Source organism: Ambystoma mexicanum, chromosome 2q, assembly GCF_040938575.1.
Source record: "Ambystoma mexicanum isolate Mex_15411 chromosome 2q, UKY_AmexF1_1, whole genome shotgun sequence".
Taxonomy (NCBI): Eukaryota; Metazoa; Chordata; class Amphibia; order Caudata; family Ambystomatidae; genus Ambystoma; species Ambystoma mexicanum.
In genome coordinates this window covers 603,862,580-604,006,758 of record NC_090924.1, presented here as the reverse complement: position 1 = coordinate 604,006,758, position 144,179 = coordinate 603,862,580, and positions in this window count along the sequence as shown.

Below are 144,179 nucleotides of genomic sequence, written 5' to 3'. Positions count from 1 at the left end.
ATGTGTATCTGTGTGCATTGACACACAGGTCACTTTTACGCTCCCCAATTCCACCCGCAATCCACTGTTCTTCATTCGTTCTTGCTATTTCTGCATCTTGCATCCTTTCTCCCATTCTATCGCACACTTCCCTCATCCTTTCTTCCAATCTGCATCTCCCAGGTAACCGCTCTCTCTCTGCTTTCTGGTCCACTGCTCCACCTGTGGCCCACTACACCACCTCTGGCACACCACTCCACATCTGACCCACCACTTCCCCCTCTGGCCCACTGCTCTCCCTCTGTGTTCTTGACTATCACTCCCCATTTTGCCCATCACTCTCATTCCCTCTGCTTTCCCCACACATATTGTGACTTTTTTTAAATTTCTTTTTTATTTAGATTTTGGCCCAGAGCCTCAAAAAATGGGGCATCTAAAAAGAGGATATGCAATTTTTATAATACCAATTTTTGAAATGGGCAGATCACCGTATTCTCAAAGGTGACATGCACATTTTCACGTGGCTGAGCTGTAACACAAATGATGCGCTGACCAGCCGCCTTGAAAACATTACTGTTCGGAAGTGCTCTCCTGAAAGTGTTCTACAGGCTCCCAGGACATTTCTCTGTGAGAGGCCCTTGAGTGGCCTATCACTGTAAAATGCAATCCAAAAAATAAATTCTATCCCGTTTGTTGAACAGAAATGCAAGTGAGGCATCTGTGGTTCATACCTCTGCTGTCACACTCAAAAAATAAAATTGCATGACAGCGTCAGAAAATACACTATCATGCAGTGCGCACCCCCTTCACCTATTCAAAGCAGACATCGGGTTGCCTTTGTTAGCATCCTGTTTGTAAATTCACAGAAATCCACCATGATTTGTGCAAATGTGCAGCGAGGTTGATAAAATGCACCCTTTCAGATGTTCTTTGCGAATTGCACTGCTCTTTTTTTTGGCACAAACAATGAGATGTGCTAGCGCATTTCATTAATTGTGCCCACGTTTTTTTTTGAAAACTTAGCCCCTTGTGTAATTTCTTTTTAAAAAAGTTTTTTAACCTTTTTTTAAATAAAAATGGCATTTTGGGATCACAAAACCGCTATAAACTGGAGGGCCTGTTTACGGCCAAAGCCACAGGAGAGTTGACAACTGGGAGAAGGTGGAGGAGATGGAGACACAGTGGCTAATCCAAATAATTTGCATTTCGTCGTTGTTGTATCATACAATGGATCAAATGTCCATGCTTCGTTACACATTGGCAAAACAATACGTGTCTCTCACTCTGTGCATGTCTTTCACCTCATAGTTACAAGATCCATGAGCAATAGACAGCCTGTGAAAGAAATGATGGCTGTAGCCCAGAATATCAGCTGACATATCTGTCCTTGTCATGCCAAAAATGCACTGCACTAATTGCAGGACAGGCACAATTTGCTGCTGCTCAAGCTGAAGACCCTTGAGGCCACCCATTCTAACTCTACTTGCGCATGTCTGACAGGCTATGTAAGCAGTGCAATTCCATCGCAGATATAAGCAACACAGCAGCGCTATAGATGGGCATGTTCTGCTACCTTGTGGTGACAGCTGCTGTCTAATGCCTGCTCTGCGCCAATACCATTCGAGGGGGTCACTAAGCGAGTCATCCATCACAATGCATATTGCAGTGAGATTCTCCTTCTGGTGTACCTGCTTGAGATGAACCTGTCCAGCATGGTGGGAGACTGTGCCTTGGCAAGTGAGTGGATGGGACGCAACTGTCGAGGGGCCTGATTTCAAGCCTGTGCGGTTATCCATCGGTAGTTGAATATAAAGGTAACATTGAGTTGGTTTCCTTTATGGACACACGTTCCAGGGTAGAAGTGGCTGATATTCATCCGCATTCGTTAATGTCGGGGGATGGGGATGCACACCAAACATCGCAAGGAAGAGACACTGTGCACGTGTGCAGCCATTGTAAAAAGAATTGAGGCAGCAGGAAGAACAGATGGCCCAGATGTTGACAACTACACAGGAAATGTCAAACTCAGTACTGACAGCATCAATGGCCAATGCATCACTGACACTTGTTGAAAGCCTTGTACGCAGTGCAGGGTCAGTCTATGGGGATGAGATGCTGTGAGACACCCTCCTGAGTGATTCAGGTATCTTGAATACAGACGAGTCATCGAAAGGAACATTACAGCAGACCGTCAGCTGCGCAGATGCTTGATGCCTACATTCTGGACAATTCACCTCTACAGTCTTGCCATAGCAATCGGTCAGTTTCCCCAGTGCCACTTGTGATTTTGGAAACAGACCTCTGTAGTGGTGACCGAGAGGCCATTTAATCTTTGCCAATACTGCTTTTGAGTCCAACTAGTGTCATGATCACAAGCAAGACTTGTCAATTCATTTGATGGTCTCCCACAGAGCACAGCCACCCCGTAAAGTTCTGTGGCTCTCCCATATTGTGCTGGCATCCCTTAACATTCTTTGACTAGTCCACAGCATAATCCACTCTTTAGTATTAATTGGCCATTCCTACAGAGCACCACCTCCCTTAAAGTTCACCGCCTCACAAACAGCCAATCCTTAAGTTCTAAGCGTCTCATCACAAGTATGGTGGAGCAGAGATCAATTGGCGGTAACGTAATGACTGCCAATATTCCCGCTCCGTCATACTAGAAATAAGGCCCTCTAGTGGAAGATTTACCTCCAGCATAATGCTGTAAGTAAATCCTCCAACTCTCTGTTGATAAAATCGGCAAAATCGTTGGAATTGCTGTGGTGGAATTACTGCTGCAGTAATTCTGCCAAAAAAGCACCATAGAGTCCTATGGGCTCATAGAAAATAGGATTTTACATTGCCACAGCCCCTTGTAATCTGTCGGTAATTCTGCCTGACCAAGTGGCCATAACAGTAATTCAGTTGGGTGGTATTCTGGGGGATTTACCACTGGAATACCACCCAACTTGTAATAAGGCCATCTATTAAAGTTCACATGCTCGCCCATACATTTCAGACGCTCTCCAACAGAACACCAATAATTTTACATGTGGGGAGTCACCCTGAGAGGGCAGCCAAACCACATACCTGCCTCATTCTTTGTCCCCTGTACATTGACCTACAGGAGAAAAGGAAAGAGCTGCAGCATTTCCCTCTCCATGGTAGCCGCAACTACCATGGAGACCAGCTCTGTCCAGCTGAGAGGCAGCATGCAATGTAAGCAGTGGGTGCCTGCATGCCTTATCTCCTGTCGGTACACCTAATAATTTGCTGAAACTCAGCCCCAACTACAATATCTTTATCATCGATGGTAACATCATCCCCATTGTCAAAACTGTGAAAACGCTTGGTTTCTACCTTGATGCCAACACTAACCATTCCAAACAAGTGAACATGACCGCCTCTGCTACGGCCTACACAGGTAAGCTGATCAGGGCATGCAGACCGTTCCTTTCCACAAATAGTTGCCTTACGCTGGCCAGGGCTCTTATACAATCCAAATTGGACTACTGTAACAGTCTCTATCTAGGTGCAAACCAATCCATAATCAAAAAACTTCAATGCTCTGCGAGCAGCCCTCAACATATCAAGATGCGAGCATATCGCCACCACCAGAATATCATGCAAATGGCTTACTATCCAACAAAAAATTGACTTAAAGACTATTTGTCTTACATACAAAGCCTTACACCACCTAGCTCCGCCTTACCTCACCAACAAATTCACCCTGAAATCCACGACTAGAACCACTAGATCCACCAACACATTATGCCTATCAGTAGCTAGATTCTCCCTAAAAAGAGCTGGAGGCTCCAGCTTCGCGGTCCTCGCCTCCCAACTCTGGAACACCCTACCACTTAACATCAAATCCATTGGTTCATTTCAATCCTTTAGAAAACAGGTTATCAGTTGGTTACTGGACAAGAACTAGTATCCCTGACGTCACAGACCGTTCTTAAATGATGCCCCTCACCTGTTTTTTGTATATTATAAACTTGTAATCTGCTAACTGTATATATTATGTAAAATGCATGTAATGTACTATGTAACTGTCTATAATGTTCCTGTAACCTTGTCCATATGCGCCCTTTTACCCCTGGTCCGGAGCGCTATACAAATAAATAAACAAAGAAACAAACTTGTGGATCTTGACAAATGTGAGCAGTGCTAGTGGCTTGCCGGCCCCAGCCAATTTGCCCTGGGTGGTAACAGCACCCACATTCTGCCCCCTTGCCGGAGACTAGTTGTCTCAGTAGAAGCAGGGGTCTCATTCGCCTGGTAAATGTCTTCATGCAACTTACAAATGTGATTTTGCATGGCTGTTGTCTTCACGTTGTGGAGCTTGCCTCTGTTCCCTGCCTCATTTTCGTCCCATAGACCTCTACCTTGCAGAAGACCTCACCCTCTTTGCCCTTCACTGTCTTGCCTGTTATCAGTCCAATATTCTGCCACACCCAAGACTATGAGGTTTAAGTGGGGGAGAGGTATTTATTCCCTGTGTGTGGGACTCCTGCGCCTCCTTATTTTCCTTAACAACGTCAGCCACTGGGTGAGTCTTCTTTTCCATCTATTTGTCTCACTACTCTGCCTTCCCCTCGGGTAGTTTAACTGCCTGCTGCAGAACCAACAGCACTGGCACTCCCTCTGAGACCCCTTTCCAAAGTTAGGCTCCTCCTGAGGAGCATCCCCTTCCTCAGCACCTTTACCCTCCTGGGTGGAGACCATGTCCTCCTCCCAATCTCCCTACCCAGACAGGAACAGACCCAATGTACTTCTCCTGCAGGGTGTTTGCAATAATCTCCTCCTATCTATGTCCTCCTATACCACCTGCATGCCTGCCTGTTCCACCATCAACCGTGCCTCCATGTGGGCCTCCAACAGAGGCACTACATCCCCCAGCTCCACGGGAGCCACCATCAGAGGCCCGGCCTCCCTGGTCTACGTGCTTAGGGCCCACCTCCTGCTCCCGAGGCCACCCTCAAAGCCTCAGCCTCCCCAGAACCGTCACCAACAAACAGCACAGGCCACACCCCTACTAACCAATTATGGGGGAATCCTCCTCCTCCTGTGAGGATGCAGCTCCCACTCGTATCCTCCCACCTTCTAACCTTTCAAAAGTTGCAAGAGCGTCATTCCGCTCCTCAAGGAAGAGAAATGAGAAAACAAGAAACAGCCTGAGAATTGAGAACCCCAACCCAAAGAACAAGGAAGGAACCCAAGCATCAAGTCAAGAACCGAAACACAACACTACACTCACAAGAATGACAGACCAGCAGAAGAGCGAGTCTGGGGGCAACATGACGATAACAACAAACGCATAGGGAGAAACTGGGAATGGGTAAACTACTCTCTTTTGTTTTTTGGGGATAGGATTGGGGCATCAAACATTTGTGGGAGGTTTCAGTGTGGTCAGTAGAAACAGAAGGGAAATGGGAAAATGGACAAGAGGAAAGTGCAAAGTTGTTTTTCTGTTTTTGTATGAGGTAAACTAACAAAATACTTAACAAACACTAAGGTGATAAAGGGGGCCACACACATGTACAACGCAGACTCCTAAGAGCACCAAACTGCACAGAGTCCGAACTCCTCCTGCTTCCTTGATAGGTTGAGAACAAACTTCAAGGGCATAAAGGAACTGTGGTGTCGTATCTGCCCAAGGCTCCAATATCAGCCCCTGCAGAATGTGTAGCAACGAAAAAGCATAGGTTTGTGCTTGTTTGTTTCAGGTTGGTATTGCTGCCTATCAGAACACAAGCTGGTAAGTGTGGGTTAAATATAGGCCAAATGGCGTTAAGGACACAGGCAGGACTGCAAGTCTTTGATGCACTTTCTGATAGTTTGCCTGCTGCGCAATGATATTAGAATGGGAGCACTAGTACAAGTGCGGACGAAGTGTAACCTCAGAGAGCATAGACATGCATTCATGTTTAGTTCTTAGCCTGTAAACGCTTTGCGATGGCCCCATTTTGACCTACGGCTTGGAAGAGAAGGAAGGTGTATTGTCACAGTGGAATGACTTTACTTGAAAGTGTTTGATCTGGGGCTTCCTAAAATGCATTGATTGTTAATGTTCGATTTTATTTAAGAGGTATGAACATTTTAGAATTAAATACAGGATGTTAGGTGTTACACTGATGCATGTAGGTTTGTCTTTGGGTTTTAAAATGTTTATATACATGCATATGTCTGAGATTAGTTATATGATGTTGTGTTACGGCTAATGATATTCGCTGCATGTATGTACTTTTATGGATTTTTTTAATCTTAAATAAAGTTAATTACTGACTGACTGAACTAACTCTTAAAACTGATTCTATAACTGCTCAAAACTCCCCAAATGCAGTAAACATCCTCTCTCTCAGTGTGAGAGTGAGCCTCTCCTGTGTAGCACGATCCCTCACAGCCTAGCAAAACTCACAAAGGAACAGGATGTGCGGCGGGGGCTTTTTGTAGAGTCCCACACCTCCTTTAGGAGATGTAGGGCTCTGAATGGCTGAACAAGCTTGACGAATCAGCCCGGCAGGGCTTTGATTGGCTGAAGGAAGCCAACGAATAACCACGGGAGACGAAGCTCCCAATTGTGGCACAAAACAACGTGAGCGACCTGGTAACCTGCTACGAGTTTGGCCGCCAGCGCCTAAAATGTTTCATCCAATCATAAGGTAGGGCAAATAATGGCAAGAAGTTGATCCAGCCTTAATGTCCAGTGTTTATGATCAGTGAGCGACTGTGGGAACACGATCTTGGCATCGCGATTAGGATTTTGCCAGTCATAATTCTGCATTGATACACGTTAGCTTAGATATTAATTAAGAACTTGTTACTACCTTTGACCTGTGTGTTTTTAACCAGGGACTTTCATCAATGTACCATCAAAATGCTACAGAGAGGAAACAACATGCAGACACCCTGAACACAAAGCTTTGGAAAGCTCCATGCTCTGCCAAAGTTGCCCAGAAATTCCCTTAAAGTAAGTGAGTGGTCGTGGGGGAAGGGGACGGGAAGGGATTAGATTAGGCCACAACCCAATAGTGGCTCCTGAACACATGTATGGAGAGACAGTGTTGCCCTGATGAAGCGTAGAACGCTATCAAAATGCAATGGCCTTGTGCTCCGTTTTTCCTCTGCTTCTGATTGTCCATATGTTTTTATGATTTATAATCACTAATCAATTTAGGCTTTGAATCATGCATTTCATGTACCTTCTGTTTTTTGTAGCAGTTTTGTAGTACTGCGATCTATGGTGTATTTGTGTACCTACTTGGTGAGTACGTGACAGTAAGGCTAGCTGGCCTTGATCTATGCTGTTGGTTCTTGCATACATGCCAACACGCCCCATTCCACTTGGGAGCTGGTAGTTCAGTGACCTATTTTCTTAGCATTCTTGAAGTCCTAGATGTTCCCATTGTAAATCCAGAACACAAGTCACAGTACGCAAATCGAACACACACCTGGACTCGCATCTCCAGAATGCAAAGTGGCATGCTGGCAATAATGCGCTTACACCGTGCATTGCAAAATGATGAGCATTGGCCAGTCTAGTCTGAAAGTGGGACTGTAGTTCAGTGGAAGTCAAAACTGTCACCATGGAAAATGCACCAGTGGGGAGAATTTTGTAGACGCAATTCTCGACTGCTTAATTTGTGGGGTGTTTGCCAGGGTTCAGCCCAACCACTTATTTCACGGCCCTGCCCTTATGGTCTCAGACGCAGTTTGATTATGATCTTATTTTTTCTTATCTTTAGTAACTGTATCTTTATTAACTGTCAGTCACAACAAGCAGCACATATGTGCACTGTCACTGGTCTCTGCATCCTGGGCTGGCTCCCTGTTATTTATGGACCTGATGGGCCAGGTGGGCAGGGCAGAGCTAGTTTGGTGCTGGCCATTCTGACACACTGCCCCGGGCAGCCTGCGTGACATTGGGTAACAATGAGCAGCACTACTACAGAAGTGTGGGCTGATAACATGAGAGTCACCAGCCAGCAGCACCAACACAGAGGCAAGGCCTGAGGCAAGCATACGGCCACCGCCGAAGAAGAGCGCCTGTAATGCGTGCCAACCTATACAGGATCTTCCTGCAATGTTTGAAAGACAAGCTCACCAGTGCAGTATGGATTTTTCCCGCATTGGTCCATCAGTTTACCATAGCAGGAAAGCATTATTTCTCCTCTCTCTGTGAAGGTGTTAGCATAATTGACCTAAAAACATTTGACCTAAAACATTTAATCAATTTATTTTTTACCCTTTTTTGGTCAAATTTAATTAAATATATATATATGGGGGTGGGTAAGGATATAGATTGGGTTGAAGGGGTCAGGGTTCTCCCCCCGCATTTTAGACTGAAGAAAGGTCAAATAAATTTGATCAAATGCGATTAGGTCAAATGTTTTAGGTCAAACAGACCCAAAACCTCTGTGAATAGATGGCCAACAGATTCCACTGGCCACCAATAGTATGAGAGCAAAATATTAGCAATGGTGAAGTGTTTAAAGAAGAACCTAAATATTCCTCTTATTTCAAGACACACCTAGTTATGTTACGTTATGCTAATTGGTATCTGTAAACTGCACATCTTCCCTGGGTAGTGCATCCATCACCCCGAATGAGCCGGTGGGTGTTTGAGATTCAACCACAGTCGTGGGTGTTGGTAACACGGTGTGGCGCTGTCTGCCACGGTGTGGCGCTGTCTGCCACAGTGTGTCAGAGGTGAACTAGAAAATATTTGGGCCCTGGTACTTATTTTATTACAAATTAAGCAACGCAAATTTTCCCTGAGGGAAAGCCTGTAGGATGAGTATTCTCTCGCAGTTACTCAGAGAGCCATTCGGCTGCGGTAATCTCCCTGCTGCACGACTCTGTTGGCAACCGCAGGACACGTGCACACGTGGGAATATGCCTGCCTTGAGGAGCAAGTTCAGCCTGCTTTTTTGTCAGTCACATGGAGAACCAACAGTCCATGCAACCATTTTCTCACGAGTGGGATGAAACGCGCATGTCTATTGATCTGAAATGAGCGCCTGGGAAACAGGAAGCAGATTGCGTGTTGTATGCAATAATCAATGCGGTGTTCCGCTGCATGATAAATAGCGGACAACTTCATTACACACTCTAACCTAATTAAGGCTTTGTCCAACTCGCCACAGTTTAGCATCAGCAAACTACCGTGAGTGCATTTGCTTGTGATGCACACACTGCAAACTGAATTGCCTCCAAGAGCTTTGGCGAATGTGCGATTTGAATTTGGTGCTAGTGAAAGGTTCTTGGCGGAGAACAGTAGTGCCGACAATTTTGAGAGTGGTGCTGGCCGGTGCCACCACCTCCCCAAAATCATTGCTATTGTGACAAGACAAAGCCTGTCAAAAATAATATTCGATTTGCGATGACGGGCATCACGAATAGTGTATTTTGTAAAGAAAATAAATTAATTAATGACTTCTATGCCAGGAAATTTAATATTGATGCATATTAGTACTGTGCTATGTAGTCATGCACTTAAGCATACACTGCCATGCAGTACCTCTGAATATTAGGCCCAGACCATATCCTCAGAATATGGCCCCAAGATAATATGACCTTCAACCCCTTTGCGGGGGGTGGGCATGGTGGGTAAAGGCCCGCCAGCCGGAGTCAACATAGGCCTGAGCGAAGCGAGGGCCTCTGCGAGTGCTGTGGCCCGTTACCGGCCATGCTGGCCCACCATCCAAGGGGGTGAAAGCCATTTGCACCACAGGGTTTATTTTGGGCCGGGAGGATAGCTCAGGGGCAACACAGGTCCGATATCCGGGTCCGCACTTAGATACCTCTGGGTAATAGGCGCATTATGAATAACCAATTACATTACATTGCAATTACATTATATTATCCCCTCAGGAGAGTCATGCTGCCATGCAGCCAATCTTCCAAGGGGAACAGAAACAAATTAAACAAAGATAACTGGGATCAGAAGGAGCTCCAGTCCTGCAAGTAAGTTGGGAGGCGGGTGGAAGTGGTGGGGAACGGATGTGGTTGGTTTTAGGGGTCTGGGGAGGTATTAGGATGTTCCAAAAATAATATTGTAGATTCAGTTACAAATGTCAGTCTCTGCAACGATATTCCCTGTGAGTTTGTGATGTGCGTTTACTCTTTTTCCAGCAATAATCGTTTATTCGATAATACCCAGATCATGCTATGCCCTTCTCTTGATGATGCCCATCTCACTCAGACATCAGCTCTTAATGTCGAAAATTACCCCGAGTGTAGTTTTAAATACTAAAGGTAGTCACTCTTGAGTTGCTTGTGTTGATATCCAAAATCACTACTAACACATTCTTGGTAATACCCAGGCCCACTCAGAGCTCTGCTTGTTATGAAAGACAGATTCACTCTGAGCTCTGCTTCTGCTCTCCCCAAGCGCTGTCATCATTATACTCCAGAGTCACACAGATCTATGTGCATAACACCCACATTCATGCACCTATAATTCTGCAAATCCCTGTTTCGCAAATAATCTGCTCTTCATACATAATATCTGAACTGAAAGTGCTACTATCATTAAAAGCTAATGCTCTTAACTCTGCTCTCCTAATAAAGATAAACTATCAAAGTGTGAATGAATAAGATGACAAAAGTCAGATTCCACCATTGGACTTCGCGCGCGCAGTACACACAGGCAACTTTTGCCTTGGGCCTCGTCTACGGTATTTAGACCGACTATAATGCCATTTGGTACTGCATATTTTGCCAACGCGACTAGAAAACAACAAGACTCACCATAAGGAAACCTGGCTGCCAATGTGCTTTTCTGCGCGCAGTACCTTACTCAGATCGCTTAGGTCCCAGACGCCAAGCTTCTTATTCGTCCTGCCTTGAAAAAGACCTAGGCACAGGTCGAAACATGTGTCGTCAGACTATTTCTTCGAGACACTTATCTAAGAACAGAATACAAGATTTTATGGAAAAACTTGATCTGACTTTTGTCATTTTATTCATTCGCAGTAACACTGCCTGACAACTAAGGCTTTGTTTCTAATCTGCACATAAGCAGCGCACCAAAAGGGTGGAACTTTTGCTTTCCTTTTATCGTGTGTCAGTAGGTTTGAGGAGCCTACCAGTTCCACTTTGGTGCAGCAGCTGTTTGTATCAGCTACAGTACGTTGAGCAGTTTAATTCATTAGCCCTTGCTCTACAGACACCTGGCATTCCTCAGATTTCACTGTTTTTCTAAACTATCAAAGTGTTTTTAATAGTTTGATCTAAAGAGAGATTTAGCTGCATAAGAAAATATGATCAAACTATCAAACTAGAGTTAGTAGATAGGAGTCTATGTCTGCACAAAATATGCCCCAAGCAAGTGGAAACAGATTTCCTTGTGCTATGGAAAATCTCCTGTATGTTTTCAAAATCCAGAGCTCAATTGAATAGATCTTTCATGAAAGTAAGACCTGGTAATGAGCCTCACTTTCATAATTCACTGTATTATTTCTCTGTTGGTTTTTTTCTTGTTGCTTTTCAGCTCTTTTTTCCATGATCTATTGGCCGTTCAGCTCACACTTCTAGAAGCGGAATGGCCAATAGATTATGGAAGAAAGAGCTGAAAAGCAACAAGAAAAGAACCAACAGAGAAATAGTACACTGAATTAAAAGAAAGTTGAGACATGAACAACATATATTGTGCCCATGCTTTGCACAGTGCTTCCCACCTCAGTCCTAGTATAAAGTTAATTCAGTGAACGAATATAGATGATGATGTTGCATGGCTGTTTGCATTACCCGAATAACTGCACAATCGATTACAACTACTTTGAGTTGGAGCATTGAGATTGTGCAGCAACATTATTGCTGTCCTGGTCTACAGCCGAGGCAGCAGCGATCTCAACATAAGTGACGTATGTGTGGGGCTGAAGCATGTAAGCTTCTAGTGCTGTACCTGTACGTGTACGGCTGAAGCATGTAAACTTTGTACTGTTGAGATGACATACATACATCAACTTTCTGGGAAATGAAATTTGTGTAATTATCATCAGAGATTTGCCACAATGTGACGGACAATGTTGTTGCGGACACTATTGAAGAGACATGCACCGTTTCCTGTCACCCGCATTACTACAAAAGCACCATATTGTGTCAACTGCATGACTTCAAAAGTGAGTACTGCTAATGTAAGCTCGAATGCTGATAGTGTGGAAAGTTTAGGAACAATGAGCTGCTGAAGTTTACGTAGAACTACGGCAGAACTGTGTCACGAACGGCTACATGGCAGGTGTAAGCTTTGCAGACCGCTTCAATTTTTTTTTTTGAAAAATGTATATTTTATACTTTTTACATTGTCTACATCGTGGAACCTATCCACCTGCCAAATTCCAGGTATGTAGCATGTTGGGAAGTATGTTGAACATTTCTAGCAGACACGCACAGATACCCACTTTGGCAGGGGTAAGCATTGCAGACCGCTTATCGTTTATACGTTTTACATTGTCTACACCAGGGAACCTACCCAGATACACAATTTCAGATTTGCAGCAGGTTGGCAAGTATGCTCAACATTTCGCACATGTACACACACATATCCACATATGGCAGGGGTAAGCATTGCAGACGTCGTACAAAAAAGAATTCGAAAAATGTATATTTTATACTTTTTACATTGTCTACACCATGGAACCTACCCACATGCCAAATGTCAGGTTTGTTGCATGTTGGGAAGCATGCTGTACATCTCGAGCAGACACACACATATCCACACGTTTACCTTTAATGTATAGAGAGATTCAAGAAATATAAGATGACGGAGAAAGAAATAGATGAAACTAATTTAGAAGCCTAATAAAATAGCACAAAAAAAGATCTTGAGAACATAACCAAAACATCAGCCATGGAGAGTATCTGAATGAATCGAAACATTTGTTAGCAATAGAATCATGAACATAGATACCCACATTGGTATTGTGAAGAATTAAAAAAAGATAACTGTGTGGGGCACTAGTATTGTGAAAACTAAGATATCAACATGGATATCCCAAGGAATACATTACAACTAATTGTACTGGAGCTAGATAAAACATTTGCATGTGTGGAGGAATAATAGAGTGTGACTGAATAGTAGAACAAAAAAATACTACCATAACATGGGCACCCTCACAAAGGAGGCAGATGTAGACTTGGAAAGTACACACACATCGCATAACAATCTTTTTTAAACAACTGTGCAAAGGAGAATGATTATAGCTTTCTTTTCTCCGTCATTAAGTAAAGCATCAGAATACTATGTGGTGTGAACCTAAGAGATCTCTCCTCAGTTGTCTACTGGACTGTGGAGATGTTAAAACAGCCAGCGAAAGAACATTGTTGATACAATGCCTGCTTCCAGTCCTTGCTTGCCGATGGTTATTCATGATGTGAATAAAACATTTTAAATTGTCAGAAAAAGCAAACTGTTTTTGGTTCAATTAAGCACACCTTAAAATAAGCTTACTAGAGGCCTGTGACATTTGGTCCACGCTCTCTCCTGTCTTTCCACTGAACTGGCCTACGTGAAAAGAAAGAGCAGGCATTGGGCTAAACAATGCAATTAGAATGTGAGAAGCTGTACCCTGCCACCGATGACAGCACAGTACTATACATTGAAATAAGTTGATCAGTCCAATATCACAGTATCCTCTGTTGGCAAAGCCAGAGGGCCGTGCCTCTTTGGCTCTGCTGTCTCTTATTTAGCTACTTAATCACTTCTTCGGACTAACTCATTGCAATCTTCATTGGGATTGGCTGCCCAATGTTTACAAACCTCGTTTGGTGACACCAAGCTCTAGACCTGCACCTAACTGATGCTGTGTTAATTATTAGAAGTAGCCTTTTCTGGTGCAAGCATGTTGGTATAGTGACAAGATAGGTGTTACTGTTAGGTTATACATATATTCAAGTTGATCAAACTCAGAGAGAGAAAAGGCTTACTCTGCCTTGCCGGGATTTGGAAAAGTGATTTTGCATATGAACATGGATCTCGGTAACAAATGCTTAACACACTGAGCAACTGAGGTAGGACAAACCAGGAGCAACCATTTCAGGGGCCCTTCGAATTGCTAAAACTCGTTCTAGGTTTCGAAGGCACCAGCTATCCCAGTGCAGCAGCCATCCATAGCAAGCCACCACAACTGCTCCAATTTCTGAATATAGGGTTAAAATGGTTCATTTTCCAGCACACTGTAAATGAAATAAAAAGGCAGACAGTTTTGATTTGGTATTATAGGGTAACCTATGAAAAAAAATGTAATAGATGCAGACACCAAGAGTGCTCAGGAACATTTCCCAATGCATTTTCATAATGCCTTTGCCCACAATATGTGACATTATAAAAACAGGTTCACACTGGATTTGCTCATACATCTCTGTTCTAGCCACACCAATATATGGCAGTGATCCCATGTAAGAACATACTCATGTTTGCTTTGCACATAATGCCAGTAATGATACTATGAGAAAACATGTCCATACTGGCTCTGCCAATATATGGCACTATCACCACGTGATAACATACCCCAGTTGGCTTTTCCATTGAAAATGACATGCCACAATATGAAAACATGTGAAACTGGCTACACCAAAATGCCAATCTAGCGACATAACACATCATGCTTGCTTTATCATAGATGCCCAGCAAAAAATGTCATGTCACAATAGGAAATAGCTGGTCTGACTGCATGAAAATGCCAGTCTAGCACGTAATATCACTTCTTCATGCATCGGTTCTCAACAGCCTTTATTATAGATCCCCAGTAAAAAGAAAAGCTGCTGTTGCCCAACCCTTGTCACCAACCCCCCCGTCCTCCATGTCCACCTCCAAAAATTATCTTCCCATTCCAGCACAAACACAAACGTACACACATTCACACAATACTCACTGACTCAATCATACATGCACCCATCATCATGCACTCACTCATTACACAAGAATACATGCACACTTACAAAAACATAAACTTTAAATACATCTTTACCTTTTGACTCAGTCGTAATGCTTCTGACCATGTAAGCGCTCCAGCTCCCACACAGCATGAACAGGAACCCAGAAGCAAAGGGGGTATCCTGGTTCCTGCACATGTGCGCAGACATTTTCCATTTGCTGCGCCCCAATCTATCTGTTTGTATGTGCAGAGACGCAGCCTGCATCCTCAATGGAACATGCAAGGCTAGGGCAGAAAAACACCCCCTGCCTTACATAGTCCATTGGCTATGCACACTGGGGTACAAAAACTGTCAAACGGAAGCAAGGTTTCACAATGAAATACCTGTAGCCACCACTAAAGTATTAAGAAGTAACATTTCCTGTAACTAACATCACTAAGTCTATACAATTTGGGAAGCATCGTTCAGTCACCAGCTGTATCCAGCGCAATAAGTTGTCAATAGCAGAAGTTCCGGTTTTTAATTCCCATCTCCAGGGACAGAGCTTCACATAAATATTGCTGAGAGATATCTAGTTCACCATAGTTTGGATATCATGACATAGACGAAGGAAATGAATACATTCCCATGTTTGGCGGAGAGCTTTCCAAGTGTAATCGAGTAATCCCACCAGTGACACCATGTGTTGTCCACTCACTTGTCTCCATTCTACAGAGACCTAAAACACTGGATTAATGGGTACAATCCGGGCCACACAAGGAAATGACAGAAGCATGTACCATACCACACATCGACGGGTAGCTTTTGAATTAGTAGGTTACTACTTGTGCCTTACATGTAATAGAGCAGAAGGAACTCCTGACACATGTTTCTCTGTCATTTCAGGTCATCGAAAAAGCAGAGCTTAGGCCAGACAGGAGCAGGGCAAACAAAATAAGAACAATAAAATAGTTACTAGGAAAGAATGACGGATACATGGCAGAAAAAGAGTCTCTGGGTAAGTTGCGGTTTTAGGTAGTGTGCTTTAGCTCTCTGTGTAAAACACATCATCACAAGAGCAGTGTCATATTTTGCCCGCCTGTCCGCATTCTAGCAAAGTCTTTGGGCATTGGATTAGTGAATTAGCAGGTGCGAACTCCTCCACAAGTGTCCTGTGAATTTACACTGGACACTAAACCAAAAGTTGTTTTTTCCGGCCAATGTTTCTAGGAAACCAGACCTCCAGGCACCTTCTTAAAGCAACCCTATGCCCCCCTCCATGGCACCACACAGCCTCCCTCACCCCCACAGCACCCTACCAATAATGCACCATAGGGTGGTCTTCCTTGCAGCAGGGCCCTGCCAGGGACTACAGAAGCATGCCCTCGCTCGCAGGGCACTTCATGACACTTCTTGGGTGCATTATGTTTTGCCAGAACTGGTTCGTCCATACATGCTAGTGTCATCCACGCGAGCAAAGGGTCAAAGCCAACCTACAATGAAGTCAAATGTGCGTGGCACTTCTGCTTTAAAGTGTTAGTGGGGGTGTACCCTAAAGTTTAGATGCCTATCACTATGCCTACAGGTAATCTGACACTTCTGCGCGTCGTGTAAACACATTCTGACATCACTGTATGCAATGGACATCCCTGGACATTATAATATCATAAATAAATGCGTGTGTGCATTGCACTGGTGTGTTTGCTAAACATACCCCAATGCTCCGCTCACAAGTATGTTAGACTATACCACACTAAGAGGGTGAACATGTATGTGGTTGTCAGCATCTTCGAGAGCTGTCTTTCTTGGGTCGATAAGGCTAGGTATAACTAGCACTGCCCTATAAGATAAAGGCATTTTCAGGAGCACAAAATCATGCTTTTCAGCTAATATGCATACCATAATGCATTGCTCAGTAGCTATGAACTGGAGGTGGACTTCCAGGGATGGCCACTGGGTGACGCTGTGACATGTGTGGCTTGTTAGCTGAAATGGCCTTTTCTACTTGCGCTCATATTTCAGGCTGAATGGAGGGCTTTCTTCATGCATTTTTTAACCCCATCATTATATTGATGGTGTTTTATGTATGAAAGCAGCAGAGGAGTTACAGTGGGCCATAGACAAATATAAACTGGGTGTGACATGATTTTGAACTAAAGATGCAGGTTTCCACTCAGGCAAAGAAGGGGTGGGTTGCTTATCAGGCCTCTTAACAACTCTTGAGGTGAAGAATTACTAGGGCCTTCAAGTGTCATAAGAGGTGTAGTGAGGTGGCCCCCAACATGACACGTGTGTAAATGAAATGCACTCATTTTTACAATTCCTCACGCAGCCCAACCAATGCATGAGGAATTGCATTGGTTGGTCCTAACCTGCAGGCCACCCTGTTATGTGAGTACTTCTTAGACACAGCTCTTGCGTCTGACCACTGCAGGCGGTACAGTGAACCGGCATATATGCAGGTTGTTATTAAAGTAAGTGCACCGGAATGTATTCAGTAGCTTGTTTCCGGAGACAGAAAGTCTGACCCTGGTCAAGTTGACCTTCTTGCAGGGTCATCGTGCAGCAGTGATGGCGGCTTACTTACACCAACGTCCCTAGATCTGCCTCATGACTTTAAGAATACGCCAGCTCGGCTTGTGTGGCACCTTAAAAGTAAGCAATGGACGAAAGGGGGAGGACGCCGACTGATGACGCAATATAGACAGTATAGTCTGACTCAGCCTATAATGGCATTTGTATGTGTTTTTGTTGCAGCTATTTCAGAACTTGTAGAAGGGTTTTGAGAAGTGAACAAGGTGGACTATTCCCATTTGTTAGTAGCTAAGCCAGAGTAACAGATAGATGACAGACTTCTAGACAGAGTAACAAACAAATGACCACTGGTTTTTGTTCACAGGTTGGACTGGACAGCTACAAGCAAGTGGCTGAGTACCTTTTGCCGTTGGAAAGTCTATATAAAGGGGCCCAAGCGGTCAAGCTGAACACTAATAGAGCTGACCAAAGCCAATTGTTTGTTTGTTTGTTTATTCACTTATTACGCGCACCAGACCCGGAGGTAATAGGGCGCGACAGAATGGAAATGCAAGGCTTACATAGTTATGCAGTAAACAGGTATGTACAAAAATAATGCAAAGGCTTCAGTATATACAAGGCACAAATTGAAGTAAAAATATAACATCTATAGAGCTACAGTAATATATCATGTACAAGTATACAAGTTGCATAAAACTACACTCCTTGGAAGAGTAAGAGTGTGCTAACTGAGATTACAGCAATACACAATGGTCAAATATATAAATTATGGGAGGTATTACTCCTTAGGAAACTTAGATTTGTGGGTGAGCAAGATTCCACTTAAGTTACAGGTGGTGACAAGGGGTTAAGTTTGTTTAAGTTTGTTTTGTAAGTGAGGGGATGAGAGGGAATAAATAATTAATTCTGCATGGACAGAAGCGTTAGGAGATTATGGGTCAGACAAGATAATGTGTTTTATGACATTTTTCCTAAAGAGTAGGTATGGTTGGTCAGTTCGCAAGTCTTGTGGAAGTGAATTCCAGGTTTTTGCCGCCTTTACAGGGAAGCTATTACCACCAATAGTGGTGAGCCTATATCTAGGTATAGCCAGGCAGTTGGTATTGTCGGCTCTAGTTGGTCTAGGAGAGATTCTTCTCTGAAGTATATCTGTCAGGTAGCTGGGGGCAGTGTTGTTGAGAGCTTTATGAGTCAAAGACAGTGTCTTAAGCTGTATTTTATTGCTCGTAGACAGCCATTTATGTTGGCGTCTGAGGGAGGAGATATGAGTGCTTTTATTTATGCCTAGGGCTGCTCTTAAGGCATTATTTTGTAATATCTGGATCTTTCGGATAGTAATTTTATTAGCACCACTATATAAGGCATTACAATAGTCAATTCTAGAGAGTATTAAGGCTCTAGCCAAGATCAGACAGCTGTCATCTGAGAGGAATGGCTTGTCTGCTCTTAACAACTTGCAAGTGTAAGCTGTGGATGAGGTTAAGGACTTTAGCTGTTTGTCAAAAGATAATGTAGAATCCAAGTAGAAACCAAGGGATTTTACTTCCTTTGAGACTTTAATGGTATTACCATCAATGTTAAATGAGGAAAACTCCTTACCTAATTTTCTGATATTAGCCTGTGTACCAAGGATTATCAACTCAGTCTTGTCGTCGTTTAAACATAGGCCATGAGTGGCCATCCATGCTTGGATAACAAGGTATATCTTATTCACCAACTCCGTGTCCTTGCTATGATCCCCAGAAAGCGGGAGGAGAATCTGAGTGTCATCTGCATAATTCGTGTAGGTGAAACACAGATGGTCCAGATCATCGAACAAGGGTTTGGTGAAGATATTATAGAGATTTGGCGAGACACATGAGCCCTGCGGAACACCACACAGGATGGGGGTTGGGTCAGCCACTGCCGAAGGGGAGAAAACTCTCATAGTTCTCTCACTCAGGAAGGATTCAATCCATCTGGTAGCCTCAGGGGAGAAATGGGCGGCAGAGTCAAGGTGTCTGCAGAGGACCTTGTGGTCAACCAGGTCAAATGCGGCTGAGAGATCGACTAAGACCAGATGTACTGTCCTTCCTCTGTCTCTCAGCTCATCTATTTGGGATTTTAAGTCCATTAGAGCTGTTTCTGTTCCGTGTGATGGGCGGAAACCAGATTGTCTGTTACCTAACAGTTTGTGCAGTTCAAGGTGTTTTTGAATTTGAGTATATGCTGCTTTGTCCAAAATATTTCGTAAAAATGGAACCGTAGTAATGGGGCGGTAATTATTTGGGATGAGAGGATCTAATGTTTGCTTCTTGAGTAGAGGGAGTACCCAAGAATGTTTAAGGTTAGCAGGGATAGTGCCTGTAGCAAAGGAGGCGTTAATCAGTTTAGTAATGAAAGGAGATAGTTCTCTGGCAGCATCTTTTATTAGTTGTGCTGGGCAGGTATCACCTTTGCAATTAGAAGGTTTCAGTGACAGGATTATTTTCTCAACGTCCAAAATAGACATTTTGGAAAAGTGGAAAAGATTATTGTGTGCCGTTGGTGATACACTAGTCAAAGGTTTTTTGGGTGAATACTGTAAATTCAGTGCTTCTATTTTTTGCTGTATTTTATTTTGGATCATGTTGATTTTGTTACCTAGCGCCCGTTGGATGCCTGTACACCAAGATTGAGAAACAAAAGAGTTTAAATTGAGAAACCCTCGTTGGGTGTGGTAGACAGAATTTACCCTGCAAGTGGGGGCAATAGATTTTAATGCTCACAGGAGTGCAAAGCAATTGGAAGTCAGGATACCAAGGAATCTTCCTTTCCGTATATGTATCACCAAAAAACAAACTAAGGTGCCTGAGTTGGTTGAAAAAAAAGTCCCTGGCGAAGTTCTGCAGATTAACTCGGAAGATAAGAAATGAAACATGTTGGCCATGTGAAGTAGAGTCCCATTTCTACTTGAGTACCTATATGTATGCATTGTTTGCACATTGAGAGTTGTGGTGTTTACATGTACATGTTTACTGAGCACGGAAACACCTTATCTTCGCGCATTGCACTTTATGGTCCTTTTTACTGTAAAGTTTTAGATGTGTGGAACTATGTGTCATTGTTAATCTATGTGTTTTTTATGGATATGTGCAATAGAATTCTCAGGTTAAGTCTTAAATTGATTACAGAGATGTGTTTGTTGATGGGTAATAAAAACTCTAAAGTTGATTTATAACTCCCTGTTAAGATCTATTTATTGTACTTGCACTCGCAGTCCAGGCGGCTTTGCTGTATTTAGAAGTACTGGAAACAAGCCCTACAATATTGGGCCTTTCCAGGTGTTAGAGTTACCTACCCAACCAGAAAAAGTAACTTTACAACACAAGGACAGGTCACTACTTTTGCGCATAGACTAAAAAAAAGGCCACACAGATAACCTGGACTTTCCTGCTACCCTACAGCTAAACCCACAATATGAACACTTCCTTATCATCTCACTGCTCAGTCTATCCATGCACTTACTGCAGAAGTGGGTGCAAACAGAATATTAGAGGTTTTAAACGGACAGATCCCAGGTTCAGAAAATGAGTCTGAATTGTACAGAGCTTGTTTGCATTACGGATTTTAGTGTATTTAAAAAAATCTAAATTATTGCCACAATGACCACAATCAACTGGACTGTGGGATCCTTAATTCCCAACTCCACAGTGCACACGTTATCGACCTCAGAGGGGTGAAAGGCTGAGTTAGCCATGTCTGGAATTGAAGAAAAGATGCCGACAGCAGGCACTCAACCCACCAAGCTATTGTTGCAAGTTATTACCCCATCGCAGTCCTGCTTCAGTGCTTGTTCTCTCCTTGCTCCAAAGCTTGGGATTCTCTCCCTTACTCACTCAATTGTCTCTGCCCCGGCTTCCCCACATTCTTCCCTGAAAGCTTATCATATCACTTCCCTCAGCCAGAAACAATGTAATGTTTACAGCCTCTTGTTTAGTCGTACATTTGATCGTTTGCATCTCTTTGTAATGTGTGCGCAGCACTATATAAACATAATTCATATTAATGAGTGATTACACTTTGGCAGGCAGTGCTATGGCACTTATAATGTGATTGTGATTAGGAAATATGCCAGCAGGAGAAGGCTGCAAGTCCCAGCCAGTCTGCCCAGTTCCCGACCTGCTTTTCACACACAGCCACCACAGGCTCAGCACGGCCTGGGGGCTTAGATGCCTAAATCGCCCCCTGCAATGGCAGGCAGGGAAACTCCATTGCCTGGGACTGCTCGGGACAAGCAAAGGGTGGAGAGAAGAGGCACGCTGAAGATGCACCCAGATAAGTCATTTTGTATTCTTCTGCTTGGGATAAACCTGCTAAGCCGGTTTGGAGAGGCTCCTGTTTAAATATACACCCTTGGTGAGTAGGTGTCTGCCCGCAGCCACCCTCCGCTTGTTTACACACTCCTGTTCTTTGTGCACGGGGAAGGGAGACCCAACACCTAGAGCTGTGCAGGAAAATCTGACCCTGGGGTGGAAGGGAGCAGTATCCTCTCTGATGGATTCTTGTTGTGTCTGGCAGCTAATATTTCTAGTGTCTTAAGCAGTTCTTTTGAGAGAGGTATTTAGCTTTGCATGTGAAAGGTTACCAGGCCGCCAGCACGACTATGCACTTAAAAGTAATAACTGCATTGCAGTCATCAAGCATTGTGGTCCTCAAACCTGTCAAAACAGCCGTCATAGAGTAAAGACGTGGTAGAAGGGGATGGTGTCCACTGAGACTTCAGCACGAGCAACATTTCTCTCCAGGGGCAATGCACAGTCTGCACTGTTAGACATTGGGACGACTCCATTCTACAGCATGATTGCTGCTTCTGTGATTGGGTACGGATGAATCCAACATGGCCTAAATCTAACATCTGGCATGCTGAACGACGTTTCTCAAAAGTGATACAAACCGAAGTAACTGATTTTGTAATATGTGTAGGGGTGTGTGCTACGTTTTGTTCCCCTCTGTCATCTTTTGGTCGAAGTGTACGAAAAGAAGTAGTGGATCTATGTTCCCTGCTGGTCTGCCCGCACCCCCAACAAACCATATCACCACACACGCTTCCAGGCACAAAACAAACTCCAAAACACATGCGCCTTCTGCTCAAGGGAATGTTCAATGCAGTGCACTGAAAGTGCAAGTTTCAACTTCTTCCTATCCTTTGTTTTTTTTTTCAAACAAAACCATTCCGGTTTCTTTTCAAAAGTAAAAGTTAATTTTAAAAAGTAGAGGAGCACTGCTCCCAACCGCTCCCACCCATTACGACCACTGCTTTTAGCAAAGTTCTGACTTCGCAGCTATGCAAAAGTATATGCGAGAGATGCTGTCGTGTTCTGGGATGGCATTACCCCTCCCAGCAAGGAAGGCATTGTGGGGGAAGCTGTCATTAAGATGGCGTTGAGACAAACTACAACCAAAAAAGTGATGGGTGCAAGGTTTTGAATAAATCTGAACCACTGGCATTGCTGTCACCCCGAGTGGGACGGGTATGCCAAGACGTGGGTCCTGTGTCTGCTGGGGTTAGAGACCCAAGCTACTCCTCACTGATGAGAGCCAACAAGACCGAAACATGTCTGGGGATGCTTGTGATCTAATGAAGAAGGGATGTGACCTAGCAGTTTGGGCTGGACTGCCCCTTTTAGGGTAGGACTAAGCCTGATTTGCATATGGACTTTCCCCTTTTGTAATGGCTTGGCAGGTGAAACACGATGGCCAGGAGGGTTGCTCAGAGGAATTCGAGAGGTTAAGATGCATTCTAAACCTAACAGCCATCACCTCTTTCTTTTTGCTGAGACAAACAGCCCCACCATCAGTGACCCAATGTGTTTTGCCAGGAGTCACACCTGTTTGCGAGGCTACGGTGTAAGTATGAGAGGCTGTGAATCCCAGACCTGCAGCAGTGCCATAGGGTGGTGGTACATGAGAAGAATCTATGTGATCACCACGCCACCCATAATGTCGACTATTAAATTGCAGACTCCCAATATGGCGCAGCGCAGTGATCACATATATCACTGTGCTCTGAATCCCCATAACCCCCTCCCACACCCTATCCACTTACCATTTCGGCGGCACACCATGAAGTGTGCCGCCGTCTCTCCTCCAACCATGCAGCATCAGTTCTCGCCCACTAACGTGGAACTGAACTGGCGCCACAGGGTCCTTTTTTCTTTTTCTTTTTAACTTGTTTTTTGTTGTTGTCCCCTGCTATCATCTAATGAAAGTGAGGGATACACCCACAACCTCCGACCCCCACTACACCAACAAAAGGGTGTGGGGGACACCCCTGCAACTCCCGCTCCCATTAGTCAATGTAGTGGGGGTTGGCATTATATAACCCCACACAAGCGCAGTAATGAAGAGGTCGCAATTTTCTGAGCAACAATTTAGTATTATTCCCATGAGAGCAAGGTTATTTTGAAAACTTTGTCACATTTAACTTTGACCTTATTTTTAAAAATGACACTATAAAGTTTACATCCTCTCAAATGGTCTAAACCCTCTAAACTCTAACGTAAACTCTACACTGTGAACTAACTGTAAATGCTAAACTGTTAACAAAACGTTAAACTAGATACTAAACTACACTATTCTATGTACCAAATCAACAAAAAGGAAAACTCCCTACACGTTCATACCATGGAGCAAAGACGCACAATCACATAAACACGTGCACAGACAGAATATATCATTTTCAAAAAGTGAACCTGACATGTAGAACCTAATGATTTCCTGTGTTGTAAATTAGGCATATAGATATCCTACCACTGATTTGCCAACAATCCTCATTCTCTTTCTTACACATACTCGGGGGGCGGGCGGTGCGGGGTGAAGACTGTTCAGAAATAGAGTGCAGTGACATGCCTAAGCATACATCTCCCAAGTGCTGGGAAACATAAGAACAACTGATTAAAATCAAGTTAAATGACCATTCCAAAATCCTTAAAAAATGTCATCATGCATCTTTAAACCCCAATAAACATCTGGCAGTAAACCCCTCTATAAAATAAATACATGATTTACTTTCACTCAAATACATCCCGTGTGTAACAAAGAGCATACTTCATATGATTTCCTATGTAACATAACAAAAACAGGTTTCTTATTAAAAATAACTTTTGTGCATCTTCAAATTCTATCAGATTCACGTGTGTTAAATATTACTTCTTAGGAAACCAGGATTCCAGATATTATAATATTGCTTCATACTAGTAGAAAAACTGTATGGGCCTCATTATAAGTGTGCCGGTCCAGAAACAACGGTGTCAGACCTGCCGGGCGGGACGTCACACACCCGCAGTGTTTTCACGGAAGCACCGGCACCATTAACAACGGTGCCGGTGCTTCCGTGGTCCCCACTTCCATAGAGTCCAGTAGGAATCTATGGGAATCGGGACTTACGCTTTGCCAGCGCCTGGCTTTCCGGTCCGCCAGTGTTGTAATCCCCCAGTGTTACCGGGAAGTCAGGCGCTGGTAAATATTTACAGGTCCGGCGGCAACCCACCGGTATCACCGGCATGGTTACCTCCAGACCCGTAATGAGGCCCTATGTCTCTTGTTCATCTATTGATTTCCAGGCGGAAAGACAGGCATTGTTCCACTTCTCAGCATCATACGCCGTGGAATCTACTGAAATAAACACACACACACACACACTAATATACAAATGTATACGTGCGTGTGTAAACAGTACATTTTGGTAATACATATCCATCCATATCAGTGACATACCTGAATATATTCTTGCTTATGTATACACTCATGGTTTCATCTATTTACCCACTGTCAATGCAGCCAATATTTACTAGCTGCACCTAGAATGAAATAACATATGTATTTGTGTGTTACCTAGCAAACAATGGGCCTCATTAGAAGGTTGGAGGTAACCATGCCGCTTTTAGCAGCATGATTGCCTCCATACCGCAATCTGGGCCCGGGTTCCTCGAATGAGGAATTACTGGGCCATCGCAACCTTGGCGGACCCGGTAATTCCCCGTCCGAGGAACCCGGACCCGGTCCATCCCCATTACCATTCGAGCCCCCATAGGGCTCAATGGGAATGGGGATGGAGCTAACAACGGGCCCGTTAATGATGGGCCCGTTGTTAGCTCCCTGGTCCCCTCGCGGGACCCGGTATGGACGCCTGGTTTTTCCAGGCGCCTTTTGCGGGTCCCGCGAGGAGACCTCGTAATAGGGCGGGACGGGTTTACCGGCACCAGCACCTTACCCGGTGCTGGTAAACCCATTCCGCCAACCTTATAGTGAGGCCCAATGTTATTTTTAGTTGTCTCAATAATGTGCTGCTCATGCGCCGGTGTTGCATCCCACTGTAAAAAAAAAAAGTCACAGATAAACATCAACAAACAGTTTCCCCTTCACAGGTCGATGGCATCACTAGCAAGTCAAACCTCCAACTGTGATTTCTATATATCTTCCACATGATCTCTATCTGGCACGTGATGTACTGACCACACATACCAGTGCCATGAACGTTGGTCGAAGCCATTTTAGAAAATAACTAGACTGTTATTATCAAAGCTGATTTGTACATTAATAACCAACATTTTTCATGCAAAGGGCTTTTGAACAGCAATCAAATGCTTGCAATGTAGACTCATGGCAGACATTTTGGAAAAACAATAGACCGTTAATTTCAAAGGTGTGTTGTACGCTGTTTGCGACTACAGTTCATATAAATGCCTTCTAAATGATGACCAACTCCAAATGCCAAACTATTACAAATCATCCTCCCTTAATCACATGTGATATTACTACAAGATTGTAACATATAAATGACATGGCTATTATGTGCTTGGGCCAATGTCTATCCATGTGTTTCCGCTTAGAGATAGGGAGTGACTTTGGCACAGAAAGAGGAAAAGGAGTTGGATGACAAGGAGATGACAGGTCGCTAAAAGTGGTGGATTGGAGTAACAGGGTCACCAAGATGACTATCGAGTAGCACGTGGACAGATAGCAGGACCGAATGTTTCATTGTCAAAGTATAAGAGAAGACACAGGTACACATCGGGTTTCCCTGAAGGTTGTTATCTGCTAGACGAGCACCAGTGGTGCACAAGTGGGGCAGGAATGGCAGAGGTTTTTGTTAGCCGATACGGAAATGGATTTAAGATGTCAAACTATTGCACTGGTTTCTTAGGGGCCACCATGGCTGCCAGCTGGTTTCAGATGTTGACACCTGACAATAGGTAGGAAGCATTGAGACAGGAGTAGCACAGAAGACAGCACTGAGCTGGTCCTGTAGCCCCGGAACATAAGTTCCCCGAAGGAATGGGGAGATCACAGCAGAAGATGGTGAAGTGTGGGGGAGTGGTTTTAAAGCATAGCATGAATGACAGAGATTAGAAGGGGATGATTTTACTGGTCGTGGAGATTTTCAAGTGAACCGTGGATGGCAGATGAGTTGGCAGGGGCTGTCATCAAGAAGCACAGAGGGTGTAGGAAAGGGTTCTGTATGCTGTACAGAAGTTATAGTGCACAGCAGCGCAGAACAGCAGATATCCTAAAAGCACTGGCACAGGTTTTGTCAGGTTGAATATAACAGGGAAGAGAACCGTGGGTTGTCGAGCTGCGGATGGACCAGAAATAAGAGGTTTAAGGTTTGTATTGGTGTTTTTGGCTATTCAGCCTTCCATACACACAAAAAAGGACGTGATGGTATTCATCTTTTAAAGTTGGGAAAGGGAAAAGGGAAGACAATTGTAAGAAATGTATGTACAGTTCCAGATTGTGTGACCAAGAAATCGTGTAATCCAGAAAAGGTTCTAGGCAAGAATTCCAAAAAGGGTGATAAACGAATACATCCAAGGGGGTGCTAAATTCTGGTAACACAATCCATCTTGGGATAGAGAAGAAAACTCCAGAGGTGGACAAGCAAAATAAAAACACTGGGAAAGGTATCAATGGGGTATTGAGGAGATAAGTCCCAATAAAAACAGGGACAATGAATAGGCTTCTGTTGGTAAAGCCAGACACAGTGGGTTAAGACTTTACAAACAATGGTAATTCTTAGAACAGAACACTGTATTTTTTCAAACTGTCACTAAGCGGCCCTGTTAAATATTACTGCTTTATATATTTCAGACCAGGAAATCACAGCTTCCAAAATATATGTACCCAAGAGTGTCTTAGTTGGGGATCTGATTAATTCCATACAATTGCAAAATGAGAAGGGAACAAGTAAACACACCTTTTTTAACCTCTTATAATTTACCTATAACTTGAATATTGATGCTCAGCACCTGGGTCAATTTTTCAAAAATGTAACTTTAATACAACTGTGTTTTAGAGACATATGGGGATTGTCAGAAGAGTACTTAAGGGGGGAAGTGCTGGTCGGGTGAAGGGTTAAGGTACTGAGGGAAAGGTCAGCCAGAGGCTAACTTAGGGGATGTTAGGTAGGCGGCAGCGTTCTCTACCTCAGGTCCTTTCCCACAGAGCCAGGAAGGAACTTGTGGGTCCAGCAGTTATTGGGAGTCTCATGCTTTCTCCTCTCATCTTCCGACACCGCAGCTGGCAAGGTGCAGTGAAAGGTAAGTGTGGCAACCTTCCTTCTCCTTGCAGTTATTGGGGCTGGATGACCGACTTAGAGAGCAGCGGTAGTGTCCGTGTCACAGATCGTCTCCCTTGCTTTTGTAAAGGTTAGGTCTAAAGCTGTGGGAGAAGCATGATTGGCAGACATTGCTTCACCTGGTGATAGGAGTGTACCTGTTGTATTGCCGCAGAACTGTTTAACTGGCAAATCAACCAATCTACAAGGAATTGGCACCGTTTCTACTACGGTGGTTGTGTCTACTATTCCTTGTTTGCCTAGTACAACTTCAAAAGAGGACAGTTTTATGGACACTCCACCAGCCATTGAGGAAAGATATGCTCCGGACTTTGATTCCTCTTTGTCCTCGATAGACTCTTCCCCATATTCTGTACCACCTAGAAGGCTCTTCTCCGATGCGCCTGACATAAACCGTAACAGAGATAATTTGCCTGACCAGACAATAACTGCAATAGATCAGGTTCTTTGCATATTATTTTCTCTATATGAGCATCTGAAAGTGGAAGTTAAATCAAATTCAGTTTTTCTGGAATCTTTGTTATTTAAATTTGATAATGTGAAGTTACATGTGGCCACGAAAGAATGTTTTATCTAATCCGAATTTGAACAATTCAGTGATACATAAGGACAAACCAACTCACAATAATTGTGGGGGGCTTATTAATGACTGTGTGGCTCCTGTCAATGAAGGAAACATTCAACAGCCATCTAACCCTGTTGTCGACTTAAATCTAAATGGCAACATATTGGGCTGTATTCCTGCCAACACCAACCCCACAAACTCCGCGGATGATTGTACTATTCTACTCTTTGATGGCTCTGAGCGTTTTTGTGGATCAGTGTCTGATCAAATTTTAAAAAATTGGGTGATTGGTTCAGAGTCTGCAAGCAGTTGTTTAGGTCAGTGCGGTCATTTTAATGAAGGAGTCATCCCAGATTGTAAGAACCGGGCTAAGTCGGTTTGGAAAAAAGAGAGGCCTGCATGTTAAAAAAAAATCTAAGAATTGTCAAATATGAAAGAGAAATAACCAGTCTTCTAAGTGTTTTCTGAAGAATTATTTTTTGCAGGCGTCTGTTCAAGCCCTACTAGTTATCCCCGTATTGGGGCATCTTCCTTAGTTCCATCTAATGCTTCGGTTGCGGACTCCATTATGGGTGTTACTGCACAGTGTAACTCTCAGGAGGGTAATTGTCTAGTGTCTATCAATCCGAACATTATCTCTGCTGTTCATGCTTCAAGAGAACACACTCAGTGCTCTACTCAGGACTACTCCCCGCCCACAAACAGCTGTTAACTCATGAACTCTAATTCATGTATACCAGCAATCTTCCGAGGTGGGGCAGGGGATATCCGAGGCAAAGACGTTGGCTAATAGTAGCAATGACGGTAGACACATTCAATCTACCCAAGTATTAGGGTGTCACCCAACTAACCATATACAGTTTGGTGCAGGTATTCCCTCATCTTCTGGTGGGAATGATTAGAATGGTCTCAGTAACCTGGAAAGTAATCGATTTAACACAGCGGCTTTAACCGGACCATCAAGCTGTGCAGTGCCCTAGGGCATCCGAGCGCAGATTGCTGATCTAATTGCTACCCAAGGGACCCTCAGGCGTTCTTGGGTGTAAGTGGGCATGTCCTTAAGCCTACTTTCAGCTTTCAACCTCGGGCTAAAACTGCACACTTAGAAGATAATCCTTGTGAACACCCTTACGTCATCTTATTTTGAGAGTGTACTTCCAGAAATAGGTCCGTGGTACTTAGACGCTCAGACACATTGCATTTACTTTATGAGATTCCGAGTTTATCAGGGATTTCATCAGGTGATCTGGAAGAGTTGATTTTATTGATCGGTATAGAACTGATTGTTCCATTGTTTATTTCAACTCTCAAATGGTGTTTAATGCAGTAATGAGTGAAAGAGAAAGGCTCACAGTTTGTGGTTTTGATCTTTCTCACGATAAGGGTCAGAAGCTAAACACATATGTGGGGAGAAGATTCAATGCCTAAAGCAGAAAATGAAGGTATCTGAGAAAACTAAAGATTGGTCTTGTTTGTTTAATGCAATGCAACATTAAAGTGGCAATGCCGGTTGTCCCCCAGAATAATCTATTCTCTATATTATCATGGAATTCACTGGGGCACTCACACCTTTTTTCCAATCCAGTATTAGGCTTAAGACTGATGTCCTATAAAATGATTGCTTTGCAAGAAATATGGTTGACTTGTCCTCCAGTGTTTGAGGGCTATGCCGTGATATTCCAGTCAGCTAAGAAGGGCTGTGCGGGTCACCCCACTGGTGGTCTCTCAACTTTGGTCAAATCCTGTAGGGTCATTTCAGTTATGGGGAGTGCTTATGTGAGTTTTGGTATTCTAGCTGCCCATATCGGAATGACATGTGAGAACTGCCATGATCTTTTAATTGTAAACATTTATTGGCATGATGGTATTAAGGACTCGAATGAGAAGATAGAAACTCTTACTACTTATGTGAACGACTGGATTGATTTGTTCCCAGGTGGCCGTGTAGTGATTGTGGTTGATCTGAATTTTGATTGTATTATTGCTAGCCTATGGGAGGATGCTGCATTGCCTAAAGCAGGGAATAACTCTGGAAACGGTAGACGTTGATCAAGGGGACTGGGGGACCTGGACTGTCTCCTCTGAATATCACTACTCATGGTCAACTGCTTAATGTTCCAACTTGAACAAATGGATCCGTCCAATCAACTATTGATTATATTTGTGTTGGTGGCTGGAGGTTTTCGAAATGTCTTCACATTGATACTATCCCATCATGTTATAATGATCATTCAATGCTTGAGGCCCGTTTTGACATCTCTGTGGGGCTGAAGGGTTCGCAGGTACAGGGCTTATCAGGCATAACGACACATGTAGAAGGTAATAGAAAAAGCTGGAATGCTGATAAAGCTACCAGAGTGAATAATCATCTCACATATCTGTTGAAATATTCCTCAAATGATTGGAGATAGCATACCCTTAGCGTAAATACTTTGGTAATTTTCTGGGTTCCCTTTTGGAGTCCACTAAAGGCATGGAAATACAAAGTAAATGGAACCAGAATAAGAAGCATCCTCATGTATATAATGAAGAGGTGGCATCAAGGAAAAAGGAAATGAGGCAGGCTCTTAGGAAGTTGAAGAATAGGAATCATCTAGTATTTGGGCAAAGGGCAAGTTTATCCAAAGTAATTCAGCAATCTTATCAGAATTGGCTTCATGAAACTCATGCGAAAAGGCTTCAGCAGGACACCGAGGCCATGTTGTATACTTTAAGAAATAAAAACTCAATCTTTCTGGCGACTCATTAATGGGGTTGATTTGTCACAAGCTTGTATGCAAATTGACGCCGTCGATGAAGTCGACTGGGTATCTCAGTATATGCACAGCCAAAAGAGGTTCCCACTGAGTTTGCTCTCAATTTGGCGAATGCCTGTATTCTTAATGATTCTGACTTCGGGTTTCAGGAGGTGCTTGATGTGATGAATAAGATTAGTGTCTCTCGTGCTCCTGGCCCAAACAGGCTCTCAAACTTGTTTAAAAATTGAACCTGAAGTTTGGGCATGAACATTATCACATCTGTTTAAAAATATAGTTGAAACCAATACATTCTGTCCTTATGGTGGACTGCATATATTGTACCAATATATAAAACAGGATAGAGGACGGAACCCTTGAATTACAGGCCCATAGCCATCCTAGACGCTGATAGCAAGGTTTTTGCTTCAATTTTATTGTCACATCTAGAGAATAGGCAAAGTAGACACATAGGTTGGACAAATGGCTAATCGGCTTTAGGCGGAACATGGGTACTTCCCAGAAATTGTCTTATATTAAAGTGTATTCCGCATTTAGAAGGGGGGTGGGGAATATGATTTGATATTTGTTGCATCTGTGGACCTCTCGGGTGATTTTAATGCAGTCGATCGTCATCTACTGTGGAATAAACTTTATACATGGGGAATTCCTGCAAACTTGTTAAGGTTCATTATAGGTCTTTACTCAAACTACAATGTTCAAGTTTGATTTAAATCACTCTGGCCATTTGTCCCACACTATTCAAACTTTTTGTGGGGTCAGGCTCCTTGCCTGTTTAATATACATATGGCAGACATTGGAGAACACTTGAAATCAGCAACTTTTGTTACTCCCATATTAGACAACCTGAAACTATTCTGGCTCTCCTATGTGGATGACTTTCTTACCTTTGATTGTAACCCTCTTGGCCTCCAACGTTTAATTATTGCCTTTTTCACCTATGCTGGCAGTCACTCTCTGAAGTTGAATTATTTTAAAACAAAAATTATTTTGCTTACTTAGGGAAAGAGAGAGAGTATAGTTTGCTAGAGAGTATAGTTTGCTGGCTGATTGGTGCAGAACCATTGGTCAAGGTCCATTCCTTAATATATTTTGGATTTTTGGTTGCATCAATACCTAGCTTGGCTAAACTACATATGTGGTTTAAGGATGAAGCCTCTACAATGGTTAATCAATTGCTTAAGGTTGATTTGAGATATGGGAAATGTTCCTTATGGCCTTTAATACGATATTACTTTGGTAAAACAGTGTATACAGTATTTTACGGGATAGCATGTTATGCATTTTCTGTCTTAGATTATTTACCTGTGATTGAAGCTGTGATTTGGCGAAGAGTTCTTTGACTACCTAATTCAGTCCCTATTAATGCTACAAGATATGAATTAGAATTGTATCTTTAAAGGCTTGAGCACAATGGAAAATATTCTCACATTTGGGTAAATGGTATGCCCAGTGTGGAGGATTCTTTGTTTGTTGACCTTAAGTTGATTATGGAGGAAAATGGAAGTACTTGGATCAATGATGTGCATGCATTTTGTGTTAATCTAGTGGAGGAAGTGGGTAGTTCACTCATTGAATTAATCGAAAACCACACTCGAGTCAAACAGTCTTTATTTAATCATGACTGGACAACCACTATTGAGACAATGCATCAGTCCCCGTCTTTAGGTCACCTGCAAGAAGACTACTGGGCTAAATTAACCTGGTCAATCTTTCTATGATTTGGAATATAATCTTGACCAAACAGATTCTACTGAGTTATGGAATGATATCGGTGGAGCAAATGACTTGCCGTTCCTGCAATATGGATGATCAACACGAAACTGTTAGACACCTATTGTTATGTCGTTATGCTATTCGGTGTTCTAGAGAGAACTATCTAAACAAATGTAAGGGTCTGTTTTTATTGCGTGAGGCAGACACAATATGGACCTCACACTACCGCCACAGGAATTGCGGTTACTGGTTTTTTTAAATCACTGAAATTAGATTCTATGTTGAATTGATCTTAAAATATATGATTAATATCATGATTACTATATTCTTTTTTAGTGAACCAATGCTGAATCTGGTTTAATTTCATAATTGATTGTTTGTTTTGTATGTGTTTTTGAAATTTTACAAAAACATTTTGTATGTATATTTTTCCTATAATGTATTTGTATAAATTTCAATTTTATCGTGATATGTTAAAGGTTGATTGTTAATTAACCAAATAACAATATATATTTTTTTAAAGGCCTTCACACTGAAAACGGGCCTATTAAGGCAGACTGTGAGGTTTCTGCAAGTTACACAAGGAAGGGCTATGCGAAAAAGACCTACCTGTCATTACAAAAGAAAAAGCAGCATTTTAATTCACAAGTGGCAGAAGAAATGTAAAGGTCCATTGCACATGAAAAACAGGAGTTCTAAACATTGACACCAAAACGGCATTGCATGTGTGTTTGCAGTTTAAAGCACGACATGAGAAAAATGTTCCCCTGCTAACATAAAGAGGTCAGGGAAAAGACATAGGGGCTCATTCTGAGCCTGCCAGTCTGGAAACAACGGCACCCTTGTTTCCAGACCGGCATATTACTGGTCTGCATGCTGGAGCCGCTGTGCCTGACAGGTCAGGCCCTGCCGGACACAGCGGCCACAGTAAGTAGACCATCACAGAAGCACCAGCACCGTTATTAATGGTGCTGGTGCTTCCGTGTTCCCCATTCCCATAGAGTCATATTGGACTCTATGGGAATGGGGAATTACAATTTACTGGCTTCTGACTTTCCAGACCGGCAGGGTTGTAATCCCCCGGTGTTAGTGGCAGTCAGTCGCTGGTAAATATTTACGGGTCCAGTGGCAACCCGTCGGTAGTACCGGCATGGTCACCGCTGGACTTGTAATGAGGCCCATATTGTGTGTTGAGAAGGTGTAATTTATATTATGCTTCACTTGCAAAATACCGGCAAACATTTTAAAAGAAAAGTTCACTTTGTTTCCATAAAAAGTTCCTTTAGGCCCTACCCAGACTATGTGGGTGTCTTTCTGCAGAGAAAATCCAGAGAAAGCGAAAACAAAAATGTAATCCAAGTGCAGATTGGAAGAGCGCATCACATTGCTGGTTGAGAAATAAATGTAGCATTTTCACTAAAACTGACAACCATCAAAACATGGTGAACTGTGAGAATTCAGACCCACTTTTCAGCAGAAAAATGAATAGCAGTTAATTAAAAGTGTACTTTATTAATGACTGAAAGAAACAACACTGTACTTTTAGCTCAAAAGCAAAGTGAACTCTGTTCAGTAAAACACTGTATGTCAAAGAATCAAGGCTGATTTTAGAAAATGCAATATGAGAGTTCCTTTCAGTGAAGGACAAATGATGGGTCCCTAGGAAAAATTCACAAAGGACTCCCCCACAGAAAACCTGGCTTACATCCCAACTGTTTACAACTACAGTAAAATATGCCCTACTCGAATGTGCGTCGAAAACCGAGTTTCCCTATACCTGCTGTCTCTGAGGGGAGTTCTGTGCATGCCAAATGTTTTAGCCAGTGCATGACTGGAATGTGGGGAGGTGGATCTCTGTGTGGTCGGTGCATCCCAGATATATATGATCTACAGCCTACACTTCAAACAATAAAGGGACTAATACAAAAATAAAAACTCTGGTAACAGGCTGGCCAAGAGTGGCAAATGGTCTTGAGACCAGAGAGCTACAATTTGCATAACATCAAGATTTGCTATTAATCTAAAAGGACTATTATCTTTTAGGCAATTTTCTCAGCAACCAAAAGTAATACTGCCTTAATTTCTGTGTCAATCTTTGATAGTTTACAGGCGATTGTGTTGAAATAAAATTCCTTCACCTGTGATTTAGGGAATTGTAATGACCAGCCAAAATGTGTTCCTGGCTGCTATGAGCATGTTCCGAATTTGAGAGTTTGCGAACTGGTGGAGGGTAAAAGTAGGAATGTGGGGAATACATTTCATGTTGCTAATGATTATACTTTTTGTAAAAATGGCAGAACATTGTCTGTCAAATGCTTGTCTAAAATGGGGCGCCTCAGCTGTTGTTTTATTTAATTCCCCAAGATTAGCTGAATCGGCAAATATATATATTATGGCAGTTACTAGTAAATTCTGAAGTTTTGCCACATGACACATTTTTGCCAAACAGTTGACTTGAAAACAAAAGGGTGGAGAGAAGGGTAACTGTCTAATCCTGGTTGCGAGAATTCTTGCAGGGCATCACCCAGTATTGAAATCTTGATGTATCATCACTGATATAATAAGTGGCAGCACTATGAAGAAAGGAGGAGCGCTGCTGAAATTTACCACAGACTGCCGCAAGGAAACCTCAAAAGAATATTTTGCTGAAACTGCATCTGGGTGGACTGGTCTTTTGCTGGGAAAGCCTAAGAGCTGTCGGGGTCCGATGGTGAAGAGCCGGGGACCATCCTTGAGAGTGGAGTGAGCAGAACCCTGCCCTGTCCTCCCTGAGAGCCCTTAAATGGAGCTGGCTTTGCTGAACTTTAAATGTAAGTAGAACTGCTCCATTTGAAACCAAAGGGTGGGGGAGTCTCCTTGTCTTAAATCCATGTCCTTTATAGTGGGTGGGGTGGGGCAAAACTATGCAGATCCTTAGCCTATTTAACTAAAAATATAAATGTAATTAATTCCCCACTTGGCGGAAAACCACAGGATGATTGTTGTTAAAATTTGAAATTAACAAAGCTAATTCCCAGTATGCGCTGAAAAATATAGCCTGGAATTTAATTGGGAAATCTTTCTGTTCAACTTCCCCTAAAACAGGTCTTAAAGTGTGGGTGGGTGGGCTGAAGATCCAAAATTCTCAAATCATCCAGATTTTTCGGTCCGGCTTCCCCAACACAAGCCTTTAAGTGGAAGGGCGGTCTACAATCCAAAATTTCCAAATCATTCAGATTTTTCTGTCTCACTTCCCAAACACAGATCAAATTAGGGGTTGGGGGTCTGAAAACAAACTGCTGAAACCATTGTGTTTATTTTAAAGTGTGGGTGAAATTATAATTGCCATATGCATTTGTACCAACCTATTAACCAAACTGCTAGACTTTTAAGTGCGCAGGAAAATCAAAATTGCACAGCACTAATAAATTGCTTTTGCTCAATGACTAGTGTTGATTAATTCTGGAAGTGAAATTGGGATAAAGTAAAGTGTTGTGATTTGTGTTTTTCCCAACCAACTTGTGCTATTTATTTGGATAACCAAAGGTCTACTTTTGGGCCACGAAGAAGGTGGCGTGTGTCGTTTTAGTGTATTCTCCATTGTTTATCATTCAAATAAATGCAAGTATATTTCCTTTACCCCGGCCTGGTTCTTGGCTTGCTGTGGGCACGGGGGGAGATTTGTGTGACTCTATATGAGTCCACAGTAAGGGTAGCATTAAAAAACTTAAGCAAGTATTGCAGGGCTCCTTGATTGGGGTCTGAAGGAACTCCCCAGGTTAATGATGATCTCCACATAATGCGACAAATTGGGGGATTGTACGCCAGGATCTGGTCTATTATTGTTGACTCCTGACAAGTGTATTGGTGACAGTATATTCATTTTGGTGTAACTGCATTGAGGTAGATATGATGTCTCTGTTAATCGTTAAAAGGCCAATGTAACGCTTGACCACTGGGTTCCAGGGAGGCGTATGGGTGTAACAAAATAAGATTTTGTAGAGTTCTAATGAAAAAAGGAGATTGAGTAAGAATTGATATAATGATGTTTGCCCTTGCGAAAAGAAACATTTACAAAAGTTGCAAAAAGACATGTTAAGATGACACCAGGAAGTACCTCCTGGCTGTGCTATTCATTCAAGGAGATTTGGGTGAGGGCGAAGCCAGGAGCTGGCAAACTAGAATGGTGCAACAGGTCACCTAAGTGAGCACTGACATTTGGTGTGAAGTTGGGATATTGCACAAAGAATTAGAGGGATTCTATATGACCCAAAACACTTGTGAAGTCAAATGGCTCAGTTCACATCTCATTTATACTTGCAACCCATGCTATTGATTCTCGAACCTTTCCACCAAATCAGAATGGACCCCTCGACCCCATGAGCAGGGGACCACAAGTATCCCCTTGAGGAACACCAACACCCAGGAAATGTATGACGTCCTTGTCCTGATTATAGCCAGAGTTGGCATACCAAAAGAAATTGTAACTGACAGAGGCACGAATTTCATGTCAACAGTCCTCAAACAAGTCTGCGAGACAATACACATCGAACAGTTGAGAACTGCCGTTTACCAGCCCCAGACTGGAGGACTGGTAGAACGGTATAATCAAACTATCAAGCAAATATTAAGGAAAACTACTGTGAAGCCAGAAGAAAGGAATTGGGACAGACTGATACCCTGGATACTCATGACCTTCCGGAACACCCCCCAGTTCTCAAGAGGGTCTGTACCCTTCATACTATTGTTTGAAAGGCCAGTACGAACTCTGTTAGATATATTGAAGAAAGGGTGGGAAGAACAACCTCCACAAGAAATCACCCTGACATATTATGCGGCACAGCTCAGGGAGAGAGTGGAGAAATTACAGAGAATCACTCAGACCCATCTCCAACAAGCCGAGGGGAGGCAAGAGCAAAGCTACAATCGAGGCACCCAAGTGCGAACCTTTCTGGTGGGAGACCAAGTGTTGGTCCTCCTACCGACCATGGAAAATAAGATATTGGTGGCCTGTAGAGGGCCTTATACCATAGAACAAGTCATCGACCTGGTCACTTATAAGGTACGTCAGAAGGACCGGAAGGTACCCATACAAATATATCACGTCAACCTGTTGAAAAGGTGGATAGATCCCCCAACTATTGTCGCCTTGATCAGTACTGAGGAAGTTTCTACCGAGGACATACCCCAGAGTTGGGAGCATGTCGGAAGGGAGGCCTTACAGATTAATCCTGACCTACGATCTCAAGAATGAACTGAACTGATAAAGCTAATTGATAGGTTCTCCCCAGTGTTTTCATCATTACCAGGCCAAACAACCAAAGCTTACCATCGAATCGAGAGGACCTAAGGGACCACAGTAAAACTTCGCTCCTACAGGATCCCGGAAGCCTGCATCCAGACTGTGAATCCACAGGTTCAGTCTATGTTACAAATTGGTTATCGAGCCATCCCACAGCCAACGGTGCTCCGCCATCATTCTAGTCCCCAAGCCCAATGGTAGTTCCAAGTTTTGTATGGACTTTCGTAAACTTAATGAGGTCTCCAAATTTGAAGCATACCCTATACCTAGAATCGAGGACCTCCTAGACAAGCTGGGTGGAGCCAAATATCTGACCACCATAGATCTCTCCAAGGGATACTGGCAAATTCCCCTACATCCCAAAGACAAGGAAATGATGGCCTTTTCAGTCCCTTCAGGACTATACCATTTACAGTACTTCCATTTGGCCTTCACCCCCAGCGACCTTCCAGCGATTCATGAATACAATACTAAACGGTCATGAACAATATAGTTGATTTAGACAACATCATTGTATACAGCCCCACCTAGGGAGAACACATGAAGCACCTGGAAACTATTTATGAGACATTACAATGAGTGGGACTCCATGTTAAGCCGAAGGAAATACAAATAGCCAACTTTCTCACTAAATACCTGGGATACTTTGGTGGACAGGGTACAATCTGACCACAAAAGTAGAAGATGGAGGCAATTCAGAGACTGCAGTTCCCGGCCACCACCCGGCAAGTACGGGCCTTTCTAGGCTTCATTGGCTACTATCGCAGATTTATTCCCCATTTCTCGATGATCGCCTCACCACTCTCAGATCTTCTGAAGACCTCAACCACCAAACAAACTTGGAGGAGTGAAGCCACAGAGGAAGCCTTCACTGCCTTATCAACCAGGTGGTACTACAATGTCCTGACTATTCATCTAATTACTTTTTACATACTGACGCATCGGGAATCGGACTGGGAGCAGTCAGAGAGGCCGATCCTTTTCACCCGCCGAAAGCTACTACACCATGAGATATGCCACCATCGAGAAGGAGTTTTTGGCAGTCAAGTGGGCTGTGGAGTACCTGCAATATTACCTCCTGGGCCAACAATTCACATTGGTAACAGATCACGCCCCATTAGTCTGGTTAGCGAGATACAAGGATACGAACCCCCAGATCTTAAGATGGTTTTTGTCCCTGCAACCTTTTTCATTTCAAACTATCCACCATCCAGGGTGACTGATGGCTCAAGCAGACTTCTTGTCACGCACTCATGCCCTTCCCGAATGTAAGGGCCCAGAAAGGGGGGGTCTGTGAAGCAGTAAAAGAGAATGAGGCAAACACAGCAGGGGAGTAGGCAGCACAGAGCTCTACGGCAAGGAAAGGGTGAGAAGCCGACTGGAGGATGAGGGACAAAGGGGAGGGACTGACGGGTATTACGGGGAATCAGGGAAGCGCAGGGGGACTGACAGTGCTTTTCTCTGATCTCCAGGAAGTGTGAGCTGAGGAGGAGAAAGGTTTTGTGTGGGCATACTGACTGGAAAGGAGATGGATGAAGCGCTGTTGAAAAGTCGAGCCCCGTTGGACTGAAGTCAGACAGGACTCAGGAGGTCACAGTTGGCTGCCGCAGGAGTTTGTTTCACTCCACAAGTTAATAAAGCAGCCCGCATCAGGGGCTGCGGCATGGTGACAGAAGGTGCCACTGAAGGAGCTGAGGAAGGAGCGATTCCAAGAGGGAATCCAGCATGACTGAAGGAGAGGTGCGGTGTGGTTTTTTTGCCCTTTTCCTGTTCTTCACCCGCACCCCTTTGCTACTCGACTACGCAGCACGGCATGCCAGACATCATCGGCGCTGTGGGGTGAGAATAATACCAGCATTAAGCAGAAGGCCGCTTGCTGGGAAGGAAATTGCAAATAGAGACCTGCCTCTTCTCACATTCCATCCTATGTGGGGCAGCATGTCCCTTTGGTTTTGTTTTAAAGAGGAGAAAAAGGGACACACAAGGGACCAGCAGTGACATCCACTGTTCTGATTTCCAGATATGGGGAAAAGACTTGAGGTACTTCACATTTAACCCAAAGGGCTGGAGTTGGGTTGAGTGTTATGAATTAAAAGTCTATAAGAAGAGAGTTGTCCTTATTACCACACTGCACGTGTGACAGGAACATATGCACCTATATATCTTATAAGTATTAGTAATATCACTGGATGCCCCTTATTTAATGGGCATGCCGTGAACCACCTCTAAATATGTATAATACAGAATATAGCAGAATAACAGCAGCAGGTTGGCCTGTGCAACATTGTATAGCATGTTGCTACATAAACCCTCTGATTGGTTGGCACACTCTCCCAACCTTGGACTTTTGGCTCGTTAGCAGCACATAAGCAAAATTAAACTCAGGTGCAGAGAGCAACGTCAGAATACTACCCACTTGTCCAATTAGTCCATCATCTCTCTGTTCTGGGACTTTCGAGGGAGTGTAGGTATACAATTATCTTCGTCTGTAGCTTAATGAATAGTCTTTGTTTTCAACTTCTGAGTCTTGTGTGAGGAGACCACGATTTTGTCCATTTCGTCCTTTTATTAACTGCTATTTGATTAAATTAAGCTGGGTGTCATTACTCCTCTTGGCTTATGGAGAATTGCTCACTCCACCTTGCATAGGCTTTTTTGCATCTTTGATTGTTCAATACTTGGCTCTTGCAGATGTTTTCTCCTTCGCTTAATCTAAGAGAAATATGTGTTATGCACATGGCCTATCCTCTTGACTCCCTTTGTGCCTTGCAATTATTCCTTGAAGTGGCATCCTTGAACCCAGGCCAATAGACTCCTCTCTGTTCCTCACACAAAGCTGTTTTTCCAGCATCTGCAGCCGTGGTCTGTCTCTGAGGTAGCTTGATTGGTGTCAACACAAGTCTGCCATCCATCTTTTTCTCATGGCCACCTTAGCCACATTGTTTTCTTCCTCAGTAAGCTTCTATATGTCTCAGCTTCCTTGCATTTCTGCCTATGTGCATTCACTTCATCTTTCCTCACTTATTTTTTTGGTGCATATGATTTCTTTGTCTTCAATTACATGTTTCTCTTATCACTCGCGTTTCTTTTTTATTCTTTAAGTATTTGCATATTGTTTTAGTACGTCTCAGCTAGGGGTGTACCGAATAGTGAAATTACTATTCGGCCGAATCCCGAATAGTTAGCAAAACTTTTCGGCCGAAGTCGAATAGTGAGCCGAATAGTTTTTTTTTTAATACATTGTCCAGCACATTAGAAATACTGCTTTGCAAGACAGTAAAGAGCATGTGAATGCACGCATCATGGATGCACACATTCAGCTGCCCTTTTCGACCCCATTTGAGCATTTGCCCAACCAAAAGAGGCCCTAGAAATAATTTTAAAATTGGCCCGATATTACACATTTTCAGCAAGCCTAACCCTTTTCCTATGGGAAAATTTGGAAGAGTGGAAGAGCGAAGGGAGAGGGGAGAGTGTGAGATGCAGGGGAGGAGAGACGAGAGAGAGAGCAGAGGAGGGGAAGCATGTTTTAGAACATTTTTTCTCATATCATTTAAAAGTTTCCAAAAAATGATCAAATCCATCTCATACACTGATCTCCTATACAGAAAGCAACTATACATTACCATTCACCCCACTAACTCTACGCCAAATCCTTTTGTAAGCACACATCATCAAGGTTACATTATTCAAAGGCAACATGAAAAGTGCTCCATAATGCCCACATATAGAACTGGCTGTTCAACAATTGAGTGTGTGATGTTTATTGGGTATTTTCCTGAAAATACCCACTTAAAAATGGCACTGAAAATGGCCCCTCCCTCCACACGTCATACCCAACCCTCCATTGACCTACCTTGTCAAGCTGATGCAATTATAAAAGAAAATAATCCCAGGCCATCCCATTGAGTTATCATGAGATGACTAAATGCAAATCATTTAGCAAGACGACCTTTCCGGGCACAAGCACCCCCTTACCATGAATATCATGTGCATGGCCTTGCCAAAGATATATTCAAAGGTTTCCTTTCTGAGCTGAGATGCAGCCCAGCCCAGCTCAATATGGCCTCTCGCTGCCATGCACGTTCCGCCTATAACTGCATAGTTGCGTAGTGAGTCTAGTTTGAGGTTGTGATTTCGTCATGAGAACTGAAAACCTTGGCAGACATTTTGTGGGTCCTTTCTTTGCACAGGCAGCCCAGTGTTCTACTGGACGCCTTGAATGGGGTGTCGCACTCGCTTAGCTTTGCTTCAACGTCATCAATAGAGCAGCCGATGTAATGGAATATGACCTACTCTGTGCTGTGTACACATTCCTCGCATCCCCCCACCCTCGATACTCCTGATTGTACACCCGGCCAGTGTACTATTGCCTTTTTCCATCAATGTCGGCGGAGTAAACACGGCATGAGCAGAGCACTCGGCGCAATGCTCGGCATGGCCAATGGATGGATGTGATTGTTTTGGACAGCGGGGGAATTGATGTTTACTGCTGTGTAAAACCGGGTGGATTGGCCCTCGCGTTGTATTCCAGGACACTGCCGAGTGCAGAGTGTGACCTTTATACAGTTCACATTATTGCCATGGGCACAGCGCGATGGCGTGCTCTTGTTGAGTTAGGGTTCTGTGGGCACTTCAGATGGCTGTGTTGGCTGCACTCTTTTCCACACAAGTGGTGCCAATGCGGACATCTTTGAAGTGCTGCATTAACAAGTCAGCCTCAGTACCTAAGATTTGATGGGCCTTGATGGTGATCTATTGCCACCCATGTAAATTGCCAGATGTTCTACAAACATGTGCAAGCCTTCTGGTGGTTGAATGCCTACATGAGCATACTAAAAATAGACCCAGCTGAGCCATCAATGGAAGGATAGAAAAAATGGGTGCTGTGCGCTTGCAATGACCTGCACATAGCTCCAGGCCTGCGTCCACAATAACAGCAACAGCTCACAGCTATGTTGTTACGTGTTTTACAAACAGCATACAACATATTAACTTACTGAAACAAATATTGAAAATAGAAAGTAGGACAACAAGCACAATCCTCATACATGTCCATAACATGTATTGAATGCAGCATGAATACAAGACAGCTGAAATAGCCAAACATAATTTAGAAATCACACATCATTACATTCACAGCCACGCGGAATGTAAACGCATGCACGTAACTTAAATAGGCCTTTTCCCTCGATAATCCACAATGTTGCAGCCCTTATCTTACCTTTTTTGGTGATGTAAAAAAAAATTCACACTCACCCGTCTGCGCTGCCGCGAGCTCACCCTCCTGCAGGAACTGGCCCCTTCCTTCCTCGGCCGTTGTGCAGGGTATGGGTATTTTTTCTTGTGTTGCTTGCAGTAGCCAGTAAGCTAGAAGCTTACTGGCTACTGCTGCTTTGCCAATGTTCTCTTTCTAGGATTGGTTATCATCTCTCACACTGAGAGAAGATTGGCAATCATAGAAAGAGGACATTTAATTTTTTTTTTTTTTAAAACTTCGGCTTTGAGTAAGTCTTCTCGGAACCTTCGGCTGAACCCGAATAGCTGATTTTCAGCTGAAATTCGGCCGAATACCTACTCGAAGCCGAAGTTCGGTACACCCCTAGTCTCAGTATCTTTCCTTCATGACATCACTCTGCTCTCATCAGACTTCACTTATAGCTCTATGATGTCCAATGGTGTGTGTCAACATCCTTTCACCCTTTCAGTGCAAGGGTACATTGGATATAGTTGTCTGAGTGCATATTGTCTCTCATACACTCAATGTGGTATTGGGATGATACCTGGTGTCCCACAAAGGGCTCCTTTGCTGTTCCAGTATGACGGAGGTGAGGGGGCGGGAGCTTGGGATGAAGTGTCCACCTGCTCATCTACAAATACATGATATGATGTTTTATTTGCATTTACATCTGGGTCCCACATAAAATTCAGTCCAGCTGTTCAAATAGCAATGCACCTTTCAGATGTACGATATTTGTCTATACCTTGCCCTAAACATACATCACCTTCGACCCCCAAGAGCTAAGACCCATAAAATACAGCTGAGTTCCATGTAAAAATCGATCCAGCTGTTCACATAGCTGGACTCTTTGACAATTGTACTCATCAGCCCTTCCTCACACAATTGTAATATGGGCTGCCTACCTTCTATCTGGCTATAAATGCACACACACATTTTACCACTCCTTTCATTACTTTCAACACAAACCATGGTCTTCCAAAGGGCATTCATCCTTACAGCGCTTAGAGGCCATACCAATGGCAGCAGGTGCTATACAAATACCTCTTAACATAACATAACAAGGTAATACAGCATTAAAGATATAATTACAAGTTTGGCTGTAGTGGGTATCCTGCTGTTATTTTCCAAATAATGGCAGACTTAACGCCAGGGCCACCACCTAACCATTGTAATGCATAAACGGGCCCGTACAGAACTATAAGTGAAGTATATTTCTGCATAAAAAAATGTACAGTAGTGGTGTCACCCACTACTGTACATTAATCATTTCGACCAGGTCGAAATGGGTAGAAAGAATGTTTTAAAAAATGCTTGTTCAGATTACCACTGGTAGATATCGGGCCTCATTACGACCCAGGCGGCCACGGAATGACCAATTCCGGTAAGGGACCGGCAGCGTTCATTCCGGGCCGCCCTATTACGAGGTCTGCAGCGGGACCCGCTAAGGAACGCCTGGTCGGACAAGGCGTCCTTAGCGGGACCCGCTAGCAGACCAGGATGCTAACAACGGGCCCATCATTAACGTGCCCGTTGTTAGCATCCTCCCCATTCCCATTGAGCCCTATAGGGGCTCAAAAGGGAATGGGGATGTACCGGGTCAGGGTCCCGCGAAAGGGTTTTACCAGGCCCTCCAAGGTCAGAATGGCCCAGTGAGTCGCCTTTTGCGGGACCCGGACCAGGTACCCGGTTTGGGGGTAGCCATGCGGCTAAAAACTAAAAGCGGCATGTCTACCTCCATACTCGTAATGAGGCCCATAGTGTTTCTAAAGTACTCAAGAAATGCCTCCTCCGCCTCCTCCACCAGTAGTAAACTCTGAATTGTGCAAATGTTGTGAAATACCAATGAAGAAGGTGTTATTTCACACATAAAAATCTACCCAGCTCTAAATTGGGCCCTCAGTTAATGGGAGGTTTCCAAATCTGAATTTAGTCAATGATAGTCCCGGTACGGACTTAACACAGTTCCTTTTGGAGGTGCCCTCTTAATTACAGAGCCGTGGTGGCAAAAGTCTGTAGGAGCAAGTGCCATGTTAAATAAATGTCTCTTGTGTTCTGATGCATAAGCAAACACGGGTATGCAGTGTTTATATCGAAAATGTTATAGTGAAACACACATATATCGAGTACTTCATAATGAAAACCTGTATACCGAATGTATTTTTGGGTGGGCTAAAGGGTTACATTCTTTGGAGAAATGTTCTTGTCGGGTTTTTAAGGGTGGTAAACAGGGTTTTGGGACACCCCCCATCTCCAAAATGCTTTCGGTATACAGGTTTTCGTTATAAAATACTCTATATATGTGTGTTTCACTATGACATTTTCGATATAAAGACCTGGAACCACCAGACCACTCCAAACACTATTTTGTAATGTGTCCAATTTGAGATGCTGCGAGAGTCAGTTGGCCGTCTGGGCGGGGGGAGTTCCTAAGGACCCCCCCCCAACTTTAAGCTGATTTCTCGTGCAAGAGGTGGGGCAACTCAGGTGGCATGGGCTACGGCTGTCTAAGAGTAGGACGAGCATACCCATTAACGTTGTGGGCTGGTGATGGGTCTTACTTCTATCACTCTTGCTGTTAAGCTAGCTCAGTAGGCTAGCGTGCCTATGCCAGAGAGTTAATATTATAGTCACGTTTCAAATTTGCCTGGGAATGACTCTGACTTTCACCCTACTGGTATTAATAAAATGATATCTATTGAGATTTGCAAAAGCCCAATAGTTTATTCCACGGTCAGGCAAACCCGGTGGAGTTGAGCAATTTAGAAAATAAAATGAAAGTTTGTTATCACTATGTGGTTTCTTTCATGAACATGAATTGTTTTATTTTTTTTTAAAGAAAAAACTCCAGGAGGCAGTTTCTGGGATGAGTGCATTGCTTTCTTTGTTCTGCTTTCTATGCTCGGCAAACCGAACAGTTTCCCTTTGCACATAACAGCTCCTGCTATTACTCAACTCCTCATTCGTGCAACTTAAAATTGACCTCTGAGGAAATGAATATTATGTCAAGCTACAAATTAAAATCTGTGCCTTTCAAGGTATACAGAAATCTCTGCAGCAGGAGCACGAAGCCCCTAGATTATTTCATTACTTTTTGCAGTGCCTCGGGTTGGGATAACTATTAAATTGCCAATGAGCTTAAACGTTTTCACAATCTTTGCCCAGTAGTTACTGCTGGTTAATGTGTCGATGTGCTGCTCTGACTCATTTGATGAGATCTGAACGTGTGCAGTAGAAGCAAATATCTTTTGGCAGGGTAGCCTGCACGATGTGCTCTTTAGGTGGGAAACCTGTACAACGAGACTTGCGAGTAGTGCACATTGAGTCAAATTAAAAGTCATTAAACTGATTAGCAGTGGAAGGAACTAGGCATACATCATTGCATCAAAACGTGATAATATGTCTTTTATTATTTGTTATTCGTAATAACATTTATTATGGGTGGTGTCTGCGTTCTGGGTGTGCCAAGTATATTTTTCACATCGAGTCCTTAACAATCGGTTAACAATCGGTTAATGCCTTCATTGAGAAGATGTACACTTGTATTGCTACTTGAAGACTCTACATCATACTTCAAGGGCATCGGCCCGTGTCACTGAAATTATATCTTAGAGAGTAATATGTGTATGTTATTGGTGTACATGGTATTTTGCCTAAGGAAGACTTTGGGCCTCATTCCAAGTTTGGGAGTGCTGTAAAAATGTGGCAATGACTCAATGATGTTTTTGCCAGTAACAGAAATACTACCAGTTTTATTGCACTTACCAATTTACAGGCCGATTCATGTAATTCCTCACAAAAGTGTCGCATGCGATAAAATCAATTTCCGCGCACAGCGTATTCATGGATTCTCGCCTCCAAAAGCAGACGTGGCGCAGAGTGGCGCAGCGACCCTGCAGCAGCGCCAGTTACGCCCCCAAGAACGCCCTCGCGCAAGGAAAAGCCATCAAGATCGCAAAAGCATCGCAAAGGGATGCACCAACACTGTACCAGTTTACCGGACTGGCAAACAGCAAACGCAAAGCGGGGAACGCGTATTACGGGTGTTGGGAACACGCGTGCGTGAGAAGATTCAAACGCGATCGGGCCTGGGGGAGCGTGTGCGTGTATTTCAGGGGTGCGCGAGAAGTTCTACACGCGAATGGCCTGGGTGCGTGTATTTCAGGGGTGCGCGAGAAGTTCCACACGCGATTGGCCTGTGCGCGTGTATTTCAGGGGTGCGCGAGAAGTTCCACACGCGATTGCCCTGGGCGCGTGTATTTCAGGGGTGCGCGAGAAGTTCCACATGCGATTGGCCTGGGCGCGTGTATTTCAGGGGTGCGCGAGAAGTCGTACATGCGAATGGCCTGGGCGCGTGTATTTCAGGGGTGCGTGAGAAGTTGCACACGCGATTGGCCTGGGCGCGTGTATTTCAGGGGTGCGCGAGAAGTTTCACATGTGATTTCAGCAGGGTATGTGTATTTCAGGGGTGCGTGGGAAGTTTCACACGCGATTGGCCTGGGCGCGTGTATTTCAGGGGTGCGCGAGAAGTTCCACACGCGATTGGCCTGGGCACGTGTATTTTAGAGGTGCGCGAGAAGTTTCACACGCGATTGGGCTGCGTGCAGGTATTTCAGGGGTGCGCGAGAAGTTCCACACGCGATTGGCCTGGGCGCATGTATCTCAGGGGTGTGCGAGAAGTTTCACACGCGATTGGCCTGGGCGCATGTATTTCAGAGGTGTGCGAGAAGTTTCACACGCGATTGGGCTGCGTCCGGGTATTTCAGGGGTGCGCGGGAAGTTTCAAATGCTTTTGGGCTGCGTGCAGGTATTTCAGGGGTGCGCGAGAAGTTCCACACACGATTGGCTTGGGCGCGTGTATCTCAGGGGTGCGCGAGAAGTTCCACACGCGATTGGTCTGGGGGAGTGTGTGCGTGTATTTCAGAGGTGCGCGAGAAGTTCCACACGCGATTGGCCTGGGCGCGTGTATTTCAGGGGTGCGCGAGAAGTCCTACACGCGAATGGCCTGGGCGCGTGTATTTCAGGGGTGCGCGAGAAGTTCAACACGCGATTGGCCTGGGCGCGTGTATTTCAGGGGTGCGCGAGAAGTTTCACACGCGATTTCAGCAGGGTACGTGTATTTCAGGGGTGCGCGAGAAGTTTCACACGCGATTGGGCTGCGTGCGGGTATTTCAGGGGTGCGCGAGAAGTTCCACACGCGATTGGCCTGGGCACGTTTATCTCAGGGGTGCGCGAGAAGTTCCACACGCGATTGGCCTGGGCGCATGTATTTCAGAGGTGCGCGAGAAGTTCCACACGCGATTGGCCTGGGGGAGCGTGTGCGTGTATTTCAGAGGTGCGCGAGAAGTTCCACACGCGATTGGCCTGGGCGCGTGTATTTCAGGGGTGCGCGAGAAGTTCCACACCCGATTGGCCTGGGCGCGTGTATTTCAGGGGTGCGCGAGAAGTTCCACACGTGATTGGCCTGGGCGCGTGTGTTTCAGAGGTGCGTGAGAAGTTACACACGCGATAGGCCTGGGGGAGCGTGTGCGTGTATTTCAGAGGTGCGCGAGAAGTTCCACACGCGATTGGGCTGCGTGCAGGTATTTCAGGGGTGCGTGGGAAGTTTCACATGCGATTTCAGCAGGGTACGTGTATTTCAGGGGTGCCGGGGAGTCCTACATGTGATTTGGCAGTGTGGGTCCTCCCAGGTGTTCCCTGTACACCCTCCACGGCCCCTGCAGGCAGCCCACACCACAGGGGACTACCCTGCATCCCTGGTCATGTCCCGCAGGCAGCCCACCCAACATGGGCATGCCCCCCAGCAAAGGCACATGTCTCCTTGCACTAATGATCACCAACTCATGTCCCCTTGCACCCCTACCCCCAGCATTGCGGGGCACCTGCCAGCAGGTCCCCACCCATGTCCAACTCATGTTCCCCACCACCCCCACCCCCCAGCACTGTGGGGCACCTGCCAGCAGGCCCCCACCCATGTCCAACTCATGTTCCCCACCACCCCCACCCCCCAGCACTGTGGGGCACCTGCCAGCAGGCCCCCACCAATGTCCAACTCATGTTCCCCACCCCCCCACCCCCCAGCACTGTGGGACACCTCACCTGCCAGCAGGCCCCCACCCATGTCCAACACATGTTCCCCACCACCCCCGCCCCCCAGCACTGTGGGGCACCTGCCAGCAGGCCCCCACCCATGTCCAACTCATGTTCCCCACCACCCCCACACCCAGCACTGTGGGGCACCTGCCAGCAGGCCCCCACCCATGTCCAACTCATGTTCCCCACCACCCCCACCCCCCAGCACTGTGGGGCACCTGCCAGCAGGCCCCCACCCATGCCCAACTCATGTTCCCCACCACCCCCACCCCCCAGCACTGTGGGGCACCTGCCAGCAGGCCCCAACTCATGTTCCCCAGCCAACATGTCATCACAATCTAGATCCCTGGTCCCTATGGTCAGCCTCCAAATGCAAAATACCCACCCGAGTATTGCATCCACCCACTCAGAAATGGCAATTACAAGACAGAACACCAATTGCAAGTTTCGAAACAAACACATGTCCCTCACATACACCCAATGGGTGTCAGTGAATCTCAAAACCCATATCATGATATGCATGAAACCAATGAGATGATACTACACATTGAAGTTCAATAAAAAAATATGTATTAAAGGAAACATAAATAGATTCAAAAATAAAGAAACAGAAATGGGAATGTACAAAAATGAAAAGAAGCATGTCCGTGAAAGAAAGCAAAACCAAAACTCATAATCCAAAGTAATGGTGTCCAAAGTCACTGTCCACAAAAGAAAATCCAATGGGAAATAATAATTGAAAGCCATTGCTCCATGGGTAAATTGTGAAAGAAAAATAAAATCCAACAGTGAACTATGTACAGTCGAACAAGCCAGGGTCCATTATCCCAACAAAATAAATGAAACCTATCCAACAACACTAACTAATAAAATAAACTATATACAAAAATGTGGCCAATGTCCAAAAGGTCCAAAATAAATAAAAAAACAAAGGAAACCTAACACTACCTACATAACTATGTACAAGGGCAGCGGGCTAGTCTGACGGCTCACTTTTGGATGTCCCGGCCCAGGGCATCATCGAACTCTCCTGCTCAATGTCCCGGAGGCGGTCCTCCTCCATGGCCCCGAGGGTCCGCAGGGCCGTCGACGTGTCCACCTCCAACCCCCTGCGATTGCCTCGTGGCACTCAGCCCGCCTCAGGGCCCTCCGCATGGAGTTCTCCGCCCTGACCATTGTGAGCCGTGCCTCTTCCGCCCGCTGCCGCTCCACATCTATGGCGTGGCCCAACCGCTGCCACACTGAAGACACTCTATGTCCTGGGTCCTCCTGCCCTCCGGCCGATGCCTGCCCCTCCGATGTTGAAGGCCCCGAGCCTTCATGGCTCCCACCACGTTGCTGCTGCTGCTGTGCCTCTGCCCATGCACTGCCTCCTGCTGCCTACACATCCTCCGCCGGCTGGGGTGCAGTCGTTGATGTGGCCACCCCTGCTGGATGTCTGACTCCCGACTGTGGCAGGGATGCCTCCTCCACCAGCCTGGCCGCACCGTCAGAGACAGCTCCACAGGGCACCCAGGTGACTGATGGGTGGGAAGATGGCACGGAGGACGACTGGCGCGTAGGGGGTTCAGTTGAGGAGGGGGTCGTAGCAAGCCCCATCAAACGGAGGAATCCGGCCTGGGTGACCTGTCCCAGCAGGCTGACGTGGTCAACGAGCCATTCGAGACGACGTGCAGTCTCCTCATGAAAAGACTGCAGGTCACCTCGCATGGCCCGTTGACGCAACGCCACACCAGTCAGGACAGGCTCAACCCGGACCCGGATAGCCACGTCCGCAGGCAGAGGAAGGCCAGTTGTCGTTTGCTCATCCCCTGCCTGAAAACGGGTCTGGACGTAGGCATCCCTGCTGGTGCAAGATGATGCAGGGACAGGATCAGGGACAGGATTGCACACAGGCACCTCCGCGGCGGCCTGTGCTGTCTCCTGTCCCTGGTCCTGCACTGCACCACTAGCACCAGTGGGATCCCCACCTCCAGACCCCGTCTTTGTTGCTTGCACGGCCTCCTCCTCCACCAAACCCCCCACCAACCTGGATGACTCCGTGCCATCTTCCCCCGTTGGGCCCTGTGGGGTCCCAGCTGCCCCTTCTGCTGCCGAGGAGTCCAACTCCAACCTCCGCCTCTTGGACCTCCCCCCGGCAGCTGCGGCCTGGGACGCGGCACCGGACTCCTCACTCCCCGACGAGATGACAACATGGGAGGGGAGCCGGGCCTTGCGTCTCCGGCTGGCGGTGGGATCCCCGCCGCTGTGCTCCACAGCACCTTCTCCGCCCTCTTCATCAGTTGACGCTGCAGACAGGGAGAAATAAAACACAGGCATTAGGGCACTGTACAATGGACACATACACACATGACAGTTGTACATGAGTGGCATTGGCAAACCTCAGACATGCCATCACAATCCCCAACACACATGTCATTTCAGCTCGCACACATGAGCCATACCACAGCCATATCGCAACTGCCAGCACCATCCATACCCATACAACAGCATGAGCAGGCAAAGCTGAGCCAGGCATCACATGCAACACAGGAAGTGCACCACACATGTACACACACCACCACACTTGCATGCATGTGCACACCTCTGCCAAGTGTCGCAATGTACAGATGGGCATCTATGTCACATCTGCCAATCAGGCTTCCACATTCCGCTGTCACATGCATCCATGTTGCATCACTGTTGCACCCTTGTCAAATACACACAAATGCACATGTACACAGTGCTGATACATGCAGCTGAAAACAACATACATGCGTGACATCACGGACATGTCTACTTACATACACATTCATCCAAACATGTGTGCCCACACAACTGCATCTGGCATGCAAGCCTACACACACAAGCACCATCCATGTCTCACACATTACACCCCTCGCATGTGTTAGCCCCACAACCCTGTACACCCCCACCCATTCTCGACCCCATACAAACAGATGTGCAACCTGCACACTACTGAAACATCACCACACGCACAGCTCACAATCAGGATGCATGTACACTTACCGCTCGACTCCAGACGGGTCTGCCTCTCAAGGACCTGGACGTGGAGCGCTGGGGATATGCATTCCAGGACCCTCATCTGGACTTCTGACAAGTGGCCCCGGCGCCCCTTGGCATCCGCTGCCTTCAAGAGGCGCCAGGCCTTGTTCAGGGTCCTGGACCTGAAGTCCTCCCAGCGCTTCTTGACATGTTGGAAGTCGCGGACTGCCACCCCCTCCGCGTTGATGGCAGTCACGAAGTCAGTCCAGATCTGAGTCCGTCCTTCCTTGTCGGCACGGGAACTTCTGAAGAGGGCATCATACTGCCCCAGGACTTGCTCCACCAGGACACCAACTTCGGTGGCACTGAAGCTGGTGCCCCTCTGCCTCTCTGGCCGGGGGTTGTCAGTGGTGCCAGATGTTGCAGTGCCCGACATGACAACCCCAGAGGCAGGAGTGGGTGGGCAACTGGGTCCTGGGGTTGGGCTGTGGAGCGATGGAATCCCAGTCGGGAGTCTTCGGTTCCAGCAGGGGTGGTCACAGCAACAGCACCCCTGGCTGATGTGCAGGCAGCAAATGGCAGGGCACGTGGGCAGCAGGCAGTCAGGCAGCAGCAGATGGCAGGTGGGAGCGTGCTCGGGGCTCTGGGGGGCAGTAGTTCGGCCTTCTGGGCAGGAGCGTGGTCTTCCGTGTGCTTACGCGTGGCCAGCTTGATACGGAGTGATTTGGCACGTGAAAATTCTGCACGTCAGCATGTGAATCGAGGAAAGGCCCTTAGCGCGTAGCGCGTCAGCACGCACATGCGATTCCATTGGACCAAAGGCCCTTAGCGCGTATGCGTGTCTGTGACGTATCGCGCACGGACGTTGCTTTTCGTGGGGTGCGGTGCGTGTGTCTTGCAGGCATTGGGGTTCACACGCTATTACTTCACAGTGGGTGGGTGTTGGCTACGCGTTCTTCTACACGCAAGGCAGACGGTGAGTGGTACCCTGCTCCCCCAGGCCCGATCGCGTGTAAAACCACCCGCGAGCCCCTGAAATACACATACCCCGCTCCCCCAGGCCCGATCGTGTGTAAAACCACCCGCGAGCCCCTGAAATACATGTACCCCGCTCCCCCAGGCCCGATCGCGTGTAAAACCACCCGCAAACCCCCTGAAATACACGCGCCCAGGCCAATCGCGTGTGAGAAACTTCTCGCGCACCCCTGAAATACATGCGCCCAGGCCAATCGCGTGTGGAACTTCTCGCGCACCTCTGGAATACACGCGCCCAGGCCAATCGTGTGTGGAACTTCACACGCCCCTCTGAAATACACACACACGCTCCCCCAGGCCCATTCGCGTGTGGAACTTCTCGCGCACCTCTGAAATACATGCGCCCAGGCCAATCGCGTGTGGAACTTCTCGCGCACCCCTGAAATACACACGCCCAGGCCAATCACGTGTGGAACTTCTCACGCACCTCTGAAATACACGCGCCCAGGCCAATCGCGTGTGGAACTTCTGGCGCACCCCTGAAATACACGCGCCCAGGCCAATCGCGTGTGGAACTTCTTGCGCACCTCTGAAATACACGCGCCCAGGCCAATCGCGTGTGGAACTTCACGCGCACCTCTGAAATACACGCACACGCTCCCCCAGGCCCATTCGCGTGTGGAACTTCTCGCGCACCTCTGAAATACACGCGCCCAGGCCAATCGCGTGTGGAACTTCTCGCGCACCCCTGAAATACACGCGCCCAGGCCAATCGCGTGTGGAACTTCTCGCGCACCTCTGAAATACACGCGCCCAGGCCAATCGCGTGTGGAACTTCACGCGCACCTCTGAAATACACGCACACGCTCCCCCAGGCCCATTCGCGTGTGGAACTTCTCGCGCACCTCTGAAATACACGCGCCCAGGCCAATCGCGTGTGGAACTTCTCGCGCACCCCTGAAATACACGCGCCCAGGCCAATCGCGTGTGGAACTTCTCGCGCACCCCTGAGATACACGCGCCCAGGCCAATCGCGTGTGGAACTTCTCGCGCACCCCTGAAATACACGCGCCCAGGCCAATCGCGTGTGGAACTTCTCGCGCACCCCTGAGATACATGCGCCCAGGCCAATCGCGTGTGGAACTTCTCGTGCACTCCTGGAATACATGCGCCCAGGCCATTCGCGTGTGGAACTTCTCGCGCACCTCTGAAATACACGCACACGCTCCCCCAGGCCCATTCGCGTGTGGAACTTCTCGCGCACCTCTGAAATACACGCGCCCAGGCCAATCGCGTGTGGAACTTCACGCGCACCTCTGAAATACACGCACACGCTCCCCCAGGCCCGATCGCGTGTGGGCCTTCTCGCGCGTGTAGAACTTTGGCGCACATTTTTTTCCTGCACAGGGACGCTACCGCCTGCTTTCGTGTGGCGGACATGTATGGGCCTGTGCGCGTCTTTGGCCGTGCGCTGTTTTTCCCTATTTGATTCCATGAATACGTGTTGTAGGCGAGCGTGTGGGCGTTCTGCGCACTTGCCTCCTGTACTTCCCCCGTGACGCCCACATTTTCACGAGTTGTTCCCCATTCTGCGTGTGACGCCCCGTCTTACGCCTACTTTTGTTATGTGCACCGCGCTATGTGCGAATTCGCTGTGGCCTTATCGCACAGCGTTCGATGACCTGTGCACCAGCATGCGCCAGCGTGCGCCAGCGTGCGCCGCGCACTTTTTCAGCGCACATCCCACATTTTGCGCGTGCACGGACTTCCATGAATAGATGTGCGATGTTTTCTGTGCGATAATCGCATTTTCACTGCGATTTTCGCTATTTCACTGCGAATCGCACGTTTTCGCACACGTGCGCCGTTTTTTCCGTGCACATTAATTCCATGAATCGGCCTGTAAGACTGGGTGTTGAAGTTGAGGCTTTAGCACCAGCCAAGTGCTCAAGGTAAATACTCCACTTCACTTCAATGCCAAAACCTAGAATTAATACCACAGGTGAAAATAGCACCTTTGGTAATTCCTCAGAATCCCCAATGGAGTCCTGTGGACTGCATGAATGGGGATTTACTCCATCTTTGGCAAATTGCCACCTGTGAGGGCTTAACCCAGTAGCTTATTCGATTTGTATTAATGTAAATGATGCAAGTCATTCTGATTCTGAAAGGGAAGTCTGCTAATCAGACTGCCCTTTGCTAATTCTTCATGCCAAAGTGATAGTGTAAACATGTGACTTTGCTAAGATAGTCTCCTGACATCTAAAGCAGCACCTCCTTATTGGCATAGTGCAGATTCAAAGGACAGCTTCAGGAACGGTGAGAGCAGGCAGAGGTGGCTTGTTACTTGTCTCCACCTCTGATTCAAATTATAATAATGATGTAATCTAGTCATCCTCGTGGCACATTGGGTAACCAGCCACCTGTATTACTGTTACTGGCACTCAGTGTGGTGGAATTACTTCCGGATTATGAATGCTGTTAAGGGTGGTAAATCCCCATTCCACAGAGTCCTATAGGCTTTAAGCTGGAGGTAATTCCGACACCCCACCAGCAAACTTGTAGTTAGCCGGTGCAGTAACGTTGAATAACTGGCACCTTATTACTGCACCCGCCAACTCGTAATGAGGGCCATTGAACTGTAAATATAATTGAACTGTAAATACAAGCCATGCATGGTTTTGGCATAGCTGCTGCTAGTTTCACACACTTATACAGCCACAGCAAATTGATATCATGCAAGTGTCAGCTTTGTTAGCGGAGCTCAGCTATATGGCCTGGCTGAATACACAACTGCAATGTGGCACATTGTCCAGGAAGATGCTTTGATCCTCTTGCAGGTAGGGTATCATCTTACTCCCAGGGCACAGGACCCCTTCCCCAGAGATCTCTTGAGAGTCGTTGCTTCCAAGTCAGCATTGACATTTAAAAAAAAGTTGCACTCATGCCAGGGTGCTTACCACTTGTATCCCTTTGAGCAACAGCTCATGGGAAGGGGCGAAGCTAGAATAGCCCAGAGAGAAGGGTAGGTCAGGAGAGGGGGTCCACCATCTTGGTTTCTGCAAGGGCTCTCTACAACTTCCTGTTCCCACATACATTTCCTGTAAAACAAGGCACTCTGGGTATGATGCCAGAAGGGCAAAGGGCAAAAATGCACTTGTTACAACGGCCTGGATTGGCCCCCTTACAGCAGGCCTGTTTTTGACCAATCCCCTCTGACATTTTGCCTTTATAAGAAGGGGAAACCCCTCCTTCTTTTATTCATCTTTGACTAGAAGAACGAGCCACTGAACCTATGTAACATATTCTAAAATCATGTGCCAGAGAGTTGAAGATGCAAGGCATCGTAGGCAGAGGTAAGCTCTGCTTCTGCACCATTCCCTTGGACTAGTGTGCCTGGCCTGCTGTGGACCAAGGCCTTCCTTTTGGCTGTTGCACTGAAATTGAAATCCTGTTCACTGGTGAAGGATCCCCAACTTCCTGGAGTAGAAGAACAGAACGGAAAGTATCACCTCATACTGGAGACCCTGAATTGGGCCTCCTAGCAACCCAGAAGTCCAGAAGCAGTGTGGACACTGTTTTGTCACCTTGAGATGGCTGCAAGCTGCCTAGACTCTATGCATTTCGAACTGCTGCAGGATCAACTGTGCTGCTTTTGGCACTTGCTACACCTCAAGCCATGCAGAAGCTGGCTCACCCCATTGCCACATACACATCAATCAACACAACAGCAGGCTCTACTCTGTGGAAGCAACTGATTCCCATGCCAATTTATTTGCCCATCTCAAAAGCCAACTTGACCCAACAGAGGCATTGTTACATAATCGACTTGACTGCCATCCCAAACCTTTGGAAGCCATTTGCTTGACTGTCTTTAACACCAGCACAAACAAATGGAAGCCTACACATTGAACCGATTCAACACTGACTCGCCAGTGCGACCTCATGACTCCAAAGTCTCGACATTGGCTTGAATGCAGTGAGAGTGCTCCGAAGCCCAGTTCGATGCTGTGGGGCACTCTATACAAATAACTACGGTATTTGGAAGGGACCCTGTGTTAGGGAGAATTCTCATCTATGGCTAATTTCCCTCACCTAGTGAGTCCCCCAGCAGCTTTGCTGGATTTCGGGAGTTTATTTTTGTTCCACTTGGTAAGAGTGAGAGCTTTACCCCCCACTCTTACATGTGTTTTGCTATGTGTTTTCATCTGTTTTTGTGATAGTGGGCTCTGAAGTACACCACATCAGTAGCCCCCTTCTTTGTGTGTGTCACACATCACTTTCTGTGCAGTGGCACAGGGTTGTTGTTCAGACTCCCACCGACTCCATTTCTGAGGCGACTACTGTCCCTCAGAAAAGGGTAAAGTTACCTTTAACTTTACATAGTCAATCTACCACAGGTCCAGTACACCCCATCTTCCATGGAATACTGGAAAGGGTTAATTCGTATCCCTTTTTATCTGTACCTCCTAGAGCACTGTTTCGCTCTTTTAACATTTAGACATGGCTGGTGGCAGTGGTATCTACCCTAACTTTCTACCACGGTTATCTTATATAACCGTGGTAATATTGTAGGCTATTGTGTTAGCCTAGAAACTTAAACCCGCTTGACCAAATCATTTTTCTTTTGGCTCCGCTGCGGTTTATTCACCATTTCTTTTTGTTAAACTCCTTCTTGTGTTTTACTTTGCGCGGCAAACTAGGTTTGCCTTCTTTGTTCACTGTTTTTTGTGGGCTTCTGCCCAGAAGCCCTCCTCAAGGCGCCTGGGTGTCTAGGTGGGCTGAATTTGAGGGAGGGGTGTAGTCACTCCCTGCACTGGGTATCCTAGGAAACCCAAGTTGCACTTTGTCCTGATTGGCCAGGGTAGTTGTCCGGGCTGGACAACCCCCTGCTGGGTGATTGACAGCCAGGCTGTGTGAATGGGGTTTTTTCGCATAAAAGGCAGGTCTCTTGGGCTAGAAGTCAGAGAGTCGCCACTGGAACTACAAGGAACCGACAAGAAGCGGAGAGGACGACAGCTGCTGCAACTACCCTGTCCCGGTGAAGCCCTGCTGCAGTCCTGAGCTATCTACCTTCAACGACACAGAGACGATCCAGTTCGGAGTCTTCTTCCCTTGAGCTTGGTGGGGATAACTAGCTCATCTTCCACAGCTAGAGGATCCTCTTCCTTGGTTGAAATCGCTGCACATAGCTGTAGTGGTCCGAAAAGCCACCTGAAGAGCCTCTCCTGTTTTTAAGGAGTGCACCTTTTATTCTGTGTCGCTGCTGCCGGCCTCATCCCTGTGTGGTGCAGACCCCCTTCAGACGTCCCCCTTCACAACGAAGCTCCAGGAATCATGGCTCTGCGGGAAACCACTAGGAACAACTGCCAGGGCACCAGCTGCACCGTTGGAACAAGGTACTGTGTTCTGCTTGAGGAAACTGGGTGAATTCCTTTTCTTCATTTGGAAGGCTTGCTCTTGTCTTCCCTCCTTCTTATAACTTTTGCTTCCGAACATTGACAATATCGAAGTACTTTTGGCTACGTTGAATCTCAAACTATCTGACTGTGTGATCCTCGGCAACAGGCCCCGGTCTCTCTCAACACTGGGTCCAGCCCTTTGACTTTTGAACTCCTGTCTTTGAGTGTTTCTTGATTCTGCCTGCCTAACCAAAATATTGCCTGTGATTTTTGCCTCCAACTCCCTCTGGGTATCTCAAGTGCTAAGTGTGTTTTTACCCCGGTAGCATTTCATGTCACGGATACGCGTTTAGTTAATAGACCAAAATGTCAAAAAGTGATCGCAATTGTATTTGTGGTAACGTGTTTTGTTCGTAACACTGGTGCATTCAACACACGGTACTTACCTTGAGACTTACTGTACAAAGTGAATTGGTTAGTTGTAGTATATTTAACGTGTGGTTTTTATGTAAGTTTAATAGAAGTGTTGTGTTTATAACGAATGGTTTAAAAATAAATGTACTTATATTTTTTACCTGAAACCTTGAGTCAGTGTTTGCTTGAGTCACAGTAATTGTGGTCCCTTGGTGTAATCTCTGCTACTGCTCATATACTCTTGAGATAAGCCTGGCTGCTCCGCTACTGCTACCACTATAACTTAGTAGTACAGGCTTGTACCAAAGGTAAAACTTGTATTGCCACCTGTAGTCTTAATCGTGTGTAGTGGTCCCTAAGGGCACTGCACGGGATTCTGCCTAACACCCTACAACTCTGGTTCACTTTTTGGGACCAAAGTATTTTCACCCCCCCCCTTCTATACCTTGAAGTTCTGTCACTGCTTGACCCCTCACAAAAGTCCTGCCCAAAGTCTCCTCCCAGGCCGCAGGGAAGGGCAGATTCTTCCTGATCCCAACCCTGGGGGTGGTATACTGTGGGAGGAGCACCTGGGTGAAGACAGGGCCCTTGGTAGTAAGGATATTCCGTGGGATGAGACACAGTATTTTTCTCTGAAGGGGATATTCTTACCACTATGTCAGAAGATGCTATGGCTTATCTCTCTACCTACTGCTAAAACTAAGTTGGTTAAATACTAAAGTTGTAAGACCCAAACCTATTGTACTAAAGGAGAGAATCTTTTTGGTCCCTCAAAGCAAATATCCTCCTCAATATCAAGGGTACACTACAAGGAATAGTGAAAGCATTACCTTCTCTACCACATCTTCCTCTAATAGAGTTAAAAATGATAGCCCCTCTTTTAAAAATACTAAGGGAATTAAATCTACCCTAAAAAAGTTACAAGAAGTGGGTGGAAAATCCTAACTTTGATAAAGGTGAACTACATGTCCCAGAATCCTCTAGGGACTGAACAGAAGAAGAGGGGTGAAGAGGCATGTAGAGGTGGAGGACAGGCAATCAGGCTTAACAGCCGTTACCAGGGTCAGGCTATTAACAGTAATTAATTGCCCCATCTAAGAGGCATAAAAGGCTGCAGCAGGAAGGGGAAGAAGGAAGGAGCTGGAGAAGGAGCTGGAAGGCTGGCAGTACTAGTAGAAGGAGAAGAGCACGACAATGGCAGTTCATGAGGAAGTGTGATCACTTAAGGGTCACTGGGACAAGAGAGAGCAGATTTCACCTGCAAGTTCTGAGAGGGCCCTGTGTTCACAAACCCTGCCTTGCTGTGGCTCCACTGAGAGAGACGTGCTGAGAAGGAAGGTTTTCCCAGGTGCGTATAGTGGCTGTAATTGCAGAGCTGTGACCGTGCTGAAGCCCGAGGCCCATAGCAAGAAGCAAGTCAAGGGACAGAGGAGTGCAGCTGCCAGTGGCAGGGCCGCACCGGAGACACCCACGCTGCAGAGGGGTGTGGTTCCCAGGCGTGCCTAAAGCCATACTAAAAGATGTAGATGGCAGGAAGTTGAAGCAGTCCACAACCACAGTGTTCCTGGAGACAGGGAGTGAAGCTTGCCGTTCAGGTTCAATCAAACCCTTGCCGGTAACTGTTACCAGCTCTAAAGTGGATCTCGTAAGAGTAGAAGCATGTATAAACTGTTCATCATTGTGAAAGCTATTCTTTACAAGGGAAATGTATCACACACACTTCTCATCAAAGTTTTAGTGTTCGCATGTGAAGAAAAGCCTTTCATTTCCCATTGTCGAACTTTAAACGTTACCGGAGTGGTCGCGTGTCTCCAATGAAAAGGGGGAAGGCTTTCTGAAGTACTTCGAAATTTCGGAAGCTGACTTTCACACTGTTACAAGATCTTACAACATCAAAGGAAGACTGTGCGCAACCAATTGTGATTCTACACCGGAGTAGAAAGTATCTCCATGTTGATACGTGGGAATATAAACCCTTAAAGATACTTAAGGTTGAGGATCTATCTTAAAAAGTGGTCATGTATGCCGAAACTTGTTTTTCCTTTGAAGACTGACCCCTGTGACCCTGAGAACAAATATTCTTTAAACGCAAAAGTTGTATTAATAAGAAGAACAGGCATTATCCAAGCCAAGAGGCAAACTGTTCCTATAGTGAAGAAAAGCTTGTTTAAAACAATCCACCTAACCGTTGCTAAAGCTCCAGTGTCTTCTGATACACGAGATATATAATGTACTAAGGGTACCTGGTACGGTCTCAATCCCCCAGGTGATCGGTAAACAAAGACAACACAAATGACTGAGACCTAAAGGGTGGACAGAACTAATAATGGATACTACTGGCCAGAGTTAATCAAACAGGTAAACATTTATTTCAATATGCAATTCATGAGAAATTGTGGTAATATAAAAATGTTTATAGAAATGTCTTCATACACAACACATAATAAAACTGTGTAGCTCCAACTCCAAAATGCCTAGAACAGTGGTTGTGCATAATACTGTCAGTAGAAGTCAGATTGAAGTTGGTTGCTAGTGACATACTGTGGAACCAAGAAGTCTGTTACCACGGTAACAGTAGTAGAATGGGGGTTGTCAAGAGGAGAGCAACAACCCCTGGTGAAGCGTCCTGACAATTAAACAAAATGTACTGCAGAGGTTATGAAAACTTGTAGACTTGTAGACATGTCTAATCTATTCTTTGAACTGTGCCAAAGCAATCTCGGCAGGAAGACATCCAGGATTACCATTGGTGCTGTTCCCGTGGCTGGAATTTGGAAGGGATCTTTTCAGCTGAAAGCTGAAAAACTGTTACCAGTGGATTTATGTGTGGTGAACATCTGTTTTCATTTGGAACTCACAAGAACTGGTTCAAGACTTTATTCTTCTGTTTGAACATTTGGGGAAACTGACTTTGAACAATCCTGGGGAATGGATTTATCCAGGAGAGGTGAAGGTCACCCAAATTACTGATTGTTTGTTCTTCACTCTTTTATGTTGTTTATAATTTATTTTACACATTTTGTTGTTTAGTGTGAGGGCCAGTTGTTTTTTGTTACGAGTGATTCCCTTAGCTCTTATACCAGGTAGGGAACTCCCTACTCCCTAACAGAGTAGGTTTAGCAAGGATTTATTATCTTTTAGTTTTAATGAATTGTTTAATTCTGAGAAAAATACAGGAAGTTGGCCGCCTTGCATTACTGACCCCCTCACATCAAGTTTGCCACTGCATTAAATCCTGCTGTGCTCAGAATTGTACCACTGCATTGAATATAGCTGCCCTGTGAGGTTTGCCGCTGCTTTAAATCCTGCTGTGCTCAGAATTGTACCTCTCTGTTGAATATAGCTGCCCTGTTAAATGCTGCCACTACTTTAAGTGCTGCTTTGCTCAGAGGTTCGACACTGCTTTTAATCCTACTATGCTCAGAGGTTTCTCACTGTGTTGAATCTAGCTGCCCTGTGAAGGGTTCAACTGATTTAATTCCTGCTGTCCTAAAACGTTTACCACTGTGAGGAATGTAACTGCCCTGTGAATTTCTGCCACTGTTTTAATTCCTGCTGCGCTCAGAGTGTTGAATCTATCTGCCCTGTGAAGTTTGTCACTGTTTTGAATGCTGCCAACTCTTGAATTTGCCACTATTTGAAATCCTGATGCCCTTCAAAGTGTGCCACTGTGTTGAATCTAGTTGCCCTGTGAAGTATGCCACTGCTTTAGACCCTTCTGCGCTCTGAGGTTGGCCACTGTTTTGTATCCAGCTGCCTTTTGAATTTGCCACCATTTTGAATCCTGCTGCACTTCAAGGTTTGCCACAGTGTTGAATCTAGCTGCCCTGTGAGGTTTGCCACTGCTTTTAACCCTGCTGCAATCTGAATTGTGCCACACGTTCCGAATCCTGCTGCCTTTTGGATTTGCCACCATTTTGAATCCTGCTGCCCTTCCAGGTTTGCCACAGTGTTGGATTTAGATGCCCTGTAAAGTATGCCACTGCTTTAGACCCAGCTGCGCTCTGAAATTTGCCACTGTTTTGAATCCTTCTGCCTTTTGAATTTGTCACTATTTTGAATGCTGCTGCCCTTCAAGGTTTGCCTCAGTGTTGAATCTAGCTGCCCTGTGAAGTTTATCACTGCTTTAAATCCTATTGTGCTCAGAATTTCACCACTGCTTTAAATCCTGCTGCGCTCAATGGTTCACCACTATGTTGAATCTAGCAGCCCTGTGAAGTTTGCCACTGCTTTACATTGTGCTGTGCTCAGACGCTTTTCATTGTGTTGAATCTGGCTGTCATATAAAGTTTATCACTGTTTTGAATCCTGCTGCCTCTTGAATTTGCCACTATTTTAAATCCTGCTGCCCTCCAAAGTGTGCCACTGTGTTGAATCTAGCTGTCCTGTGAAGTTTGCCACTGCTTTAAATCCTGCTGCAATCTGAATTGTGCCACACGTTCTGAATCCTGCTGCCTTTTGGATTTGCCACCATTTTGAATCCTGCTGCCCTTCCAGGTTTGCCACAGTGTTGGATTTAGATGCCCTGTAAAGTATGCCACTGCTTTAGACCCTGCTGCGCTCTGAAATTTGCCACTGTTTTGAATCCTTCTGCCTTTTGAATTTGTCACTATTTTGAATCCTGCTGCCCTTCAACGTTTGCCACAGAGTTGAATCTAGCTACCCTGTGAAGTTTGCCACTACTTTAAACCCTGCTGCGATCTAAGGTGTGTCCCTGTTTTCTATTCATCTGGCTTTTGAATCTTACCACTATTTTGGATCCTGCTGCCATTCAAAGCTTGCCAATGTGTTAAATCTAGCTGCCCTATGAGGTTTGCCACTGCTTTCAACCCTGCTGTGCTCTGAGGGTTGACACTGTTTTGAATCCTGCTGACTTTTGAATCCTGCCATTATTGCAAATCCTGCCCCCCTTCAAAGTTTACCACTGTGTTGAATGTAGTTGTCCTGTGAATTTCTGCCACTGCTTGAAATCCTGCTGTGCCCAGAAGTCCAACACTGCTATAAATCCTGCTGCAATCACAAGTGCACCACTCTGTTGAATCTAGCCCCCCTGTGAAGTTTGTCACTGTTTTGAATCCTTCTGACTCTTGAATTTGCCACTATTTCAAATCCTGAGGCCCTTCAAAGTTTGCCACTGTGTTGAATCTAGTGGTCCTGTGAAGTATGCCACTGCTTTAGACCCTTCTGCGCTCTGAGGATTTGTCACTGTTTTGTATCCTGCTGCCTTTTGAATTTGCCACCATTTTGAATCCTGCTGCAATTCAAGGTTTGCCACAGTGTTGAATCTAGCTGCCCTGTGAGGTTTGCCACTGCTTTAAACCCTGATGCAATCTGAATTGTGCCACACGTTCTGAATCCTGCTGCCTTTTGGATTTGCCACCATTTTGAATCCTGCTGCACTTTAACGTTTGCCACAGTGTTGAATGTAGATGCCCTGTGAAGTTTGCCACTGCTTTTAACCCTGCTGCGATCTGAATTCTGCCACACGTTTTGAATCCTGCTGCCTTTTGTATTTGCCACTATTTTGAATGCTGCTGCCCTTCAAGGTTTGCCTCAGTGTTGAATCTAGCTGCCCTGTGAAGTTTGTCACTGCTTTAAATCCTATTGTGCTCAGAATTTCACCACTGCTTTAAATCCTGCTGCGCTCAATGGTTCACCACTATGTTGAATCTAGTAGCCCTGTGAGGTTTGCCACTGCTTTACATTGTGCTGTGCTCAGACGCTTTTCATTGTGTTGAATCTGGCTGTCATATAAAGTTTATCACTGTTTTGAATCCTGCTGCCTCTTGAATTTGCAACTATTTTAAATCCTGCTGCCCTCCAAAGTGTGCCACTGTGTTGAATCTAGCTGTCCTGTGAAGTTTGCCACTGCTTTAAATCCTGCTGTGCTCAGAAGGTCATCACCTCTTTAAATTCTGCTGTGCTCAGAGGATTACCACTGTGTTGAATTTAGCTGCCCTGGGAAGTTTGCCACTTCTTTAAATCCCTGCTGCACTCAGAGGTTCATCACTGCTTTAAATCCTGCTGTGCTCAGACGCTTGCCATTGTGTTGAATCTGGCTGCCCTGTGAAGTTTGTCACTGTTTTGAATCGTATTGCCTCTTGAATATGCCACTATTTTAAATCCTGCTGCCTTTCAAAGTTTTCCACTGTGTTGAATCTCGCTGCCCTGTGAAGTTTGCCATGGCTTTAAACCCAGCTGCACTCTGAAGTTTGCCACTGTTTTGAACCCTGCTGCCTGTTGAAGTTTCCACTGTTCTGAATCCTTCTGCCCTTCAAAGTTTGCCACTATGTTGAATACAGCTCCCCTGTGAGGTTGTTTAAACCCTGTTACACTGTGAAGTTGACCACTGTTTTGAATCCTCCTGCCTTTTTAATCTTGCCACTATTTTAAATCCGGCTGGCCTTCACATTTTGCCACTGTGTTGAATGTAGCTGCCCTGTGAATTTGCCACTGCTTTAAATCATGCAGCTCTCAGCTGTTCGCCACTGCTTTATATCGGCTATGCTCAGAATGTTGCCACTGTGTTAAATCTAGCTGCCCTCTGAAGTGTGTCACTGCTTCAAACCCTGCTACGCTCTGAGGTTTGCCACTGTTTTGAGTCCTGCAGTCTTTTGTTTTTGTTGCTATTTTGAATCTAGCTGCCCTGTGGGGTTTGCCAATGCTTTGAACCCTGCTGTGCTCTGAAGATTGCAACTGTTTTGAATCCTGCTGCCTTTTGAATTTGAGATCCCGGGAGTGTACCATTTATATGTAGTACCTATAAAGCAAAGAGACCTGAACCAAAATAAACCCACAAAACACACAATCCCAGCCTTGAAAGCACTCCAGTGCAAATAATGAAATCCAAGGCTCTACTGGCACTGTTGCCTTCTCTGGTGGGACCGTAGACACCTGCAAATGGGGAGGACTGGGCCCCTAATGTGATGCCAATCCCTTCTGCTTTGGTATTGTCTACATTAAAAGTCAGTAAACAGCCGGGAATTCAACATTGATGCAAGTAAGTTGCAATGCTCCAGCTGAACAGCTCTAAAGACATTCAGGAATTATCCTGGAGGCATCTTGTCCCTACAAAGAATACTTACCAAAAGCTTATGCGGGCACAGTGGTCAAGTGCCCGCGAATCCAGTGCACTGATTGGTTCAGTCTTCCAGCAATATATGCGTCATATCAAGGATCACGCTGATATAGATTAGACTGTGATCAGGGTGCTATGCAATCATGCTAAAATGGGTCTCACGGTCTCTTGGCTGTTTCGATCGCCTTTTTTCCTGGAGTGCTCCTAAGTGGAACTTAGTTCACCTCACTTCACCATTGTGATAACTATGCTTTTTTTCAAGTTCTGCTATTGGGGTAACGTGTGTTACCAGCCCCTGTACAGCATGTCCTTCAGTAGCCGCCGTGGGGCGGTGATGCCCCCTGTCCTTTGGGGGACATCACATATGCATTACCTACTGACTTGATATTTCCCTCCACTGGTTTAATACCTTCAATATGGAAGGTACCTATGTCTACAGACAAAATGATTTGAGATTAGTTCTTTTTTGTTTTTTTTAAAAAGCCAAAGGGGAGATGAAGTCTATACCAGACCTTTGGTAAAAAGGTGACTGCTACCACCAAATTCCCATTAGCTCCAACATAGCCCTGGCTAACCATTTGGTGTGTGGGACAACCTCAAACTTTGGACGGTTCAGGAGATGACGTGTATAGCAACACACAGTTTAAAGCAATTCAAGGCAGAAAAGGAGATAACGATTGCAATGTCCTGACAAAGATAAATATACAAATAATAGCAGTACATTTTAAAGCCCTTCTCTTCACGAAATATAGAAATAATACCCCCATTTAAAACGTGCACAACCAGCCAATGAGCATTTAGTGTCAGAGCCTTAGCATACATTTATTCTAAGGTCACATGGTTTTTGGAAAAGCATCTAACAAGTGATGGTGTTATTGCTGACGTCTATATGGGACAAGGACCCATGCCATGGGTCTGGCAGACAGTCGCTGCCAAGCAAATTGTATAACGCACACATGTCCAGATCTGTGTAAACAAGGAAAGTCATCTGAAAAATATAGCAGACTAACAATTGATCACCCGATTTCCAACCTGACCGAAGCAGCCATCTTCTAAAAACCTGGCCTCAAGGCAGGAACCCATCAGCTGAAACTGAGGAAGGAGAATAGCCAATTCACACTCATGCCAGCCTCGGAACATATTGAAGGCTGGACCCCATCAGATGGACCTGAGGAAGGAGCATAGCCAAATCACACTCATGCCAGCCTCAGAAGATATTGAAGGCTGGACCCCATCAGGGGAACCTGAGGAACGAGCATAGCCAAATCACACTCATGCCAGCCTCGGAACATTTTGAAGGCTGGACCCCATCAGATGGACCTGAAGAAGGAGTATAGCCAAATCACACTCATGCCAGCCTTCAAATCTATTCAAGGCTGGACCCCATCGGGGGAGCCTGAGGAAGGAGTATAGCCAAATCACAGTCATGCCAGCCTCGGCAGATATTGAAGGTAGGACCCCATCAGGTGAACCTGAGGAAGGAGCATAGCCAAATCACACTCATGCCAGCCTCGGAACATATTGAAGGCTGGACCCCATCAGATGGACCTGAGGAAGGAGCATAGCCAAATCACACTAATGCCAGCCTCAGAAGATATTGAAGGCTGGACTTCAGCATCTCATTTGAGGCATAAGTGTTCCAGGATGCAGTTCACTATGACCTTGCAAGATTGGAAGGGGTGAACAAAATGAACAACACCTCTTTGTCTCATTCTTGCACAGAAATAGGAACCATGCCAGGGCAGAACCCCATACCCCAAGGGGTAGCAGAGTGCCATCTGTCCAACTAAGTAGGCAAGGATGGAATTCTTTGGATGTGTGTTCATTCACGTGGGAATAACTACTCAATCACTACTGAACCCTAAAAGGCCTGCAACATCAACGTTACGCTTCACCACAGTGAGCAGCTCAAGCACACAGTTTCCTCAGCATGGCCGCCACGGAAGGCTGGTTTATGACATGGCTCACATCTCCGTCAGAGACCCTTAAGTGACCTCTGGGAGTGGTCTGCACATGAGCAGCAAGCCAAAGAGCCCCTTATGTTTGATCCCACTTTCACATGGCAATTAAATTTGACGCCAGAATTTAAGGTCTGGGAGTAGTTCTGTCTCAATCGCACATGTGGGAAAGCACACACTGTGGTATTCCCAAATAGAGAGATAGGCTATCACAGTGCTCTGAGAAATACAGCAGTTACACCTGTGCAGGCACAGACAACAGTCCTGAGATGTTGCCAATCCCCACTTGTGCCCATTGTCCATGTCAAAGCACAGCATCCATCGGCAGGCACAGAGAAATACATGCTCCAATTACAACTATAAGGCTTTGAGCTGAAGTGCACTGTAGACCAGGAACATGGATCAGCAACAGAAAGCCATGCTGATTGCTTGTCAGAATATCTGAGACCAGCAAAAGCCCAGTAGATGCAGAAAGTAAGTGACACTAGAGCACATGTCGCCATGAGCAGTGGGACAGGCTCCTAAATTGCCTAATTCCTGAAGACATTTAAAAAAATCCAGCTCTGAAACAGGCATTTCAATCATCTTAAGTAGCCTGCAATCGGGGTATTAGAATACAAAGGGAGCTGAAGAAGCTATTTCCTCCATGCCCACTGTCCGCAAAAACTCTCAAAGTCGGAGGAAGGCCTGTGGCTTCGCGGCAGTAGCATCCTTGGCATCCTTCTCTCACCAGTGTCGCCGCACGCCTTGTGTTGGAAGCACATGATGTCAATTAAAGTATTGACAACACAAAAGCTTTACTCATAGTGGTCAGAGTGTGAGGGGTCAATCAACTCTGGGAGGAACCACGGGGCGTCCGTCGCTCATTCAAATTCAAGAAAAAGGCCATCGGCCATGGGAATGAGGCACCACTGCCCTGTTCTCATATCTTAGGGGAGCCCACTTCCTATTCATAGTCAATAACTACTCTTCATGTAGCGTGGTGGAAGCACTAACGTCTATGAGTGCTGACACTATTACCAGAAAGCAGAGAATATTCTGGCAACGCAACACTCCCAAAGTCCTCAAAACTTAACACAGACCATCTTTTCAAAGCACAAAGCCCTTCTCAAACCTCAACTGACTTGGCATCAAACACACTTGGATTGCCAATGCTGGCCACAAGCCAATGGACACACTAAGCGGTTTATAGAGATGCTAAACATAGCTGTACAAACAACTACTTTTCAACATCTACCTTGCCCCCCTGACCATTTGATCTCTGTCTTTTCTCCTATCTTCCAGTGTACTACGGACGACACACAACTCTCCTTCAAGCTTCCCTCTTCTGCCTCTTCCTCTCTCATTCCTGACTTTCTGACTGCTATTCAGGCATATTGCGATGAAAACGATCTCTTCCTTACTGCCAGTAAGATTGAGATCCTTCTCATTGGGACCCCAGCTCCCTCCTTGCCCCCCACACTGTGGCCGCCCTCCATGGGCCCCCTCCTCTCACCCTCCTGTGAGGCAAAAAACCTTGATGTCATCTTCAACTCCTCTGTCTCATTCTCTCCTCACATCTCGGATCTTGCCAAGAAGGCCCACTTTCAGCTGTTCCTCCTCAGAGGCATTCACCCTTTCTTCACCTTCCCCCAGAAACTCAATGTCTCAGGAGCTCTGGTCCTCTTCAGGCTGGACTGCTGCAACAGCCTCTTCCTCAACCTGCCTAACTTCTCCCTTCACCCGCCTCCAATGAATCCAGAATAGGACTGCAAGATGTATCCTTGGCCTCAAGCCCAGGGACCGCATCTCTCCAGCCCTAAAATCTCTCCACTGGCTCCTGGTTGCTGTGAGGTTCAAGTTCAAAACCCCCTGCATCATCCACAATGCTTTCAGGGGCCTGGGACCTTGCTACATCCAACTCTCTCTCCCTAAATACCTCCCTACTACAGCTCTTCGGGCTTCTAGCTCCAACTCCCTGCAGATCAGACGCTTCTCCATGCAGAGAGTTGGAGGTAGATCTCTCTCCCCCACAGGTGCCTCCCTCTGAAATAGCCTCCCTGCCCTCTCAGGCTTCAGCCGGATCTCCTTATCTCCTTAAGTTCCAGAAGCTTCTCAAGCCCCTCATTTTCTCTTCCTCCTTCCCTCCCCCACACATTTTCCCCCCTCTGCCTCTTGACTGGCTGCCTGGTTTCTTATGATTCTTGCAGCGCACCTCGCCCTTCCCAACCAGTCTACCCCTGCATTTGGTCTCCTCTGACCCCCCCCATTACCTGCACGTACCCTTCTGTGCTCCCTCTCCCTGTACTAGCCTGGCTAGGCATGCACCCCCTGAGGCCTTCCAGCCCTGTTCCTCACACTTAGCACATTGACCTTTTGCCCTGCGCTCTTTCTCCCCGGGGTCTGTCCTCCTGGCATCCCCTGGCACTCGCTTAACCATCCAGCACAACCCCCTCCCCTCTCCCTTGCACTTCTGTTTACTGCACTTGCACGATCCAAATGTCATGAAACCTAGTAGGACCGGTTTTCTTGTGTCATCCCTGTTTCCCCCCTCTTGTCTTGTTTTGCCTTAAAACACATTGTGTATAGGTGCATTATAAACACCCAATAAATAAATAGACTCATGCTCTGGCATTCCCTGTTTGCTCCTTTTCACTCCTTTGCGCGGCCAGCCTCTTCATTATTCCATTCATCTAGTCATGCTTGGCTCACTTACCTGTCCACAATGATGCTGCCTGCCTGCTCTCTGCTTCTCCTCCTATCCATTGTATTTGTCCATATGAATATCCCTGTGTATATTGCCTATCCTCATCAACATCACTCTTTGCATTTATCTTGACATTTGAATCTTATCTTTCCTGATCTTCATACCTCTTCCCTATCCCCTATACACTGTGGCCTCTGGAATGCCTTCTCCATGGTGTCTAAAATTAATCTTGTTCTTGAACTATTTTTTCCACAGTTTTGATTTCTTTGGTATTACTGAGACTTTTACTGTTATTATTATTATTATTATTATTATTATTATTATTATTATTATTATTATTTTTAGGGTATTTATTGAGCGCAAACCTAGCCTCACAAAGCAACAAAGCGCTTTACAATCAAAGGGACAAGAATACGGTTAGGCAGCATAGAAACAATGGAGTGGGGATTTAACAACATCGGGGGGCAGGAGGGCTGGGAGCAATAGTCAGCAATGCGACCAGAGGAGGGAAAAGTCAGGATCAGATCACCCGGTCTCAGGTTAGATGGAAGTGGAGAGAATGTGTACCTAGCTGTTAGGGAGGAGTAACTCCTTGAATATATCACTTTGATACTACCACTTAAGCTGCTCTTAATTAATCTGTTCCTTGTTTTTCTCATTCGTCGCCTCCCTCACACCTTGGCAAGGGGACTGATCTTCTCTTTCACCCTCGCTGGGTTATTACTCCTTTCCCTGTTCTTCTTCCTTCCTTTTCTTCTTTTGAATTTCATGCTCTCACTTTCTCTGTGCCCTCTCCACTTACAGTTCTGGTTATTTATTGGCCCACTCGGTTCCTTTTTTGACGACTTTGAAACTTTGATTCCATACTGTCTAATCTTGCTACAGCTCCTAGTGTCTTTGTTGACTTTACCATCCATGTCCCTTCAGTTGACCCTTCTTCTTGTCCTCTGGTCTTCTCATCTCTTGCCTATAACTTAAACTTGCTTTCTTCCCTGCCCACGCACGTCAAGGGTGGGGTTCTTGACCAGATCTTTATCTCGGTAGACGGCTCCCTCTGCAACTCTATTCAGTCCCGCATTATTTCTTCTGCAGAACATTTCCTCTTATCTTTTTTTAATTTCTTTGCCTCTTTCTTCTTCTACTTCTTCGCCAGTGACCTCTGGAATCTTAGATCATTCTGCTCTTATTAACTCCATTTCCTCTCGTCTTCCTAGCTCTCCTGATTCTTGCTCTCCTGATTCTTGCTCTCCTGGTATTGATGGTGCTGTCAATGATCTGCTTCATGCTATTACCTCATCTCTTGATGCTTTATGTCCCCTGTCTAAACTTAAACCCAAAGGGAATCCTCCCCGCCCCTGAATTTTGGAGTCCTTTAAGTTACTGAGGATCCAGCGAGGAAGAGCTGATGCTACTGGCTCAAATTGAGGTCCCCTTCTAACTTTTCTCTAGCCTCTGAGCTTTTGCAATCTTTCTCTCAGCTTCTTAAGCAAGCTAAAGCAGACTATTTTCGATTGTTGATTCAAGCGAAAAGTTCATCACCAAACCTTTTTCATTCTATTATGAATTCATTTCTTGCCCCTCCTTCTGATTCCTCGTGCATGTTGTCTCTTACAGCGGAGGATCTTGCTACTTTTGTTTGCTCTACAATAGAGAAAAATGTGAACCTCTCTTCCTGTTCTGTAATCTTCTAGTCTGTTTTTGCCTCTTATTGTTCCTTCCATACTGTAACCTCCTGACTATTCTTCTTTCTCCTTTTCTTCAATTTCTAAGATCGAAATTGCCATGGTCAGTTCATGCTCCCACTCTACTGCTGCCCCTTCTCACCCTCTTCCTGCTTCTCTTGTCAAATCCATTTTTCCTTAATGTATTCCTTTTCTGACTGCTCTTTTTAATTCATTCATTTCTTCCGACAGCTATCTATCTTGCTTGAAAGCTGAGACCATAATTCAGCTCTTAAAAAATCTTATCTTACTCCTACCAACCCTGCTAATTTCCACCCTATTTCTATCTTGCACTATCTCTCGAAAATTCTCAAGCGCCTTGTTTACTCACAACTTAGCTCTTATCTCACTACTTTCAATCTTCTTCCCCTTTTCAATCTAGCTGTTGCCCTGGTTTTTCTACTGAAACTGCACTTCTTTCTATATCGAGCTCCATCCCCTATGCTTGTCATCTCAAACTCTCTTCCATTCTGGTTCTCCTTGATTTAAGTGTTGCCTTTGACACTGTGGATCACCCTATTATTCTTTCTTCTCTTTCTTCCCTTAGTCTTTCTGACTCATCTCTTTGTTGGTTTCACACCTACTTGTCTGAGCGTTCATTTATGGTCTCTTGGAAAGACTCTTTTTCTCAGTCATTTCCTCTATCCTATGGTGTTCCCCGGGGCTCTGTTCTTGGCCCTCTTCTTTTTGCCTGTACATCTCACCCCTTGATTCTATGATCTTTGACTTCAGTTTCCAAGTACAGCTATATGGCGACGACACACAGATCTTTCCTTTCTTTTCCTTCTTTCACCGATGCAAATCAATTCTCGCTTTTCTTCCTGTCTCTGTGCTGTTCAATCCTGGATGGCTTCTAGTTTCCTCTGGATCAATCCAAACAAGATGGAAATGGCATCCTTTCCAGCTAATCCATCCATCCCTTCTCCTTTGACCATTTTGTTTCCTCCTCTGCAGCTTGCGGTTAGTCCCCAAGTTTGCAGCCTAGGTGTTATTTTTGAGTCCTCTTTTTCTCTACAACCCCAAATTGCCTCAATTGTTCTGTTGTGCCGTGTTTATTGTCTAATATTAGGAAAATTAGGCCTCTATTAACTTTTTCTTCTACCAAAACTTTACTTCAATCTATCGTGTTGTCTTGTCTTAACTAGTGCTGTTCCCTCTATGTTGGCTTGCCTAATTTTGCTCTTTTCCCTCTGTGTTCAGTTCTCCACGCTTTGGTTTGTATTCTGTTTCATCTTCCCTGGTCTGCCATCATTTCTCCCTATCTGGCACATCTCCATTGGCTCCCAATTAAGCAGTGTCTGGAGTTCAATTGTTTGTGTTTTTAAATGTATTCATACTTTGGCTCCCCCATATGTATGTTCTGCGATTTTGTTATACCATCCCTCTAGAGACTTACTCTCTGCTTCCCAGTTTCGTCTTTCTGCAATTCTGCCTCTCTGCATTGCCTCCCAGTTCCCCTCCTTTCTACTGCTTGCACCCTTTCTCCGGAACTCTTCTCCTCTTCCAATTCGCTGTACTTCTAATTTCTCCCAATTCAAACTACGTCTAAAACGCCATCTTCTTCAATCTGTTTCCTAATTCTTGATGTATCATTGTTGCTGTACTGGTTTGTGATCCTGCTTGTATAATTTGCTTTGATTGTACAGTCATCCTATTTTTTTATCAGTACTTTGGGTAAAAGAACTATATAACCTTCTGTAGATAAATAAATAAACTCATGGGAAGGGTCAAGGGCTTTGCAGATTTCTGACAAGCTACGAAATATTGCCCTAGTTTCTCAACTGGAGTGCATGTGTCTGTCTCCTTATACGACGAGCTCTGAGCACTGTTTTCCCAGGTTACAACTCCTTCACTCCAACATGCTCATAGACGGAGACACTGAGACATACAGGGAAAGAAGCAATGGACAACTAGTCACCAAGAGACACGTGAACGAGCAGTTGACCCACCATGACCCTGAAGGGAAGCAACCCATCCAAAATCATTCCAGGCTGAAAATAAAGAACTACAAGAGGCAAAGGAACTGGAAACAGTCATTTTTCTGCTCTCCGTCCTTCCTCTGGAACGTGTTATGAAAGCAGATAAGAATGTGCTCTCATATTCTACACGTCAGGAAGGACCTGATTACACTACTCTTCAAAGAGCATCTCGCTACTTGCTGATTACTCCACTCAACCCTACTTCTCCTGCTGTGGATGTCCCCTCCTCCCCAGCCCACCTCAGCTCCCCTGGTATCCCTGTTCCTTACTTGTAGCCCACAGAGTGTCCCCTTTGGACTGAATTCTGTTGCTTCCTGTTTAGGTTTACTCTTTATGAATCTCATGCATACAGAAATGTGTATGATCGTCACAAAGACCAAATAGACCATGCTCACAGGGAAAAGAGCCTCAGAAGGTAGTGAACCCAAAACTCATCATCTTTAAACAAAATATGAAGACCTCACTGAGAGACACAGCCTATTAGTCTAGCCTGTCGACCAATGATAACAGCAGAAGAAATACACAGCTCTCAAAAACCATGTGGACTTGTCAAACAAAGGAGGTCCAACAGAATTCCCTGAAGAAGTCCAAGAATATGAAGCAACATTTCTTGCATTCATCAAAGCCGCTGACATCTCAACACTAAAAGTCGAGGTGCCATTTTAAGAGATTGTCTGCAGAGTCTCCCGAGACTGAACGTTTTTTACTTTGTTTCCTGACCTGTGTTACCTATGAGCAGTGACTCTTCATTAGACGGGTTGATGCCTGTAAGGTCCCCCATTTGTTTGTCTTTCGCCAGCTCCCCTCATGGCTGCATGCCCACGCTCATGCGCCCGCACGTTGGCCAAAGGGTATTATGACACAATAGCCCCAAAAAAAATAACAACCCTAGGTGGGGTCTGAGGTGGAATGATTCGTAGAAAATATATATTCCCGGAGTCTAATTGCCACCGGCCATGCTCATCAACACTCTGGTAAAACCACGTAATAGTGGTCTGTGGTCTGTGTATTTTGTAAGGGTTCAGAATGCATCATGTCCATGTACTTTTACAATCGATTTTTTTCGTATGTTCGTTATCATAGAGGTAGTTGTTAATTCTGTTCCTACTGTTCCAGCTCTCTCCAGGTCTGTCAACAACATCACACTGACAAGCCTCGAACATGCTGATTAATGTTCCTGATTAACATCACTAATAGGTGTCTGTCTTGGCTGATACATCAGAGTGACCCTTTGCAGACAGTTACATTGATAAAAGCTTTAAAATGGTTATTTTTAATGAAAACGTGCGTGACCTAATACGTATGCATTGATTTTGCGGTGAAATCATTTAGTAAAGAACCGCTCACCGGCTTTGTGGGTGTAACAGTATCAATAAGAAATGACCTTGGCAGGCAGTTGATCATGTGATCGCTATCATAGAGAGGCCGGAAGTGGGTTAGTGGGTCATGCACTTCAGTACTTCTACCCACTCAGCTGGGAAGAGCTATCTCAAAGTCTGCACTGGCACACTACTGGCGACGGTACAAAATTCAATATTCTCGGAAGTGGCTGCTGGGTGACGTCACATCTGTGCGACGTGGCTATTATTATTGTGGCACCTGTAGAGATTGCTGTTATTCGGTCTGACCAATAATATGTGGTTGTGTTCCTTATTTACACTTGCGCGTTAAAATAATTCGTCCGTTTGCACTTCCCGTAAACAAACGCAGGTGTTTCCCTCAGTATTTTTTGCTTTGCAACATTCTTTTCTGAGAGTAAAATGCATCCTCTGGTCGCTGCATGGCAAATGATAACTTGACACCGTTAGAATATTTTGTACATTGAATACATAAGTGCGTGGGGAAGACAAACAGAATAAGTGTGTCACAGACAGGAAACAAGTGCACAACACCAACCGACAATAAGCTAGCAACCAAGAGAAACAGAAATACACATGTGAGACCAAGACAAACAAAACACGCATTGCCAAAGCCAACAGTTTTGGCTCTTTTGTAGACATTTGCTTTGCACTGCTATTATACATAGATATATGTACTTTCACCATTTATCAGCTGTGGCCACCTCCATCAAATGTCCAGGTATTTAAATAATTTCCACAATTATTGACATTGTTTGGAGGATGACATGGCAGGTAGTTCACATAGGTGTCACTGTCACCATTTGCCCAGGTACTAATATAATTCTTAGGTAACGGCATCAAAATCCATGCATTCTGACCATTTTAATACCAATTGGCCGACATTGCATGTGCAAGCCCTGTCCAGAACGTGCAAACGCCTCTTGACAACAGCATTCACTTTTGACCCTTTCCACTCTTGGCTCACGCTTGGAAACCACAGAATTAGAATGCTGGAGTTTGACCTGGGGTACAACATATAGAAATACACTGGCAAATTAGCCATCAAACTTCTGGGATTGACCAAGCACACTTTCAAGCCCCTCATCAGGCCCGTCATTTAGGGGTCGTCATTTCAGACCCCTGCGGTCTCCCTTGCTACCCCTGTGGTCTCCTTTGCTACCTCTAAAAGAAAAAGAAAAAACACCTTTTTTTTCAAATGCAAGCTCCTGGGGGTGTGGGCAGCGCGATGTAACTCTTTGCTTCTGGAGTGGCTGGCTTTCATGTTCAGGCCGCTTAAAAAAAAAGACAAAAAAGAACAAGGGTTCCACAAGTCTAACACTTTCAGCAGTGACCCTAAATAAGAAAGAATAGGAATACCAAATAATGTGTCTTTCTGGAATTCTATACAAAATTGCTACACTTATTAAAGGTTTATTTCAGCCACAATTTGCTAATCTGGGCCTATACACACTGATCTTAACGATACATATGGTGATCCATTCTTGTATGAAATGTATATCACATTATAGTGATATTGTAACCATATTTTGCGTACTGTACTTTGGAACAGTGCCACCTCCTGTTTTGGCAAGGGGTGAAAGGTTGTGTTCCATCGCTTCCCGTAATATAACTTTGCATGGGGTCAAATGACATCAGTTCCTGTGATGTCATCAGAGGTCAAGGGTCATATGATGTCACTCTGCTACCCCTGGCATTTTGGTGAAATGGCGTCCCTGCCCCTCATGCATCCAACATCCCATTGTGCACTAACTTACAACTCTTCAAATATACCTTGGAACACAACCCAATTATCACAGCACTTTAGGACATATCTGCATCCTCCTTTTGCAGAACTATGATCCACCTAAAAAGATTGACACGCACCCATGCTATCACAAAATATTCTTCCCCAATGCATTCCTCCCTCTCTGTGTTTGGTGTTTGTAGCATCTAGGTCCATCCTCTTTTATTCCCCTGTTCATTTTCTTTCTTCCAGCAGACTAAGGTGTGGCTACCCTTGGTGGGTGGAACTGTACACGGACAAGCCAAGGTGCTGTAAGATTACTATGGTGGTGATTTGGTGCAGTACAAAAGCATATTAACATAACATAACAACAGCTGGCAAATAGTGTGAGTGCAGGAAAATGATGGCAGTGCTGGGCAAATTCATATACAAGTCTGAAACAAAAGTGAAGACTGTGGGCTTTGCCAATGTATGTTAATGAAGCAATTCCAAATTAACAAGGGGGGTCCTGGGAGTCCCTCTGCCAGACATTAGTCCTGGTTACGAGAGACTTACCCAGAGTCTTTAGCTCACTAACTTTCACAGAGAAGAACTATCCCAAACATATCAGTCTTTGTCCTGCCCTGGGGCAGTCCAGCACCGAAATGCTAGGCAATTCTCCTCTGAACAAGAGTACCAACAGAAACCCCAGACACGTGTTTCGGTCTGGTTGGACCTCATCAGTAGGGTGGATCTGTGCCTCTCTAAGAATAGTGAGCAAGGGGTCCACGTCTGGATTCCCCTAGTAACTTAGGGTGAGACCCAAAGTTACTTGAATATGCAAATTAACAAGGGGGGTCCTGGGAGTCCCTCTGCCAGACATTAGTCCTGGTTACGAGAGACTTACCCAGAGTCTTTAGCTCACTAACTTTCACAGAGAAGAACTATCCCAAACATATCAGTCTTTGTCCTGCCCTGGGGCAGTCCAGCACCGAAATGCTAGGCAATTCTCCTCTGAACAAGAGTACCAACAGAAACCCCAGACACGTGTTTCGGTCTGGTTGGACCTCATCAGTAGGGTGGATCTGTGCCTCTCTAAGAATAGTGAGCAAGGGGTCCACGTCTGGATTCCCCTAGTAACTTAGGGTGAGACCCAAAGTTACTTGAATATGCAAATTAACAAGGGGGGTCCTGGGAGTCCCTCTGCCAGACATTAGTCCTGGTTACGAGAGACTTACCCAGAGTCTTTAGCTCACTAACTTTCACAGAGAAGAACTATCCCAAACATATCAGTCTTTGTCCTGCCCTGGGGCAGTCCAGCACCGAAATGCTAGGCAATTCTCCTCTGAACAAGAGTACCAACAGAAACCCCAGACACGTGTTTCGGTCTGGTTGGACCTCATCAGTAGGGTGGATCTGTGCCTCTCTAAGAATAGTGAGCAAGGGGTCCACGTCTGGATTCCCCTAGTAACTTAGGGTGAGACCCAAAGTTACTTGAATATGCAAATTAACAAGGGGGGTCCTGGGAGTCCCTCTGCCAGACATTAGTCCTGGTTACGAGAGACTTACCCAGAGTCTTTAGCTCACTAACTTTCACAGAGAAGAACTATCCCAAACATATCAGTCTTTGTCCTGCCCTGGGGCAGTCCAGCACCGAAATGCTAGGCAATTCTCCTCTGAACAAGAGTACCAACAGAAACCCCAGACACGTGTTTCGGTCTGGTTGGACCTCATCAGTAGGGTGGATCTGTGCCTCTCTAAGAATAGTGAGCAAGGGGTCCACGTCTGGATTCCCCTAGTAACTTAGGGTGAGACCCAAAGTTACTTGAATATGCAAATTAACAAGGGGGGTCCTGGGAGTTCCTCTGCCAGACATTAGTCCTGGTTACGAGAGACTTACCCAGAGTCTTTAGCTCACTAACTTTCACAGAGAAGAACTATCCCAAACATATCAGTCTTTGTCCTGCCCTGGGGCAGTCCAGCACCGAAATGCTAGGCAATTCTCCTCTGAACAAGAGTACCAACAGAAACCCCAGACACGTGTTTCGGTCTGGTTGGACCTCATCAGTAGGGTGGATCTGTGCCTCTCTAAGAATAGTGAGCAAGGGGTCCACGTCTGGATTCCCCTAGTAACTTAGGGTGAGACTCAAAGTTACTTGAATATGCAAATTAACAAGGGGGGTCCTGGGAGTCCCTCTGCCAGACATTAGTCCTGGTTACGAGAGACTTACCCAGAGTCTTTAGCTCACTAACTTTCACAGAGAAGAACTATCCCAAACATATCAGTCTTTGTACTGCCCTGGGGCAGTCCAGCACCGAAATGCTAGACAATTCTCCTCTGAACAAGAGTACCAACAGAAACCCCAGACACGTGTTTCGGTCTGGTTGGACCTCATCAGTAGGGTGGATCTGTGCCTCTCTAAGAATAGTGAGCAAGGGGTCCACGTCTGGATTCCCCTAGTAACTTAGGGTGAGACCCAAAGTTACTTGAATATGCAAATTAACAAGGGGGGTCCTGGGAGTCCAGACTTGGACCCCTTGCTCACTATTCTTAGAGAGGCACAGATCCACCCTACTGATGAGGTCCAACCAGACCGAAACACGTGTCTGGGGTTTCTGTTGGTACTCTTGTTCAGAGGAGAATTGCCTAGCATTTCGGTGCTGGACTGCCCCAGGGCAGGACAAAGACTGATATGTTTAGGATATTTCTTCTCTGTGAAAGATAGTGAGCTAAAGACTCTGGGTAAGTCTCTCGTAACCAGGACTAATGTCTGGCAGAGGGACTCCCAGGACCCCCCTTGTTAATTTGCATATTCAAGTAACTTTGGGTTTCACCCTAAGTTACTAGGGGAATCCAGACGTGGACCCCTTGCTCACTATTCTTAGAGAGGCACAGATCCACCCTACTGATGAGGTCCAACCAGACCGAAACACGTGTCTGGGGTTTCTGTTGGTACTCTTGTTCAGAGGAGAATTGCCTAGCATTTCGGTGCTGGACTGCCCCAGGGCAGGACAAAGACTGATATGTTTAGGATATTTCTTCTCTGTGAAAGATAGTGAGCTAAAGACTCTGGGTAAGTCTCTCGTAACCAGGACTAATGTCTGGCAGAGGGACTCCCAGGACCCCCCTTGTTAATTTGAATGAAGCAATTCCTTCAGATTAAGTGCTGGGTTGATGCTGTGTGATGGGGGATGGGGCTAAAGAAGAACAGTGCCACCAATAAAGACTTTGATTTGGAAACTGTGTTCTTTATACAGAAAATGTCATATAACAAGTAAACCTGATGCTTTATTGAACTTTCTCTCTACTTATGTGCAAAATACAGCTCATACATAAAATGTGTACAAAAGATTGCATAAAAACATGAGAATCTTGTGGGAAGTACAAAGATTTTATTCATAAACGATTTGAAAATCCTGAAACCTATCTTGTACCATTTCCCTCCTCTGTATTTAGACATACATTTTTGTGTTTTAGATTGAACTAATGGCCGACAAAACAATTATTAGCTACACGTAAAATCATATCCCATGCAGATGATGTATGTCGTTTTTGCCAACATAAAGTCCAATCAGAAACAGTAAAGCATCTTTTGTCAGAATGTTTACAGTTAAACGATATACGTGAATCACTTCTAAAAAAGCATTGTGAAGCTTTTAACAACATAGACCCATAGACTCCATGGAACTTTCTATTTGCCACAACGAAAAACTCTCTTAGAGTAGCCATTGTCAAATATCTACTTCAATTAAGAGCTTTCACCGTTGGAATAAAGTGATTTTCCAGAGTAAAAAAACACAGTTTTAATGAAGGCCTTCTGATGGTTCATTTGATTGAATTTGGTCATTAATGTTGATTAAATTGAAGGCAAATGTAATATGATGTAATCATTGCGTAAGTTCTTGATTTAGCAAAATATCATATACAATGAGATTACTATAGAACGTGTACATAATTTATTTGCTAAGATTGATAATTTAATCATTTTTTGTTCCACTTTTATGTTTTATTACCTATTATCTTATTTTGCCTTTTTTAAGGTCATATTAATGCATTATATACAACGGAATTCTACAAAGTACTTTCTCAACCATGAAAATCGTTTATTTTGTAAATTTGATTATGTCGGTAATAATGATTATTGTCTGAGGGCACTTTTATCAAATCATGTGTTGATTTAAATAATTATGTTTTACCACCTTTCTTTGTAAATATTGTATATAAATCTTTTGCAGAATTTGAATTTGCCCTGATGAAGAGTGTGTTTTCACTCAAAACGCATTGGGCCCTCTACAGCTTCACCATCATGAATAAAATGAAGACTTGTTCTTGTGACATAATTTGACTGAATGATCGTTTTTTCAAAACGTTCTCTCTCTATATATATAATATAAATACTGATATTTCAAGCTATGTATTTGTTTTGCAACCATATCAATAAAAAAAAGTATTTTCTACCGTCGAGTGTCCTCTATGCATATCAGAAATATGTCAAGATGGAAAATAAATGAGCACAAAATAATCATTAATGGGACAACTGCGCTTAATGCTTAGATAAATAAGAGGAAAGACAAAACAAATTCCTTAATGTATCAGAAGCTTCACTATAGCGTAGACCATACTGGGTTAGCTTGCGAAAGTTGACATTCCAATGTGGCCTATGCATTTGCAATATCAAATAACACCTGCATGCTGTGCATCCCTCTTCCTTTTCATTTGTCCTCTATCTGAAACCTCATACCAATCCCTTTGCAACAGTAGGTGTTCAGTTGCAGCACCTAAGAGCCAAAACTAACAAGTCATTAATGTTGGCAGATATATCTAAGCATTGGCATTATGTATTCACATCATTCACCAGCTATTGCCATTGTATGTACAGCAAGTATTATCATTTCCCTGAAAACTGACAGGTATCTCTGGAGTCCTAATTGTTCTCGTGAATGCCTCTCTCTATCCGCTCCACCCCTACCTACCCGTCATTCCGCTCCTCCCTAAAAGCCCTTCTTCTCCACTCCCCCCCTGACTCTCCTTCCCTACCTCTCTCCCCCTCACACACCTGCCCACCCTTCCCTTGCCCACCCCCTCCTCCCACCTTCTGATGACCCCAATGTGGATACTGTTACCACCTTAGTGCGTTGGAGGTCACCCAGGGTCCTCCCCCTTCCCCTCCCTCTCCCCCACCCTCTGTGTAAATTGTTCTAAATACTGCATCACTGGTTTGTTTCATGTTTGTTTATTATACTTCATTCATTACTGTACCTGTTGGTATTCTGCAAAGTGCTTTGGCGTAAAGCGCTATATAAACTCTATAAACATAAACATAAACATAATGCTGTATATTCTCCACCCAAAAAAAACAGTGTGAGTGAAAACATAGCCGCACGTATGGTTACCAAGGGACAACAGCTGCTAGTGCCAGTTTTGAAAGAACAATGACAAAAAATCACAAAGTAACCACCATCATTGCACATCGAATAGTTGTAACAGAGTTTAAAAATACACCAATGAATTTACATTTAAATATAATCCGTGGTTTTCCAAAAAATACAACTTCAATTCAGAATCCTTTTCCAAGGACAGGGCTTCTTTGGTTGCACTTCTAATTTACAAAAACACAAAAAAAGAAAACAGCAGACACGTGTTTCACAACATTGTGCTGACATTTTTTGATGATCTACTCTGAGCTTCTTTAGGGCAACACATATTGAATTAAATTGTTATAAACTTCTAATTAAATTAATGAAAGAACGACTGTTACATTATACTCAAGCATGTAGATTCTTATGTCTATATCATGGTATCTCATGTAGTTATTTAATCTTTTTTGTTTAGAGTCCTTTTGCTCTTCTTTTTAGATAATCTGATAAATAGCAGGTTTCTAACTTGTGACATAAATGTGGACTTTACTTTGAAAAGACATTTCAGTGTAACAGATTCCATCCTTTTACTGCTGCAGGCTTCCCTACATGAGTGGTGTGATACCTGCATGCTTTTTGCCAGACTGGTCTGTTTTGGAACTAGAGTATATTATGGCCCTAGCTAACAAATTATAGCACTTAATTACAAAAATACTAAAAAAAAAAAGACACATGTCATGTTTCACAACATAGGTCTCACATTTTTTGTGACCTATTGTGAACATCTTCAGGGAAAAACGTATTTGATTAGTCCGTCATACACTTCTAATTAAATTCCTGATGGAACAACTGATATTTGGTACTCTAGTATGTACGTTCTTAGGTTTATATCTCTGCATCTTATTATTGTTCCAGGTTTCCCTGCATTAGAGCATGATAAGTACATGTTTTCTGTCAACCTGCTGCCCCGTTGCTTCGAGGGGTGCTGCACTTAGGATCACTGCTGCAGCCCGGATCACTGATTGTCACTCCTCATGGGGATAGGGAGCGTCCAACCTCATCACCGCTGCCCGGTCTGCTCTGCGTTATGGGGCGGTATGCAGCAAGGATAGGGAGCAGAGCGTGACTATTGCCGGGCCCACCCCCTGCCACAGTGGGTCCACTCTGAATCCCCAGGCCACTGCTGGCATATGTGGCACGGGTTAAAGGACTTGTCTGGGGCCCCCCGCTGCTGAAATGAACGCAGGGCCACTTCTGCCAAATGTAGCTGGCCAGAACTCCTTGCAGGGGTCCCCACTTTGCTGCTGACCCCGTCCATAGTACTGCTGCCCCACCTGCACCATCTTAAGACACAGGAGCACCGTACAAGTCCTTCTGAAGCACAAGGGACCCGGAGACAGCCCTGGCCAGGCTGTTTGTTATGCAAAGATTTTGTATGTCATTTTTATAATATAAAGTGCATTTTATAAGAACTTTCTATATTTTTTATGAAGGGCTCGGTTTTCATAGTTTAGTTTGCATTGTTTAGAAATAACAGTTATAGTGTGTTATAGTGTGTAATGTGTTTCCCCTTTTTATATAAAAATAGACAACTGCTGGTGTACTGGAGTTGCAGTGAAGGTCTATATATACTCCAAGAACTCAAAAAAAAAGACTTAACACCAGCATTCCGTTGTCTCCCTTTTCTCATGTTGCATATTTATTCTAACCTAGTGTTTCTTCCTAGGGGTTTGGGGGATTCCTATATCTATTCCCTTTCCTGAGCCAGTACCTCTCCTACAGCGGCACATCCAAGGGGATCCAGTACTTGTGTAAGCGGAGGATGCTGGAGACAGGTAAGAGGCAGGTTAAATGCTTATAAGTCAGGGTAAGTGTATTACATTGCCCACTTGCACCTGTTTCCTGCCAAGTCACTCCCATTTGTGGTCTTCTTTTTTCACTTCTTGCTTTGTGTGACATTGTAGGGGCTACCAACAGTTTGAAATATGCCTCCCCCTATGATGCCATCACTCTCTATATTTAAAGAGATTAGGCCCAATATTGCACCTGTCGTGGTCTCTGCTGTGAATCACTCTTTTTTTCTAATAGCTCTATTCCTTCTTTTCTTAAGCACGCTCTGTTGATCCCTCGGTTGAAAAAACCATCAGTCAATCCTCTTCTTCCTACTATATTTCATCCTATTTCTCCCCTTCCTTATGAAGCTTCTTGAATCTTTGGTTACTCCGTCGCTTAACTCATTTCTGGAGAACTCTTGTTTCTTTGACCCTTTCCAGTCTGGTTTTCGGCCTGGCCAGAGCAGCAAATCAGCCCTGGTTTCTGTTGTGGACGACCTAGCTTGGCTGGCAGATCAAGCTGCTGTCAGAGCACTGATTCTGTTAGATCTTTCTGCTGCTTTCAACACCATCGATCATTCCATTCTGTGTGATGGGTTGTCCAAGGCTGGTGTTATTTGGCCTTATTATGGCATGTTTGCACTCTTTCTTATCGGATCATTCAGAATCTCTCTCTTCCTCCAATCTTTCTGTTTTAGCCTCTATTACCTGTAGGGTACCCAAAGGCTCTTTCTCCACTTTTGTTCAATGTTTAAGTCCCACTTCTGACTGAAATTATACAGTCCTTTATGACTTTGGTTGCTATTCTTACACGGATGATATGCAGGTTATAGTGCCCCTTGATCTTGCTCAACAAAATACTGCAGAGCTCTGCCGCTCATGTTTGCAATCAGTTAACATCTGGATGAGCAATAACTGGCTGTGTCTTAATGGTAATAAGACTGATGTGTATGTCGTTGGTCCCCCAACAGCTGCCTATTATTGCACGTCAGCCTTTTGGACCTCCTCCCTTGGGACCTACACACACCGACTGCAGTAGTCAAGGATCTTAGGTTTAAGATCTCATCCTCCCTATCAGCTGAGTTCCAAGTGAGTGTGCCAGACTGCCATTTTAAACTCAGGCTCCTGCGTAACATTCTTCCCTTCTTGCCTGTTCATCTTCATGCTCCTGTGGTGTCTTCTACTTCTGGTAATCTGGATTGCTGTAATTCCATTTTCCTTGTCTTCAAATCCTACAAAATTCAGGTAGTAGAGCTGTAATCTTATGCCTTTTCTATTTCCTCTATTCTTCCTTCCCTTCACTGACTCCCGGTTTCCAAGTGCATTAATTTTAAAGCACTTTGCATTGTGCATTGTGCTTTCGATGGCATCCACCCTGAATATTTGCAGGCTAGATTTCGCCCCTATATTCCATCTCACACACCTCCGATATTCAGAAGCACGTTTACTTCACGTCCTGTGCTTTAATCGCACTAGAGCGGGGAGTCGCACCTTCTCTGTGGCAGCTGCCTCATTGTGGAACTCTCTTTGTGCAACTCACAATCAGCTTTCTTTTCGCTGCTCTCTGAAAGCATTTTTTTCTAGTTTCCTTCTTTCTTTCTCTGCTTCTGCCCACCGTTCCCAAGCGCCAAGATTTCCTTGATGGTTATAGCTACACATGAGCCATAGGTAAAGAACTAATTGGCCTGTGAGAAAGACAAAAATAAAATAATGTCGCCATCAAATAAATGTTCAAAATAGACAGAAAACTGCATGCAGAAACTTCTAGTCCTTCAAAATTATGTGTTTCACATTATTAAAGGCGTCTCCAAAAGGCAGCACATAACCTTGGCTAGGAGGGAACTGCACTGGCTCCCTGTTGCCTCTAGGATTATGTCCAAAATTCTGTCCCTGGCGCATAAATGCCTCTTTGGACAAGCACCAAGATATTTGAAAGAATGTCTCACCCGACAGATGCAAGGTAGGTCAACTAGATCTAACCACACTAATCGCCTTATTTGCCCAAGGATTAGGAGAAGTTGTGGCAAAGGCCGCTCCTGTCCAGTCATAGCTATTCTGACTTGGATCCATCTCCCAATGAAGATGCGGGCAGAGGACAGCCCTATAACATTCCGAAAAAGGCTTCAGACCCTTTTATTTAAATAGAAAACCTGCTCCTGCAAAATGACGACCTCCTCAACAGAACCGCCATCTTTCCAGCCCACTGGGCACTGCTTTCTTGTTTGCGTTGCTGTTTTTCATTCTTTGCTATGTGTGCGCCGTGATGCCTCCGTGCAAATTAACATAACATAGCAGGGGTAGACCAAGATGTGGACTCATGCAGAAGTCCGGTTTGCTGAGCAAAAGAGTAGAGATAAGAGATTTAGTTGAGTGGGGTGTGCTGTGTGGAAAAAGCATTCTAATGTTTTGGAGGTTGAGTCTGGTTCTGGTTGCAGCGGCTGTGATGAACTGGTAGAGTTTCAGGTTGCTGTCAAAGAAAACACATGGGTGAGATGGAGAGGAGGTCAGGGGAAAGTGATGGGAGAGGGGGAGTAGGGTTGGCATTGGAGGTAGGAGAACAATGACTTCTGTCTCTGGAGAGTTTAGCATGAGGCAGTGTACTGCAATCCAGTGGCAAATGGTTGTTAGGCAGATGGTATTTCAAACAGAGATTTCAGGGATGAAATAGGGGAAGTAAAAGAATATCTGAATATTGTTAGTGAAAAGGTGCTAGTTAAGGCCAACAGAGGAAATGACTTTACCAAGCAAGGAGGTGTATAGGGGCAAGGGGAGCAGGTCTATGATGGATGCTTGAAGAACACCCAAAAGAAGTGATCCTGGAGAGGGGCTTCTGGAGTCCCAGGAGATAGAGAAGGAGAGGTCAGAGAGATAGGAGGACACCCAATCGAGTATGGTGTCCTTGAAGCCAAGGAGTCAAAGAGTGTGAAGGAATGAGGATGACCACAATATTAAAGGCTGCAGAAAGATCTAGAGGCCTGAAAATGAAGGAGTGGTGCGAGTGGTGGACAGTGGCAAAAGAATTGGAGATGTGGATGAACACAGTCTCTGTGGAGTGGTTGGACCAGAATTCAGATTGGTGGCGGGTCAGCAAGTGAGTTTACTTCAAGAGAGTTGCAGTTGAAGACAACCTTCTTGAGTATTTTAGAATGCTAGTAAGGAGAGAGGCAGGTCTGTAGAAGGAGGGATAGTTGGGGTCAGCAGTTGGTGTCTTTAGCAGAGGTATGACTGGGGCTGTTTTGTAAAAGGCTGGGAAGATAACAGTTTGGAGCACTGATGGGTTGGCAGAGAAAAGGATGGGGAGAGGTCCAGTGGGGGGGAATAGGGAGAAGTGAGATGGACAGGAGAGTATGGAGAAGATGGGAGGAGGGAGGATGTTCAAGAGATAGAATGGTGGGCAAGGCGTCCTGTATTTTGATGATTTTAGTCGAGAAGGAGGAGGCAAAGTCATCAGCAGTGAGAGGATAAAATAGAATGGCTCATAAGGGGGAAAGCATGCCCTGAAGGATCATGGATAGTTTGTGAGGGTGCAAAATGGAGAGAGGAAGTAGGATTTGTGTAATTGGAAGATTTGGCTGTGTCAAGATCCGTGGTCAGACTCAGTAGAGAGACTTTGTAGGCAGTAAGAAGAGTGACTGTCATTCTTTGCACCAACGGTGTAATTAGTGACACATTGTTGTCCTCAACAGATAGATGGCTGAGGAGGTCCATGGTTGAGAATGAGGTGGTGAAGGGGCATGCATAGTAGTGATTACAGCGCAAAGTTGAACGCCATAAAGGCAAGTTCAATTGAGGGAACATGTAAAGAAGAAAGAACTTGGAGGCAGGCCGGGGTAACAGACTTAGAATCGGGCTTGAGTTTACATTTGATGATAGTTGCTTGGGGGCGGGGGGTGGTAGAGTGGTGTAGGACTAGAAATGGTGAACTGCGTGAGAGAGTGGTCAGAGGGGAAGGGACAATTGTGGGAGCAGAGGAGACAAGAGTGGTAGATAAGAGTATGAGATCGAAAAGTTTTCTTGTCCATGGGTTGGTAGGTCATGTGGTTGTGAGTTGGCAAAGAGGGTCAAGTTGGAACTGTTAGGCCTAAGTGATATGGGAGGGGTTGAGTTCACCCATTATGATGGTATAGACATCAGCTCGGAGCATTTTGAGAAAGAGGTCAAAATCTGAAAAGAAGTGTGCGAAGGTGCCTGGTGGATTGTAGATGAGTAGGATAGTAAGAGGGGTGAAAGAAACGAGTTGGACCCTGAAATGCTCTAAAGAGAGGGAGAGTGAAACTAGGGAGGTGAATGGGTGCCAATAGTATGGAAGTGCAAACGCAAGTGGTCCTCTACGCGGAAATGTACTATTTAGATCAATATGACCCCAAAACAGTTAGTAATGTATGACATATACAAACAGATAATGAGTGTCTGACATTGTGCATTAGATGATTGATGTAGACAGATATGCTATATATATTTTGCACTCTTTATTTTGAACCACTTAATTTTCCACTGAATATTTCTACCTGCCACCTCACTGTGTGCCTGCTGTGCCTGTTGAGCCACACATTCCTTTAGAGATATAGATGCTAATCCCTGAATCTGTAACCCTTCAGAATGCACCGGGTGGCAGCATAAACAGGTACTCTCACAATATAAATACAAATAGATATTCTAGGTTTCTTGGAGACGCTACCGTCTGTTCCCCTCACTACATTCTCCCCGACTCCTTCTTGACCTATGTGCTAAGCAGCAGATTAATTTGTGTCCTCCATTTGCAGGCTGGAATGATTAGGCAAAGAGGAAGATGGGGTTCAATCCTCATATGATGTGATGTGACAAGATCTTGTTTAGCCCAAATTGTCTCAATTATGGTGTTTTCTTGGTCCTATGTTTATCATAGGAGCTGGGCGTGGATGAAGTTTAGTGGGAGCAGATGGAAAGGCAAGGTGCAGAATCCTGACATGTTAGTGAATGTAGATTCGAAAGTACTCATTGTCTGCATGCCAGTGAGTTTTTAGTTTAGTTGTCGATGTATGTTTTGAATTGATATATGTGTCCGAGATGTGAAGTTCTTTTGAGCACCAATGAAATTCCTCTTAGGTGCATGGGTAAGTGTGTGAATATAATGTGCTAGGATGTGTAAATAAGAGTGTTTTTCTCTGGTGGGCACCATATCAGCAAGGGTGCATCTTAGACAAATGGTGTAACGAGTGTAAGCTGGAAGAGGAAGCATCATGAGGTTCATATTTGGGGTGGGGAGGTTTTACTGGGCCCTCAGTTCATTCAGACGTTCTTGTGATTACGCTCAATAATTGAACCTGATTTTTCTTTAACTTTTTCTTTTTTAAATTTTATTTGTTTTATTACACACCTTTTATAATTCAGTCTCATCATATCACAGTATTACATTCCTATTTCATTCACGTCGTATCATGTCACATTCCTATTTCACATTTCTGATAAGTCATCCATTCCTGTCATCATCAATTTTTAAAAGCTCTATTATGAATGTCACAACTGCAAAAAGTTAATTCCAATTCTCTCCAATTAGTAACCTCTCCCACCATTCTTTTGCTGATAGTGACAGAACCTCTTTTACGAAGGATTCCAGATGACGAGTTCTCATCTCCAATAATTCCCCACAGGCCACCAACAGAACACTTGAAGATTCAGTGATACCAGCTATTTCGCAGAATCTACATGTCAAGGATGTCAGGGATGTCAGCAATAGTTGTTTACGGGCATAAAGTACCTCTCTTGTGGGCAAGGTGTTCAAGCAAAGTCTCATAAAGAAGTCCCAATACCAGGGGAATGGAGATTTAGCTAGGTATGCTGCCAATTGGCTTAACACCCTCCTTTCGAAGGAAAGGACCAGGGCCAGTCTATACTTTGATCTTTTATCCTGGGTATCGATCCAGACCTGCCTTTTTATTTTGTTTTTGACATGATCCGGGTTCAATATCAACGTCTCTATAGGGACCTCCAGAAATTGCAGCCATCTCCTATATCTCCTTTGCCATTTATTCCATGCTCTAGTCAGTATGGATGTGTGTAATATCGGGGATGATAAGAAGACATCTGAATACAGGTAAAGCCAGGAGACCAGTATATATATAAAAAGTAAGTTTATTACTTAGTTACAGGGCTAGGTAGTTAGAAAGGCAGGGAGATACATAGATGACATCCTTTCAGTAAGGTACTCCCATCCTGTGTGTCCAACTGAAGCTCTTGGAACTCTTAGGTCCCATAACATTCTATGTGACATAGCTGTATTCTACTAGCAGCACTGTATGCACACAGTGCAGATAGATAACTACAATACTACACATCTCCCTCTCTTCAATTGAACATACAAACAATATATCACAACCCAGGCATTCAGTGACAATCAAAATTACGCACTCCTGCACATCTGTAAAACCTATACAACATTCTCAACCAAGGAAGCGTATCCACATTCACGTAACTAACAATCAAACCAAACAAGTACACCAATCACCACCATCCATCTCAGAAACACCTGTCATTTGCGCCATCCAGTGTTATTTGACATAAACACCCTGCCATAGACACATTGAAAAGTAGGAAAGGACAGAAAAGAAAACTCACAAAATAAAGATCACATTAACACAACGCACCTGGGAAAGAACAGCACGTGAAGAAAATGAACACTGACAGAGCCCGGTCAGATCTGAATCCAGGAGCAAATAGATCTTTCAAATGTATATATTCAAAAAGTTGCATGCGTATACGCAACATTCATGTCCATTTAAACACCTTCCAAATTCCAACCGGACACAAATTATGTATTCCATGGCAACAGAACGATGCTGTGCCACTATTATTGCACTTTTACATGGCACCAGAACGATGCTGTGCCACTGTGCCATTTCAATATCATGTATTCCATGGTACAGACGATGCTGTGCCACTAATGTTGCACTTTTACATGGCATCAGAACGATGCTGTGCCACTTTGCCATTAATTTAATACATTACATTTTTTCATGGCACCAGAATGATGCTGTGCCACTGTGCATTTAAATTTATACATGTGATTACCTTTAGGATTACTCACAATAATATTGGTATATGTTATAACAATATATATATAATCCAGAATTTGAAAACCTGAAATTCCTATCATCATAAAATTCATCCGGACATCACACAGGTACTTTCACCCTGTCACCAATTCATCCGGGCATCACACAGGTACTTTCACCCTGTCATCATAAAATTCATCCGGACATCACACAGGTACTTTCACCCTGTCATCAATTCATCTGGGCATCACACAGGTACTTTCACCTGAATATGTTTCATTTCATAAATTCATGTCATAGGGCATTTCACAACATTGTGCTCTACAGCATTGTGATCTAATTCATAGCTAATAAACTGTGCCCAAACCATAATAATATTACACGTCGTATATCAGTACACCTCCTGATGAACATACAGTGTGATATTACATTGCATTCAAATCATTAATAAGTATATATACGCATTAACCCATGCACACTATCATATCTTAACATTCCATTATGACACCTCGCATTTCATTACCTCTCCTATGAACATACAGTGTCATAATACATTGCATTATATTGCATTATGTCATTAATAATATATATATATATATATATATATATATATATATATATATATATATATATATATATATATATATATATATATTAGCCCATACTCTAGACATCATGGCTTAATAAATCAAAACGGGTTTCACTATTCCAAACATTTCATTTCACAACTTGATCAAACCTACCAGCAGCTTAAGCTTCTTAAGAGCTGCTACCCTGCAAATCCTCAAAAATTGTTATCAACACCTTTGTATGTTTATATTAAAATCCCATATTTGAGAAATACACAATCAGTTAGCAAATTGCCAAACACATTTCATCTGACAAATCGTGCCAACATAAAATTGTCCGTAGTAATATGTAGCAGCATAAATAGGTCTGCATTAATAAAAGTACATCCTACAGAACTCATTAGTGCAACGCACATTTCATTAAACCAGCACATATATATTTCCATCTATAAATCTGCAAACACAAACCTAATGTGAAACCAAATATTTCTTGACATATAATATTCATGGTAAAAAAACTTCCACTTCATACATCACACACACATGCGTCTATTTCACCATAAGAATGCATCCACAAAAGAAAATATGCGCAGATTAATAGGCCAAGTACTTCATACATCCATCATACAATGAGTAATCACTGCACCAGCTAATATTCATATATATATATATATATATATATATGCATTTAACCACACTTACTCTTAAACGTACCGAGAGCTAAACACGGGTGCGCTACTACCCTGTCCAGCCACCATTTCATAAACTGACACCAACCAGCATCCATTGCATGCTAAAATCCACATCCGGGCTCCACTACATAACTCCTAATATATATGCCCTTTACACAATATAATATCATGACATTTCACTTCATGACACCTCTCATTTCATTTAAACTAAAACAAAATATCATAAATACATTTAATTACATTTCCTACACTAAAGAACTCATACTATTATCATACTATCATAGCAACTCATTTCAAATATCATTTCCCATCAGTGGTACACATAATTCCATAAAATCATCAATGGCAGTTTCCTAAAAATTCATATGTACCTATAAGTCCATGGTGATGCCAAACATCACCATCCTGGAAATCCTCAGAAAATGTTAACCTTGCACAGTTTTAAACTCCCATACTACATTTTGCATTTTAATAACATTGCATTCTAAAGTTGTTGCACACACTAATCTCAATCTCACTCCAATATTTCTGCACCTTCCCAGCTAGGCACAGCACTCAACAAATCAGCACAGAAAACATCTCCTAATGGCAGTGCTTCAACTTCAGCTTGTATTGACACTAAACAGTAGTAATTAATTTAATAAACAGTTGCTTATAAACATGAATGCACAATGCTTCACCAGTAAACAATATTTCCTTAGCCCAACGACATTTCAATTGCTTTATATCAAACATTCAAACAGAACCAGACCCAGCACTTAAGTCACTAATTTGCAAGCTCATTTAAACACAATTGCGCAGTGAAAGTCCATAAATTGCTCGTTGACTCTGCCGGCAGCCCAAAAAATACAGTACCTCATATTCACTCGTCGGTAGCATCCACCGCAACTACGTGATGAATGAACTTTTATTTTCCTTTTTTTTTTTTTTCCACGCCACATCCGGACAAATCACTGTTCTCATTGCAGAAAACACACAACAGTACCCGAAATCCAATCGTCAGGCACTTTTTTTTTTTTTTATATAAAAAGTAAGTTTATTACTTAGTTACAGGGCTAGTTAGTTAGAAAGGCAGGGAGATACATAGATGACATCCTTTCAGTAAGGTACTCCCATCCTGTGTGTCCAACTGAAGCTCTTGGAACTCTTAGGTCCCATAACATTCTATGTGACATAGCTGTATTCTACTAGCAGCACTGTATGCACACAGTGCAGATAGATAACTACAATACTACAATGTGTGTTTTCAGTTCTCAACAAATTGTCATTATCAGGTATCAAGATCGTTTCTCTTTGTGGGTCTGTGTATCTGGAGGTTTGGCATGGATAAGGGCTATCTAGGTCTTTTAGTTGACGGCTTCCTCCTGATGCGGGTGTACAGTGGTGTTTTATGGTTCCCAACTTGTTGATTAGCAAGCTCCCATTCTTTCATACTCGTTTGTTATTCTTTTGCCGTGTCTAAGGATCATGGTGTCATTGGGAGAAGGGTGGCACATCTAGTTCATGGTGTTGTTGCGGCACTCCTGTCCAAGAAGGCAAGGTAATGATAACTTTGTGGTTGTGTGTATTGATTATAGAATAGAATAGGAAATACCAAAAGCATTCCTGCTTAAATGTTGGTACCTGAGATTCTTCTCACTTGCTCAACAAATGTTGGCATCACTCTTTGCATCCTTAAAGTCATTGATCAGAACATCATTGTTTGGTATGCCAGCCTTAGAAATTGAAAAGCCACATTCGGATAAAATAGAGTGCTCAAAATCCTCTACAATTGTCCGCCTTCAAAGAAAACATCTGTGCAATCACCATTTGGTTGACTGCTCCGTCAAATGATAAAGTCCTGAAAAATGTCTTTATGATGTCACATGTGATGTCATTGTTGCTGTGATCCTTGCTGGACATGGAATGCACAAACATTATTTATGTATTTACTCTAAATGCCTGGCCATTGGTATCCTTATCTAATTTTGACCAGAGAGGCCCACCAAAGGAGGACTTTATCTGCAAACGGTTGTAGCCAGCACTTTCCAAATGGATCCACCACCACTGACAAACGTGGCTATGCGAATCATTTTCTGAACCAATCCTCAAACAACAGATACTATTCGGCAAACAGAGAGCCGGCCATGTTTGTTGATTGGTGCAGTTGTGACACCTGTAGGTGTGTTGTGGTGGTCCTGTTCAGCACATATGAACCGAAAACAAAAATCATCCCCTCTGCCAAGGAGTTATTCATTGAACAATACATTTTATAACATCTAAGGCTGTGGATATGGCTTCTGCTACAATAAGGTCATTCTATGAAGCCACCTAGTGCATCAACAGCACAAGCATTTTGGCCCTAAATTATGAAATCTGATCCTGTTGCATGAAAAAAATGGTGGAATGGTTCCGAAATGCACCTATGAGGGCACACATCCCTGCATCTGGCGGTGTTAGGACAAGAGTTGTTGTGCAGCAAACCCAGCATTCCTTGCGTATGTCGTTTACATAGAGGAACACTAACATTGGTGCAGAACCTTTCTATACTGTATTTACAATGTTTGATTTTCTATTTGTTGCCAGACTGTTCAACCAAAAATAGATCCGACTTAAGGGATGATTTTTCTGGGAAAACTGGTGCTCGGCTAGGAACAGTGCACACGTTTAAGCCCCCACAGACCACAACCTTCGTGTGGTGCCCTAGATGACTCCCGAAAATGATATTGACTTCCAAACTGCTGTCTACACTCCCTCCACCAGGGTCATCACGGGCATAAAATCGAGACAGGCACCAATGAAACAGGGCTCGACAACCACACATTACAATTCGTTTCCAGAACACACTGTTTGGGAAATACTGAAGGAGGTGATTTTGGTAAAATATGTTGCACATTATGCATTTGAAAGTATATTTGCTTAGTAACACTTTTTTAAACTATGGCAGTAAGTAATGAACTGGTCCATTCTGGACAAAAAAGTGACCAATTCTGGTTAAAAAGCACTAGCCATCTCGGTTTGGATAAACACTGTTGCTGTTTTCTCCTTCAGAGTAACTTCTCATGAAATGATGATACAACTATGTTTTTACAAACTAATATTGTTATCAGTTTCCTCACAGTGTACAGCTCAAAATACCAGGTTGATTGTTTTCAAGCCAATGAGTGGAATTCAATGTGCAATCTTGCCATTGGTAATCCCACTCTCTAACCTCTGATCTACTGGATCTCCCTGACATACCTGCAACATGTGAATGGAATTGGGATTAACATATGTGCTCATTTCTCTCTCAAAGTCATTTATAATGGAAATAAAGATAAAACAATATGTTTATAATGTTAAAAACTAAAAATGTTACAATGTTCCTCCCAATGTTCTACCAGTTTCATCATTTTCAAGTCCACGTGCAGACATGAAACTGCAATCTTGCCACTTAAAAACTCATGCGCTAACCTCTGAACTACTGGGTTACTCTTCAGGGAACATAGCTTTTTGCATTATGGCATAGATGTCAAAGGTGTAATTTGAGAACTAGCAATGCCGGTTGAAATACACATAGGTGTTCCTGTCTCTCAGCATCATTTGTAATGTATATAAAGATAACGCAATAATGTTATAGCAGTAAAAACAGAAAAAGTACCTATTTTCTACCAGTGCACAGCTCAATTTACCAGTTTAAGTATTTTTAAACCGAATGATTGGATTTGAACCTTCAATCTTAGCGTTGGTAGATCTGTAATACTACCTCTGATCTACCGTGTGTTCCTTTAAAAGCCAAAGCTCGGTAGATTATGACACAGTTGTCACGGGTGTAATGTATGAAGATGCATGTGTGAGCCAGTAATGCTGGTTGGGATATAGGTGTTCCTCTCCCTCACGCTCTCTCTCAGATTCATTTGTAAAGGAAAACAAGATAAAACAATAATTTCATAACCGTAAAAAACATAAAAAAGGTTACATACTTCCTCCCAGCACAGAGCGCAACCTACTGGTTTGAGCATTTGTAGGTTAATCTGAGTACTTTAACTTGCCACCTTGTCATTGACAAACTCACGCTGTAGCCGCAGAACTACCAAGTCCCTCTCCAAGCAATATAACATTTTGCATTATGGCATACCTGTCGAAGGTGTAATGGATGACGATGCATCTGGTTATGATAAACAAAGGTGCCGCTGCTCTCTCTCAGCGTCACATGTAATGGAAATAAAGATAAAACAATATTTTCACAGCAATCAAAACCTAAAAGGGTTTATTAAACACTTGAATGCACAGCTCAGAATCATCCCTCTGAGGATTTTCAAACCAATGAGTGGGTTTGAACCTGCAACCTTGTTATTATTAAACCCATGCTCAAACGTCTTAGCTACCTTCAAGAAGCAACAATGAAAATGTTGTCAAATATATAATGGATGAAGATGCATTTGGGAACTAGCAATGCCAGTTGGAATGAACATAGTTGTTGTGCTCTGTCTCTCTGAGTATCATTTATATTATAAATAAAGATTTTAACAAAATTAATAACAGTAAACAAATATTGAAAATTAGAAATGTTACTTCTATCCTCCCAACACACAGCTCTACCTCACAGTTTGAGTATTTTAAAAACATTGAGTGTATCTGAACCTAAATCCCTTGGCCTTAGTAAAACCCATTATCTAACCTCTGAGCTACTGGGTCACACTTCAAAAAGGGGTGGCCTTTTTGCAATATGACATAGCTGTCAAAGATGCAATGAATGAACAGGGGCATTCGAGAACAAGCAAAGCGCGTTTGGATGAACATAGATGCTGATCTCTATCTTAGAGTGATTTCTTTGGAAATAAGCGTATAATAATATTTTTATAACCTTAAAGCACATTCAATACTAAACATGTTACCTTTATCTGCCAAATGCCCAGCTCAACATATGAGGTTGAAAATCTTGAATCCAATGAGTGGTCTTCAATGTGTAACCATGCTATTGGTAAACACATGCTCAAGCCTCAGAGCTACGGAGTCTCGCTTCAGGAGACATGGCTTTGTGCATTATGGCATAGCTGTCAAATATGTAATGGCTGAAGATACATCAGTGAACAAGCAATGATGTTTGGGATAAACAAACAGCTGCTCTGTCTCGGAGTGATTTGTGATGGAAATAAAGATAACATTTTTCACAACTGTAAAAATCATGTTAAAAGTATGTATATCCTCCTGCCATTGAACCCACCACCTTGCCAGAGGTATTCCCCAGCTATTACCTCTAAGCTATTGGGTCTCTCTTTGAAGTGCAGGGTTTTTGCATTATCATATATCTGTCAAACATGTAATGGATTTAGATGCATCTGGTATCTGGCAATGCTAAATGGGTTAAACATAGAAGCTGCTCTCTCTCTCTCTCTCTTTCTCTCAAAGTAATCTGTGATGACAATAAAGATAAGAAAGCATTTTGACAACAGTAAAAAACCCAAAGTGTTACATATATTATCCCAATGTATAGCTCAACCTACAAGGTTGTGCATTTTCAGGCCCATGAGTGGACTTGACCCAGTAACCTTGCTATTGGTAAACCGTCATTGGCATCGCCATGGAGGGGCCTAGGGCGCCAGGGAACCCCCTGTGAAACCCTGTACCCCCCTTGCCTCCCCCTACCTAAAACGAGCAGTGACCATGTTCTCCCCCTACTTTTGTCTGTGCCCCCCTACATTTGTCTTTGGCCCCCTCTGTGCCCCTCCTAAATTTGATTCCTGGCGACGCCACTGTAAACCGTTGGTGTAACCTCAGAGTTACATTGTTTTGTTTTGTTTAAAAAACATCTGTCTAAGTTGTAATGGATGAATATGCACCTTGGCTAGCCCAACTGACAATGCTAGTTCAACTAGCAAGGTCAGTTGGAATAATCATTGGTGCTCCTCTCTCTCTTTCTCTCTCTCTCTCGCTCTCTCTCTCTCTCTCTCTTGCTCTCTCTCTGGTTCAAATGTAATGGAAATAAATATAAAACAATAGTTTTATATAGCAGTAAAAACACAAAAAAAGTGAAATGTTATTTTGTGAATACAAGGACAATGGAGGGAAGCGTTTGCTACTGGAAATGCTTCCACTCGTCACAACACTGAAAAGCATAGCCATCTCCACTGCAGATTGTGAGAGTGTGTTCAGCCATATGAACAGCACAATCACGCAACCGAGGAACAGCCTTCACATCGACAGAGTCAGTCATCTGTCGTTTTTGCACCGCAATGGTCCACCCCTTACAGACTTTGATCCTGCCAAGTATGTGAGAGCTTGGCTACTCCAGGGTTGGCGGGTTGCAAATTACCTTGCTTGCAGGGCACGGGAACATAAAGACAATGGGCCTCATTACACGGAAGGCGGTAATGGTTAACGGCCACCGTTAATGGAAACGGTGACCGTTAACCATTACCGCCTTACTACGAGGTCCCTTAGCGGGTTGGTGCTTTAACCCCTGCTTTTTGCAGGCGTTAAAAACCAACCCGCTAAGGGACCTCGGAGCTAATTACGGCACCGCAAAATTGCGGTGCCGTAATTAGCGCCTTCCCCATTCCCATAGAGCCCTATGGGGCAGAAATGGGAATTGGGAAGGGCAATGGCGGAAGGGGGATTTACCGCCCCACCAACCTTGGAATGGGGCGGTAAATCCCCTTTCCGCCAAGGCGGTGCCGGTATTTTACCGGCATGAGCCATGGCGCTAGTAGCGCCATGGCTCACCGCCTTCCGTGTAATGAGGCCCAATGACGCTTATGTTCAAATAAAAGCACCTGGGCCATTTTGTAAAATGGAATATTCCAGCTCTAAAAACACTGCACAAAGAATTTGATTTGCCCTTTGTTCTGCATTTTGTGTTACTATAACCTGCTGTCTGGTTACAATAAATTATATCACGCCATCTGTAGTAGCATTTCCTTTTGTTTTAGTTGTGCTTAAGAAAAAAAAGGCAAATCTTTTTGCTGAGAATAGACGCTTCCCACTAAGCTTAACCTAGCTCTGCCTCTTGGGGCACGCCCACATCACTCTGACCACACCCCTTCCCACAAAGATGACGGGGAGATGGTCCCCCCCAAAAATGGGGTCCATTTTCAGCACTGACTATGAAGAGAGAACCACAAGCCAGGTTTTCATCTTTTTTGTTTTGGCAAGTGGACATTCACGTAGTATTACACGTTTTTTGTAGCAGGAGCAAAGCACTCACATCTACACGTAATTACATCACTATGTGTGATGACATCCCACGCCTATGCAGTAGGAGCGGCAAACGTGGCACTTTTCAATATTCAAGGCTGGTAAGCTCACAGGTAACATTTCTCCTCGCTTCTGAGGCCCCTTTTTATTAATGAACCCTAGTGAAGCCAACTAGGTGAGTATAATCTATACATAACATTATGATTAGGGCAAGTTTTGATTATAAAGGAAGATAATTCCCTGTCTTTCATCTTAGTCGTTTTTTAAGGCACTTTTCCATGCATCCACTCATCTCGTGGAGAAAGGTACACTTGACATATTTGTCATTTTCCGCCTTTTTTCTAATTGGTCGCTCTGAGACTTTCATACTTGCCAACCCTACTGATTTCGGCAGTAGGCTACTGCTTTTTAAGCAGTCCTACCGCCTACAGATTCGGGTGACAGATTTTACTGCTTTTTACAGTGGCAGGTCATTTATGTGACTCTAAGGCAATGAATCCGTCTGTGCGATAGATGGGTGGATAGGTGATACATTTGAGTGATGGGCTCAGATCAATCCAATGAGCCGGCAGCTACATGAATCGGCCCTGCACTCTTGCAGGGACAGACCTTAGGTGAACCCCCAGTGAAGGCAAGTGGCAGAGTGTAACACCATCACACAGCATCTGCCTATCAGACTGAGGGGGTGGGGTATTAGTCGCCATGTCATTCAGTGTTCAACTTGCAATAGATACGTACTGCCTGGGCTGCTTCTACAGAGCAGTTGCAAACGTTGCCTACAAGCTCTGTGTGATTACCTTCTGTGAAGTTGGGTAATTGCATTTAGTGTTAACTTACCATTCAAAATTGTGCATTGTAAACATTTGAACATCTCTCCATGTTGTGCTGTTTTATGGTTTGTAATTTCTTGTGATGTCATTGTTATGCTAAGTATTACTTTTTTAAACTTGAAATAATCCTACATCTTTTTGATCACAGAATGTTGGTAAGCATGGACTTTTAGTACTTATTTGTGCTTAATTTTTAAATCAGCAGGTATAACGACTTCCGGTCTACTCCCCCTTTTCACCATCAGGTACAGTGTAGTTACATTTAAGAATGTTTTGAGGAGAATTTTAAACTCCTCTTCCTAGATTTCGGTCAAAGCTAGTTGATCTTTGTAAATATTGTTTCTCATTTTTTCCGCATTACTAGGCTTCGCATTCTCTCTGGGTGCGCTATTTTAGAAGGACAGGTAGGATATAGATGTGATTATGGATGCATGGATAACATTTGTATTGGATGTCACATGTTATGTATATACACCTGGTAACTAGATACATTGTCAGGGTCAGACTAAGGCGTAAGATTGTCGCGGGCATCCATGAAACAGTGGCCCACCATTGCAAATGGCAATTCATTCTTTTTGTGACAGACTGTTTGAGTAGTACCCAAGCAGTGAAGTAACTTTGCTGAAAATGTTGAGGGGGGAAGGGCATGACATCAAAATTAAAGGGGCCCCTGCTAAATGAGGGGACAAAATGGTGTACCACAAAAGTTGAGGGGGACAAGCACCCTCCTCCTCCCTTAAAAGTATGCCCTTGTACCCAAGGTGGAGGTTTTTTATCGAAAGACTATTCATTCAGTAACGCTTTTCAAAACTACTAGCCGCATGATGAAGTAACTTATCAAACTGGCACACATGGGACCAAAAAGAGGCCCACATTAACGTAAAAAACGAGGCCACATTAGCATTTTGCATTTTTAGTTTGGGCATGGCCCTATCGTGCTATAGGACAGTCAGAGCCTGTACATTGTGCATTTTTGTAGATCTAGCCCTGGCGATGGCCTTCTTGTCTGAAATGCATCGGCTACAGTTTCTGCTACCTCAGTAATGAGAGAGCGACAGTTGCACCAATTAAGGATGCTCATGAAGAAGAGTCACAGAATTTGTTTCATTTCCAAATGCGTTGATCAGCAGCAGGTCTGTGCACTATGCAGTAGTTTTCACTAGATTATGGCATCCCCAGTTCTGATGATTTAGATCATCCAAGTATTTGCTGTTGTTTGGAGGGCAAGCCAGTCACACACAAAGTTGGAATTAAAAGAGACCAGTGGCAGATCACCTGCACAAAAACTTTATGGCAGGCCGGGCTGGAAGACCCTACTGTCAGCAGGGCAGAGGATAGAGCAAAGCTGGGGGAAGTCACGAATGCTGTGGGGCGAAAGGGAAAGGTCACCAAATGTTTCCCGCTATGGGAGAACCCATGTATCCCGGAAGTGGGTAAGCGAGGGAGTCAGGTACGGTGGATGGAAGCTGGGATTCACAAACTGGGAGATATACTAGACAATAAAGAGATGGCACCATTCCAGTTCCTCCAGGAGAACTATGGACTACTTCAGATGGGTAGCTAAACCTACGTGAGACTAATTCATGGAGTTACGGCCCAATTCGGTAGAGAGATAGACGTCCCGAAGCGCACCCGCTGGAGGTAGACCGACTCTCAGAGCAACTGGATGGGAAAGCAATCACAGTACTCTATCAAACAATAAACAATAACACTTTGACACCCATGACCAAACTAAAAACTAAATAGGAGACCGACTTGAGGCCACTAGAGGAAGAGGATTGGGTGGAGGCGCAAATAGGTACAGAGTGTGACATATACTACTATCACACTAGGCACCAATGAAACAGTTGCCTTTAATCACAAATTGCAATAGGTTACTTTCTAAAACCAACTGTTTAAGTACTGCCGGAGGTGGTGTTTTTGGTAAAATATGTTGTAAATAATATATTTGAAAGCATATTTGCTCGGTAACATTGGTTAAAACTAACGAAGTAGCTTATAAAACGTGCCCAGTCTATCCAAAAACTGACCAATTCTAGAAAGAAACGGCCCCATGGTAGAATCATGGGCTGGCAATGCATGCCCTATTGCCATATCAGCCACTCCGAGCCTGCCCTCCACCCCTTTCCATTTGGCCACACGTCGAACACCTAGCTTTGTTTTACCACCGCCAAACCTGGTGCCACTAGCCAACCGTGAAAGGAGCAAGCGAGAAGTGTACTTAAACATGTCTTGGCAGGTGCGGCTAAGTGTGTGCTGATGTTCTGATGAGAAAGGTTAGTGAAACGTCTGTCAACAGCATATGTTAAACAGTTTCACTTTCCGTTCTTCAGATGCTGAAACTGACCAAAATGTTCCTACTAAACAAATTAACACTATGTTGACAAGAATTTAAACAGAGCCTGGGATGTTCTCAGTGGTTATAAATCCGGTTTCAACCTCAAAAATAAATGCAAAATGGCGGATGGATATAGAATAAGGCAAAAGCTGGTACATGCTTCTCAGAAATAAAATGCATGCGCCGTTGTGGAAGAAACAGTCAAAGCGTATATTTTTCTAAGAAGCAACTCATTGATCATGAAGAGTGAAATAGGGAATAGCGAGGATACAAGAGGCTTCCTTAAAAAATGCTATATACGTATGTTTCTCTGGTTTTGGTTCCCTTTGTAAGCCCTCCTCCTGCAAATCTCTAAATGAAAGATATTAAGACTTCAACCATTTTGTTTTTAATCCCCTTTGAGCACAAACTGATTTTTGTTGCAGGCGGGTGGGTCTTGGGCATCTCGCATGAGCTGGTATGTTTTTCTGATTTAAACCCTCATTAAAAAGATGGAATGTAAATTAAAACACTCTAATGGCCTGATTTACAAAAATGTTTTTTCATGGGAAAGTCCCATTTAAGACATGTTTCTAAATCAGTCCCTAAGAGTTGTTAGTCCGTCGTAAATTGGCCAAAAATATATTGGAACGATTCACCACCAGTAACCATCAGACTGAGAGCCTTGAACCTCCAGGAAACAACACTGGTTTAACCTGAATTGACCAATCCTAATCTAGCCATTTTTCTTCATTTCCCTTTAACATTATTCCACACTTTTTTCACCAACCATTTAGCTGAATAAAAGGTTTCCATAATGTAATTTCTTTTACCACAAAAAAATAAATAGATGATGGTTTTGGGTAAAGGAGAGAAAAAGGGTAGAGAGTTGAGGCGACGGTGATGCGGGTGTCTCCCACCGCTTTTTGAAGTTAAAAAAATTCCAAATATCCATTGACAAAATGTTCGGAGAAATGTAATTCGGCCCAAAATAGTGAACAAAACCTCATAGATCCACCAAGACATCTCCTCAAGAGCAACTGGCCATGTCCTCTGCTTTGCTGCCTTTGGGGGACTTGATGGGTTTAGCCTGTTGGTTTTGGGACCATGTACCGTGGGTGAATTGTACACCCTGGTATGACTGTTGGAAACCAGTCCCTCTTCTGGTGTTGCTAGCACCCTGGCATGAGAACCATGACCTGAGAGTTGGTCCAGAAATGTTAGCGTGCCTTGGTCCTTCTCTACTTTTTCTAGGCTTTTATCTATTGCTCTGCCACAGAGAGGAGCTCTCTATGTAGGGGGTTTGTAGCATTGCCCGGGCCTCTGGCTTAAAGTCTTTCCTGCACAGCCATGAGTAGCATTTGAGAACAGAAGCACTTGCTGCCTGGCGGCCCACTGTCTCTGCTGTATCCAGATTGATCTTGATTACTGCGTTCAATGTCAACTTTCCTTCGTTGATTATATATTGTGCCTTTGCTAATGCACTCTCTGACATATCCTTGATTAAGTCCTGTACGCCACAGTGCCTGCCATAGTATTCCCCATGAAGCATATCATCCGTACTCTCTTTGTAAGTAGGGGATTCGGTAGTGAAGGAAGGCTTGCCGCATCATTTCCGTGTGGTATTGGCCACCATGAGAACTCCCAGCAACTGTTCTCAAAGAATGAAGGGGTCCTAGGGAGAAGAATTATACTGCTTCTCAATGCACAAGGTTGTCTACTGTTGCAGACACTGGTGTATCCATGGCGGTCCCAGTTGTTTCTTCAAGGAATCCATTGGTGGAATGTATTGATCTGGAGCAGTGGTCTTCAAACTTTTTTGGCTTGGGCCCCCCCCGAGCAAAATGTGGGCAGGCCTTGGCCCCTCCAAAAATGTCAAATGGACAGTAAGTTCAAATGGCTATGAACTATTGCGTGCAGTCACTGCACCCTACTTCCAGTAAAATGCCTGGGCTCCCCCACCTGCTCCCATCACAGTCTCCGGGCTCCCTCATCCCACTCCTAGCTCAGTCCTTGGGCTCTCCCCACCCCACCACAGACCCTTGGCTCTCCCCATCCTGCTCCCACCACTATTCCATGCACCCCCTATCCTGCTCCCATCACAGTCACTGGGTTTGCCCCACCTCTCTCCCAGCATAGTTCCAGGACCAGTGACGGCTAGTGAATTTCAGTGGAGGGGCGTAAATATTCATAAATCCCAAGCCAACCAAGGAGGGGGGGTTCTCCCTCCAGGATTTGTTTTTAAATAATGGGTTAAAATGTTGCATTTTAGAGCATACTTTTAAAAAACATTGGGTAAAAAGCCAGTTTGCAATTGGCGCTCGGGGGCCCTGGACACAGGCATGGTATTTTATACTGGACATCTCTGATAGATGTCCAGTAAAAAGATGCCATCCTTGTACCAAGGGCACCACAGAGCCCAACACACTCACACAATCAACGTGATTATGTGTGTAGGTGAGGCGCTCGGGGTCCAGGGTGCAGGCATGGTATTTTTTACTGGACATCTATGATAGATGCCCAGTCAAAATATATCATCCCTGTCCCCTGGGCCTCACAGCGCCTAACACATGTACATAAGCAACGGGATTATGTGTGTATGCAAGGTGCTCGGGGGCCAGGGGGAAAGCATGGTATTTTCTACTGGACATCTATGATAGATATCTAGTAAATAAATACCATCTCTGCCCCCTTGGCCCCACAGCGCATCAGAAGGAGAGGTGATTTTGGCAGGTGGGTAGGGGGATTGAGCAACAAAGGCTTTTTTTAAAAATGCCTTTGTTGTAAAACCCTCTCCCCACTCGCCAAAATCAGCTCCATGGACCAACACAAACACACAAACATTCACACAGCATTCATATAGCGTTTGCACGGCAAGCACTCTATCATTCACACGAGCACCCAACATCATACACTCACTCATAAAACAAGCATACACGCATCATACACATAAATACAAAATAAATGAACATAAATGTACCTTCTTCCCCGACCCTGAAGTTTCCTCCCCAGGGCTCCAGCTCATGCAACATGATCAGGAATCAGAAAGCAAGAGGTTCCCAGTGCCTGCATGCAGGGGCCTGAGTATGGGTGCTGAAACGCCCTGCTCCAGCCAGCTCTGTCTGTCTGTGTGAGGAGGCACAGGGGCTCACCCTCGCACATACAGACATGTAGATCTCCAGCCAGCATTTCCAATGAGCTATGCAAGGCTGGCGAAGCAAAGCACCTCAAGCCGTACATGGCTCATTGAGCATGTGCAGCTGGGGACCTGAACTGTCAAAGGGAAACATTGTTTCCCTTTGACACTTCAGCCAGTTTAGCAGCACTCCCTCAACTCAACGCCCCCTTGCCCATTATGGACGAGCCCCACCTGCTCAGGGCTCCCCGCTGGCCCATGTTTTCTTTCCTCCCTTTACATTTTATTTTAATTTTTTTATTTCAGGCTGGACATCCGTCACCCCCACCCCCTGTAAATGCGGTAGCGCCCACCGGTGGGGGGAAGGCGGTCATAGTTTGAATACCTCTGATCTAGGAGCTTAGACTCTACATGTATATCCTGAGTACAGTCCTTTTCCCCTCTTTCTTGTTGTATGCTGCTATTAAAACATTTAGACACTTTTTTGACAATATCTCCATAAATTCACTGATCTTTGGTTCGGGACTAAGAAGCTGGAGGTTCTGTCTCCTCCCATGGCTCAATAGGGTAGTCTTGCAGGTCTTCCTCAGTTGGGCCTATGTATCTGTACCAGTACCTACTTCAGCAACACCATTTGTGTTTTCCACCTCTGATTTTTGTGGGTTGTTTATTTTGTGCGACATGTGACCTATCCCTTCCCCTCATTTCCCTTTCATCCCTCTCTTTCATAAGCAGGCTATCATTGCCCATTAGGGCTGGCAGGATTGTTCAGGGGCAACACGTGTGTCTTAGAAACAAGACAACGCAGGTTCGAATCCCAGTCCTGCGTGTTATAAAAGATTGATTAATTAATGTGTATGCCAATGTTTGGCTTGCCCATAAAGCACTGTCATCATCTAAGTCTGAGATGACATTGAGGACCGTGCCTTCTGATCATTTTCACTTTATTCCTCTTCCTCTTTTAACAGGCCTTGTTCCTGTCTTCTTCCTTTCTGGAGTCTGCTCAAAAGTGACTCCTCTGCCTGTACATATACACACATATATACCCTGGTGTCTGAAATGTTGAGTATAGACTTAAGGATGTCGAAAAGATGTCTACAAAATGTCTACATCTTTGGAATGTCTGGGCATACGTTTATTTTTCTGGTATCCTATCTTTCGGTGCTTTGTTTGGGTGTAGATATGTTGATGCCCAACTATTCAGTAGTGTGTTTCTTTATTTCTTTTTCAATGCTGACTTTTGCGGTGGGTTGTTTTTTTGAGCTTGCCTCTAGGGAACAGGGTTTATGGTCCCATGTTGTCGCATGTTTCAAGGTCATCTCTTCAGCGCCTGACGTTTTGGAGCCGTGTTTGTAGTGTAAGTGCGGAAAGTACTTTCTTTTAAAGGGGTTGGCTCCCCCATTTCCCCACCCCCTGTTTACAGTAGACTTAATCCTTGCCTTGGCAGCTGGCTATGTGGCACAACCTTTGTCTTTTTGTGCACTGCAGGCATATTCTCACTACTGAGGATGGCATATCTTCCGTCGATAAGCAAAATCACTAGGGTATGCACCACCTTTTGGAAGTCCTGGGGATGGAGGAATGGAGGAAAGCACTAACCAATATAAGCTCAAACTCTCTGCATACTTTTATCACTCAAAAAACTCACACAACCATCTCTCGCACAACAAGCTGCACACACTTCACCACACCGCAACACATAAGCCGCACCAACAGCACACGCAGACTGACACGATCCAATATTCGCACCAAAGCTCAGCACTCGGTGTCTACCCAGTTGAAGCTGCCAACAGTATACCACTCCTCACACTCCCTCTTCACCTTACTAACCCTTCCCACCTTCTCGTTTACAGATCTGCCAGGGTGCCTGGGGACCAATTCCGTTGGTGACGGTGCGCTGTATAAATACCATTAACGTAACATAACATCTGATACCAACCCGTTTGAGAATTTCTCACGATGTGTTGTTGGAAGGATAGATTGCAATCCACAAAGAAACCTAGGAATTTAGCTGAGTGGGTTAGCTGTGGATTGGACTTATCTAAGCGTCTTTCCTCCATGCACCTTTGAGTGTATTCCTGCTTGGGGGGGGGGTGCACAAATTCAATTCAGTGTTGGTAAGGATAAACTTGAAATAGGCAACCGTCATGCACTTTCGATTGGTTGCAAGGCATGAGCGAATGTGAGCTATCATTTGTGGGCACTTGACCTTTAGGTTCAATTGTGTATCCTTTGCATATGGTGTATCGCAATACTGAGGTCATCTAGGAGTGAGCCCAGACGTTCCATATAGAGGTTAAAGATGACTCAGAAGAGAATGGAACCCTGAGGGTCTCCGCAGGTGATGGGGTGGGCTTCTGAGCTGAGGGAGCCCATTTGGATAGTGTGTAGTGCATAGTGTTTGATGGTCGAGCGTGTCAAATGCAGACATAAGGACCAGGAGGAATATAAGGCAGGAGTTCTTATTTTCGATTATCTGTAGGACATCTCCGACCACCTGGATAGTGGATGTGTCCGTGCTGTATTAGGGATTGATAATCACGAAGCAGACCAAGTTGCTTGATTTTTGTAATTTTCTGTTAGCAATTACCTTCTCAGTGACTTTGCCAGTGGTGGTGCCCCACACATGACCAACACCCTCATTGTGCCTGATTTTGCTCTCTTATTAAACTTTGTGTTCTAGGCAGGCTGTTGCCTGCTGATGGCATGGTGTGTGCAGCGTGGCTGGGGTAACTTGTGATGCCTTATAGCCAGACACAATAAAAAGTCAGCCATGAGGTTTGATACAGCTATGGGGCAATTCCACGACAAAATGCAGCAGCTACGGCAGCGCAAAACAGATGATAGCCTAGTCTTTACCATAGGGCCACGGCAGGTAATTTCCTGCTGAAGTCACTGATCAATGTTGAGAATAGCCTTCTGACTCATGGAATGATGCCTGGTCTGGAAACAATTTGGTCGCAGACGTGAAGACTTTCACCCAAGAGTAATTGATTCAGTGCCTTCTATTGATTTAATAGCACTGGTTATTTAATGGAAGGGCCTCAAATTAACTGAATTGCAGTTAAACCGGCGGCTTTATTTTATACCATGAAAGTAATGAAAGTGAAAGCATAAGTGATGCTTTTGTGATATTAAGATGAAACTGAAATATTATACTGTGGCTACTAATGACATTGAAAACTTTTAAAGATTGAATTTTGATCGATAGCACCACCAGTTATTGCAAAATATGCCATCTCTAATGCTTCAAGACCAGACTCATACTCCACTGTCTGTACTGTGATGGGCTCCCCCCACTTTGTCCGACTAACTCCATTCAACCCCGAGCCAAATGACTAATTTGCTATGTTCAGTTGTATTTATTGTTTAATGTTGTACATTTTTTAATTGTTTAAAGCACAGACCAAGCTTGAGAGCAGCCCAGTGCTGTACAGTGTTTGTAGCCAGCATTTGGGCTGTCATTCTTTAAAAGTAGAGCAGTAGTGTGAGTTGATGTCTGTGCATCAGTATGTGCAACCATTGGCATTAGTTCTTGGTCAGGTGTTGTTGAGAAAGTCATGTTTTAAGATATTTGTGAAATTGGAGAATTGTGGGGGCATTCCGAGCTGATACTGGGATTCAGTTCTAGAGGCTGGGTGCATGACAAGAGAAGGATTGTTTGCGGGTCCTCTCTTTGCAGATGAGTTGTGATTCAAGCCGGTTGGTCAATTTGCTGCATGAGGAGCGTGTGCCACCAGATATGTGGAGCTTAGCTGCCAGGTACTCTGGTATGTCACTTGCTTTGTAGATGATACATGCCGTCTTGAACAGTGTCCTGGCTTGGAGAGAAAGCCAATGTAGTTTGCGTAGGATCGGAGTGGTTCACTGAACTTTCTGTGCACCCGTAGTAAGACGTGCTGCAGTGTGGTGGACTGATTTTAGGGAAGGCAATTGAGCCATTGGAGCCCTGTCAGGAGAGAATTTCCCTAATCGATGTGTGAGACCACCGGGGCCTGCACTATGTTCCAGACGTCCTGCAACGGGATGAAGGGTTTGATTTTCAAAGAGTGTAGATTCGAAGCCAGGCTGTTTGGGCCTTCTTGGCTATGTGGTTCTGGAAGGACAGGCTGCTGTCAATAGTAATGCCTAAAAATTAGTCTGAATGTGGATCAAATCCTTCTAAGCGCATATAATTGAGCCATTGATGGACAAGTTGTTTTTTAGCAGGGGAGCAGATGAGGACAAATTCAGTCTTAGATGGTTTTAGTTTGAGGTAGATCACTGAGATGACTTATGTACTGCATGCTATTTACTCTCATGTACAATTACATATCATCTGCATATTGGTGGATGGCTATATTGGGATCTTTGAAGAGAGCACTCAGAGGCTCCATGTAAAGGTTGAAAAGGATTGGTGAGGGAATGGAGCCTTGGGGGACTCTGCATGAGACCTGCAGTCAGTTAGAATGCCATGAGTTCATCTGGATGGCCTGGTGTCTACCGTAGAGGTAGGAGGTAAACCAATTCTGGACAGTGACAGGGAATCCCATCTTGTCTTGAAGGACGGAGAGAAGGATGTGGTGGTCGGCGGTGTCGAATGCAGCCAAAAGATCAAGGAAGATGAGGAGGCATGAGTCGAGTCACCCTTATCCATGATTTGGAGCGCATCATCCACCACCTGGATGGTGGCTGTCTCAATGTGACACTTGTGGCAGAACCCTGACTGATACTCATTTAGGAGGTGGAGTTGTTCGTTAAATGGGAGGTTCGTAGTGGGCCTGTAGTTGGCCAGGTCGTCTGGACCTAGGGTTGGATTTTTCAAAAGAGGTTGTATGAAACCAGTCTTGATGATGTCTGCAAATTACCCTTCTGTGAGGGAGGCATCAATGATGCAGAGGAATGCATTGAGCACCGGGCCAATCAATTGTTTAATGGTGGAGACTGGGATTATATTGTCAGAATAAGGAGTAGGTTTGACGGGGCAATCATTTCTAGGAGATCCGGGGGAGGGAGAGGAGAGAGTTCGATCCAGAGCGGCAGTGTGTATGTCAGTGTGTCAGTGTGCAGAGGCTGCTAATGCTGCGAGAGGTTGATTCGATGATCTCTCAGATTTTGTCTATTTTTTTCAATAAAAAAAATGTCGATACTGTTGCATTTTTCCTGAGTTGCTGGTACCTTGGGGTCGGGCTAGGGTTTGGTACAATGCTTTACTACTTCAAACAGGGACGCCATTTCAACAAAATGCCAGGGGTAGCAGAATTGACATGACACAACCCTTGACCTCTTCAAATAGGACTTTGCTCCTATTAGAGGGTGCAGCAATGGTGGTGGTGGATTAGTAAGTAGATTTACCCTTGGTAATCAGAAACCTACAGTTGGCACAGAGAGATTTGAGGTTGATGAGATCTCTTGGGTTACAGTTTTTGCACCACCATTTCTCTAGGGCTCTGATTGAGCATTTGTTGGAGGTGAGCTAGGGGGTGTACCAAGGGGCGAATGGTTTGGTCATAGCCTGGCTGGTTTTTAGGGGGCCAGTTGTGGGGAACTCTGCAAAGTTTGCTTCCAGCTCACTGACGGGGAAGGTTTTGAATGAGCAAGGGAGCTTTTAGCCTGACTTTTGTGGGCCATAGTTGACTGAGTGACTGATAATGGGATGTTGAGTGAGATAAGCTCTTCACAGGTGATGAAGGGGGTGATGTGTAGACTAAGTCTGGGGTGCTGCCTTTGTTGTGCATGGGGAGAGCAGAATTTGCTTAGGGTCTATGGAACCGGTCAATGCAAAAAGTGTTTTTCTTGTGTGGTTGTCAGCCTGTCACTTGGGGACGTTAAAATCCCTGAGAAAGACAGTATTAGAATGTGCTACTTTAGCAGAGGAAAGGAAGTTGGAGATGTCGGGAATGAAAGTGTCACTCATATAAAATGGTCGGTAGATGAGGTGGAAGGTGATGGATTCCTTGTTCGATAAAAGGAACCAGCAAGCAAGTGATTCAAATGAGCTTGTTCTGGGAGAGGAGATGATAGAGCATGGCAATTTGCTCCTGTGGATGATTGCCACTCTGCCTCCTGCCCTTCCTGGCCGATCGGCATGTTTGATGCAGTAGGCTTAGTGGGTAGGAAGACCTTGAAAACCTGGGGGTAGGGAGGGTTAAACCATGTTTCAGTGATGAACAGGGCATCAATGTTGTTGAACGAGATGGGGTCAACAATCTCTGCAACAGGAGTGACTGCTGAGTGTGAGAAACCTGAGGGTATCCTCTCTCCTACTCTCCCTGGATCCTCTTCTCAGGGGGCCATGGAAAGGCCATTGCTTTTGGATCCTCACCCGGGGGCTGGAGAAGCGAGGGAGGATCACCTGGGTGGAGGGTCCTTGGGGGTTGGGAGTTTGGTGTCCCCAGCAGAGACATGGTATACCCTTTCCCTATTAAAGACAAACCCAACCCTCCACCGGCCTTTATAGGGTACTGTATAACAGCTCCACTCATTTCTCCACATTTAACCTCTGACAGTACCGGGATGAGGAAGAGGCAACTAAGAGTAATGAACACTATCCCTTAATTTCACCACTTTGGTACTGGGCAAGGAAGATGCCTGCAGAGTACTCTGAGGGTCAGGCAAGTCCAGTTAATTATGGTCAGGCAAGTCTAATTGTGAGTCCACACCTGCAATCTGTCAAGTGGTTGCAGGTGTATAAAGGAAGAGAAGTGGAACAGCCTAGAGAACAACAGGGATACATGGGTGGGAGAAAACAGCAGGAGACCCTTGACATGAGTAGGCAGCCGTGGTGGAGCCTGCGAGGAAACCAAGATGCCGGCTGATGCACAGAGGACCTATGGAGCCCAGGCAAGTTGAGCCTCCATGTTGGGAGATGTGGAGCTGGGCCTGCGAGCGAGCAGGAAAGAAGGGATGCCGTCGACATCTGTGCTAAGAAAGCGGGCCACCAGCGTGTGCAGGCATGCACCCAGAGTGCGAGCGGGGCTAGCAGAGGCCGCCCAACAGGCATGAGAAGCAGAACTATGGCAGTAGGAGCCACCAAAGAGGAGGCTGAGGACCGGTGAGGGTCAGAGAATTCACTCAGTGCCAGGGCGCCTCTAGAGGCCTGCGCATAAATAACAAGCTGTTGTATGATGCTTTTTGAATGCCGAACGGAATTAAAACTCGAAACAAAGGTAAAATATGCATATTGAATACCGAACTCAATAAAACATGAATAATGCTGAATTATGCCAATTGAATACCGAACTGAATGAAAAGTTGAACCAAAGTTTTGCATAATGAATACCGAATGGAATACAACTTTGTGAGCAAAGCTAATAACGGACAAAAGACAAAAGGGAAAGTGCCCATTTGAGAGCAGCCTATAGAAAAGAGCACAACTGTGAAAGAGTGTAACAGAAAGGTGGGGCATGAACCAAACCACCACAAAGTGAACTTTATGAATGTGTACAGTGCGGCAAAGCCAAAGACTGGCAAGAGATGTGTGACACATTGTGGCCAAGCCAAAAGGCTAACTAGGAGAAGCCAGGAAAGCGTGAAACTGCCCATAAAGTCAACAAGTTTACTAAGGAAGACTAAGTGAATGTGAATCTGTACACAGGGGCAAGTACAGAATAACCTGGGTGGGCTGGTCAGGCTAGGGTTCCTGGTTGCGCGACCTGTGATGGGTGGACCGCGTCATCTGACAACTGCGCTTAGACCAATGTACCCTAAATTGTGAAAGTTAAAAACATTGTGAAATAAACCAAGGCGAAGCACTGTAAGTGAATGGGTGATGCCAGACAGAAGGAGGTTCAGGTTGACCAAGTGTTTTGTTGAACTTTGAAAGACTGAAACAAATGCTAGTTGTGACATTGAAGTCTTGGGGAAGGAAACCAAGAAACTTGATGAACTACAAATGCTGTCTTGAGGACGGAGCCTCAAGACCCTTTTCTTTTTAACTGTATTGTCGGTAACTTGGGGAAAGGAAACCCTGATATAAGTTTCTACATTGAAGTCTTGCGGAGGAAACCCTGAGACTTGATGAAATGCAAATGCTGTCTTGAGTACAGAGCCTCTAAGCCCTTTCCTTTTGAACTGTGTTGATTTGAACTTGGGGAAGGGAACCCGAGGATTGTGTCGAATGGTGCTGCCTTGAACTTGGGGAAGGGAACCCCAAGGATTTGTGGAACTGTTTGAACTTGAGAAAGCTCATCTTGAGACGTTTGTGGAACTTTCTTGAACTTGGGGAAGGGGAGCTGAAAGGGAAGCTGGGAGCTCGAAGAAGCTCAGAACTTTGTGTTTATCACTGTTTCTTTTGTTATTGACATCCCTACACATTGTTTAGCTTTAGTTGTTAGGGCAAGGATGGACACAGACAGACGTTTAAGTTCAACTCTTTGAGTCAGACTTGGTTTAGTTTCGTTCCGGTTGGAAAATCCCATTTTAGCATAGGGCAAGCTAGGCCATCTACCATCCTGACATTTGATTTAATAAACCCATTTGTTTTGAACTTTGAATCTGTTGTCTGTGTCCTGCTTCATGATGTCTTCACATGAGCGAGCACTGATCAATGTGATAGGGCGTGTGCGTGTGGTCCGTGGGTGTTAGAGGGGGCAAAGGTGGTATTGATGAAGTTCACTAGGATAGCTTGCCAGGGCTGCCTATGCTGCATGGCCATTCAAAACCCTAGTAAGAGTAGGGATGGGCTGAGAAGAATAAGACAAATGGTGATGCCTTTTCGCGAGTAGCAGTAGTAGCGACTGGTTCGTAAGTTGGTGAAATGCAGGAGACGAGGGCTGAAAAGGCACAAACAAGTGAGGCCCTTGTCTTCGCCCGTCCTTTGCTGATGAAGCTGGCAATGAGGACGCCTAAGGAGGACTAGTTAAATAGGTGGGAGGTGGAGCAACTGAGTGGCACTGCCTGATCACATGACCAGCAGCCTAGTAAATGCTGTCTGTCTAAAGCTGGGCTACAGTCTTTATGCGGATGCCAGGATGGCACAAAAAATGGGGGTGGGCGGAGCAACTGAATGGCAGAGACTGGCCACGTGACCAGCAGCCTATTCAATGCTGTCTGCCTTCAACTGCCTTAGAGTCCTTAAGTAGAGTCCTGGAGGCACGAAAACTGGTGGTGGGCAGATCAACTGAGTGACAGGGCCTGGTCACGTGACTAGCAGCCTACTTAATGCTGTCTGCCTTTAGCTGGCCTACAGTCCTTAGGTAGATGCCAGGAAGGCTCAAACTGTTGGTGGGCGCAGCAACTGAGTGGCAGGGCCTGGCCATGTGATGCCTCTCTCTTCATGTGGAAAGTAGGGAGATGTGCTGTATATAAGTTTTATCTGGATGAATGGGTGATGTCTTTGATGAAGCTTGGAACATCAAGTCCGCTCCTCACCCGCCAGAATTCTAGCTGTGTCATTTGGAATGATGTAGCCTGGGTGGTGAGTCCAACTCCAATGTAACTGATCGCATCTGTGACTGAAGTAGATGTATAATAAATCTACTTATTTTAAAACCTACCTGGAGCCTCATGGAAGTCACTTTACAACAAAATGACTGAGAGGATAACTTGCTACTTAAGTATCTAACCCAAACATCCAGTGCCGGTCAGTGATGCCAAGGGTGTCACAGAGTCATTTTATGAGGATGGAATGGTTGACTGTGTCAAAGGCAGAGGAGAGATCAAGGAGAATGAGGACAACAGGAGAGCTGGAGTCGAGATTTGCGAGCATGGTTGCATGGGTGTTCAGGAGAGCAGTTTCCGTGCCTCTGGATGCCCGGAATCCAGATTGATGGTCATGAAGGCAACCAACAAGATGAGCGCGGAGGGTCAGTTGGGGGAAGGCCCACTTGTCCAAGAGTTTACCCAGGAAGGGGGTAGTAGATGGCTTTTCAAAGAGAGGGTGCACAAGGGAGTGCTTGAGGGATAGAGGTAAAGAGCTAGTGGTGAAGGAGTGGTTACAGAAGTCAGCAAGTGCCGGTGTGAGAGAGGAGATATTGTCCTTAATGGTTCTGGAGGAGCAGGGGACCACATGTTTGGAGGAGGCCTTCATAGAGCGGTCCACTTTAGTGACCTAATCTGGTGCTATGGGCAGGAGGGAGAAGAGTGAGGGGGTGGGTGTAGAAGGGGGGCCAAGGGAGGCCATGGAGTAGGCGAATGAGGGCAGGATTACCTGAGTTTTGGATGTGAAGTCAGAGGCCAAGGCAGTGCAGAGAACCTGGGAGGGGACGAGAGAGGTGGAAACTGCAAGTGGATTTGCTAGTTCCTTGCAGATTTGGATGCAGGCATGGATGGAGGCCCGCTTCTTGGAACGGATGGAAAAGCGATATTGCCTTTGGAGCAGGTGGCAGGCCAGTTTGTCAGAGGATAAGCCCAAGGTCTGCCACTTCCATTCAGAAACTCTGCTCTTGTGTTTCAGAGATGCTTGATCCAAGTTGTACCAGCTGTTGTTCTTGGTGGCAGGTTTTAGACGGATCCTCATGGCAGGTGCAAGGATGTCAAAGGTGTTAGAAATTGCAAGGTGCAGGTCAGCAAGGACAGAGTCAGAGGGAGAGTCAGGGGCAGGGTTGGGAGGTGGGATAAAAGTGTAGGCAAAAGCAGCAAATGACACTTGCTTCATCGGTCGAAGCGATGGAGGCTGGCAGTGCAGGGGGTGGCTCAGATAGGTGGCCAAGGGACCCCAGTTGGGAGAAGAGGAGAGAGTGGTCAGAACAGCAGAGGGGGGTGGTGACCGGATTAGAGATAGGGATGTCACCGGAGATGAGGGCATCAAAGTATGACTGGCAGTGTGAGTCGGGACAGAAGGAAGAATCGTGAGAGAGAGGGAGTCACAAAGGATCAGGAACTGAGAGGTGGATGTTTCAAGAGAGTCAAGGTGAATGTTGAAGTCACCAAGTAGGAGGAGTTTGGAAGAGGAGGTTGAAAGGGATGAGGCAAGGTCAGCCCATTCAGAGAGGAAGAGGGAGATAGGGCCAGGGGGTCTGTAGATAGTGGTGAGTGTAAGAGAGAGAGTATCAGAGACCCCAAGCCTACAGATGAAACATTCAAAAGAGGAGTAGGATTGAGTAGGTATGATTGAAGCAGGGACCCACTCAGGGAAGATCAGGGCCACCCCACCTCCAGCCCTGTTGGGTCTGGGTTTGGAGAGGATTGTGTAGCCCTCGGGAAGGAGAGTGTCAAAAGCAGTGACAGAGCTGGCATTGAACCACGTCTCAGTAAGAGTGAGGACATCCAGGTCAAAGTCTTTGCGAAAGAGACAGGTGTCAGGAGTGTTTGGCAGCAGAGAGAGCATGCAGAGTAGCTAAGTGAAGCTGGTTACCACCTATGAAGGTTTTCCAAGAGGGAGTACAGGGGCATGGTACTCCCATCGGTGGTGGTGGAGAAGTCAGGGGAGAGGAAGAAGGGGTGGCAGGAGAAAGGAGGGAGTTTATGAGAGAAGGCAGGCACCAGTCAAGAAGGAAAATAGCAGGATGATAACCTTAGGCCATGATAGTGCCATTGCAATAGACATATTAATGATACACCTAGAGGATGAGAAGTATGCAAGGAGTACTTCCCACCTAGTGGCACCATTAATGGGTGAGGAGGAGATAGGAGAAACAGTGGAGACCAGATGGGGTCAATAGGACAGGAGAGGGGACAGTGAAGAAGAAGTAAGTGAAAGTCTGTCTGGAAATGGCATTGACACAAGTGTCAGCAATAGGTAGGCCTGGGTTAGAGGCTAAGAGATCTTTTATCTGCTTTTTTCTTCCAGACGTCGTGAGAGAGGTAGGATAAGTGATAGAATAGCAGTTGGAAAAGATTGGATAGATGGAGAGTCCCATGGGAGTAGAAGGGGAGAAAGGGATAAGCAGAGGAGCTGTACAGTGCACAGCGGCAGACGAAGATGAGGGGGTGTGCCAAAGCAGGCAATCAGTGCACAGATGTAAAAGCACACCTAGGTTCAAATTTCCCCAAAAAGCACAGATAAAGCACACAAATGGAGGGTTCACAGATGTACAATCACACATAGATTCGAATTTCCCCAAAAAGCACAGAAACAGCACACAAATGGAGGGTGCACAGATATAAAAGTACACCTAGATTTGAATTTCCCCCCAAAAGCACAGAAACAGCACAAAATGGAGGGTGCACAGATGTAGAGGCGCAGATATAAAAGCACACCTAGATTCGAATTTCCCGAAAAAGTACAGAAACAGCACAAAAATGGAGGGTGCTAAAATGTAAAAGCACACCTAGATTCGAGATTCCCCAAAATGCACAGAAACAGCACAAAAATGGAGGGTGCACAGATGTAAAAGCACACCTAGTTTCCAATTTACCCCAAAAGCACAGAAACAGCACACAAATGGAGGGTGCAGAGATGTAAAAGGACACCTAGAGTCGAATTTCCCCCAAAAAGCAATGAAACAGCACACACATTGAGGGTGCACAGATGTAAAAGCCCGCCTAGATTTTTGAATTTCCCCAAAAAGCACAGAAACAGCACAAACATGCAGGGTGCTCAAATGTAAAAGCACACCCAGATTTGAATTTCCCCAAAAAGCATAGAAACAGCACTGAAATGGAGGGTGCACAGATGTAAAAGCACACCTAGATTTGAATTTCCCCCAAAAGCACAGAAACCGCACACACATGGAGGGTGCATAGATGTAAAAGCACAGATGTAAAAGCACAACTAGATTCAAATTTCCCCAAAAAGCACAGACACACCACAAACATGGAGGGTGCACAAATGTAAAAGCACACCTAGATTTGAATTTCCCCAAAAAGCATAGAAACAGCACTGAAATGGAGGGTGCACATATGTAAAAACACACATAGTTTCCAATTTACTCCAAAAGCACAGAAGCAGCACACAAATGGAGGGTGCAGAGATGTAAAAGCACACCTAGATTTTAATTTCCCCAAAAAGCACAGAAACAGCACAAACATAGAGGGTGCACAAATGTAAAAGCACACCTAGATTCAAATTTCCCCCAAAACACAGAAACAGCGCAAACATTGAGGGTGCACAGGAATAGTGCAAGCTTAGAGGGCAGTTTTTAAGGAAGGCACTGACAAGCAGTGGAAAAACAAGCAGTGAGAGAGTTTAGGCACAACAGATCTAGATTTCAGTTATGCTGGAAGGAAATGGAGACATAAATCATTTGCAACCAGGCCAGAGGCTGTAGTCCGGTTCCGGGGGAGGGGGGGTGGTTCACCGGTGCAAAGTCGAAGCATATAACCGTCCTTGTCCTTCTGCATTAGTATGGCACGCATCAGTCATTACAAAGCTTTCTTTAAATATGTCAAAGAATGAAAGGATTGGGGCAGCAGATATTCATTTTTTGATTTCCAAGAATTCATTACCACAAGAGCTGTTACATTCAAATTCACAACCCTTTTTGCAAAGAGCCCTTATATTCACACACCTATCTGAAAAGTTCATCACAAACTTTGAATAGTACTCCACCACCGCCAGAAAAGACAAAACATCCTGTTTTTTTTTGGGTGGAGTGATTTGTAAAATGGTTTTGACTAATCGCTGCCTTGGCACTATCTCTAAACTAAAGAGACGGTGACCCAAATAATCAATCTGTGTAGTCCTAAAACAAGATTTGGATTTTTGTAATGTGAGGCCTGCTTTTTATTTACCATGTCTGCCCAATTCCTGTTTTAGCTTGATGTCGTGGTCACTAACAGAAGAGCCCATAACTAAGATGTTGTCTTGATAATAAAATACTCCTTTAATGTCACAAAGAACATCATTCATCATTCTTTGGAAGCATGTGGTAGCTGATATAAGACCAAAAGGCATTCTCTTGAACCTAAATGTGCCTTCCTGAGTGATGAAGGTGGTGAGGTCTCTGGATAAGTATGAAGTTTAATTTGATGAAATACCAAAGCTTAATCAAGGGTGGAAAATATCTTAGCTACAGCAGTGAGATTTATTAGTTCCCCAATGTTTGGAAGAGGGATGCGATCTACCACCACACACTTGTTTAATGCCCTTAAGTCTACACAGAGACAGGCACTACCGTTTGGATTCCTAACAATGACCACCGGGGAGCACCATTCGCCTGCTTTTACCTGGTTATGTGATGTCTTCTTTGATAAGTCTACTGATATCTTTGGAGACCCCTTCTCTAGGATCAAGTGGTACACACCTGAGCTTGGCTGCCACAGCAATCACTCCTTTTTAAATTTTATTTTGTGCCACATTCCCTTCAAATAACCATGTTTTTCACTGAATACATCATACACTTTGGTTTTTGCAGATGACATAACGGCCACAACACACCCGGGAACTTTGAGATTGATAGTCCCATGCCCCTCTGCTGATACCAGCCTAAAGGAAATCCCCTTTGTCTGACACATAAACTTTAGATTTTGGCATTTTGTTCTTACATTCTAAGGTTGCCATATAGCACCCTACCATAGTGATCTTAGAACCGGCATAAGCACTAGCCTTAATGTGTGAGGGTTTCAAGCTAATATTGCTAAATTTGTTTTACCAAATATCTCCTCAATTAACGTTTTGATAGCAACACCGTTAACCGGAACATTGGAATGTGGCTTCTCATCATAACCCTTGTAGGGGCCAACTCTACAAACTGACCAGTTGATCCATTGGCCTCATCATCAAAATGCATATCTTCCGAACATTAATTCTCATGATTTTCATAAATGTCTTTGACACTAATAATTACATAATAAAACACTGTCAAGTTTCATAAAAAATTGATTTTATATTACAAACTCTCCTATATTAGATCACCTTAAACACTTTTACATTTTTTAAATAACAACACAAATCCATTAAAATATGTCATAAATACAATATTAAAACAGTTTTCACCGGACATAAATTGACTACAAAATTGAACATTTCAACAATCTTCTTTTTACCCATCCCCAAAGCATTTCAGACATCTTCTCTATCCATTTTTTTTTTATTGGACATTTGTATGGCACCTATACACAAGCATTTCGAGATGACATGATACAAGGTGAGGGTTGGGCATGGGAATAACAAAGTAGAGCAACAAAAAACGGTTATATTGGCTTTGTGACAATCATACCGTGCAAGTGCATGAACAAGGAGGTAAGTGTATGGGGGAGGGGATAGAGAGAGCAGTGCAGGTGTGGGGTGCCCCAAGGGTGGGTGCGGGCAAGTGCTTGGTGGGTCAAGGCGGCAAGTGTCCGGGGGAAGTGGGGTTAGGGAGGATGAGTGCGGTGGACAGGGAGGAACAGGTTGGGCTAATCTGGGAAAGGGTGCCCGAGGGCAAGTGCTGGCAAGGGATGCTGGTGGGACTGGTAAGGGGTGGTCTGGTCCCTGTATGACTCCAAAGGGACCAAGCCCCAGTCGCATCGGCAGAGGGAGAGTTAGCACAGGAGGGGGAGAGGGAAAGGAGAGTCTTGAGAAGCTTCCGGAACTTAAGAAGGTCCACCTCAAGACAGAAGGGAGGAAGGCGGCCGTTTGAGAGGGAGGATCCAGCCAAGGAGACGGATCTACCTCCCACTCTCTGCTTGGAGAAACATTTGACGTGCAGAGAGTTCGAGCCAGAGGACCAAAGGACTCTGGCTGGGAGGTATTTAGGGAGAGAAAGGTGGAAGTAGCGAGGACCCAGACCCCAAACTGCCTTGTGGATGATGCAAATAGTCATGAATTTTAACCTTGCGGACACCGGAAGCCAGTGGAGAGATTTAAGGGCATGAGAGATGCAATGCCTGGACTTGAGGCCAAGGATAAGCGTTGCAGTCCTATTCTGAATTAATTGAAGGGGGCGAAGGGAGGAAAGAGGCAGATTGAGATTGCAGTAGCCAATCCTAGAGAGAACCAGGGCTCTGGAGACGTTGAGCTTCGGAAGGGCAAGGGGAGAAGGTAAAATGCCCCTGAGGAGCTGCAGCTGAAAGTTGGACTTCTTGGCAAAATCTGTGATGTGAGGAGAGAAGGGGAGAGATGAGTGAAAGATGATCCCAAGTTTTTTTTTACCTCACAGGTGAATGAGGGAAGTAGACCCAAGGAGTAAGGCCAGAGAGTGTAGCGGGGGAACAAGGAGCAGGCGTCCCAATGAGAAGGATCTCTGTACAAAAGGTGGCTTTTGTTTCTTAGTGCCAAAAGGGCAGAGATTAACTCAAGCACAGTAGGCTCTTCCATTTCACAAAATGGACGCCTCCTAGTGCTTGATTTTTTCAACATTATTTGTGTAAAATTTTACAGAGGAACTTTCATTTAAAAGATGTTTATTATATATGTTGTATTATTGTCCATCTTTTAAGCTCCTAAAATTTCTGAGCGCACTATTCCTTTAAAGCTTGTGGACGCGGCTATGATGACACATAGACGTGCTGCAGGGGAAGATGTGGGAGTTGTGGTCCCGTAGCTGGAGAAGAACCAGTGCATGAAGCAAGCAAGAGCGAGGGAGTGTTATGCAGTTGTACTCAGAATAGTGCATGACTCACATCCTCTCTTTGAAATGCAATACACAGAAGTGCACATAATATCGTGCATGTGATAAACTCAGCCACAAGGCAACCATTGGGCAAACAGAGCTTAAGCCGCCCCCCTTGACCCCCTATCCTGAAATGTTGGGCTATGTTGGGCTATCACTCTGGCCCAGCAATTACTTCAGTAAATTATTTTATTGTTAGCACCTCCTCTTTTCATATGCATATATTTTTAGACAATTCATAGCATGATGGGATGTTAGCACTTGCATGTCAGGGAGTGCCTGAAAGAGTACGAGGCAAAAGGGGACAACTCATTCTCACTGCAGTCACTAGGTGTCTGGGTTCAGGCGTGAAGGAGAGAGTTAACTGCTTTTAACATTGACACATCCCCAGTAGAGTCTCACTAGCATGTGTAAATAAGTAGATAACCTGTAAGGATTCACAAACTCACCCTATTGGACTCTCCAACGTGCAGGAATTGTGGTTCAGCCCAGGGCATACACACCCACGTGTCTGGACAGTCTCCAAGTAAGGGAAGGAGGGAATGATGTCTTACAATGGATTCACTTAATGCTGAAATCCCTGCCGACGCCTATCCCTTTGTTAACCCTATTTAATGAAATCCCTGCCGGAACTGGCAGAAAACGATTGTCCTAAGAAATGGATGAGGAAAAGGTTCAAGGTCCAGGGATGGATTAAGCGCATGGTGAAACTAGCCACAGTGGTGCATGTAATGTCCTCTGCCCTGGGGAAACATTCTGTGCACGCTGACACTTGGGAATAATATAAAGAACTGTATGACTACTCCTTGAGAACCTTGTATGGTCCAGGCCTGGGAGCAGATGGGCCTGGTTTGGACAAGCATTGTGTTGTGGTAGGTATTTTATATCTCAAATTCTTGTGTGGTGGTAGGAACCTTAGCTTTCACATTGGTGGGAATTGCTGATGATACTTGCTCTCGGTGTACTTATTAACTTCACTTGATTACAATGTTGAACTCTTTATTAATATAGGACTGCAATATTGTATTGTCCACTGTTATGGTCAATTTAAAAGGACGTGCCAACCAGTCGCCAACCAATTTAAAAACATTTGCTACTGGTGCAGTTCAGAATCTCCTTCAAGAGCATGTGCTTTGCACTCAAATGTTCAAAGGGCCACATCATACTAGCTACAATAAGAGATCTAACAATTTCGACTCAACAGATTCCTGTGCTCGGCAAAGGTCAACAGTGTGATAATAACAACAGCAGTATGCAAGAACAAAGGGGCAGAGATTTGCTGCAATCGCTCCTTGCCACTGGAATACCCTCCCAGAAGACATAAAACCTGCCCTCACCCTGTTGTCTTTCTTGGAAAACCTCAAGAACTATCTGCTCTATTAAAACACGCAGGTGGAGCCACCAATGGAATCTGCCAAAAGCCCCAATAAGCAAGTGAAGTATACAGTGAGCACTATTTAAATAAGTAGGCATTAACATATACTTGAGTGCCTTTGTGAAACAAGGACTACCAGTAGGTTGTCAGGTGGATACGATAAGATACAGGCAACAGGGAGGCGGGCAAGGGACAAGAAAAGAGGAGGAAGGAGAAGTACACCTTAAGGAAATAGAGCTGGAGCTCCATTCCAAGATGGCAGCCATGACAGAAGAGTAGGCAGGCAAGTATATGGGAAGAAGGCCCACCTTTGGGGAGGAATAAGAGGACCAGAGAGACAAAGTAGGATTGCCTATCAATGGTTCACGTTGCAAGAGTCCACTTCATACTTTGCTCCACCAGAGTCCCTCTTCAATGTTGCCTGATACGCTGCATGTCCCGTGCTCCAAAAGGCCTTTCCCTGTTGAGCAAGAGAATCTGGCTGGGATCTGTAGAATTGTCACATCTGTCCCCTCGCTGCAGTCTGTGTCTTCCCCTACCCTTCCCCACCCGGCCGGTTCTGTGATCACTTACCTGGTTCACCTTTGTTCGTCCAGGAAGCCAGTCTCCGACAGCAGAATAAACGGCTGACCCTCCTTCTTGTCCGTCTTGTATTGTGCCTGCTGGTGGAAGGGCGGCACTCATGGGCCAAATAACAATGTCCCTATGGCTCTCTCCAACCTCAGAGGTGAGCTGAATAGAAAGGGAAGGGAGGGACATTACCTCTTTCTATATTGTCTATTGGGCTGACATTGTTTTTTCCAAGGGGGTGATTCCCACACCAGCCCTTTGAAGAAATCACCTACTGGGAAATTCCCCTCAATCATTGCACCACTAGCAGGGAGGCAGGAGCAAGGTAGGAGGAAGATAAGGGGTGGTTGATGGGAGCTCATACGGGGAACCAGGTATTAAAACAGATTTTACTTATTCTTGCAGCCCATGCATTCAAGAGTCTTCCTGCCTCCAGACTGGGCCTGATCGCCTGTTTGTCATCGCCCCTGCTTCTCGGGGCTCCTCGAATGTGGAAGGACTTGGACAATAGTTCCCAGGCTCTTGGAAGGGACCAGAGAGATTCAGAGGGATTTTCAGCCTCTACCAGCCAAAAGCCACCGTACAACTTTGCAATGTGACACAGGTGGCTTGATCGTTTCATTTTATTTGGTATTGTGTTTCTTTAATTCTTGAAAATACAGTTACAAAACCCAGAATATATGCTAGCATTGCCACTGTGAAAGCTTTTAATGCTGCTGGTGCCCAAAGACCATCATGAGGCGTGTCTCTACAATTTACATTACTTACATTACTGAAAAACGTTTTAATAGAGCCGGGTGTTAGAGCGAGAGCATGGTAGAATGAGAAAGAAATTGGTAAAGTGAGAGAGTAATTGAATGAACATGTTGCATTTGCTGCAACTCTGCCTCTTGAACATGGGAGGTCTCACCTGACATTTCTAAAAATCCAATCCCTGACCGTTGCTTTAGTGTTTCCTGGGACATTTTCTCATAATTGTGATGCCCCTAAATGAGACATATATGTCATATGAATAGCATCTAGCTGCCAAGTGGCTCCATGCCATGCTGAGTCCTGGTTTTGCACGTTACATGCTAAGACTTGGAGTATTAGAGAATTGTTACTTAAACACAGGAGATTCGGGGGGGCTTGGTTTTATGATTATTGGCTAAACAAGTTTAAATGTGATGTGTGATATGTACCATGTTGCTGTGCAATATAACAATAAAAACGAAACCTCACATGTTAATGACATCAGTATTGGGGTTCTATTTAAAACAAAATGAGGGCACTCATTTTGTGCACTAAATAATTGTGCAAACTAAAATGTAGTGGAAAAGCATTAGATAGGAAAATTGAACAAAAATAAATAGGAGATGAAAGTCTGCCTTCCATGGCCATTCTGTTACTCTTCATTTGAATTCAGGGTCATATTTTTCAGAAGCTTAGCACAGTATTATTTACAAATTGAGTGTTCCTCTGCCACTGTCCATGATAGTGTGAGAAGCCTGCAGTCATTGCCTTCATTAATCTTTTTCCCAGTGCTTACTTGTTGAAGAGTGCTGCTGCTCCACAGTGACAGAGGCATATTTTGATGTCTCAGGGAGCAGGGGCTCTAAAGGGAGAACCTCCATTATGAATGATACCGGGTCAGTGGCAGCTGTAGGTGTTTTCAATGGTGGTGCATTATTTTTGCCACTGAATTTGCATGAGCGACTAGGCCTGGCCAAGAGGTGCCAAATCAGCATCAAAGAGTGTGAGGGTATGTTCTCTCCTGAGAATTTGCTTAAATAGTGGCTTAAATGGTGTAGTTTACAAAATAATGTTTGCTAAAAACTGGGTAAAAAGCCATACAACTTACAATAAATTCTGTGAAATAAATCCATACAATCAATGTCAAGTTACAAACTGTACTGTGCTCACAACATATGCCAGCATTGCCACTGTGAAGCACATGATCATTGGGCCTATAGCTTTGGTATATGTTGCATTGCTTTGTAAAGCACTTGGCCATACTGTCTTTGACCAGGTATTTATTATTATTATTTTTTTTTAAATTATTATTTGTGAGTATTGCCACTGAAGTATGTTCCTGTCGGTGCCTTAAATATATGCCAGAACTGTTACTGTGAATGACATGTTCATGGTGCCTTTATTTACCAATCTGCAATATATGCCAGCACTGAAACTTTAAAACATATGCTCATGCCACCTGTGTCTAAAATATATGCCAGATTTGCCCTTTAAAACACCTTTTCACACTGCCTGCACCCAAGCATTTGCTATTCACCAATATTAACTAGAAGACACTTTCAAAATGGTGGGAAGAATATATGCCAGCATGCCACTGTAAATCATATGCACACAAACACTCACATACACACTCATTCAAACTCTTGCATGCGCACTCAAACAGACTCACAGACACCTGTACACATATGCATATCCCACTTCTCTTGCACACACGCGCGCGCACACACACACACACACACACACACACACATTGCAGTTAGAAGCACATAACCACTTGTTCACCTTTTTTTTTAACAAAAACTTACTTTTTCAACATACTGTTGCTGATGTCCTTGATCCGTCTGGTCCAAGGCTACGATCAGTCCAAGCCATTGAGGCTGGCGATGGAGGCTGTGAGGTGAGACCTGGCGACGTGGGGGTGTTCCAATCTAATTATTATGCCACCTCTGCCAAAGATGTCCTGTCTGGGGGGATTCGTTTGGGGGGATAGGCATTAGAGAGCAATAATACAAATTAAATGGATAATCAAAGTGCAATCCAATGTGATTGGGAAAGGCAAGGGAGCATGCCCCAACCCTCCACTGTCCTTGTTACCGTGCGTGGATTACGTGCATTGTACTTTTCAAAAACATACGTACCTCCCACATGAAATGGCAAAGTGCAATGTTAAATCGGAGGCTAAGCGGATGGCAGCGGGAGTGCACAGTGATTTGTAGGGGGAACGTGGGTGTGGGGGTCAACAGCTCAGCTGCGCCCCCTAGCGCTACCAATGCTTCTCCAACAGGCCCTGCATGTCTCCTTAATGAAGAAAAAAACATTCCTCCCATAGAGGCTGACACTTGCCTAAAGACGTCTTGTTGCTAGTTCAACGTGCATGTGCAGCCACATTGTGCAATAATCGCACGTGAACCCAACTGGTGCTACACTTGGAGTGTATTTGAGATGTCTGTTGGACCTGAATGTGTGCTCTGGCATAGCAAATCCTGACAAAGTGTGACTTAATCTAACATAGCATTGCAAGGCATTACAGATGGAGAAAGAATGGCATGTATGGATATGAATGAAAAAACTCTTTTGATGTTTCCAAAGTTAGAACGGACGGTCTGCAGTTGTTATTGGGTATTGAGCAGGTATGGCAACAATAACGACCTCTAAGTTCTTCTATCTCTTATTTATTTGTATTTATTTCAATTTATAAAGCGCATAGCGGCCCTGAGGCATTTTACCATCTTACCATAATCTACAACACATCTCGATGCATGACTCCAAAAACAAAACAACACAACACGAAATGTACAGCACCTCAAGACACGTGTCTACGTTAAATGTCCTTAAGCACAACCCTAACCCATCACATATACATTGTCACAATTTCCGACAATTTCCTTAAAAATGTCTTTGCCAGGCACCACAAGCAATTTACATAACCAACTAGGAGCACAAATTAACTACTGCGCCAGATAACTTGCAAAATACCTCAAATGCACACACCACCATGACTCCTACCTTTTCAAATGTGCACACATTAACATTGCATCAGAGCAACCTTGCCTTGCACCTTGTACTCCTACATTAGCCCTCTACCCCACCTCTTGCAGATCTTGAAATGCCAAAATACCATGAAATGGCTGAAGCCATGCTATAGAATACCCAATGGTATAAACTAATTACAGGACATGCCAAAGAGGTTCACGCATTCCCATATGGGACACAATTCTGCCAACTCAAATTACTCTGGTGACTGGCAATAATAGTACTTCAAATTAATGTTGGTTCTGCTTCAGTCCCACTGACTGGTTGGTGAAAATATGCAGCCTCCTGCCAAATCATGGGATTTGGGACTGAGGCAGGATTGCTGCTAAAATAATGCAATTCTAGGTGACAGCCTGTTGGGGCACTAACAGCGTGGCACAAGGGGACACAATTTTGTTCCTTACATTACATCTGCCTTATTGTAAGGAAGGAATTTAGGAATAAAGTGAAATTAATTCTAAGTACTCCCTATTTTTGCAGATATGGCAGAGAGATTACATTTTATGCTGAGGATCACCCACTTTGTTTAAGCAGCAAAGCTCACATTTTAGCTCACTGTGAAATTGAGGAACTTGACCACAGACCACAGACTTACTGATCTGTACTTAGCACACATATTTAATATTTGTCTTGCAAGAACTACAATAAATAATGTCTTAAAAAGAATACGTGCATACATATATCACAAAGTAAAGCAATCTGACAATATATAAATGCTGATAGATTAAGCCAAAGGAGTATGATTGTCTCATTATTTTCCACACCATGAATGGAAGACTAAAATTCTCCAAATGCAATGTAGAGTGAGCCTTAAATATCTCTTTTACACCACCATATGATCAGAACCTAAAGATGCATAGCAACACTGAATTGAATCTAGAACCAACCACCAGCTTGTTGTTATGCATAGTGCTAAGAACATTTTTTTAAAAAGCTAACCGTTTTGTGTGGCACATTAACAGAGATGAGGGATACACAAACATTTTTTTAAAAAAAGGCGTTTGTGAATAATTGTAATCTTCTTGGAAGGAGGCACAGACTTGCAGGGTCACCTAATTATTATATGGAGACTGTTGTGCAGCAGTGACCGTGACACGATATCTCGAGCCTGTGATCATGAAAGCTGTGGAGGCAGTGAGGTCCCGACGTCCCAGAACCTTTGTGGCCAGGTAAGGGGGGACTAAAGTTCAACGGTGTTGCTGGCCTGACTTCGTGGAAACAGAACTGGCTTCCACGCTGCCACTGCGAGCAGGAGCTTTCTCATTTCTTTTTGTTTTCTACTTTCTGTCAATTATGCATGTATCATGCAAAACTAAGCTGGAGTGTCTCTTCTCAGTTCACAAGGCACCCAAATAAGCGCCCAAATTATATGTACAGATACCAAAATAAAAGTTGTAGTACATGCTGCAGTTTCTGCACATGTAGAGCTGACTGTGGTAGTGAGACTATGGGGGTCATTACGAGGTAGGGGTAACCATACCACTATTAGCAGCATGGCTACTCCCTTACGGGGTACCAGGTCCGGGTTCCTCGAATGAGGAATTACCGGGATATACCAACCTTGGAGGACCCAGTAATTCCTCATTCAAGGAACCCGGACCCGGTACCTCCCCATTCCCATTTGAGCCCCCATAGGGCTCAATGGGAATGGGAGCATGCTAACAACGGGCCTGTTTATATCGGGCCCGTTGTTAGCATGCTGGTGTCCTCGCGGGACCCGCTAAGGACGCCTGGTTTTACCAGGCGTCCCTACCGGGTCCCGCGAGGAGACCTCGTAATAGGGCGGTAAGGGGTTGACGATAACGGCACCTTTACCAGCGCCGTTAACCCCTTACCGCCAGGGTCGGAATGACCCCCTATGGGCCTCATTCCAGTTTTTCCCAGTCTGGTAAAATTGCTGTTATAGTTGCCAGTAATCTCGGCACCAGCAATTTTTACCGGACCGGCAAATCACAAGTTTGCCGGTGGGGGGGGCACTGATTTACCTCCGACCCAAGCTGCCGCTGAATCAGGCACCCAGTGTCAAAAAAAGGCAGCAATGACCGGCACTGGTAATACTGGTGCCGGTTATTGTGGCAATCCCCTCCATGGAGTCCAAAGGGACACCATGGAATGGGGATTTACCAGCGTTTCCGCCAAGTAGGATTAATCCAGGTGATCCCAGGACAGCAGCTGGCAGAAATGGTATGGTCAGTTTGCCAGTATCTTGCTGGAACAACCGGCAAACTCATAATGGCCCCTTATATGTTGTTACGAACTAATGATTCTAGAAATGATGGGTGGATGTGCTGGGGGGCTTGCATATAAGTTGTGATTGTAGATTTATGCTTTGAGGTCATTAATGGAAGGTGTGTCTGCAGGTGTATGTTTTGGGGTAACTTAACTTAAAATGCTTATTATATTCATTTAGGTACATGATAATGTGCTGTGTTTTTCAAAAGATTGAATGTTGGGTATGTATGTTGTGTGTTGTAAAGTCATAGTTATGTGATTGTTACTTTTTATTTGGGAAGATCAGCTAAGGTTCCCACAATGTTGCCTTTAATGTTTGCAAACGAGCAAGTAATAAAGGCAATTATTTTGGCTTTGGCAATGTTTGTTCTTTGATTGTACAAATTGAAGATACAACCAACTATTTGTCAATGAACACGTGCATCCAGCAATAGTTTTTTCTTTGCCAATGCCAGTGATTCCATACATTTTGACAAAATGATTGCTCATAGTAATTAAAGCTAAAACCATTTGTTTCTAAAAAAAGAACAATTAAAACTGGCAAAACTATCAACTTTGCCAGTCCTTGTTCCATCCTACATTTTTACTCAAGTGATTGGTAATAGTAATGGAAACTAAGAGTATTTGTTTCTCAATGTACAACTGTAAATGCCCAAACTATTGGTTTTGTAAATGTTTATTATGTTACGAATATTTGAGTCTTAATAGTAATTGTATATGGAATTGTACTTTATTATATTTGACGGTATCTTGCATATAAAGTGTACATTTGTATACATTGTTATGAGTGATTCTTCATATTAACTACATTTGGAATGCTACTTCATTAGAAAGGGAACATTGTGCAGTGAACGTGGCTGTCGTACATATTTCCATGTTTCAAGGTATTTCCTATATATTTTGTACATTTTTATGAATTCTTGCACTACTTATTCCCATTAGTAATTGGATTTGTAATTGTACTTCATTGTAAAAGGAAGATACATTTTCACACTGTGCATGTCCAAGCTATAGATGCATTTCTATTTACGAATTATTAAATGCCTGATGCACTCATTGCACTCAGAAAGATTCTCAATCCACACAGACAACTGAAAATTCTTGTTTTGATAATACAAAAATAAAAATACTTTCAAGAAAACCATATACATTAGTATTGTTGTTATTACCCTTTTCCACAGAGACGATTACGCTCCTAGTTTACAATGCTACTGAGAACTCAACTAAAAAGGCAAAGATGTGTTTCGCTCAAACGTTACATAGCAATACCTTAAGTATGTACTTCATCAGGGTCATGTCTAGACTCAACCAGTATTAATATTGTTTTACACAAGCAATTCTATTCTATTGTGAACAATCATACTGGCATTGACAAAGCAGTGACTGAAAAAAGAAGAAGAAACTGATGAATATATCATATTTGTCTGAAACAGATCCTTTAGAAACTGAAATAAACTGTAGCTGTATTTCTATGCATGCATTTATGTTAACCTTTTTGCTTTCATAAGCATTCAGTTGCTTCCCGAAGCTAGGATCACGCTAAATAAATACCCTAATATGATATGATATGATGTCATTCACAACGCGCCTGTACACAAGTGTTTCTAGGTATGACAAGACAAGGTGGGTGAAACCGGAGGACAAACAACGATCTTACTAGGCCTTGCGTCATTCAGATTGGGCAAGTGCAGGGAAGAGGGGAGGGGAGAAGTGCCATGGGTGGTATTGGGTGAGGAGAAGTGCAGGTGACTAAATAAGTGCTGCCAGAGGGTGGCTCTTAAGTGCAAAGAGAAGGGACTTTAGGGTTACAGATACAAACACTTAAGTGCTGAGGGAGCCCAGAGGCAGTGCGAGGGCAACTCGATATGCAAGAGCCTGGGCCCGAGTTTGTGGCTGGCCAGGTGACCAGTGTGCGGAGCTATCAGGGATATTAGCAGGGGAGAGGCAGAGAGAAACTGAAAGCAAAAAAGAAGGTCTTGAGTTGCTTCTGGAACCGGAGGTGGTTTTTAAAATTAATTAATTTATTTATTTGTAGGGCGCCGCAAGCCCGCAGGCATCAGGGCACCAATATAGAGACGGGACAGTGCGGACAAGACGTGAGATACAGGACACTTGGCTAAAAAAACAACAGTGATACATTCAGTTTATCTTTCTAGCTGTTTTATGGCTTTGTTCATTTGAACAGGTAGCTTTTTTCTGAACACAAGGTGGTTTATCTCTAATCTAGGTTTAGGGGCAGGCCATTCCAGCTTGTGGCTGCACAGACCGGAAAGGCTCTGCCTAGACGGTTGCTTTCTTGTGAGGTTTTACTATGATAAGTCCCAGTGCTTCCGACCTGAGCGAGCGTGCTTGCATGTATTGGATGATCCTCGATTTCAGGTATGCTGGAGCTTTCCCATGCAGGGACTTGTGAACTAGTGTCATGGATTTAAACAGTACTCTGTCTTCAATCTTCAGCCAAAATTAACTCTCTCCTGGCTTCACTAATATGTTCCATTCTCTGCTTTTGTTTGATTATTCTGACAGCATTATTTTGTACTAACTGGTATTTGGCCATGCATTGTTTATTGGTTCTAAGCAATAATGTGTTTCCAGAGTCTAAGCGGGACAGTATGGTTGCCCTCATGATAGTAGTGCAATTTGCTTCTTTGAGAAGGGGTTTGATTGCTCTAAGCAGTCTAAGATAGTATGCACAGTTTTTGTTCACATAGGATGCCTGAGCTTTGGAGCTTAGGGAAGCTTCCAGTGTCATGCCCCTGGTCTTAACCTTATTCGCTACCTGGATCTGAGTGTCTTTGATTTTGAAGGTGTTATATTTCGATGAAAGTTTGCTACTAGCCTGGTTGGAGCCAAAGATCATCAGCTCAGTTTTTTTTACTGTTTGGACACATCCAGTTGTGATCCATCCAAAATTCTATGGTGTTGTATAAATCAGTTACTAACTGGCTGTCTTTTTCATAATCACCGCTCAATTCTACTACAAGCTGTCTATCATCAGCGTAGTTTGTGAAATAGGTCTTTATCTTATCCAGTACCTCACAGAGAAACCTTAAGTACAGGTTGAAGAGAAGTGGGGACAAGCTCGCTCCCTTTTGGACCCCGCAAAAGATGTCAGTTTCTTGGGAGAATTTATCTCCCCAGTGTACCCCCCGATTTCCTATCGACAAGGAAAGATACCAGCCAGTCAACTGCCTCTTTAGAGCAATTGGCTACATTTTCAAAAGCCTGCTGGAGTAATTTATGATCTAAAAGATCAAAGGCAGTGCTGAGGTCAAGCAGAACCATCAGTCCTGTCTTGCCTTGATCCATAATATCCAGCATGCCTGACTGAAAATCCAGCATAGCGGTCTCAGTGCTGTGTGCAGCACAGAAACCGGATTGTTGAGGATGTAAAATCTTGTTGGCTTCTACATATGATTGAAATTGTGCTGTAGCACCTGTATCCATCATTTTAAGGGTAAAGTTGCAGTTGGTAATGGGTCTGAGGATCCCTGGATCTCGCTGGTCGAGGTTTGGTTTCTTCACTAATGGAGTAACCATGACTCCTTTGATGGTATTGGGTACCTTTTTATCCTGAAAGGACTTGTTTACTATTCTGGTGAGCAGAGGTGCGAAGATGTCAGCATTGTCAATAATTATTTTGGGAGGTAGTGGATTTTCAGTGCATGATGAAGGCCTCATAGAGGTTAGTGTCCTGAGCATGTCTTCTGTGGTGATTGTGGGGAACAATCCGGGTTCCGGGCTGCACACAGCACTGACACCACTATGCTGGATTTACAGTCGCACATGCTAGTCATTATTGATCAAGGTAAGACAGGACTGCTCATCTTGTTCGATCTCAGCGCTGCCTTTGACCTCCTAGATCACAAGTTACTCCAGCAGGCTCTTGAAAAAGTAGTCAACTGCTCTAAAGAGGCACTGGTTGGTGTCTTTCCTTGCTGATAGGAAATCGAGAGTACACTGGGGGGATAGATTCTCAGAGGAAACTGACATCTTCTGTGGGGTGCCTCAGGGAGCAAGCTTGTCTCTGCCTCTATTTAACCTGTACCCAAGGTTTCGTTGTGAAGTATTGGATAAGATAACGACCTATTTCACAAACTACGCTGATGATACTCAGCTAGTTGTAGAATTAAGTGGTTATTATGAAAAAGACAGCCAGGCAGTAACCGATCTATACAACACCATAGAATCCAGGATGGAGCACAACTGGATGTGTCTAAACAGCAAAGAAACAGGCTTATGATCTTTGGTACTATCCAGGATAGGGGCAAGCTATCATTGAAATACAACTCCTTCAAAATCAAAAACAAGCAGATACAGGTAGTTAACAAGGTCAAGACCCTGGGCATGACAATGGAAGCCTCTTTTCGAGGCTCAAGCATCCTATGTGAGTAAAAACTGCACATATTATCTTAGATTGCTCAGAGCAATCAAGCCCCTTCTTAATGAAACAAACTGCACTACTATCGCAAGAGCAACCATACTGTCCCGTTTAGACTATGGCAATGCACTACTACTTGGAGCCAACAAGCAAAGCATGAACAAATATCAGCTAATACAAAACAATGCGGTCAGAATAATAAAACAGAAGCGAAGAACGGAACATATCAGTGAAGCTCGGAAAGAGCTACATTGGTTAAAGATTGAAGACCGTGTGCTGTTTAAATCCCTGCCACTAGTTCACAAGTGCTTACATGGGAAAGCTCCAGCATATCTGAAATCAAAAATTATCCAATACCTACCAGCACGGTCACTCAGGTCAGAAGCACTAGGATTCATCGTGGTAAAACCACATAATAAAGCAAACCCCCCAGGCAGAGCTTTTCAGATCCGGGCAACCACAAGCTGGAATGGCCTGCCCCCAAACCTGAGATTAGAGACAAACCACCTTGCTTTCAGGAAAAAGCTGAAAACAATCCTGTTTAAATAAATTAAACCACATGCCTGTTAAGAAGAGAAATTGAATGTTCCATTGTTTGGTCTTCCTCCACTGACCATGTGTCCTCTCTTCTTGTCTTGTCCTCTCTGTCCTGTCTCTATGTTGGTGCCCGATGCCCGCAGGCTTTCAGCGCCTCCCAAACAAATGAATAAATACAAATAAATAAAATACTTTCCTGTTGGAGGCTGGAATTCTATTAACTCTTCCGTAATGTTTGATTTCTGCTAAATCATTACTTTTATGTAGCCCTGGTGTTTCTGCCCTGGACTGGAGGATCTTGCGCCAACAGACTGACCAGGGAAGGACCCTACACTCCACCTGCAAAGGAAGGGGCGGTAGGAAACCTAAAAAACAAAGATGTTATACTAAACTATTATACAGGAGATGAGCTACATCCTGAGTTCCCTGATGCAAATAAGGCAACGTGCACAGGGGTGGCGGGTGGGGAAGTTTTGAATCGTTTTGGCAATTATAATAAAAAAGAAGGTCAACATGTTTTACCCTATCAACCACCCTCATTATGGCTGTCCCATTTATTAATGGGGTTTGAGGATAACCCCCTCTGGGCAACCCCCTGACCTTGTGGTTCTTGAACAGGCCCCAACAAACCTCTCCCCAGGACTTCTAACAATACAACTGATGACACTTGTGTAACTTTCAAAACCTATTACCGGCAGATTTGGTGCTATACCTGTAACAGTCACTGCCCATATATAATATACATTTTCATGGCACGGTACCGCCTTTTCCATTTGGATACCTCAGCCTAACAGGCCATCTGGGGCCCCAACCCCTGCTCAGCCGCAGGTGTCCGCACGGGTCCTCGTCATGCCCCGCCCTTTGGAGGGAGTGGCTTTGTTGTGTTGTATTTTTTCTGAGGCTGCGCTTGTTGTACTTCTTTGGGCCTGCATGAATAATTTCTTCTATGGTGGTGCTTAAACAATTTCCTCATTCCTCCATGGTGGTGCAGAGTTATATAATTTCTTCCATGGCGGTGCAGGACCTTATTTCTTCTGAGACAGTGCACGCCGGGTCCTCGCCTCCCGTTCCTGTACTCTGCTGAGCAGGACCGCCCCGCAAGCAGTTCCCGCCCTGGATCCTCCTGCCTGGGTGCATAGACTAGTTGACCTACGCACTCCTTCTGCGCTCTCTGGCAATGTTGGATGAGGTAGATGGGGCCTCTGTGTATCTACAGCTGCCACTTCCAGTAAATCCACTCGTCACCAATTGCTGCCTGCTCAATCTGGCCCTGGGATGGGTGGAGACCCCTCTGGCCACCACGTTGGTGCGGGTTGCTCCACACACGCAGCCTGGGCCAGCCAGGTCATTTAATCTCCATAAACAACAAAAAAATTAGGTTAGCCCATACAAATAATTTGACTGCCAAGGCTCAATGGGAATTCTTACAAAAGTTAACAAAAGCACAAACCCAAAGCAAAATTTGAAAATATTTCTATTAAAGAAAATTCTATAAACTACAATAGGATGGATGAAACCATTCAGACCTGCAGTCTCACAGAATTGAAACATAAATATATTTGTGTATTGTTTTTTTCTATAAAATGTATAAAAGTAATCCAAAACACTCATAGTTACAAATATGGGAAGGGGTAAACAAATTAACATACACTATACCAACCAATATAAACAATTAAATAAATAATTTGACTTAACAATAAAACATATACATGTAACACGATTTGTCAAAAACATCTGTGTCAAAACAAGCTGAAATGTGTCTCTATTATAACAAAGCAAATACTGAAACATCCACCAGACTCACAATCTCAAAAACTCACCATCACATATCTCTTCAAACCTACTTCATCCTAGTAAATCAATTACGAAAAACAAACAAGATACTCACAATGCACATTCTGAAAATGTTCCAAAGAGCAGGTGATTCTATACCAGCTGGTGCCGCTCTTATTTGATGATTGTGCCCCACTATTTCATGTCTGGCAATGTCAAAACTTGATGCCTAGAAATGCACTGCTGATAAACAATTGTCATATAAGATTTCTCCTTCAGATGTTGCTGCCAACTCGGGTTTTGGCCAACCGCCTTCATCAGGGCAGACCCGGAGTCAATTGCGGTGGATGCGACTTTCATATATATGTGCAATTATTCTTGGCCACTGTGTAGGTATCCTTTAAAATGTTGGCATGTGTGAGAACAGCAGCCAAACCCCACTCCCCAACCACATGGGGCAGACCGAAGCACAGCATAGGTGTACTTAACCTACAGGAAGTTCCGTTGCCAAGCCATAAATTGAGGCCAAAAAATACAGTCTTCATCGATTCATCTGTATGTCCAATTTGCTGAATCTGCTGCCGGAAAACGGTCGCCATATTGGATCCGCAGACAGCCTCCATTGTCCACGGACAGCTAAGTGAGAAAAAAGTCTCACAATTACATTTGGGGTTAGTTTGGTGCCGAAACAAAGGGCCTGCAAAGGCCTGCAAAGGGTGGGGAGTAGAAAAAAGTTGCAAGGGATCTGTTTTTATAGATGAAAAAGCAGTGCAGGCGCTGCTGAGTCTGCTGTCAAGGTTACTGTCCACAAATGTTATTGGGAGTGGGGAGGCTCAGAGTGGGTGTTGTTGTTTGAAGGTGTATTGTGCGTACATGTTATATGCTTTCATTCTATTGTGGTGGTTGTGGCCAGTGGCCAGATTTTGGGGGCTTGGCCGTGGGCCATAGGCCAAGCCGCCAAGAATCGGGACACTGGCCAGGGCCATAGTAATATGTGTACAATAATTGTAGGTACTGTAAGGGGAGTACATATAAAGAAGTGCCACCACAGCTACCCGCCTACACACGCACTAGGTGTGTCTAGTTGCAACAAGTGCTACCGTTTATGTCAGTCATTGGATCAAGACAGAAACCATAGAGATAAACATTTTTAATCAATCAGTATAAAAACACTCGGAAGAGATTCCATGTAAAAAAAAAAGACAAAAATGCATTTTGTTAACACAAACAATCACATAAAACAACATTATGTGGAAGTCATTGTTTTCAATGAATCAAAACAACCACGGTTCCCATACAATAACAACATTGTGGGGTTAGTAGGGATGTGTGGCGGACAAATTTCTATTTTGAATGTCCCTAGTTTGTAATAACTTGTCCTTGGGTCTGTCGACACAGAGAAATGTGTGTCTGGGAAACAGCAACAATTTTTAGAAAAACACTCTATAGCTGACTTAAAACGCTAGTAAATGTGTGCTGGACCCGTCTTCAGGACGTTAAATGGTCACACTGCGAAAATGATGTCGAGACAGATTCATGAATTGACCCTTCACGTTATGGCAATCTAAAAACCAAAACAGAAAAAGCGAATTGGTAACAAGGTAAAAAACCCAAGAGGGGGAATAACATATCTCTATGTGGGTGCACGTGTAACCTTTTGATTACTTCATTGGCGTGTGTGGTGTCGAATAGGGCAGGCAAGTCAACCAGATTCGAATGTTGGAGCTGTAAATTCTCCAATCGTTGGAACTGAAAAGCAAAAGTGAGATGAACCTTACATACTCACATCTGCAAATCGCTCCTGGTTTACCCACATAGAGATATGTTATTCCCCCTCTCGGGTTTTTTACCTTGTTACCAATTCGCTTTTTCTGTTTTGGTTTTTAGATTGCCATAACGTGAAGGGTCAATTCATGAATCTGTCTCGACATCATTTTCGCAGTGTGACCATTTAACGTCCTGAAGACGGGTCCAGCACACATTTACTAGCGTTTTAAGTCAGCTATAGAGTGTTTTTCTAAAAATTGTTGCTGTTTCCCAGACACACATTTCTCTGTGTCGACAGACCCAAGGACAAGTTATTACAAACTAGGGACATTCAAAATAGAAATTTGTCCGCCACACATCCCTACTAACCTCACAATGTTGTTATTATATGGGAACCGTGGTTGTTTTGATTCATTGAAAACAATGACTTCCACATAATGTTGTTTTATGTGATTGTTTGTGTTAACAAAATGCATTTTTGTCTTTTTTTTCTGCATGGAATCTCTTCCGAGTGTTTTTATACTGATTGATTAAAAATGTTTATCTCTATGGTTTCTGTCTTGATCCAATGACTGACATAAACGGTAGCACTTGTTGCAACTAGACACACCCAGTGCGTATGTAGGCGGGTAGCTGTGGTGCCACTTCTTTATATATACGTTTGCATTTGGACCTCAGCCACACAGCCCCCTAAAAAAGAGGACCTCCCAGCTCTAATTGCTTGTATTTCTGTAAGGGGAGTATACAGTATTTGTAATATGATGGAATGATATAATTGAAGTGTATATGGTATTTATCATCATAGTAGAATTATGGATAGTGCTTATGGAATATGTATGTGTTTCTTAGTGAAGAAAAAAATAGGATACTACTGGGTATGGTTACTTGGTTGCATATGATAATTAGGCTGTAATCTCTGGTTCATTACCTGTGAAAGAAACTGTATAATGTGTTAAACAAGATAGAATAAAACCTTTAATGGCATACAAATGTGCATATAGATTTACTTTTTTGACCATCATAAATAGTACATTCTATGTACTATGTTTTGTACAACACTAGTATGTGGTACACTGTTGTACTGACATGAAATAATCATTAAGTCATTTGGAAACAAATCCATAGTGGATTAAAAACAAACTACTGTAATTACATACAGTTGTTTGCATTTACATAGTTTTAAAGAATGTACATGTTACAGAATGCTTGTGTGTGGTAGCACAGATATATTATGTGAGTATAAGTGTGATAGGATGTTTGTTTGAAGTGTACTAGCTGCTCATTGGCGTGTTCTAACTATATTGGGCTTTCCAAGATGACATGCAATAGGAATAAATGTGATAGCATATTTGAAGTGTATTACAATGAAAAGTATTTTTAAAGAAGTTAGATACCCATTGGCATATTGTAACTGTCTTGGATTTTAAAATTACTATTGTCGTATTATGGATGCAGTTGGATACCTGTTGGTCTATTCTAACTGTGTATTGTACTATACTTTAGTGAGTACATTTGGGTTGAAGGAATATTAAGTAGGCATTTGTTAGATTTTCTGGAAACCTATGTTTTGGAATAACGGAAGTGTTGTTACATTCAAACCAACCACTTTTTCTGACATATGCAGTATTCTGGCCTGAAGTGGTTGTGGCACCAGTGTGGTAGATTATGCCTACTGCTGTGAAGGTTGTCTTGCCAGGAGATACTTGGCTGTGTGTGAAACTTGTAAGCTTACAATTATTTTTGGTACCATCTGCATTGTACCTTAGAAGCATTACTATGACTTATTGGCTGTGTGAGGTTTTTTTTGTATGCTGGAATGATTGTGGGAATTGCAAAAAGGGCATAATATGCCATGATTTGCATTCTGCAGAAGCTGTTGAAATGGAATGGATTCACAATTTGGTATGGGTACATACACAAATCGTTCATTCGGGATGTGCTCTTGTGAAACATAGTTGCAGAGAGTGCATGTATGTTTCACCGTGTATGAAATCAGTTGTTTTTTTCAGAAGAGACATTTCTCTCTTTTTTCTTCATGCTCTTATTTTTGGACTAGAGAGTTTTGTGGTTGTATTATTTGATGGAGCAGCAGTTGTTCTTTGTTTGTTCAGCGGTATTGCTGGAAAATCTGCTATAGGTTCTGTTCGTTTTAATTTGAAAGGTTTTCTTTTTTGAGGTACAAGGTACATATCTAGATGGGGCGTACAGTGCATGTAGCCTGTTGTATTCTAGCATGCAAGGAATGTCAGCATTGAATTTGATTTGTTTGTATCAAAGTTAACTGGGAATAGACCATCAAGTGTACAGAGATGTGAAAGTGCTACATAACTCATACCTTCTTTGAAGACTGTGCTGCCAATGTCAATAAATACACAATCTAGGGTTAGACCTTGCGATTTGTGAATAGTGACACCATGTGCAAGAGATGGAGAGAAGTGTTCTCTGCGTTGAAAAGAAGGCAATGTGCTATTGTGCAGCCTATTTTTTTAACATCTGCAAGTTTGTCAAAGTGGATGTTGAAAAACTAATGGTTGACATGTTGATATGTTTGGAAGCCAACAACTGTACCAATTGCTCCATTGACTAAACCTTGTTCTACATCAAGGTTATGTTTTAGAATTACTCTGCAGTTTAGATACAGAGTTAATACTTTTTGCAATCCAGCTATGTTGGAGATACATTTTTCTAAGCTATTTAATTGTGTTGTTGCTTGATCACACATAGGGAATGTCATGCTGTGTACTTCCAAGTTGTCCGTGGAGCTGATATGAAGTATGGGTTGCATTTCTTATTTCAACATTGCATTGTTGAATCGACTACAGCTTGCAAGGGTTGACATTAATTACATGCATTTTATATTTTGTTCAGATAATTGTCCCATGGTGTCAGGGGCAGATGTGTTTTGCCCATCTAGCTCATGGATTAGTCTACTTTTCAAGATGGATATTGCATCTTTAGTAAGGAGACCAGTTCTAATGCTTTTTTAAATGTTAGCATAGGTAAGATCTGCAGACTGATGCATGTTTTGAGTTAGTTCACTGTAATGAAAAAAGGTTGCCAGAGATTAAAATTTCCAATGCTGCCTAGTGTGTTATGGTATTGTTTGTGTCCTAATGTTTTAAAAATAGGTTCACCTTTTACTGGAGTTAACTGTAGGACGTCACCGAAAACAATAACAACAAACAGTTCGTAGTTGGTTTTTAGGACTTCTTTCATCCTGAGATGAATTAAAGCCAGCATGAGGCTGGAAACCATGCTTACGTCATCTATCAGCAGCACTTACATTTGTTTCAGAATTCTGCGTACTTCAGTTGCAGCTTCTGCTGATAATTTATGGTATTCTAATTTGTTTTGGAGTTCTACTGGGAGGAGCAGTCTTTGGTGTAAATGTACACCTTCTATGTTGTAGGCAGCTAAACCTGTGGGGGCTGGTACAACAGCTGAAAGGTTGTAGTTTGTTAAATCTTGAAGAAATGTGCTGGTTATTTTAATTAAGAACGTGTTGCCAGAACCAGCTTCCCCCCTTACATACAGGAACAGACGTTTATAATTTTTCCAGCTACATGTCTTAGTTTCATGTTTAAAACCATGTTAAATTAATGCAGTGGCTTCTAAATAAATGGTGAGTTGTTCATCATTTAGCTGTGATTTGAGCACTGACAAGTCTTGTTCAGGTTGTTTAAATTGATACATGGTATTTTCTACCTCAGTCTTTGCTATTTCTGCTTCATTTAGTATGAGTGGTTCTCCAAGTGGTTTTTGGTTTCCCGTAAGAGAAGGCTGACTGCCTTCAGGAGTGTCTTTATCTAGTAGAGTTTCCATGTTTTCCTCTTGTTGGCGTTCATTGCCGAATTTGTTTGTATTGTTTAAAATTGACATTTGTTATACTGCTTTCATGTGCATTGAATGCAGCTTCAAATAAGTTATGGTCACCTAATAATTCTTCTTCTTTTGTCCAAGGTTTAAAATGTTGCAGTGGGCAATGTAATAAAGTACTCTATGATGCAGAGCTTTAATTGATAACTTTATATGATTAATTAGGCTGGGTTTGGTAAGTTCTACTAGGCTTCCTTCACAAGTTGAGACTGACTATTTGCCAGTTGTCTTATCTGGTGTGACAATGTTTGTGTAGGAGTAGTTTTGAACTATGTTGTGCAGGCACATGTTTTCCAAAGCAGTACTTCTGTTTGGGTAGCATGTGTCAATTAAAATGTTTATTTTTTAAATATCCTGGCTATTGGGATCATTTGTGGCTAGTGTTTCTATCTATTGGTAGGATTTCAGTACTCTTTTTCCAGATGAAGCTAGACCAATGTTTAGCCAGACCAGTCAATGTTTTCAGATTTCCCCTATAAGGATGTACCTGATAAACGGTCTACAGCTTCATAGCACCCACATTCTCTATGGGAGGGCATTTTTATCCCAAAGCTGTACAATTTTTGTGACAGTGTTTTGTCAGATGATATGTCATTCCAGAGGTATTTAGCTCTGTTTTCTCTGCTTTGTTGAGATAGGCTGTGACATATCTTGCAACTGCAGTGGAATTGCCTGCAATGTTTTGTATATCTAGATTTCCCTTCAACAAGAGGCCAATGA